General features: G+C 40.2%; 4 protein-coding genes and 1 long non-coding RNA gene across 7 annotated transcripts in view; 1 reads left to right on the forward strand and 4 right to left on the reverse strand.

The window, feature by feature from the left end:
* The window catches only part of JMJD7 (jumonji domain containing 7), an 18,366-nt gene extending 13,227 nt beyond the window's left edge, over positions 1–5,139 (reverse strand). Inside the window, exons 1-3 of the mRNA XM_075191754.1 lie at positions 4,670–5,139; positions 3,451–3,604; positions 2,088–2,341 (exon numbers count right to left, since the gene is read on the reverse strand). Coding sequence (XP_075047855.1) covers positions 2,088–2,341; positions 3,451–3,604; positions 4,670–4,730 — 469 coding nt within the window. The 5' untranslated portion in view covers positions 4,731–5,139. The remainder of the gene's footprint in view (positions 1–2,087; positions 2,342–3,450; positions 3,605–4,669) is intronic.
* An 11,218-nt stretch (positions 5,140–16,357) lies between these two features.
* On the reverse strand, positions 16,358–86,594 carry ARID4A (AT-rich interaction domain 4A). 2 transcript variants are annotated; one of them, XM_075193460.1, is made up of 25 exons: positions 86,318–86,594; positions 85,487–85,543; positions 83,074–83,184; positions 81,597–81,662; positions 79,694–79,784; positions 78,091–78,170; positions 77,908–78,002; positions 70,311–70,440; positions 66,235–66,314; positions 62,995–63,068; positions 60,058–60,218; positions 52,416–52,488; positions 47,978–48,072; positions 47,788–47,885; positions 47,073–47,313; positions 45,318–45,562; positions 40,920–41,117; positions 40,078–40,162; positions 39,723–39,924; positions 37,933–37,995; positions 35,401–36,546; positions 30,761–30,865; positions 29,010–29,219; positions 19,349–19,495; positions 16,358–18,488 (listed from the first exon to the last, which is right to left on the reverse strand). In XM_075193460.1, exons 2-25 carry the CDS (start codon positions 85,490–85,492, stop codon positions 18,385–18,387), a joined length of 3,906 nt encoding a protein of 1,301 aa, XP_075049561.1. In that variant the 5' UTR covers positions 85,493–85,543; positions 86,318–86,594; the 3' UTR covers positions 16,358–18,384. The 2 variants fall into 2 exon arrangements, with proteins under 2 accessions (XP_075049561.1, XP_075049562.1); XM_075193461.1 differs by lacking the exon at positions 86,318–86,594 and adding an exon at positions 86,175–86,221.
* Positions 86,595–86,800: 206 nt separating this feature from the next.
* On the forward strand, positions 86,801–88,448 carry LOC142109316 (uncharacterized). The gene is made up of 2 exons (XR_012680332.1): positions 86,801–87,185; positions 87,651–88,448. It is a non-coding gene; the product is annotated as an uncharacterized LOC142109316 (long non-coding RNA).
* Positions 88,449–103,727: 15,279 nt separating this feature from the next.
* On the reverse strand, positions 103,728–116,825 carry PSMA3 (proteasome 20S subunit alpha 3). Of its 2 annotated transcripts, none has more exons than XM_075193084.1 (11): positions 116,691–116,825; positions 113,497–113,579; positions 111,476–111,599; positions 109,873–109,974; positions 109,711–109,784; positions 107,700–107,772; positions 106,386–106,451; positions 105,691–105,737; positions 104,207–104,274; positions 103,962–104,026; positions 103,728–103,875 (listed from the first exon to the last, which is right to left on the reverse strand). In XM_075193084.1, the coding sequence occupies exons 1-11, from the start codon at positions 116,709–116,711 to the stop codon at positions 103,831–103,833; spliced, it is 768 nt and encodes a 255-aa protein (XP_075049185.1). In that variant the 5' UTR covers positions 116,712–116,825; the 3' UTR covers positions 103,728–103,830. The 2 variants fall into 2 exon arrangements, with proteins under 2 accessions (XP_075049185.1, XP_075049184.1); XM_075193083.1 differs by having other exon boundaries at positions 106,380–106,451.
* A 6,421-nt stretch (positions 116,826–123,246) lies between these two features.
* ACTR10 (actin related protein 10) lies at positions 123,247–138,660 on the reverse strand. The gene is made up of 13 exons (XM_075192903.1): positions 138,531–138,660; positions 135,849–135,921; positions 135,018–135,100; positions 133,523–133,631; positions 129,972–130,079; positions 129,593–129,660; positions 128,483–128,562; positions 128,295–128,330; positions 127,402–127,481; positions 127,244–127,317; positions 126,116–126,197; positions 125,608–125,809; positions 123,247–124,390 (listed from the first exon to the last, which is right to left on the reverse strand). Exons 1-13 carry the CDS (start codon positions 138,605–138,607, stop codon positions 124,209–124,211), a joined length of 1,254 nt encoding a protein of 417 aa, XP_075049004.1. The 5' UTR covers positions 138,608–138,660; the 3' UTR covers positions 123,247–124,208.
* Between the last annotated feature and the right edge of the window lie 5,519 nt (positions 138,661–144,179).

Raw genomic sequence — 144,179 nt, forward strand, 5'->3', positions numbered from 1 at the left:
GAAAGCAAAGAGAAAGGGGGAAGGTAGAGAAATAAGTAGAAAGAAGAGGCGGTGTGTCCAGGACCGCAAGAGGAGGGAAAGGGGAGGGTGTGGAGGAGATGGCGAGAGACTGAGATTATGTCTGTTTTAAGAAAAGGCGGAGCAATATTGGAAGTAGGACAACCAGGGATCCAAGACTTTATTGGAAGTTTTAGAGGTGTTGAGTATGCCAAGTCATAAATTCCATGCGGTGGGCATGCCATATTTTATTAATAACAGAGGAGAGGGAGGGAGGGGCAGTTTATGTCTCGATTTGGCAGGTGGCAGTTGACATAATGTGACGAGCTAATTTACTCTGGTAACCAGTGGCAGAGGGGGATCCAAGGGGCAGGAGAAAAAAATCCTAGGTTCTAACAGGAGATCAACCTGAATGATGGTCTCAATCAGGTGTTGGACATCCAGCCAAAACTGGGTCAATTTCGGGCAGACCCGCCATATATGAAAAAACGTGGGCCTGCCGGAACATAAACACCAGCAGGTCAGGTAACATCTTTTGGAGACCGGTAGGGACATGACATGGAAACTGTAGTTTGTATAAGTTTTCCTTAATACTGACACAAATAGAGCTAAAGGCAGCATTATCTCCAATCTCGGTCCAGTCATCGTCGTCTAGAGAGTCAACTAGGTCACATTTCTATGCTAGTTTGTGGGGATCCTGAGCAGATTCAGTTGGGTGTGTAAGTTCAGAGTATATGGTAGATGTGAGGCTGGACATAGATGCTCGGTGCAGGAACTGCGCTTTAATAGTGGCGAGTTAACAGGAAGAGAGGCGAGATTTAACCTCAGCGTGAAGGTTGCGTATCTGTAGGCACTAGTAACAGCACTTTGTGGGCACTCAAATTGTGGCTTGAATGTCAGCAAATTAGGAAAAGGAGGTGTCTCAAGAGAGATCATTTAGGTATCGTACACCACGGGTATGCCAGGGGAGAATGCCAGCACATTAAAAAGGGGGACAATCGGGGAGGGGTGTGAGGTGAAGCCATACAATCTGGAGGTAGAATTCCAGATCACCAGGGGGTGTGATACCATAGGGTGAGCCATAATGCGTTTGGGGTGTCGTGCCCGCGGGAGCCAGAGGAGGGAAGCAGGGGAGAGTAGCCCCAGACCTGCAGCCTCAAGAGAGACCCAAACCCAGAAAGTTGTAGGGCCATACCATAAGACATACTGAGTGCGCTGGGCAGAGAAGTAGTAACGTTTAAAGTTTGGAATACCAAGGCCACCACCCGGAGAGGACCTCTGGAGAACCCAAAGTCATACGCGGGGCATTTACCTGCCCATATATATCTGGAGTTAATGTTACTGGAGGAATTTGAAAACTTAGGGACAACCTTTGGAGAATGCCAATTTTAACCACGTTAATGCGGCCTATCCAGGAGATTAAGTGATGGGAACAGGAGGTAAGATCTGACCTAATTTGAGATAAAGCATGGGGAAACTGGCCTGGAAGAACTGGTGATGGTGTTTGGTCAAATAGATCCCCAAGTATTTAAGTTTCTGTAATCGCCAACTGAAACGGAACTTAAGCTCCAAAAAGTGATTTGTCTGAATGAGGAATGTAAAGGTCTAAGGTTAATCTGGGTTTCTTTTATAGCCAGAGAAGTGGCCGTAAGTGTCAAGCTTGGATAAAAGAGGGGTGGAGTGCAGGGGGGTAAGATGTGACCAGATGGGCTATACGTAGCAAGACATCGGTTGCGTATAAAGCCACTTCATTATACGTGGAGCCAATCAGAATGCCCAAAGTCACCGTATTGGCCAGTATCCTGGCTGTCAGGATACGAGTCAATACATTCACATTATTAAAAGGACTTTGGAGTAAAACAGGCTGTGAGGTTGCTTCATTCAAAAATAGATTATTTTGGGGGTAAGGATAAGTAGGGACAATATGGTTCTTGACATTACTGTACAATAGTTGCACTCAAAGAATATAAGAAGATTCTACACTCCAAGAGAAATATTTAGATAATGTGCATAATCTTCACAGTTCTCATTGAACATGTAACCGATTTTTCAACACAAGTGAAGTCAAGCAAATTTATACTAACATTTACCTAATGCCTCGCTCATCCATGGTATATGGCTCTCTACATCTCTAATCAGTTCAGGAAACTCTTCAGTCAGATTGGAACACTGTTTTTGGATGTAAAACACTCCTGGGGTCTTGGTATTCTTCTCTACAATATCCAGAAAATCTCCAAATTTCATGGTTCGCTCCTCCGGCATGACAAACTTGTTCTTGTACACAGCATCTGCGTAGCCATTAGGAGTGACTGCCACACTTACAGTCTTGGATCCCACACACCTCCTTTATAGAAAAACATGACAGATACAAATCAGTTATAGAAATTATGCAAAACAAAAAAAAGTTACAAGTCAGCACTAGCCACAACAACAACTAATAGCTTCCTCCATATTCTCTGAAATTTGTCTGATACGTTAATCAATGATACTCTTGTCCAAAAAAAAAAGCTATAATTCCAGTTGCACCATCCCATTGTATGGAATGATAAGTCCGCATACTCGGACAAGATGCAGAATCAGAGGGATGGATGCTGGGAAAGCCATCAGAAAAGGCCACAATAGATCAAATGCATGACACAGTAATAATTTAATAAATGTATACACTTGGTGGTGGGTTATTTTATGGTTCAGGGCCCCCAAAGCTCCAATCGCATCTACAAAAATTGTAAGTGCATGAGAACTGTATTTTAAGTTACAATAAATTATTTCCGCTTGATCTCTTGCTGACTTGATGTTTCTTGGCTAGCTCCCAACCCTCTTCTTTGCTCTTAGATACACATCAGTATTGATGCTAACCAGTAATTAGGAGGCTGAAAGCTTAAGCTATCCAACTGGTGAGCAAAAACATTGCTGTCCAATTTGATCACATGTGTGTAGCAAATTGAATGAGATCTGGTAGTTGTGCCCTTGTACCAAGCAGCTTGAATACTTCTGTCTTACACTGGAACCCATTTGTGTATTCAGAGGATAACCAAATCCAAGAGTGCAAAAATAGTATTTTTAAACATGCCCAATAATGATCACTTCTAGTTCAATTAGATTGTTACTGAGCTAATTTTGGAGCCACTAACATATGTGGCAGCTATAATCGCAGCTGGTGTGCCAAGAATTTCAGTACAGAAGAAAGCAGGCCAGTACCGTGGTATATAGTGCTAAAAAAAAAAAGTAGGCCCTAATATGTGAAAAGATCACATTGGTTCAGACCGATGACACCAAAATAACTGTCAGCATAAAAATATCAACATTTTAAATTACTGGCTCTGTGGCAAAGGGTGGAGGGGGGTGGGCTTCAATTAAATCCAAGCCAAGGACCTCCTCAACATTATTAATACAAAAATAGATGGTAAGAACATCACCTATACCTGAAAAATAACAGAGCTACAGCTCCCGTACCGAAGGTAGTCTAATGTCCACTTCTGTAGTGCTGGCCAGTGGTTGAAGGCATTGCGTATAACACAGGGTCTGTTTGAACACAGCCAATCCCGATAAAACTGCAGAGGAGATGGCGGCTGTTCTAGATAAGGAACATCAGTTGTTCCGTGGAGTTCTACCGAGCAAAGAGGAAGAGAACAACAGTCACAAATTAGACAAAGAAATGTAGGCTATGCAAACAAGTTTATCGGGTTTAAGAATAACTACAAACTTAACTCAATTAAAGAGATTCAATTACTGGCCAAGTGGTGCATGGACAGCACTGTGATGTTCGGCTGCGCACGTTGTCAGCAATTACAGCAGATATCTCTGTTCAATTGAAGATTCCAGCCACAACATCGGAGCGACTGGTCTCTTCGGGCATTCTGGAGACACCTCATGCCGAATTGAATCTCCCACAATATATAGAGGGAATTTGTTAGCAAAGGTGTTTTTCTTTTTTTTTCACAATAAATCTCTAGGATCTTAACATCAAAATCCATATTATAATTTAGTCATTTCTTGCAGACACATCCACATGAGGACGGCTAATTATACTAACAGATAGCTAAAATATAAGAGGATATTGCACCTTCAGATTCCTTTAATGCACTGCAACCTTTACTAAAGGCTTTGTATTTTCTACTAGCTTATTTCTGTGTTTCAGGCCAGGTATTTATATAATGAAGTATTTCATTACCCTGGGATAGAATATAAAGTTGCTCTTTGGATTCAAATGTTTCCAATACAAAGAGCACAGCAAAGTATCATATCCCAAAGCAAACTCTGCCACATTATATAAATACATGACTGAAAGCCACTAAATTAAGCCAGAAAGCTAAAGCAATGCAATAAGTAAAGGGTGCAGGGTGGAAATAAATGTAAGTCATATGACAATGAGTAATCCTTTGGATTCATAAAACCCATGCACTACAGGTACAGAAATTATTTAAATTAAAAAAATCAAACCAATCCAATGCAGGTCATTGGATGTTGTGAATAAACACTAATATTTCATATACATATTTAACTTACTATAATCATATCTGGCAGTCCTTAATTTATAATATACAAATAAAATGGGACATAAACTAGCATGCTATACATATAACATGAATAGTACATCTATCTTTCACATAGATGTAACATTTATAACATCACTGGTGTGTACCAGAAAGTCTATCATGCAGTCTCTGCTCACCTCTGACCTCCTCAGCAAAGTTCTGCAAACATTTCCACACGGTGCTTGGTGACCCGGCCATTATTATGGCTGGAGCGGATCCTTCCTGTGTCAGCGACACTAATGGGCTGTATAAGGGATCTCTTCTCTGTGTACAGTCTGCAGCGCCACCTGGGGAATGTAAAGCGTACAAGAGCCTGTGCTTGCATGAGACCTCAGTAGCCACATGCGATACTGAATGTTGTATCCATACAATGCTGCCAAATACCGGGAAGAGCGAGCAGAATATTGGATATTAGATGCCGCAGATGTCATCTGTCCTGATCATATCTAGTATTGTTGTGGACGGTGTTCGGAGCTGCAAAGCTTTCACATGCTGTACCCGCGGCCGTCGCTAGATGGCGCTGGTTTATATCAGAACATTAACTTTACTTTTCTTCTAATGGAGGGACGGTGTCTGCTTCGAACCCAGTTAAACATGTCCCACTTTCCTTCCACACTTTGTTTAAATAAAAAAAAAAGTGGAAAAACCTGGACTTTTCTTTTAGAGCAGGATTTATAACATAAAAATATCAGTGTATATCTAGATTCTCGGTGATCCTACTACTCTGTTCACCTGGAGCCTTTGTGTGTGGCCAATGCAGTTTATACCCTTATTAACCGCATTCAAGTGATTGCTTTTCTTTTCCTATTTACATTTTTCCACAATATATAGAACTTTTGTCATTTATTAAAAAAAACAATAATATAATTAAAACCTCTGCAAGATCAAATCGCAAACACATGTTCAGTCACCTCCCCTGCAGGGGAGGACTGGCAAATCTTAACCCGGGCTGGGCAAAACTCGACTCAAGCCTATTAGGAACATTTTAAAGGAAAAAAATGCAGGTAGCCCAGTGACCTAGCCCAAGATAGCCTATTATGGGACCGGCCTGGGGGGGCAGATGCCCCCCAGCCCAGCCAGCCCGTGCTCCCCTGCCATATAGGGGCATATTTAACAATAACTGCATTTTTGACACAATCATTTTCATTCCTTAGCTCAATGATGGGGTATGAAAGATCGTGACCATTTATGAAAAGTGTTCGGCTGGAACATAAGTTATGATAAACGACTGTCCCGGTAAACACAGTTTACCTATTTCCGCTAAGGTGGTCACTTTGCGATAGTAAGTGCAGGGGAGAGCAGGTAAGCTGTGGTGAGGGATCCTCTACCACAATGCTTTCTCCATAGGCTTCGCTTTAGCCATCGGGTACAAGTTCTGAAAATCTTTGATTTGGAACTTGGCAAATTGCTCTAAATAACAGCCCCCATATAAACCTTGTGTATATGATAGTAGTGGGACTGCAGCAGATATCGGAGATCCTTTAGTTGTAAATAGCTGGCAATTTTACTTATACATCCATTTAACTTAGCTATTTGCCAAGAGATCAAAACAGAAAACACATAGTAAAATACAAAGTAAAATACATAGCAAACTTGACCAGAGGTCCAGATTATGCAATTGGCTGACTAGGCTGCAGTCTAGGGCACTAGGCTTTAAGGGGGCGGTGTTTAATAAATAGTAAATACACTTTTTAAAAGGCAAGTGGAGACGACTTTGGAAAACACAGGGACATTTACGTTGCTGGAGGAGGTGTTAAGATTTTATTTAGTCACAACCTTACACTCATTCGTTAATGCATGTACTATGATATAAAATGTACCTGGAGAGGATTGTTGTGTGGTTGGAGGACTCTAACCAGTATCTATCCCAGGGGCGGATCTAGAAAAATGCTGTACCCGGGGGGATTTAGAGGCGATTTAGGCCCCGCCCCTTTCTAACATCTTAGGCTGCCGACGGCTGCACACTATGTGCAGGTCCGTCCAGCCGTGACAGGCAGGGATAGTGTGCTGCCCGGCTGCTCTGATTGTGTTTTAAACACAGTCAGAGCAGCCGGGCAGCACACTGTCCCTGCCTGTCACTGCTGGACGGACCTGCACATAGTGTGCAGCCGTCGGCAGCAAGTGTCTGCTAGGGGGGAACGCCCCCCCCTGGATCCGCCACTGATCTATCCATCACATACCTTGCACCAGTTGGGCCTTCCAGAGGGCTAAGGACTCCATGGGACCACCACGTGTCCTCCTCGCATATCTGTGCAGGTCTCACAATTTATCTATAAGCCTACGCTTAAAGTCCTGCCACCTGTGTGACATGTTCAAAGTTAAGAATGTTGCAATGTCTACTGAAATATACTTACAAAATACTGGTGCAGTCATACATATAGACATAAATGTAGTTTTGGGGGGGCCTAATGGCTACACAATAATTACAGACTGCTACACATAAACAATTCTTAATACATAAAATATATTGCAATGTACTTCAAAAATTTTCAATATATTTTATATTTTTAAAGGTTTGGGGTTTGTCATTCCCAAGCCTTCAATATTGAAAGAAGGCGGTCAGTTTGCTAATGTATTCTGAGCAAAATGTATCACAACAGTGAAAGAAATTGGTTTTGATGCCCGTTTTTTAAATGGGAAATGAAAAGGTGTTTGCAGCATATATACATTTTCCTAAGCCCCACATCATCAATTATGGTTGAAAATGAAAATTTCAAGTATGATAAAATTCTGCTTTAAACTATTACTAGTTATCCGAAATGTATCACAACTGTCAAAGAATTTGATTCTGGTGCCTGGTTTAAAAAAGGTAAATGAAAACGCTTTTTCAGTATATATACATTTTCCTAAGCCCTAGATCCTCAATTTTAGGTGAAAATTAAAGTTTCAAGTATGTTACAAATTCTGATTTAAACTGTTACTAGTTATCTGAAATGTATCACAGCTGTCAAAGAAGTTGATTCTGGTGCCTGAATTTGAAAAGGGAAATAAAAAGTTTTTTCAGTATATATGAATTTTCCTAAGTACCAGATCTTCAGTTTTGGTTGAAAAAGAAAATTCTTCTTTAAACTGGTACAAGCTATTCAGAATGTATCACCCGATGAAAGTTGATTCTGATACCGGATTTTGAAATTGGAAATGAAAAAAGTCTTTGCAGTATATATGCATTTTCCTAAACCCTGCAACTTTGTTTGAAAATTAAAGTTTCATGTATGCCCCAAATTCTGCTTTACACCGTTACTAGTTATCCAAAATGTACCACTGCAGTAAAATAAGTTGATACTGGTGCCTGAGTTTGCAGTGGGAAACTAAAACGTTTTTGCATATATACATTATCATAAGCCCCAGACCCTCAATTTTGGTTGAAAATTAAAATTTAAACTATACCCAGAATTCTGCATTAAACCGTTACTAGCTGTCGACATTGTATCACAGTAGTGACAGCAGTTAATTATGGTGCCTGTTTTTTAAATGAGAAATGAAGACGTTTTACAGTGTGTGTATGTATGTGTGTATGTATGTATGTATGTATGTATGTATGTATGTATGTATGTATATATATATATATATATATATATATATATATATATACACACACACACACACACACATATATATATATATACATATATATACACATATATATACACATATATATATATATATATATATATATATACATATATATATACATACACATATATATACACATATATATACACATACACACACAGCTTCTTAAGCTCCAGTCCCTCTATTGTGTTTGAAAATGAAAATTTCAAATATGCCCCAAATTCTGCTTTTAACTATTACTAGCAATCCAAACTGTACCACAGCAGATAAATAAATTGATTCTGATGCCTGGTGTTAAAATGGGAAATGAAAAAGTTTTTGAGGAATTTATACATTTCCCAGACCCTCGATTTTAGTTGAAAATAAAAATGTAATGTATGCCCTAAATTCTGCTTTAAGCTGTTAATAGCTATGCAAAAGGCATCATGTGGTGAAAGTTGATTCTGATACCTGATTTTGAAATTAGAAATGAAAAATGGCTTTTCAGTATATATACATTGTTCTATCTCTGGACCCTTAATTTTGGTTGAAAATGGAAATTTTATGTATGCCCCAATTACTGCTTTACAATTTTGCTAGGTATCCAAAATATATCACAGTGGTAAAGGAAGTTGATTCTGGTGCCTGATTTTGCAGTTTTGGTTGGATGAGGGTAATATACTGTATGTGCTCCAAATAACTATTATAAAACATTATTCTAGAATCTAGAACATTATAATTAAACTGTTCATATATGCTGACACAATTGTAATTATCAGTGGGGTTCATAATATTGTAGCTTCCCAAAATTTAGACAGCAAAGGTGCAACAGACAGTCAGAGACAGCAACATAAAGTAGGGATTAATTATATCACAAACCAATTACAAGTAAATGACATTTGGAAAGTGAGACGCCCAGTGGACCTGGATCCTACATGTATTTCTACAGAACATAATTCCCCCACTACTAACCAGCTTGTGAACATGAAGTCGTCCAGGTGAAAACCAATTCTTAAAGTATTTGAGGCACTAATCTTGGTGTGAAATCTTTGTTATATGTGAGGGAGATTAGAGGAGATAATGGTGAGAAAATAAGTTCAAAATGTCTCAATTTTTTTCCATCAGTCAGGGCAATTGTGGGATGGGTTACATGAGGCAGGGATGAGGTCCCTACAGATATTGGTATTGGCTTGCCTAAAAATTGATCTTCCAAAGTGACCCACTGCATAGATTTGTCCATGACCCCATTAATCTGGACAGCCTAATAATAAAGTAAGACATTTTGCAACTGTAGTCACCCTAGATGTTTACACTTAAATAATATATCAAGTCACAAACGGGGCCTCCTACCATCCAGACAAAGTCCCTCATGCAGTAGCGACAGCTTTAAAGAATGTTTCAGGAATGTGGCTTGGTAGGGTCTGGAAAAGTAAAAAGTATTTTTGGTAATATATCCCTGCACTAGGGTTTGATTACAGCCAGGGCTCTATCTGTGTTTGCCTGGGTTTCTACCAGGTGCTCCATTAATGCTGATTAATTTGATTCCTAGTGTGTGTGTCCGTGTGGTATTATTATCATAGATTTGCTGTACAGTAGGGAAAACAGGACATACATAAAGCAGGGACCTACAAGGTAGACAAAATAAATGCAGATATGAAAACAAAGGGTATGGAGGAACCTGCTAATAAGAAAGATTACATACTAAGTGGAAGAGGGCACAGCTGAAATAAAAGGAGCTTAGAGTGAAGATTGGGACAGTTGTGTGGGTGCATTAGTGTGAACAGTATCAAAGGGGATAAGGTAAGCTCTAAAAAGGAGATGGGTCTTCAGAGAGCATCTAAAGATTTGAAGGCTGTGGGAAAGCCTGATTGGCCATGGTAGAGAATTACATAAGTGGGAGAAGTTTTGTAGGCGCGTGTGAGGTGGTTACTAAAGAAGAGACAAGGCGTAGGTCAGAGGTAGATGTAAAGGTGGGAGGGAGAGTATTTTGATATGAGATTTGAGATGTACAAAGGTGTGGTGTTGTTGATGGTATTGTAGGTAAAGGTGAGGTAAATTGAATTGGATTCTGGAGGACACCCAGAGCCAGTGTAGGGATTTGCAAGGTGGTGCAGCAGATGTAGAGAGGTGAGAGAGGAAGATCAGGGTTGCCGCAGTAGTAAGAACGGACTGAAGTGGGAATACATGGGTTTCGGGAATGCCAGATAGCAGGAGGTTGCAGTAGTTAAGACAGAAGATGACGAGAAAATGGATAAGAGTTTTCATAACATTTTGGGTAAGAAAAGGGCTTATTCCGGCATTGTTTCTAAGGTAGAGTAGACACGAGTTGGAGGGAGTCTGGGGGGAGGGGGGGGGGTAAATGTAGCAAGCTTAAGTTTTTTGTGTTTTGTTTTTTTTACAGTGAAAAAAGTAAATGGCCAAGAACAGAGCCTTGTGGGACCACAAAAGATAGTGGGAGTAGATGGTAGGATGTGCCAGGGGTTGAAACACTAAAGGAGCAGTTCATTAGGTAGGAAGTGAACCAGGAAATAACTGTGTCATGAAGGCCAATGGAGTGTGATGATGTGTGTAGGGGTGATAGTTTACAATCGTTGATAAAATGTCAATCCATGACCTTAGTTACCCACAGTAGATGTGTCACAATCAGAAGCCTACTGTACAGTGGTCCTTATTAAAACGATAGATTAAAGTGGAACTTTTTCCCAGGCAAGGTGCAAACCAAAAAGGATGAGACCTGTAATAAAAATCCAAGTGGGTCTTGTCCACCCTAAAGACAAGCTTGTTCCGATGTCAAGAGTCAGGACTGCAGGTAATCGCATTGGAACAACATTCTGCTGTTTTCCAGCACAAATTAAGTCTTTTTTTTTTTTCTTCTTCATGGCATTTTGTGAAACACAGCCTGGATGCTCCAGCCCGATCTCCTTTTATATAGAATATAAAAGTACTATAAGAAGTATATAGTATAGAAAGTACTATAGTTCTTGAACAGGTATAGAGAATAATAGTGCCTCCACTAGTAGCAATCTTTTTTTTTTTTTCTTTGTGATAGTGTATATTGTTCTGGGAGTGCATCACTATAATAGAATTTGAACAGTAAAAAGTAGTAACACTTTAAGACATCTGGTGCAGATATCTTTATTTAATAGAATTTTATATATTTGTGATAACACTTGATTAAATAATAAGGAGTACTTGATTAGCAGCACACGACACAAATTACCTTCTTTATTGATATGGAAACAATACAGAGAAAATCCCCAGCAACACTGCTGTGAGCCGTCAAATGAGCGAATGTGTGGAACAGAGATTCTTCATGTTCGGTATAAATCCCTTTTCTCTTCCTCCATGTAGTTATTTTAATCATAGACCACAAATCCAGATTGAAAAGGCAAATAGGTCACTCTGCTCCAGACCAAAGGATATGGAGCCTTCCAGGGACAGGTGAAATTCCTTTCTTTCATTACCAAATTATAGCTGCATGCGGAAATGTTTTCTTTCAGGAATCAATAATCCAAATATTACAAGACTTCGCTCCTTTGACAAATAATAACCTTTGAGATATCACCAGAACTTTAAGGAGGCATGGATATAGATATAAAGGGGGTTTTCCTTTAGGCTTATTGTGGAGGTGGCATGTAGAGAAATAAGCAGTCAGGACCCCATTGAAGGTAGAGGTGTGTATACCTGACCTGAGTAGACATGCTCCGGAGAACTCATCTCTCACTAAGATTCACCACACATTTGGTGTGATGTAATGTTTATCAAAGTAGTATTTTAAGTCCAAAAGACACTAAAGATACATTCTCATTACCCAAGTGTTTAAATTTAACTTTATTAGTGCCAAGTATACAATGGATAACAAATGCATATGACGAACGCATATGACCCAAGATAAACTTGATGAATAAAGAGGACAGGAACTTGTTATCCTTCCACTATTATCAGAGAATAATAATTGAGCATATTAGTTCTTAATAGCAATACATTAGTTTTGATTTTCTTTTTTTACATTAGTTATTAAGTCTTCACCATTAAAATATGTTCTCCGTTAGGGTATGTGTTGTATAAGGAGGTATGTAGTGTATAAATCTCGATGTCTTTAGGGTATATCGCATGTAGATCAGTGCATAACCCCAAGCCTCTTTGATCTGGGACCTCAGAGTGGAGGCTTGGCGAGTCCCTTGCTTCTCACTATCATAATTAGGTTAAAATGAATCGTTTTACCACTCCCAAAACACTGAGCCCTGCTGTTTGGCTTCTTATCAAAACATGCCTCCCTGACTTTGCTCAGATTCCCCTCCGTACATCCAAAAAACAGGGGGTAGCTATAATGTTCCACGGCACAGTACCTTATCAGTTAGCAGATTCTAGATTGGATCAGGAAGGCTGGATTAGAATATTTGGGGGGATGGTAGGCTTTCAGGATATCACGCAATAATATTACATATATCATTTTTTTTTTTCTAAATCAGGACAAGGTTTCTTTGACACCCTTTAAAAACATGGCTGGGGCTGGTCTGTTTGATTCCTGGAGAGTATTTAATCTGACATCAGGGGTTACACTTTTTTTCATATCCACATCGATTCCCAATATAATATCCACATGACATTAGGAGTAGCCCTTTAATCAAACTTCTCACCAACATGGAAATTCTCTGTAATCTTTAATCTAATCATTCTATTTGGTTTTTTCGCCTTCTTGGTACTTTGAGAGAACACTCATCTTGGAGACTGAGTAAAATTTTAATAATAATTCCCCATTTTAAAAAGCATATATCATCCCAAATACGAGAATATTTTTAGTTAAATATAACCCCAAATATTTAGCTGCTCACAGTGTGGGAAACCCACAAAACTGTAATTAGAGGCACAATAACCAAATATGTTGTGTTTCGCAAGAAAACAAAAAAAAAACAATTGAATATGCTAGATTCCTAAACTGCAAGGATACATCAGCGTGAGCAGACACATAACAAGCAACTTCTGAAGCCAAGATGAAAAATGTAATCAATTTTGGTGGAGAAACCCAAGAGAATCCTTCGAGCAACACAAGCTGTCGTGGCCATGAGAGATAAAAAGGGGACACAAGGGGCCTAATTCATTAAGGAAAGTAAAGCAAAAAAAATTAGTAACTTTGCACCTTGACAAAACCATTGCATTGGAGGGGGATACAAATTTAAAATGTGATGGCAGATTTACAGTTGGGGTACAGCATGTTCTAGATCAACTTTAAATTTCAGCATACAAATAAAGCCATCAAGTATTTGTGTGCTACATGAAAAAACAGCCAGTCTTTATCTTATGTGCAAAAAAAACCAACTAATTTGCAACCCTTGCATTGTAACATGGTTTTGTCCAGGAGAAAACACACGCTTTTTTTTTTTTATTTACTTCCTTAATGAATCAGGCCCAAGTAGTTTTGTCAGTGTTATTAAACCCTTTTAACCAGCAGTACTTACTGTACATAGCCGAGAACTCCTAAAATTTAAATGGACCTCAGCCCAAAACCTTAATGCAGATATAACAGAAGAGGAGAGAAATCTGGCAAATAAAGCGCAAAATTCTCCAAATTTCCTGGCCTTGATGGCTTTTCTATATCACATTATAAAATGTTTGTGCAAATTTTAACTTAACACTTGGTTCAGATCATTAACTATATCATGTAATGGGGAAAATCTAATTCCGATAACACACGGACCAATATTATTGTGATCCCCAAAACCAATAAGAACCTTTCTAGGTGCACTAAATATAAGGTCCATTTCCCTACTGAATGCAGATCTCAAACTCTTTGCAAAGATGTTGGCCAATAGACATAACAGCAGTTTGATTAATTTGATAGATCTGGATCAAATCAGCTTTGTCCCTACAAGACAAGCCCTGGATAACGCTAGAACGACTGTCAAACTTATCTCTTATATGAACAAACTTGAAAGGCCCCTAAGTAGTTATAGAGCTTGATGCTGATATAAAGCATTTGATAGGATATCACGCCCATTTAGGGTTCAAACTCTTTGCTCCCCTACCGGTTAAAGGAATTAGAGAAATATGGCACACTGTCTGACTATAAGGTTAATGACACCAAATCAGAGGCCTCAGCTTTTCATCTCCTCCTAACACAGAAATTTTTGAAGCTTAATTTTAAATTTATTTGGGGACCTTTAGCAATTAGATGTTTCAGTATTTTACTCACTAAGAATCACAGTCAGCTATTTCAAACAAACTACTGTATACTCCTTTAACCTCAAGTGAGATTTAACCACCTGGAAACCTTTATGCATCTCTTGGTTTGGCAGAATTAATGCCATAAAAATTAATAATATGCCCAGGCTGTAGTATTGTTTTTAATTTTTTTACCAATTAGAGCAGGCCTGTCCAACCTGTAGCCCTCCAGATGTTGTGAAACTACAAGTCCCAGCATGCCCTTCCAGCTATCAACAGGTTGTCTACTGGCAAAGCATGCTGGGGCTTGTAGTTTCACAACACCTGGAGGGCCGCAGGTTGGACAGGCCTGAATTAGAGCTTCAATTTCATTTCTTAGATCTTTGCCATTCCAAACACAAATGCCACATAGTTATTGCAAAAGATGCGGTATAAAAAGGTCATATTTGGCAAACCACCATCAGTTGGGGGTCTGGATCTCCCTAATTTTGAGAGCTACTGCCATGCTATACAACTTTGCCACAATATCCTGGCATGTTGCTCCAGGTTTAAGGAAATGGGTTGATATCTAAAGAAAGAACAAGGGTTACGTTTTCTCTATAAGATGCTCAGACTGCTCTATTACCACCATTCAATTCACATTGGAGATTTGGGAAAACTCGGTGGAAACACTCATTTTCAGTTAGGGCACAGCTACAAACATGCACACCCATGGGTAAATCAGTGGATTCAAATATTCCTTCACATCATGGGCAAATTTGCCCCTAAATCTTTCACGGATTTCATAAGAGACATGGTATCAACTAAGAAATTTAACGCAATTCAAGAGAATGTAAACATATAAACCAACTTATACAGTCAGATTCTTTCCACTGTTTCCCAATTCGCAGAGCCATTTGAATTAGTTTATGAAAAGACTTGGGAACATCCTTGAATCAGGAGGGATATTTGCTTTTCCATCAAACAATAGCCAAATATTCAATTAACACAGTGATCAAATAAAAAGCATATCAAGTATATACCAGATGGTACATAGTCCATTCGAAATTACAAAGCATTTACTCTCATACATCTGTGTTGGAGAAACCGGACACATTGGAACATTTTTTGCACATTTGGTGGGAATGTCCGACAATATCAAAATTCTGGGAAGACATATTGACCTTAACACCACAAATAACTACTATCCGCAACATACAAATAGTATTACTAGGTAAACTTCTCAATGGAATTACTAAATCCACAGACACATATTAGTAACAGCCAAAATGTCCAACCAGCTGATGCTGTAGTTATCAATAGAATTTGGAATGTGGCGACTAGTTTAACTAATGATTCTATTGAACATATTATTTCATAAGACATGGGAAGCCTGGTACTCCTTTAACAATTAGATTTTTTTCTCAGGTATTCCCACCAAATGTGCAAAAAACATTCCAATATGTCTAGTTTCTCCAAGAACTTGTGAACACCTGTTGCTAAAAGCAGTGGTTCTTCAAATAAAGCTAATAATGTCTAATTATTTACAATCATTGACAAAAAGAGTGCAGTCTCAAAACATACACACACAATAAAATGTGCATTAACTAAAGGATGGACATAGGGCACTGGCTCCCTGCTGATGGTCACTTTGTCCCGATTTTTTGTTTTTTTTGGGGGGAGAGAAATGTATACATAATAATGCAGCTGGTCAAATGAGTCAGAAATTACAGCAGGAAAGGGCAGTAGCTAGCGACATCGCAAGCGAGTGCTTGCTGGACACTAAACACTATAGTCCAACCCCACTAAACACAAAGATTGTTACATAAACATTTCCTTAGTGCAAATATGGTGCAAAACTATAACTAGAGCCTTAATTTTATTTTAAAAAGAGAAGACTGTTTTGCTAAATAATGTTATATATTAAATTATTTATTACATTATTTGCACTAAAGAACCCATATTAAATAGCCTAGAAAGCTTTTTTTTTTTTTCTCTTAGTTTTTTTTTGGAAACATAAATTTAACGGTGTTTTCTTTTCTTCCAAGCGTTTCCGTAATGATATGACAAGCATTGAACCAGTATGGCTTGGTCAAAAGAGGATAAGTATAATAAAATAGCAAAAAAAAAGCTAAGTTTAAACCATGGCCTTTATTGATGCTCTTTAGTGAGCGCTGTTTACATACACAACTCCGCGTTGCTTAAGAAAGACAGAAAAAGTGCATATTACAGGAGTACTTTCTGTAGAACCCCTCTGGCTCTGGCAGCTGAGAAGTTAAAACATCTGTGCTGGAAAGAATCAGACTCACAACTTCACAAGGCGGCAAAATAAAGTAATAATAATGATAAAAGAAGAGAAAATAAGAAAAAAAAAAAGAGCACATTGATTTTTTGTTACTAACTGCTACCAATTTCTAGTGTTTAGTTCAATTATCATCTCTTGTGAACAATTTTCTGATATACAGACTAGAATCATTTCTCTCGCCACTGTTCTCTGCACAAACCAGCAAAACCAGGCTCTGACTTCCATCACTGTCAGACGGTCAACTATGGGTTGGACCTAATGGCAGTGAAGGGAACGGTTTAATTAAAAAATAATCATTGATATACCAAACACATTTACATTTATTTTAGCGTTAAATGTGAGAATAGCTGGTTATCCCTAAGACACGGTATGTTCGGGTATCTCAAGGAGGATGGTTAAGAAACATTGCTCTAGAGAATCTACATTATTCTACAACATATTAAACACAGAAGAAGGGGTTTAAAAACCCTTTTTAATGTACAAATGAATAAAAAATTGATAAAAAAATCACTTTTGTACATAATGTATATGCAAAAAAATTCTTAAATACAGTTTTCAGGAAGGATTATTTACAAAATGTTTTAGCCTATGGAATGAACCACAGTCCTCTCACATGTAGGTTGTTTTACTGTAATGCTGCATCTCAACAGTTAAGAGATAAATTAATTTGGCAGTATATTAAATAATAAAAAAAGAAATAAAAAGAATTAAGGGCTACTGAAAGGGAAAAAAAAAAAAACAGCTAAAAATGAATTTGCCAAAAAAGGCAAAAATGTTACAGAATATGGTAATACCTTCTCAGAGTAAAACAGCAAAGCGCAGAAAATCATGTTAAGAGCTACAGTTGTATTGGAAGAGAGAACTAAGCTAGATCCTTCTCTTAATTTTTTTTTTTATTTATTAATATTTTAAAAAATACATAAAAATACAACATCCAATGTCTGAATAAATATATTTAACAAGTTGCAAGATAATACCTTATTTTACACAAAAAAAAAATAAAAAAAAAAATCAGCTTTAGAAATCTTGTTAAATAACGTCGCTGTTGTCATATATTTTCTTTTTGTCTTTTTGTAACAAAATAAAAACTCTGAAATTACATAGAAAAAGACAAAATATATTTGCCAAGGGATAAGATAGTCCACTGAAAACATATTCACAATTCCACTGTAAACATTTAATAAACATTTAAAATAGTTGCATAATTCTGTGCTCTAAATTCCTGTAAAAAGTGGAAGACTTGTTTAAATGTAGTTTTCAGTCCACTACATTCCCTTTCACAATTTATTTTGTCTTGTTTACAGCTTTAAAACTGGGCACTCTGCTGAATTCATTTGGACTTTGGCAGTTCTGTATGTTGCAAGTGCTTTCAGAAACGTACACTAAAACATTGGACGTTAAAATGCAGCTCTGTCGAAAAGTGCAGCTGCTGTGACATAATTTTAATAGTGCACTGATGTTTCTTTTACACACTTGCCTTTTTTGTAGCGGGGCACAGGAGAATATATTCTACGGGAGCTCCTGAAGATTTTATTCAGACATTTGTCAAATTTCTAAAAGTGCCTTTCCTTTGTTTGAACAAAACAATAAGTCATTGTGACAGACTGACTGCTAGTCTCCTATTCCTAATTATTTATCTTATTTAATAAGAAATAAAACAAATAAAAAAAAAAGAAGACAAAAACAAAAAGCATATGAAATGAAAATCAAAAAAATGCAATCCAGCAGAGGGAATTTGGAAAGAAAAATACTTGGCAATATCAAACCGGTTGAGTGCTTTGTGTGGTAGGATTAAAGGGGGTGAGGATAAGTGTCCATGACAGCAGGGTGCTGGGGAGCATGTGAGGGCACGTATCACCTGCACTCTAAAGCCAGCGTGTTTTGTGGGGGAGAAGAGGACGAAGGGCTCATTCCGGTCTCTGAAGATGCTGATGACATTGATGCTCCTGTATTGGACACTGTTGATAGGATTAAAAAAAAAAAAAAGTTAGCTTACTGTAAAAACAGAAAAAGACATTGACAATTACTATGTTATTATCGCATGGAAGGGATGTTCGCACCATCAAGATCAGACTCAAAAGTCACATTTTTGTGATCACTCATATGCACAGATACTACTAGCAGTTACACAGAATCTGTTTATCACTGAATACATGCAGAGGAGATGGAATCAAGGTCTCCCCTGAATCCAGTTGTACTTTCCTTTTAGCCAGAAACATTCCTGATTCTATATGTGATGAATAGTTGGCCAGGAACAAAAGAGAACAGTGGGCCAGCTAGTGTCCAGTGATGGCAGCATACATGGAAACTTATAGCGGTCATCTTTAAATTACAATTATTTTATTTATTTTTATCAGAGCAGTTTGTTAGAACGATGCATTGTATGTAAAGCATGCTAAAATAAAAACATATATAACAAAGTATATTGTCCAAAATTTGTATAGTAATTAAAGAATGCATAAAAGCCTGTTATATTATTTGTATTACAAGGATAAGGTGTAACTCAGTGGTTACAGACTTTCCCTGTACAACGGTGGCACACACTTCAGACACAAAATTATGCCACAGGTTCAAATCCTAGTATCACCTGCTAGTGACTTCCACAATTAGCTTTTTTCCCGTGCAAGTGCTGCTACTATCACCCCAGATGTCTGCACTGATTACAGAGCTGTAATAGAAAATTGTGTGTGCCAATATAAAAATCAAACCTACTATAAAAATTACTTGGGCATAAATGCAGAATATTTTTGTTAACATTAAAAAAAAAAAAATAAAAAAAAAAAAAAAAAAATAAAAAAAAAAATAAAATGATGCTCACCTTCTCGGTCTTTCTTTTTTAACCGTTTCCGCCTCCTGTCTATAGTTGCTACTTCAGATTTTAAAGACATGTAGTATTTTCTGATTTCCTGCAATTTGTCTTGGAGGAATACAATCTTTTCTGTGCCAGTCATATTATCCAATTCGTCTGTGAATGAGAATAAAATTTGTTGCATTACTATGAAACCCCTTGCCAGATAAAGTTAATATTTGTACAATATATTACAGGGTTTCCCAAGCCCAGTCCTCAGGGCTCCCCAACAGTGCAGGTTTTCCATATCTCCTTGCTGGAGCACAGGTGTATTCATTACTGACTGACACATTGTAACAGATCCACAGGTGGTCCTAATTATGTCACATGTGATCCAAAAAACCTGCACTGTTGGGGAGCCCTGAGGACTGGGTTTGGGAAACCCTGATATATTATAATTATTGTGGATATTTTCAGTTGTATAATTTTCTGCGATAATAAAATCATAATCTTTTGGGGTGATTTTATATTTAAACATCTGACACTTAAAAAAAATAAACAAACAAAAAACTTCTCTTAGCTTTTGCTCCCCCATCCTCTATATTCCCATCCCGCTGTGGGGCTTGGTTAGTAAAATAACTAAGAGAAAGAACAACCCTTCTGAAAACATTTAACTGGAGAACCAGGGTCAGATACGACTCATTAGAATCAGAGAAAAGTTTGCCGAAGGGCTGGAGAGTGGTACAATAATAAGTGTCTGCAGGCAACAGAGAAGCATGGTGGAGGTTCCTTGTAAGTTTGGGGCTGCATTTCAGCAAATGGAGATAGGACTTTGGTCAGGATTAATGGTGTCCTCAATGAAATACAGGCAGGTACTTATCTATCATCCAATACCAATAGGGATGTGTCTGATATTTTCTGCAGCAGGACAAGAACCAGAAACAAACAACCAATGTCATTAAGAACTATCTTCATCGTAAAAAAGAACAAGGAGTCCTGGAAGTGATTATATGGCCACCATAGAGCCCTGATCTCAACATCATTGAGTCTGTCTGGGATTACATGAGGAGACAGAAGGAAGTGAGCACGCCTATATCCACAGAAGATACGTGGTTAGTTCGAAATAGAAGTTTGGAACAACCTCCCTTTGATGTCTCTCTTGTTCATTCACTTTGCATTTTGTTAATTGATAAAAATAAACTATTAACAGTTCTATTTTTGAAAGCATTCTTACTTTGCAAAAGTTTTAAGCAGATGTGGATCAAATGCTGCACAGTATTGTATATCTGTAATGCCCTGACCACATCTAGCAGGTGAAGAGACCCTTAATGATCTGTATGACTCTGACCCAATGCGGTATCACGGCGTCCAGATTTAGGTGGAACTTAGAAACCACTGTAGGCTGAAAATATAGTTTCGTACGGAGGACAGCCCTACCCTTATGAAAGAAAGATAGGGAGATTCGCAAGACAGACCCCACAATACAGTCTGTGGAAATGGCCAAAAGGAAACTGTCTTCCATGTGATAACATGAGATCTGCAGATTCCAATGTTTCAAAGAAAGCCTGCTGCAAATCCTAAAACATTAAATTCAAGCCCCAAGGGTCTAAAGAAGGACTAAACAGTGGCCAGAAATGTGACACCCTGTGCATGAAGGTTCGCAACTCTGGTAAGAGTGATAGTCTCTTCTGAAAAAACAAACAAACCTGAGAATGTCCCTGTACCCTGACCACCTAGTCCAGTCTGGTACTGTACTGGTACTGTACTACCAACAGCACCCGGAACTTACCTTCTATCTATAAAAAGCCTGTGGCAGCACTGACACCGATTGGGACAGATAAATTAACTGAAAATCCCACAGAACCATCACTGTGTCTACAAGATCCATTTTTAACCCATTCTCTAAGCATGTTGCTGTGATGCTTCACCCCCCGGAACCACACCAACAATTTCTTGAACATTTTTCTGCATGGCTCCCTCACTTCTTATCTTCTGACAACCTATCATTATTGTGGGCGATTTCAACATCCCTATTGCTAACCCAAGTTTCAATGCCGCTTCAAAACTGCTCTCTCTAACCTCCTCACTTGGCCTCTGCCAGTGGATTGAATACTCTACTCATCACGATGGCCACTGTCTTGATCTTGTTTTCTCTAGACTCATGATTTTGCTTTTTCTAGACTATGCTCATTTTCTGATTTCCTTAACACTCCTTTCCCCCCTCTCTGATCATCACCTAATCAGCTACTCATTCACTCCCAGTACTTTAACCTCCTTGCTATCAAACTCTACCAAGCCTCCTCATACCCACAGGAATATTAACTATTGATTTTCAACAGTTTTCCACCTGTCTTCAACTCCTTCTCTTCACAGTTTCTACATTCTCCTCCTCTAATATGGCAGTTCCTCATTTTCACCATACCCTAGCAACTGCCCTTGATCAAGTGGCTCCAGCGACTCTTCATACTCACGTAGACTTCGTTGTCAACCGTGGCACACTAAAGGAACACAACATCTACAAAAACTCTCTCGTAAAGCAGAACGTCACTGGCCTAAATCTTGTACCGCGAATGATTTCATTGCATATATTGCTATCTACCTACCACTCCTATCGAAATGCTCGAGACACTGCAAAACAAACAAACAAACTTGAAATCTCATCTCTGCTCAGGCTTCTAACCAAACGACTTTAACACCTTTAAATCGCTTCTAAACCCTCCTAACCCAAACCCTCTAACTACCAACAGTGGCCAGGATCTTCCTATTTCAAGAACAAGATTGATAAGATTCGACTTTAAATGGTATTATCTTCCTCCACAAAGCAATCAGCTCAATTCCTTCATTTGACCCCTACAAATGAAGAGGAAGTATCGACTCTTCTTATCTTCCTACTCTACTAACTGTCCTCTCGATCCCATACACTCACAAATTGGTAGGTCCTGTTTCATGTGCTCATTTCACCTCTAACTAAAATCTGTACTCTCTCTCTCTACTGGTATCTTTCCATCACTATTCAAGCACGCAGTAATTACTCCTATTCTAATTCTGACCCAAGCTCTCTCAAATTACCACCCCATCTCTCAGCTCCCATGCCCCTCCAAGCTTCTAGAGAGAATTGTCTACACTGGCCTTACACACTTTCTTACCACAAACAACCTACTGGATTCTCTTCAGTCAGGCTTACACTCTTAACACTCCACAGAGACTGCGCTGAACAAAGTGGTCAATGATTTGATCCCAGCTTAAACTAAAGGCCATTACTCTTTTCTAATTCTCATGGCTTTCTCTGCTGCATTTGACACTGCTGACCACTCTCTCCTCATACAAACGCTACAATCCTTAGACCTTCAAGACACTGTCCTATCCTGGTTCTCATCCTACTTATCTAATCACACTTTCAGTGTTAATTTCTCAGGATCCACCTCCGCTCCCTTTATCAGTTGGAGTACCACAAGGCTCAGGTCCTCTGCTGTTCTCTATATACACCACTTCTCTTTAACTAATTATCCCCTTTGTGTATCATCCGTATAGAGAGGATACTGAAATCCAAATTTATCTATCCGCTCCTGATCTCTCAACAGTCGTGTTGTCTCGCGTTACTGACTGTCTTAATAATTAATTCATAATTTTCCCAGCCACCAACAGAAGCATCCTGCTGGACATTTATATTTCTGTTGACAACAGGACCATAAATCCCACCCGCATGCTCACTGCGCAGGTTTAATCCTTGACTCACAACAATCCTTTGTTACCCACATTGACTGTATATTTAAATCATGTTGTATACATTTAAAAATCATTTCCAGAATACGTACATATCTCAGAGAAGACACTGCAAAAAGTTTAATTCATGCACTCATCTCCCGCATCGACTATTGCAATCCCCTCCCTACTTGTTTGCCCCAAATCAGACTCTTACCATGACAATCTATTTTGTATTACCCAGTATTGTTTTATTACAGTTTGTTACTAAACGTAAAGCGCTATGGAATTTGCTGGCGCTATATAAATAAATGATGATTATGGTGGTCCCTGAACAAAAACCTGTGTGATTGAGTCAAAACGCCATCATGTCAAAGACCAGCTGAACTAGAGCATAGACACCACACTCAGTTCTAAGACATTAAAAGAAGATTTTTACTTACCGTAAAATCGATTTCTCTTACTCCATTGGGGGACACTGTGAGACATTGGGGTATAGTAGGTGGAAGTAGGAGTTTAGGCACTTAACTTGTTTGTTCCTCACACTCCTCCTCTACTATGCCCCTCCTGTACAGCTCAGACCGCAGTTTTGTATAACCAAGCCAGGAAGAAAGGAGAAGCACTACAGAAAACAGCACCAAAAACAGCACTACTTTCAGAGCAAGGGAGGGTGCGCATTGTCCCCAATGGAGTAAGAGAAATCGATTTTATGGTGAGTAAAAATATTTTCTCTTTCCTACCGTTGGGGGACACTGCGAGACATTGGGTCATACCAAAGCTGCCTCTAAGGGAGGGCTTGCTCTGGAATGGCGGCACCCAACATCCTGCGCCCAAAGCTCACAAGCCATGCAACCAAGAAACTCTGGAGAAGATGTAGGCGATGCCATCCTGGACAGCTGCCTTTCGAATCACCCTGACATGCCGCCAAAGAAACGGCAACCGCCCTGGCGAGTGAGCTCTAAGATCACCAGAACAGGGTGAGGGGTGTGAACATACTGTAGAATGGTGGAAGGGATGTAGCAGGCATGAGGCTCTCTGGAAACTGACCAGACCAGCTATTGAGCGTCCGAAAGGACGAATAGGATATTTGTTTCACAGATAGAGACTCTGCGGTTAATCTGGCACCGAAGAGCCCGAACCACATGCAGCCGATGAAGAGCGTAACAGGCAATGGAGGAATAACAAAATGCTTGACCACAACCTCCTGAGTCAAGTGTAATGCAGATACTATCCTATGAAGCAATCTTGGCCGGAGCAACACACCTCTATCTTTCTGGAAAAGTAAAATGTGGGAGTGCAATCCACACTACCGCCACCGGACCCCTGCGAACAGGGGCGATATTCAAGGGAACACCCCTACCCTGGGATAAACATATTGTTCCCGAATCAGCACGTCACAAGTGGCCAAAAACAAGTGCTCTGATCACCCGGACTAGATATCATGGCTTCACCTACCGAACTAAAGGGGGGGTTGACTGAAGGTACCGTGATCCTGTAAACCGGCGCTGAAAATGATGTAGAGCACCAGGAACTGCGCCCTGCGGGAACCTAGGCGGATATCAGAGATAGGTTGCGAAAGAAAGCGACCTAGCGAGTCAGCACTGGGACGTGTGAAAACTGTAGGATGCACACCAAATGCTGTACTGTTTCCAGACCTAGGAAAACTGATGAGGAAAAAGCCTTGCAGGCTCTATTCAAGGAACTGAGCAGCTCCCTGCGAAGAACCTCTGGCCCTAAGGTTAAGAGTTTTCCAACTCCACTGCGCCAAGCTAGACAATAAAAAGAGTGACAGAAGGGGGCCCCCCGACCGTTATTATCTGGCCACAGAGGTGGGTGGAAGGGAGGTGTCGCCACCAGCCGCTAATGCCTGAGAAGCACTCTCTGCGGGGTAAATGAAGGGCTCTAGAACAGCTGGAGGCCTCACTGTTTTAGAAACTCCTTAGCACCCGTGAGAACCTGGGAAGTGGAAGAGACAGGTACACCAGACCAAAGCTTCAGGGAGCATCGTTGCATCAGAGAATTTCATTTAAGGGTCTCTAGATTATGAGCCGTAAAGGGGTGACTTGATAAATAAGTATGAACGGCCTGGGGTCAAAATTCGAAGTGCCCCTAAGACTCCACCAGGAGGGCAATGGCCGCCTCCGTGGAGTGATCATTCCCCCTGGTTAATTGCCTGCCTGCAGAGACTCTCGGCCTCCCACTTATTCATGCCGGGATAATGGATGAAAGTGTGGGAACAGGACACGTTGCTCAGGCCATAACCTGGTCGTCTCTTACACTGCTCTAGAGCCACGTGTGCTACCGAAATGCAACAGCTGTGGCATTATCTGACCGATTGTCTAGAGGCTTTTTGATCAGGACCTGACGCCACATTCTGTGAACCCTGAGAACCAGATTGAAATAACAGTCTTCTTGGGAGGACCCAAAGACCCTGGAACACTAAGGATCCTATTAATCCGCCTCCATGAAGCGGACTAGAGCCTGTCAGGACTGGGGTTCAGGACCTGGAGAACGACTGACCTCACTTCTGACTGTGTGGCTAACCACTGTGAGAGAGTTAGACACATGGGTTTGGACAGAGTGATGATCTGTGAGTCCAATACCCGGAGAACCAGCTCCTTTCCGGGGAATCTCCCTCTGAAGATGTTGAGCGAGGAGCATGCAAACATTACTACCCTGAACGTTGGTATCCTGTATTCCAGAAGCCTCCTGGAACTGGGAAGAGAAACCTTCTCTCCACGTCAGGAGTATCCTTTTCCTGCGCTGAAGTGGGGGGGCTCTTTCCTGCGGTAGGAAGACTCTGTGGGACCCAGTATAGAAGCCGAGGTCTAATAAGCTTATCTGCTGTGGCAGATTGAGTGGGGACCTATGTCAGTTACAGCACCAGACGGAGATCTATGTGTGAGAGAGATGACGGGGCCCTCAGCAAGTGGTCGTTCAGGCAGGGTACTATCGTGACTTGCCGGGTGCGGCGCAGCCCTGTCAAGACCACCATAACCTCGGAAACCTACGAGGCGCACTGTGCAGAATGAAAGGCAGGACCCTGAGCCGAAACTGAAATTACTGTACTGCCAAAACGAAGAGACCCCGGTGCCCCTTCCTGACTGGTACCTGTAATGATGTATATTGAGGGCAGGAACTTTTTCTGTTCACTGCCTGCAATGACTGTGCGCCGTGACTACATCCAAAATAAGAGAATGCAGGCCTGCCTGTTGAGGGACTGCCAGCTTAAAGGGAAGGAAAGGATCCGTCTGTGGGCCAGAAAGAGTTTGGAATGAAATACCCTAACCGTCAGGAATACCACCAGGTATCTAGGATCCTCACCTAACTGCCCTTGTGCAGGTACTATATGCTCCTATGGGAGCCAAGAAGTGACTACTTGATGGGGCACCCCGACCCCAAAAAAGAAACGGAATGAAGGGTTTAAGTCCGCCCTTGACGTGACGTAGTGGAGCTGCCGGGAAGAGATGTACTCTTACCCCCAGTGGCCCCTTAAGACTACACTGTAATTCTGCAAAAAAGTGAGAAGCTCCGTTCTTGTAACATCCTCCCGAATATTTCTGGCTAACTGCTTTGACCATGGCTGAATGGCCTATTTCAAAACCCAGCTATGACCTTGTAGGGTGTAAAACAAACTGGCAGCCGTCAGCTAAGCTGAGTGGGGGCCCTGTTACACTTCCAGTTAGAGAAAAACCTACCCTGGGCGTCTGCCCTGCGTAGGGATAGCAGAATAAGTGAATATATGAGTCACAGGGTTGTCAACCCCAGGAGTTCCTTCCCATCTATCTTCTCTGCCAGGAGAGGAAAAACAGAGATGAAAATGTGCCCAGTTTAATAATTGTTCATTTGGCTCCTTGCCAAAGGTCAGACACCCTGACCAGCATCTGAGAAGATGCGGATGGGACCGCAAACTCAAGTTCCCGCAAGGGTTAAAGTGTGTTTGATGCTGAGGATATCCATCCTGAGAATGGATGTGGAATTTTCAGAGTGAACATTGTTTTTGTCTGTAAATCAAGATCCAACTAGCCATCCTCTGTTGAGGAATGAACCATATGCTGATCCTGACTGTGAACCACTCTGAAAACCAACATTATGCTTATCCCTGTGAGATGGTGATCAAGTGTGTCTATGTCTGGGTGGAATCAGACCGGGACAGAGACACAGCCCTTCTGTCTGGGAAGATGTGCCTGCGACAGATATGATCTGTGTGGGCTGAGTGTGTGTAAAAGCAAGAGAAAAACGGGGGGGGGGGGGGGGGGGCTCACATACCTTTTGAGACCCTAACATCACCTTAGTGAGTTTGACCATTGATGCTGTTAGTGGTCTTAGCCTAGACTGGCTTCTCCAGAGCTGCTGACACCAAAGTGGGAGCACCTCGTTCACAGGCCTTCGTATCGTAAGCTGCACAGAGAGCATCCGGGCTAAGCTGTTGACAAGATAATATAACAATATATCTGGCACAGATATAATGCAGCTCAGACGTACCAGCAAGTCTGTATGAACAATAAGACAATGCTAAGCAAAGTGTCACAGCATAAAACTGATTCTTGTCATTTTTGGTAAATGTATAATGGAGTACAGACGAACCAGCGGGTGTCTTACCCCTGGAGATGCCCTTTTAGACATAATACCCTGGTAAGGCAGGAGTTACAGAATAAATCTGACCTCTATCCTTTGGGCACATATATTATATACACATTGAAATATGGACCTACTAGCTGGTATCTTCACCCAGAATAAATCTATATATTATTCTCGTGGCACCTATATAATGCAGCGCAGACATACACGCGGGTCTCTTACCCCTGGAAGTCCCCTCTTTTCTAGGCATAATGCCATGCTAGAGAAAAATGTCACAGAATAAATCTGTATGTTATCATTTTGGCACATGTGTAATACAGTAGACATAGCAGACGTACCAGCGGGTACCTTCAATACATATATATACACATACATATACATATATATATATATATATATGTTTAAATTGTGACAGTAAAGCAGAATGTTTAACTGAGTCTATCCACCAGTTAATGCTGAAATAAAACACTTTTAAGCTCCAGCACTGTAACAAGTTCTGTACTCCAATGTGACTGAAAACGATGCCAATCAGTAGAGGCACAGAAGGTCGGAATGCTGAGTGTTCTATCCAGGTACAGCGTGTGTCCTGTAAAGGCTGCCCTCCTTGGAGCCCACCAAGGTATGCAAGAGGAAGGAGGAAGTTCCTTACTTCAAACCGCCCAGCTAATGGCCGCCTCTATGTGCAGGCGAACAGACCATCTATATATGGCTGTCGGCTGCAGTGTTCAAGTGTTGCAGGGCAATATTACATGCCCAGTCTTCCCTACAGCTTCGGTCAGCAGATTGCCTCCTATGAAGTGCAATCGCTGACGTGTCCCCTTCACCGCTCGTTGTCATGGAGAACTGCTGGCAAGTGATTCGGGTCGGGAGGGGAGGCTTGAAGCTTCACTCCCGCACGATGCAAACAGTGCTCTATGCCTAATACAGAGGTGCTAGGATAAAGCTGCCACCACCTGACGTGTGCCTGAAAAGGAGCCGCTGAGCACTTCATATATCCCCCCTCCCAATGCTGGGAGTCACATACCTGGGTCCTGCTCCTCCAATGCAAACTGTCACTCCCATCATGACTTGCACAAGCCAGCATTACCTTACATACATCCGAGAACTCTTAAGTCACACCCTTCAATTAGAGAGAAACCATATTTGGCAGCTCTCCAGGATGTCAGCTGCCAAACAATCACAACTAGTCTAAAATGAGGTGGGATGCTGCCCATCACTCAGTACTGCAGTAAACCAGGCCCTTTAATCATCTTTTATAATGGGTTGTCATGTAAAACATTCCCCTGGTCTCCCTTTAATATTAACTTGTGATGTAGATGAACTGTGATGTAGTGTTGTAGGTTTAGACCAAGGGTGCACAACATACAGCCTGCAGGAAAATGAACCCTAAATGAAATGTAGCACTTACTGAGCTGTAATGTCCATTTGTACGCCCTCGGGGAGGAGTGCTGGTGTTTCTCTCGATGCTTGTCTTTTTCTAATTCTTTTGTATGTGGAGACGTGACTCTGGTCGGCGATCTCATGATCTTTTGTGGCTTAGGAACATTTATGTGTTTAACAGGAGTACATTTACTTGAGCTATCCAGAGTAGATAGGTCTTCACTGTCACTGCTTTGCCCTGAAAATATAATAAATCCACAAATAACCAGTTAAAATATTTGTTATATGATTAACTAAATAGAAGTAAATTAAATATTAAAAATACTTCCAATGCGTCAACTGCCTCACCTACTTTATCTTTTCCAGACACTCCCAGTGAAAGTACCCAGATCTATTTAACACACCGCTAGTTTTCCCAAATTGTTTGGCAACATAAAGCCCCACGCACTAGCTTTACAAATTTACATAGAGCCACATTTAATGTGGGCAGATGTTTTCCAGATATTCGCCTCTATTACATTGCTACCCATCTGAGACAGGCCGGGGCGTGATTTTCAGAAAGACGTGGTCCAAGATGAATAGACTTGGATTCCTTCTGTTGCAGAGTGTGTTGTTTGGGGGCCTGGCGCTGGGCATCCCAGTGGGTGATAGGTTCTCTGAAATAAGATCTCACCCAATCACTTCCTTTACCTGTCAGATCTGGGACCACTGCAAGTTCCATTTCGAGACCGTTTCTGTCTCCTTCTCCATTATACCGCTCTGGGACAACTGTGACTTCTCCCCTGGGCAATATCTCTCTCGCTTTCAATCTCGACAAAATAGTGGTATCAAAATAATCGGAGATGTACTTTGTTCTGGCTAATGCATCCCAACGACTACCTTAAGGGAAGATATGACTTCCCGTCTGTCAGCCCATTCTCTTACCTACAGGTGAGACACTATGTCGAATACCTTCCAAAGCCTGCGATAATGAGAGCTAACTTCATTGGAATCTCTGCTTTCTCCTGGGTTCTCCACTAGATGTTCTTGACAAGCATTCTGAGAAATGATCTGTACAGACCCTTAATGCAGACAGAAGCTTGGTGGTCAAGAACTGGGAAAATCCAGAGCCCCTCCCCCTCTAGACAACAATTTTTAAAAAAAATTTAGTTCCTGGCATCCATGGAAAAAATATCTGCATATCTGAATAAATCCCCCAAATTATCCCAAATCCGGAGTGATTTCGGTATCTATAATAGCCTGTTTCCAATACTTCCAATACTAATGCCCAGGATGTCTCTACCCTCTTTTTATAAATTAACCCAGTAGATTGATCTGAACAGTGGCCCCCCCTACAAATATCATATTGGCCGCCAGGACTCCCATACTAGGTCTCAGTTATTCCTCCCCCTGTGCTCCACCTCCTCCCTTTTCTTCCCTCCCCTTCCTTTTAAAATATAAAAAAAAGTCACACTCCTGCACATCTCATATCAGTATCAGTTTAATCTATGCCTTGATTTGGCCCATTAACTGAATATATAACCTGCTCACTTCCTTAAATTGTGTATTTGTACCATTTCTGGTTGCTGCATGTTCTCTGTCGGACATGTATATTGTCACTTGCATTCGCCTTCAAGGCTCTTACTTCACTTGTGTATATTGTGTGATGGATATTCTAAATAGAGTTCTTTAAAAGAATAAAAAAAAAAAAAAAAAGAGACTTCCAATGCAGACTACTAAATTGTAATATTAACATGTTTAAGCAAATACATTAAATTTACTCAAGCGTGCGCTTCTCACCTATTCCATTCTTTTCACTTTTAGATGAAGCACTAATTCGCTTTGGTGTACGCTTCTGTTTCTTTGCTAGTGTTCCAAGGTTGCTCTCACTAATCCGTTTATGGCCTGATATGGAAAAAAACATAGAAAATTACATTTGGAATTAAATTCTACTCCAATTAAGAGCAATCAAGATAGCAGACAAAGATTAATGATACCAAGTACAAAATGGGGACTAAAATGTAGATAAATATACAGTAAGGTTATACACTATATGGCCAAAAGAATGTGGACATTAGAGCATCACATCCATAGGTGGTTTTTGAACATCTCATTCCAAAACCATAGGCATGAATATGAATGCAGTTGGTTCCCCCTTTGCTGCAATAACAGCCTCCACTAAATTTTGGAACATGGCTGTGGGAATTCACATCCACAGCAGCATTAGTGAGATCAGGCACCGATCTTGGGCGATAGGATCGGGCTCTCTTGGAGTTCCAATTCATCCCGAAGGTGCTCGATGGGGTTGAGGTCAGGGCTCTGTGCAGATCAGTCAGGTTCTTCCACACTGAACTTTGGAAACTATTTTTGACGGACCTTGCTTTGTGCAGTCATGCTGAAACAGGAAAGGCCCCTACCCAAACTGTTGCCACAAAGTTGTAAGCACACAATTATCTATAATTGTATGCAGTAGCATTAATATTTCCCTTTACTGAAACTAAGGGGCCAAGGACAATCCATGAAAAACAGCCCCATATCATTATACCTCTTCCACCAAATTTAACAGTTGGCAGTACACAAAGTAGGAAGTGTTCTCCTGGCATCCGCAAAACCTAGATTCGTCCGCCATACTGCCAGATTAATTAGTCACTCCAGAGAATGTGTTTCAACTGCTCCAGAGTCCAATTGGAACTTGGTAGTGAGAGCTGCAACTGAAGACTGAAGATTTTTACTCACTACATGCTTCAGCACTCTGGTCCTGTTCTGTGACCTTGTGTGGCCTAGTACTTCACGACTGAGCTCTCATTGCTTCACACTTCACAATAACAGCACTTCTAGATGATCAGGGCAGATCTAGCAAGGTGGACATTTGATGAATTGACTTGGCATCCTAGGACACTGCCACGTTGAAAGTCATGGAGCTCATCAGTATGACCCAATATACTGGCAATTTTAGACTATGGAGATTGCATGGCTGCATGTTTGATTTTATGCACCTGTTATCGATGGGTGTGGCTGAAATAGCCAAACACACAGTAATATAATACACCATACCAATTTAAAATGAGAAAGTATACTATTTTCTCCAAATCAAAAAAGCAAACTCAAACTATTCCTAGGGCAACATGCATAATCAGGGATTAACAAATGATGTTTGCTATGGCATCCTTGCATCAGAATACCAGAAAAAGGCATCATGTCACTGGAGTGACATCCCAAGTAACCTTGTGTCATCCAACTCCCTGTAAGACGTGCTTAACTCATGGTGCCCACATATGTGATTAGAATAAAATGTAATCTCACAAAAGTTTACATAATGTATGTCCAGATTTGTCTAACACTGACCCAACACTGAAGATTAAGAGAATAACCCTGAAAATATGTAATGTTTGGGTCAAATGTGACTTTTCAGAACCATGTTATTATGCATACAAATGCCTTGATCAATCACACAATAAATCCCCTTATCCTGTAGCAGGCTTAAGGAGACTGCATGCTGGTGACTGGTAGAGGGAAGCAATAGGTACCGAGTGAGTATAGCTCAGTCTGCGCTGTGAATAGACATAGTGCAGCAACATGACTGACAGCTCTGAAAGTGACAAGCATCAATAGCTATCTCTCTGGAGCATCAGTCTAATGATAATGGCTGCAGATGAAAAAGTGAACTGAAAAGTGGAGGTGAAACACAGTAATATACATCACATACACAATATCCCATGGTGCCAAAATACACATTAAAATGTGAAAATATTTTCCCCAAATATTATGAACAGTTGATTTGCATTCTTTATGGTAACAAATTAAGGGGAAAAACCAGTTTGTCATAACAGCACTCTGAAGAAATGCTTGCTGCTTTAATATCTAATCAGCACATAGGGAAGTTCAGTTGTAGCAAAATGTTGTTCTATCCATTACTTCTGCATGATGCAGAGCACCGGAATATAAACAAACCTTGGTTTGTAAACGTTTCCATAAGCAGAATATGTAAAACACAAAAAAAGTAAAAAAGTGCAATTAACAAAAATTTGTGTTTAAAATGGTGAACGCCAAGCCCTACTGTGTGATATAATATTTTGTCACTTATGAGCGAGAGATTATAATATAGTGATAATCATATATTATAATATATATATATATCTATCTCTATATATCTATCTATATCTATTAATAAAGACATAAAAACCACTACCTATGTGTATTTTGTTTGATTGAATATTTGCAGTGTCTCTTGTCCAAATGAGTATTAATGATGTCTCATACTATATAGGATCTATTATCACGTGCATCATATAATAGAAATAAACTGTATCAATATTGATTTCATCTAATATTGTTGCCTTGATAAAGGGAGCAGTGAAACACGCCTTGCTGCATGATTTAATACCACCTATAGTTCGCTTAGATGAACTCAGCCAGCCAGTTAGTACCAAGGAGGGGGATTACTCACCAACAGGGGGTGATCTAATTTTATTGATTCTAGAGCAGATTAACTATTTTACCTAGAGATCAGAGTTGTCACTGCTCCACAGCAGTGCATCTTAGTTAATTCAACATTAGCTGGGAACATTAACTTCAGCATTTTGAAGAACATATTATGGGGTCACTATGGAAGTGACCCTGTGTAACATAATAATATATACACACACACACAGCATACATTATAATATATATACACTATACTATAGGAAGGTGGGGGGCTGCCTATGTTGCTATAATGTGTGATATGAGGGAAGGAAGGGGGGCTGTCTTAACACCACATCAGTGGAAGGTAGGCTATTAATTTAATGGTGGTGTTTAGACGGGGGGCTAATTTTTTAATGTTTTCTATCTTATTTGTGGGGTGATGGTGGGGCACTTTAATTTATTTGTGGGCTATTTCATTTAATAGTGGGGCCTATTAAATTGAGATGGGGTGGCGGGACCTTTAATTTAAAGCTAGTGTGATATGGGGCTATTAACTGAATGTGGGGCTGAGTTTGGGGAGGAAAGTTATTTACTAAATGTGAATATGAATTATTTAATGCATGGGGATGGTTGTGGAAAATGGTAATAGCAAACATAAATGCTATTAATTTTTTGCTGGTGTTGATTGGAGGGAAGTAGGTCTACTCATGTATCTAAAATGATAACCCCCCCCCCCCCCCCCAGAGCCTTATTCCAGCTCTGGTGATACTTTAGTGGTTCTTACATTGATTCCATTGCCTCCTTCTAGCTTGCACTGGTCCCATTCTCAGATTACTTTGTTGAACATATGACCAGCCCCCATTGTACTGACAATATCATTACTCCTTCCTCCTTTGCACTTACTATATCACCAGAAAACACTTGTAATAGCTTTCCCCTTTACCTATGCCATGGTCTGTCAACCCTCCCTACACTGTTAATTCAAACCACCCCCAATCACTGGGCACATTTAGGGCTCATACACATTTGTTGCAAAAGAAGTGTTTTCTTGCAGATGCCATTTCACCTTTGTGATGATCGCACCTGGACAGCCATTTATTATAAAGATTATTATTAATGCATTTTTGAAAAACACAGTGCACATTTATATATTATATATAGAGATTTAACTGGTAGTTTGCATCTCACGACGTCAGGGAAACAACAGTGCGTGAGGTGCTCATATGCTGCTCTGGCAGACTGATCAAATACGATTGTGCCATCATGTTTCGTAATAGTTAAACTTATTAAACATAGTCAGGTATGTTTCTATGAAGGAAATTTCGGAAGGATGTGTTAGTAGATAACTAAACAAGTTTGAGCACAGAGGCATAAACCAGTCACAGATAATGTAAAAGGATTCATGTAATTAATGACACAGGACTGGCAGCATTTTCCCTGCTTTGCTTTAGAGATGATCCACTGTATATAAAGTCATCACATCTAGGTTTTCCTAAATGTTACTACAACCAAATTCCACTCGTTCTAAATCCTGCCTACTTTTGTGTTGGCCCCACCTAGTTATTTGGTCCCGCCCACTTCAATAATTTTTTCCAGGAACACTTTAAGTTCCCAATTCGCCGCTGCCCACACAGAACATTTTCTACTATTCTTTAAGTTATAGTTCATGTATTTCTCAATGTTCTGGGTGCACCACCCGATTATTAACCTGGTTCCTATAGGACATCAATTGAATAGAAATCATAAATCAGGGAGGTGATGTCCTAGTGTGGTGATATTTTCTCTGTTTCCATAACCAGATAAGCTCTATGCACACCCAATAACCAGCTACCTGTAAGCCATTACAAAGTACTGTTTGCCTGTGGATGCCTTTGTACTCATGAACTGTATTAAAAGTTATTCAAGCAGCAACTTAGTAGTTAGAATTAATTTGTGTAAACAAGTTTTGTCTATTATTAACCTTCAACAATTAGTGGGTTAGCATGAAAAATAAATACATTGATGACAATATTTAGAAATAATAAGAAATAAATTACATTTGTCACGCATCTCGGCTTCTTGCACGGTTATACTGCAGTTGCTAGAAGTGGTGCTGGCTTCAAAGCCGTTAGCAGACTCACTCTCACAAAGGCCTTCTTGTGATTCTTCTGCCACACTGTCCACTTCTATGGTTATGTCACTCTCACTCTTTATGCTGTGAGACTCATCGTGACTGAGTGCAAGAGGAGAAGCCACAGAGTAACTCTGAGTCTGCACAGCAGGGGGCAGTGTGGGGGCAGGTAGGGTGTGTGCGTCAGTCTCTACCTTCTCTATTACCATGTCCTCTACCTTCTCCTGTTCATCACAATCATCCAAGTCAACTTCATGACAAACCAGAGTTTCTGGTCCAATCATGGGCATTACATGCTCCTGTTCTTCTTTATAGGAAACCCTCGCAATTTCATTCAGTGCCATGTCATATTCCTCAGTCCTAGTGCTTTGAATGTGTTCTAGCTCAGCTGTTAAGGAGGGCATTTCCTCGTGTACATTCTGGATCTGCTCTTCCTTATGGATGTTAAAGGATTCCGAAATCTCGCTGATTTCAACAGGTTTCTCTTCTGCCGTGATGACTGGTAGTTCCAGCTCACACTCTGTACGTAACTTCTTCTCTGGAGAGGTCTGTTCCACAGATTTCCTCTTGCAACCTTTCTTCTCCTTGGTCAGTGGGTCACTTGGAAGATCCACTTCCAATGGAGCAAAGAGCAACTCCTTACTCTGTAAAGAAACAAATGATGGAAAGTCTAATGCTTCAGGCTCTTCTTTAGGTTCCACCAAATTATCTTCCTGTACTTGCAGAGTCTGCATGTTCTCCAGAGCAGGTTCCTTTGTTTTGCTTCTCCTCCCCTTAAGCTTTGGCATATTTTCTGCCTCCTTTATTTCCACAATTTGTTCTGTTTGCTTCCCAAAAATTTGAACAATTTGTTCACTTTTTTCCACATCTTGCATTAAGGTCTCCGCTGGCTTTGCTGGGCTGGATTCCTGATCTTTTGGAGCACAAACAACTTGGACTAATTCTTGCTCTGTGATTTTCTCAACCAAACTGTCAATTTGCTCAGATTCATTTTCAACCTTTGGCAAAAACTCTTCTTTTACCGGAATGTCATCTGTAATTTCCTCCGGTTCGCTTTCAGATGTTGTTGAATCTGCAATCAGAAATATGGATCAAAAATCAACTTTGACAGCAGCAAAACTACTAGTGAGAATAGACACTTTCAATAAGACAAAGGAAAAACCATATAGCCAGAGAAGGACGCTGCCAGAGCTACTCAAAACATACAGATTTTAGAATATAAAATAACATACACTGGCAATTTAACATTACCCATTACATAATTCAAGCTTGCTAAAACAAAGCAGACTTCAATATTAATTATCTCATTAGGGACTGACAGTATCAGACCAAGCAAAGTGGAAACTGTGATGTTTACCAGCTGATTATTGTCTACAGGTATTAAAGTGATGTCTCCATAACAGTTGACTATCAGTGTTATCCCAGCATTTGGTGCCTTTACTTCAATTGCTCCCTTAAGATGGGTACACACTACAGAAATTTCGACCAACTTTTTATGCTGAGCGATTTTACATGCGATCGATGGTCCGATCACTCGGTCCATGGACTGCATACACACTAGCCTTGTTTAGGACGATAAAGGGAAGAGCGGACGTCCCTTTAGCGACTTTTTACAGCCATGTTGTCGTGAGCAATGATTTTAATGTCGATCACACTGCAGCGACATTTGCGGGAAATGTAAAGAGATACCAAAGACATTAACATAAAGGGGCAGAGCTTTCGCTATAGTTAACTCCCAAAACAGGATAAAAACAGAAGGCTACACTGTCTCTTCATTCATTCCTATTTGTAAACCTACAATGGCTACAGTAGTACAAGAACAAGCAACTGCACTTTACCTGCAATAAAACTGTTGCATTAACACTGTGTGGTTTATTCAGAGTATTTTATAAATATTATTTAATAAAGGTTAATATGACTTTATAACTTTAATAGTTTTTAAACTTTATAAAGGTTAAATGAGAAATAATTGCCAACATAGATGCAAAGGGTAATAACACACGTGCTTTATACACATGTAACGGTCTGCTACCAGACAGGTGCAATACACATCGATACAAAACACAAATCAGTGATGTGCGGATTCCACACCACGTGGGACTGGGACAGACAATCAAAAAATTTACATACACGCCCCCCCAGGTCGAGGAAGTATCGGAGGATTGTCGTGGATTAACCGGTACGACCAACCAAATGAGGCGACAATCGTCCATTTGGGCAGACTTTCGACCATCGTGTCACTGCACACACTGAGCCGATTATTGGACGAAAACCGTGTAGTGTGTACCCAGCTTTAGAGAGACCGAGTTAGAGTAAAACACAACTCCAAGAGCTTAGAATAACTTTGTTTACTTCGTTGAAATCCTGTGCGATAGATCGCCTCTTTTAACTGGCATTTGTAATTTCAGCTACAGTTTAGTATGTTCTTGGTATCATAATCTAATTTCTTTTAACTTACCATTAGAGCATCTATCAGAATCATACATTCCTGAACTCCGCCTCGTTCGTCGACGAACTGCTCCTAATGTTTACAAAGAAAGTATCAGTGTAAAGTTTCAAAACAATTTTATAGAAAGCTATAACAAACACAATTAATATAGGCACAAACTCATGATCTCTGTATAATCTACACGTTTTTATATCATGATTTATGAATGGCGAGTTCTGATATCATAAATGCACTGAAGTTATTAAAGAGATAACACCTCCCTGTACTGTAGATTTCATATATTAGAAATGGCCTCAGATTCCTGTGATCTGTAGAAAAGCCATCTGTCTTCATCCTTTATGCTTTGACATGGTCACTCAACTCCAAAAATGTGTTTGTGTAAATGTGCTTAGTGTAGGGGAATACACAGTCCAAACAAGTTATCTCTGCAAATAGACAGTGAACAAAACAAGGGGTTGTCCATCCTCCCATTACACTCTCACATTTTCAAGTGGTGCTGATCGATTCACAGGAGGGCTGTTTGTGGAAATGGAGAAGAACATACAACTCAAGGGCCAATATTGGCACCCTATAACAGGATTGGCCCACCTGATCAAACGAATAATTATGGTTTAGCCCACTGCAAGCACTCCATCACCTGACACCAGCAGCCACAAAGATTTGCAAGACAGTGACTGACTGCCTATCACATGACCATGGTCTCTTTATTACTTACACTTCTGTATGAGAGGTAGACCAATCCTCACTCACTACTCACCCTCCTTGAATTACATATTAACCAACCAATTATTGGCTAATAAAGGAACGTTCCCTCCAATCTGTGTTCTTAGCAGGGTAAACTCTGAAACTATGACTCCTATCAGTACATCACAGCATTCAATGTGTACACTATTCTGTACAGCAACAGGTGAACACAACATGAATAGTGAGCACTGCTGCAGTAGGAACTTAAACAAGAGAGAAGAGTGCTCACAATGTGCGAGGGTCAGTAAGTACGATTTCTCTTGTGCCACCAGCTATGGCTTCACAAGGGTTTTCTATCTGGAAACATACGTACACATAAATTTTTACATTATGGATATGTATTTAATAGTCATTCCGGCGGGTTTAAAAAAAGTGGAGATGTTGCTTATAGTAACCAGATTCTAGTTATCATTGTGCATAATGTATTAAATAAATAACTAGAATCTGATTGGTTGCTATAGGCAACATCCCTATTTTTCAAACCCGCCGGCAACTTGCAGCTTGATACATTTACCCCACGGACTGCACAATACCATCGATGCTGTTCAGATAAGCATAATAATACATACTAATTTCTTTAAGATACAAATTGATCAAATATTATTATTTTATCACACATAGGTGGCCTTGAAGTTTTTTTAAACATTTTTTTGTAGATAAATTTTCAATATAAACATTGATGATCCTTAGTACACCATGGATTTATAATCTGCCATATTGCAAAGGACACTATTGATGGAAGAAATACCAGATAAGACCTTAAAATTTGCAGTATTTAATTTATCCTACATCCACTGGGTATAAAATACTACACTATTGGGCGCTCTCTTGTCTATCTATACATACATATGCACACACACACACACACACACACACACACACACACACCTCTTGTGCAAGTAACAATTCAACAAATAACAAAAAACTAGGGAGTAAAGCTCATTTTAACAGGAAAATGAGAGAATTACAATTGGGAATAAAAAAAAAATATATATAGCTAGGGTGCTGTTAAATGACATCCATCAAAGTACATTGCTGCATTTATATCACAATACCTTCTAATCCATTTAACAAGGAAGTATTATCAGGCAAGTTGTTTCTCATATGTTTACTGGATGCCTTGCCCTCACTGTTTGGAGTCTTAGATAGAACACAAGCCATGTTAGACTGAAGAGTGGACTTTAAAGGAGGACGTCCCCGCTTTGATTTTTGCTTCTCTTCCTCCCGCTTTTCTTCCTTTTCATTCTCATCTTTGTTCTTAAAAAAAGAGGAGTAGAAGAGCTTACTTATCACTACTGTAAGACTGCAATGTTTAAATATTTTTTTTTGTTTAATTAAATAATAATCATTTTATATCCAAGCTATTTTTAAACCATGGTAATACTCAATGTGAATATGGTTTATAATTACTTTTGCTCTTTTCTTTAGTTTTCTTTTGGATCCACTTTTCTCTGAAGGCCAGATGATTCTGTCGGCTTTTACCCATTCATCATATCTGTAAGATAATAAATTGTGTATCCCAACTGCTTAAAGAGGAACAGTAACTCACAGATTAAATAGCACTTCTACCATATACAAACATGCCAGTCTGTTTTACTATCCATCTCAACATCCATTTTTAACCTCATTTTTTGCAAAATATCTGCTGGATCCATTTAGTCATGGAAAACTACAAGATATACAGAGAAATTATGCCATTTAGTAGCCAACTGCATGGATTTAGTCAGACGTTATTCACACGCAACATTGTGTTTTCCACTACTAAATAGATGTGAAATTTAGGTGGCTTGGAGAGGGATAAATACTTTCTAAGGTGTATTTCTTCTAACCTGTACACATAAACAATTATTAATTGGCCACTCCATTACCACATGTTAATTGCACTTAAGCATTAAGCTCACACAGCTGGAGCCATTAACCCCGCAAGAACAGTGTGTATCTGTAGGAATGCTATCCGACAACTGTGGTTCTAAAATAATAGTAACTTCCTCTGTATGGAGCTACAAAGAAAACCTGGTTTGATCACAGATGTCCATTTTAATATGAATTTTTTTGACTACTACTATTAATACTACTACTGTTACTACTACTACTACTACCAATACTACTACTACTACTACTGTTACTACTACTACCAATACTACTACTACTACTACTGTTACTACTACTACTGTTACTACTACTACTGTTACTACTACTACTCCTCCTCCTCCTCTCTGGCTTTTACACAGTCAGGTTCTTTCCTCACTCACCTTACATTCCAGCCGTAGTAATGCACCAGGTATAACAACTCTCCTCCATCTACCTCAGTGCTCTTGATATTGGCTTCATAGATTTTCTGGGTTTTCCCACGTCCATATTTAACTTTAACTTTGGTGCCTGCCAGACAGTCTCTCTCCTCAGAGTCCTCCTCGCATTCAGTGTCTCCTTTATGTTCCATTTCTTCTCTCCTGTACAGTACAAGAATACCACAATAAATATCAAGAAGAACAAGACAGTGTGAACTAGCTTCTTTTGATTACAGAGAAGACAGTAAAGACACTATACTGCTTTTAACGCAACAACTGCCCAATAAGCAGAACCACTTTAAATAAATAAATAAATCTGTGAAGCTCCAAGAAGAACCAGACTGTAACCCCAACCTATATTGCCTCTTACCCCGGAGTCTGAAGTAGAGTAGGACCACTGATCTCTGACAAGGAGCAGACAGACTCCCGCCACATGCATACCTCGGTGGGCTGCCTGATTGTCGGGTCGACTGACTGAGGGTTTGGAAGACGCTCATTTAGGAGACCCAACCTGCTTTCCTCAACGTTGTCCTCCACGAATGGAAAAGTATGGAGCTCTCAAAGTCTGACCCGTAAAAGTCCCTGCAGTACGAAAGACCAAACCTCAAGCCCCACGCTCTAGGAATGTTGAGAGACAGAAAGGATGAGCTTTTCCACTTCCAAGACCAGATACGACATTTCCTGAAAAAAGCAGAGACTCAAGAGTCTTTAAGGATTCTGCCTTCTAAGCCAGAGAGTATGTGGCCCGAGATCACTGAAGCTAAACGTCTAGAGCCAATGAGAACAGCACCCATCAGTTATTAGAATACCTCACAAATATTTCCAACCATAGTCTGCAAAGACCTGGGTCTTCCTGAAGGCAAACCATCCAAAAGCAGATCTAGCTACTTTCCCACCGTCACACTTATCCAACCCGAAGTTAAGATGGGTCTAAAAGTGACCGTAGCCGCCATGGACTTGAGGATGATTTCAACTTATAAGGTCCGTGCTATCCCTATGGGACGCAACATTAGGAATCGGAATAGTGTTGCTTTCAGACGAGCTTGCTATAGGGGTATCAACCTCAGGAAAAGATTCACATTTAGCAGTATCCTCACTGATAGAGGATATAGGGTCTGCAAACTGCATTAAACGCCATGCTAGACATAGTAAAACATCCAATAGAGAAGAGGAGAAAGGAATCAACTAAACGTCCGACACACTCACTATACTGGATTTTTAGGGCTCATCTCCTGCAGTCTAGTGGAATCTTTGTCAAACACAAGGAGTCATCCATATTTAAATCCTCTGCCACTCTACCTTCATCCTAAGAGGAGCATTTGGTGCGTGATCCAAGCCCCCTACCCCTCTATGCCAAGTGAAGGGGATACACTTTTTGTCATTCCCCCAGCGTGCAGCCCGAGCTGCGACACCAAAAGTTGTTTGCTGTGCAGGTCCGGTCACTACCTGCAGAGCAAGTGGCTGGTGTCCCCATTATAGGTGATCTCCTGCCGCCACCTGCTTCTAACGTGGGGGCAGGAGGAAGGTCCAAATCAGTACCTTTTCAATTCACTTCTAGAGTCCTGCATAACAAAAAAACAAAAACAAACTGGTGCTCCCTGCAGGGTGGTGGTATAGAGCAGGTGAAGTTACACATTTTGCAGAATTTTTAAAGTGCCAAACTCCAGGTCTCAGCCTTTATACCTTAAGGTCTCCAGTGTCCCCCAATTGGAAGATAGAGAACTATTGATTTGTCTTGACAAAGAAGGAAGAATATATAATTTCGGGATATTGGTAGATGCATATATGCTGAGAATTAACATTTAAAATCGGCAGAGTAAATGCACCCATATGGTTCAAACAGCCTTTTGATGAAAGAAAAGACAAAATATATATATATATATATTTTCTCATCAGTTATTTTTTCTGCCACACAATTGCAATGATTCTTGATTTGCTTAAGAACAGTTCTTCATAGCAAAACAACAAGAATAATGTCACGCTCTACAAAAAAATAGCAGTGAACGGAGACAATATGCAACTTTAAAATAATTTCAGCATTACTTTTTAAATGTGGATCGTCAATCGACATTAACAATATTGTGAAGTCGCTGTCTGATTTTTTAGGGTGATTACCAATGAAGTACACCAAGGAACTGTACATGGACCAACCCTCTTTAATATCTTTATTAAGGACACTAGTACTAGTGGTGAAGTGAAGGTATGCCTTTTTGCAGATGACACAGATACGTAACTCCATGACTGACGACCTAGCAGACTAGAGGACAGTCAAGAAGGTGGCAATTACAATTCCAAAAATACTAGCTCGTGGCCTTGGGTCTCAAAAATCTACAGGCAGAATAGTATATGTCAGCGAAATTAGAATTGAAGAGTAAAGGGATCTAGGATTCACCAATTTAGGCAAATTAATGGTAGCACAAGCAAAAGCTGTGGGGAAATCCAGGTGGATGCCAAGTTGCATAGGAAGCAGAAAGTGGTAGCGTTGCCGCTATACAGGTCTTTTGCAAAATCACACATACTGTGTCCAGTTCTGGAAGTCATATCTCCAAAAGGATATAAATACATTTTATGCAAAGAAGGGCTACTAAAAGTGTACATGGTCAACATCGCAGAACATACCAAGATTAAAGGACCTTTGTAACACTTGAATCAGAAAAGGGAGACTGGATATCCTAGACACTTTCAATATATCAAGCAAATTAATAAGGTACAGGAGGAAAGTATTCTACAGAGGAATAAAAATATTAAAACCAGAGGACATCAACTAAAATTTGAGGGTAGCAGGTTAAAGAAAATTAGATACAATAGCCTCCCAACAAACACGAATATATGGTAGAATTTAAATATGCTTGGGACAGACATAAAGCTGGAAGAAAGAAAAAACAAAAAAAAACTTAGGACAAAAAGGAATGAAACGGTCTGACTAAATGGGCAGTCTGGTTTTACCTGCCTTAACCTTTATGTTTCTAGGTTTTGATTAGCATTAAGTGTTTCCTTTACAATTATTTTGTGTTCAAAGCTACTAATTATAGAAAATTAATTCTGTTCATTTGTGAATAGCAAAAATCATGATCCGTTATGGAATGACTGAATCTGGAGAGGCAAGCTGCTTTGTGGTGATCATGTTGGCATAGTGAGGTTATTCCAAACAGGAAACCACTCTGTTCTGTGCTGTAGTTTCCTCTTGGCACATGCTTTGGCCCTCATTTCCCAGAACACACCGGAAGAGACTGCAGGACTGAAAGCGTCTTAGAAGACAGTCTCTAATTGGAACAAATGACACAGGTGAGCAATATAAACTATATGGTGATCAGTAAAATTAAACAAAAATGGAAGAGCACGGGACTCTATATGGTCATGCGTCACTTTTCCTGCAGTGAACAAGTGACCAGAGTAAGGCAAATCAAGTTTATGGTGCGTTTTTCCATGGAGAAGTCTGTAGACCTCCTACCCACCTTCGTGTGGGGAAAAAAATAATAATAATAACTTATTCAGGACCTATAACCATTCTCTTGACATGACTATGCAATTGGTATTTTCAACTCGAAAACATAAGCAGCTGTGTCACACAGATATCACACACCTGATAATAATGACCTCTTATATCCACGTATTGGTGGTCTTTGTGATAGAGTGTCGATCAGGGTAGAAGATAAAGTTGTCTTCAGATCTTTGATCTCACTCAAATATTGAGATTATTGTTTTAACATGTATACATCTACTTCTGCGGCAGTCTCCTACACAAAGTGGTGCATACACAGAAGACAAACACGTCCTTCCACTGATATCTAATGTGGCAGACCAGGAACCCGGGGGGGGGTTTATGGTGATCTACTGATGAAGCCTTACATAATTGTTTATGTTTTTTTGTTTGAGGGGAGAAAGAGGGAGATGAAGGAGGGGAAAGGCGAGTAGAGACCTGTAATACTGTGGTAATAGAACATTAAACCTATTGCCACTTATTAACGTGGTACTACTATAAGACCGGTATATCACCCATCGATAATGTAAACCTATGCAACCAATCAGATGTTTGTTTTCTTTAGCCCAACCATACTAAACTGCTTACAGCAGATATCTAATTGGTTGCTATGGGCTACAACACATTACTGCTCATTGCACCCTTGTGCACATGCACAGCATTAGGTGTCTGTGAATGTCATATACACTATTATATAGTGGACACTATAAAAGGGGCTGTCCCACTTATGGACAACCTTTCTTAATCAATCCTGCTTTATGTATAGATATCTCGCCCCTACTTGCACATTGGTGAGGTAACGTTCTTCAAGCAGAGACCTTTACAGGACACTTACAGGGTTGGAGTTGGAGGGCTGAGATAACATCTACAAGTTCACTTACATGTCACATAGCTTATCATCTTCATCAGACTCTTGCTCGGAGTCCTCTTGTTTCCAGCTTCTCCGGTCCTTCATTCTGCATGTTAAGCTCCTCCTCCCTGGAGTTATGTCATTTTCATTCTTTTCCTCAGTTTTGTCCAACTCCTCTTCCATATCTTTGTTCTCCTTGTTGTGGTCTTTTCGTTTATCACTCTCTTCAAGATTCTTTGTGACTGAGACTGCATTGAAAACAAGTCCTCGCCTCCCCTAATGGAAATAAAAAATTAATAATCATTAAAAAAGAGAAGATAGAAACAAGTGGTGCTCTATAGACGGAAGAATCTTCCTTTCTCCATCATCCACTGACCCACTTCCCAACAATTCCTGGCTCCAAACTGCACAATTTTATGCTCTGAGAAGAAAATAAGAAAAAATCATCTACTCAGATAATGTACTTGCATCTTCAGTTTTGGCACGCTAATGAAACATGCCCATATACACTACATGGTCAAAAGTACATGAACACCCCACCTAATTAGAGTGTTTGGTCATTTCAGCCACAACCATTACCAACAGCTGCATAAGTGCTGTTATTGTGAGGTAGGTCTCCATGGCCAAGTCTCAGATCACCATGCCGAATGTCAACTGGAGTAATGTAAAGTGGTGAAAAGAGATTCATTACTCCAGAGAACAATTTTCCAATGCTCCAGTCCGATTGATAAATCGGAGTTTGGCAGACGTCAGGAGAATACTTCCTACCCAAATACTTACTGCCAACTACAAAGTTTGGGGGAGTAGGAATAATGGCCTGGGTCCCCTAGCTCCAGTGAAGGAAAATCTTAATGCTACAGCATACAATGACATTCTAGAGAATTGTGCGATTCAATGGTGACAGCAGTTTGGAGTAGGTCCTTTCCTGCTTCCTCAACCCCATCGAACACCTTTGTGATGAACGGAAACACTGACTGTGACCAAAGCCTCATCACCCAAACTTCAGTGCCAGACCTCACTAATGGTCTAGTGGAGAATGAATAAGAAACCTTGCAGCCATGTTCCAAAATATAGTGGAGAACCTTCCAAAAAGAATGGAGTCTATCACAGTACAGGGAGCATATTAATATATTAATGCCCATGGTTTTGGAAAGAGATGATCAATAAGCACATATGGATGCGATGATCTGGTGTTCACATACTTTTGGCTATGTAGCTTTATCATAAAATGTAGCTTGCATCCTAGATTTATATTTCCTTCAGTGTTTAGCAGTTTTTATTTATGCCAACCGATGCACCAGTTGCATATTCATAAACGAACGCAGATACATGGGTAATCATTTACAAAATACAAATACAGCTACACAGAAGATATAAACGGGCATCATTGTACTCTGAAATGTGGACAATACGTTTGAAGGGCTGAAATGTTGAGACTTAAATTTTCTAACTTTTATTCAAATTCGATGTATATGTGCTGGAACAGCCCCAAACTATAAGTGATGGGAGATATAATGGTACAATCCTGTGGTTTTAGAGCATTGGTTCACTTATTATGTGGTTCGGAATCAGACATCCTGTGGTTCTCCCAGCATATCCTGCCAGTTAGGATGCTGTAACCCCACAAGATATCCAAGCCTGCCTTAGATTATAGTTCAAAAATACTAGAGCAAACATTAGGCAGGCGAGTACTGACAGCAGTAAATAGAAAAGGAATGTAAACCTCTATAAAAGGTTCTTTGAGCGTTAGCATCACAAAATGTGCAATAATAAAATTAAATTGTACCCTCGGCGATATAACTTCAGTCTCCTCTTTCTCGTTCTCGCTGCTAGAATCAGTGTCGTCCTCGTCTTCTTCTTCTTTGAGTTTCACATTGACCGGAAGGTCTGTGGCCTCTGTTCTGTCACTATTCTCCATTGGTTCTTCCTTTGCCGGAATCTCCTCTACTGGTCTAGGATCATTGTGGTGAATAGTCCTAAACTGAATGTCTGCAGAACGGCAATATTCCTCAAACCCATACAAGTACCTGAAGTCAAAAGGACATTAAACAATACCGTTCAATCATTCTGGCATCTACATTAATGAAGAACAGAAATGGTGGAGATTATGTCACTCAGGATTTTATTATCAATGATTTATAATTTAGCATCACATAACTTAGTCCACAAGCGGCACTCCAAGTTACTCTTTAAAAAAAATAAAAAAATAAAAACAAAACAAATTCTGATGTGTAGTAGACTACAAGCCACACACTCATACAGACCTGCATCTTGTACAGCTACAATAGTAATATGAACACTAAACAGCAGATGGCATGACCAATGCTATGTTGATGCAATAGTACTGAACTCCAGTTCACATGTGGCACAGGTCCAGTGACTGGAAACCCTGTCTTAGTGGGAATATTGACCAGCAAAGCCACAATTGAAGGGCACACTCCAAGCTTTAGGACCAGCCTTTGATTAATACTATACTTTCACCAAAATTTAGAAAAACTTACTTTTTGTATGCTGTTTTTACATTGTAGGATGCTGCCGAATTCAAGATAGGAATGCCAAGGTCCATATAAATCTGTTTCCATACAGCACCGCTTTCAATCTGAAGAACAAGAAAGTGTTTAACCTCACAGTTCTGCCAGGTAACGGGAAAAGAAAAAAATATTTTATGCTGTAAAGGTTGTGTCCACTTACATTGTCACAACCCCCCTGCTGATAAACAAGTCTAAAAAGCTTGAAGAGATTCAGATCCTTGTAACCCAATACTGGTGGCTTGTTGATTGGTGTTCCTAGTAAGAAAGTAAATAGAAATAATAATAATACATAAGAATTACAGTTCACTATCTGGAAGTTAGCAGATGTATGGACGATTTGATTGAACATACCGGAAAATGATACTTAAGAGAGTGGCAAAAGTCAATAATTAGAAAGCAAGCGAATATTACTTTCATTAGTAAATTGCAAAGATACCAGCATGCAAACGTCAAATGACCAAAGCGGTCATCTTAAAGGACCAAAAACCCCAAAACAGAAGTCATCTTGCATAAAAGAGCTAGTGGTAACATTCACAACTATATATGTAAAAGCTAAGGAGTTGGAGATATTAAATAAATTAGACGCCTACTCCAACACAGTGCCATGTATATCACATGGTTATCAGTGTCTCCCGAATAGGATGAAGGGGAAAATTGTACGATTATGAAGGGATCATTTTTCAAATGTACACAATCCCCCTGTTAAGCTCATTGAAGAGCACTCTGCAGAAAACCTTTCAGAGCACAGTGGGTATGTACAATATTACACTACAATGCAAAACAACTTAAATTTCTCTTATGGTGTAGGAACTTTTACATATAGACCTGCAAACATTACAAGATGCCTTTTCACACTGGATCAACTTATATTATAGATTCCGTGGCCCTTTAAGTTGGCGAAGACTAAGCTGGTCTTAATGTTCTGCCACTCAAACCTTAGAAAATTGGGTGATAAAAGCAATACATAGAATGCATATAAAAATTGCATACACCAGAAAAGTCTAGTTATGTGTGAAACACAAAACACATTTGTGGCTATGGTATAACCTTAGCATTTTCATTGAGAGATGGCAGTTCGGAACATTTTCCCTTCTGTGGCTGAAAAAAAGGAAGGACATATAATCTAGAATTTACAAAAGTTGCCTTTGATTGAGAGTTAAGTCTTATGAAAGAAGTTGGTAACTATAAAAGGGATAGGCATCGTCCCAAAATGATGAGGCAAGTGAAAACCTTAGGGCCCCCACACAGACCGACCAAACTTACAGAAGGAGTCACTGCCTTGGGGAGGCGAGCACCCCCGCGGCATGGGCCCTTGGTCGGGTCAGTGGGTGAGGGACAGCCTACAGTCTGAAGCCTGGAGGCAGCCGCTGCAAAAGTAGAAAAACTGAAATCAGGTTGATGAGTTACCCAACCCACAGCTTCATGAAAAGAAAACCATCATCAGCTTTGGCAGAAGATCACAGTTTTATCAATTACAAAAATGAAATCCTGCTACTTCTGTCATATTGCCTGAATACAAGAAGACTTTTTTGATGTTAGCAATGCACAAAAGCATATATTGCAATCTTAACAGGATAAAATATATACAGATCAAGATATGTAACATACACACTTATGCATTCCACAAACACTAACATAAGACAAACAGAATAATATAGAGGCTGATGACTTAAGACAGATAAATAATTAGCATGCTTGTTTCTTTAAGAACATAATGCTACAGCCGTGTCTCAAACACTTTTAATGAATTGGATGATATGTATGGATGTCACAGAGACCCTTCCTGGAAATGTATCCCAGGTTTACAGTACCCTGATATATAGTGTAACATGGCCAATCTCCCACTTCAAGGTAGGTCCCTGTTTTATGCATACTTTGCTTTCCCTACTGTCCGCAGCTGTGGAGCAGTGTGTTGCCATAGAAATCTACAATAACATTAATAGCAATCGGTCTTTACAGCATCTACACGCTGCGTGGACTATAGTTTGTTACCATTTTCATACAAAATATCCCAATTTCTACATAAAATTAAAACGGTTTAAACCCTGAAACGTAACATTTTTGAAGAGTAAAATAATGTTTTTGCCATTTTAGGTCAATAAACTGTCCCCCATCACTTTTGGGACTATCCTCCGAAACAATTAGAAAGAAGACACAATGCATAACTAAATAAACGACTATCAACACCTACTATCTACCCCCATTTACTAAGAATCCTTGCATAAAAACAGCACGTCTGCTTATATATCCTGGTATCAGTTCATGAATAATTCAGCACTAAAAGGGAGGTAAGCGAAACATCTGAGAGCCTATATCAAAAGAAGTGTCAGGAGTTGATAACCAGAGGCAGTGTGCAGATCAGCAACAAACTTCTAATGATTCCAGGTTAAGAGTAGGAAAAAAAAATAAATATATAAATAAAAATCAAATAATAAAATAAAAAGAAAGACAACATTCCAAGGCAAGGTTTTCTGGCAAAAAAATTATTTTAGTAGTACCATGAAATGATTTAAAAGGGCATTTTGTGGGTGGAAAGAAATAATTAAAGTGAACACATCTCCTACACGTGGAGATGACCAGCATTTTCGATATTAATCAATATTGATGAGAAACGTGGCTACAGACAGGCTTCAGAAATGTCAAGTACACAGTGAATATTATTTCCCTTAGATTTCATGTATTACATAGAATGTGATGGCAGATAAGAACCGCTTGGCCCATCTAGTCTGCCCATTTTTTATTAACCTATGGTAACCTCAAACCCTATTTGATCCTTTATTTGTTGTAAGGATATCCTTATGTCTATCCCAAGCATTTTTAAACTGCTCTACTGTATTAGCCTCTACCACCTCTGATAGGAGGCTATTCCACATACCCACTACTCTTTCTGTGAAGTAGTTTTTCCTCAAATTACCTCTGAACCTACTTCCCTCCAGTGTCAGTGCATGTCCTCGTGTTCTAGTACTTCTATTCCTTTTAAGAATGGTTTCCCTCCTGTACCTTGTTCAAACCTTTGAATTTGGCTACCAACCATTCTAATTGCTTGGTAGCCAAATTCTCTTCTAACTCACTTGATGAGATATTTTCTGGATTTTAAAGTTTCCCTTTATTACTACATATGCACACAAACACCTATTGACAAGGTCAGATGTTTTAGCATAATGGTTTAGAGCAGGCCTGTCCAACCTGTGGCCCTCCAGGTGTTGTGAAACTACAAGCCCCAGCATGCTTTGCCGGTAGACAACCAGCTGATAGCTAGAAGGGCATGCTGGGACTTGTAGTTTCACAACACCTGGAGGGCCACAGGTTGGACAGGCCTGGTTTAGAGATTGAAATAGTATATCGTCATCACCAAAATAGTCAAACACAGTATACACAATTGCACTGACCTTTAGTTTTGGTTACAGGTATAGTTTTATTATTCTGATCCTGCAGCTAGTACATTGGATAACACAAGTGTATAATCCACACATGTAACTACTGCTATAATACTTCATGAAGAAGTTATCATCTATTTATTTATATAGTGCCACTAATACCGCAGCCCTGTACAGAGAGCTCACTCACATCAGTCCCTGCCCCATTGGAGCTTGCAGTCTAGATCCCCTAATATACACACACAGAGACCAAGAGAGACTAAGGGCAATTTAATTGCAGCCAATTAACCTACCAGTATGTTTTTGGCGTGTGGGAGGAAACTGGAGAACCTGGAGGAAACCCATGCAAACACGGGGAGAACATACAAACTCCACACAGATAAGGCCATGGTCGTGAATCAAACTCATGACCCCAGTACTGTGAGGCAGAAGTGCTAACCACTAAGCCACCCTGCTGACCAAGTTATGCTGCAGGTTTAATGAACGTGTATCTGAAAAGCACATACTCTGATGTCTCATCTACCAGAAACTTAGTGCAGTGTGTAGCATCTAACAAAAATAAATGGAAAGAAGTCTATGGTGTGACAGATAATACCTGCAAAACTGAAATTACTAGCTACACCTTCATAATTAACAGTTACATACATCTGATGTATACTTACTTTCAGTCATTTGAAATCTTTGGAGCCTGAATATTTTAACAAGATGATCTTTATTATACAGTAATACAAAACCAAATATCAAGTTTTCTTTATCATTTATCTATGATCCTCTTAATACCAGTCTCCGACACAAACATGCATTTTGTGGGCTCAACTAACATTCATAAGGATGCAGCCAATCAATTCACCAGGAACTGGTGATATCACTGAGCCATGAGCTTCAGGGACAGAACTACTGCCTAGTGAATATTAGTTCAGTCTCCTATTGAATATAGGTTCAGTCCACAAAACGGCTGCATGCAGGTGATGACACGCTTTCAACTCACAATATTATTTACTCATTAGTAAAGAGACTGAATGGTAAAACCGATGCTTCCCCAACTCTGGTGGAAACTCAGGACTGATCATTCACAGTTTACTTACTACTATGTGTGCAAAGGACATTTAAAGTTCAGGTCCATTAGATCTTTTGTTCCATATTGTTTGTTCTATTGGAGGGTGAAAACACCAGAGTTAAACCAGAACCTCATGAATAGCATTACACTGGAGGGGACTTTACCTCTGTCTTCCATAAACCTGTAGAGCTGCTGCAGGAAGTTGTCCCTTTCCAGTGGGTCTGCCTCTTCTTCTGGCTGCAAGAGAAAGAAATGTCAAAGCTCAAAACAAAAAAACACAAAAAGAAAGGAAGAAAGAAAGAGTTCTATCAATACTACTGACCGCCACTAATTCCACAGCGCTGTATAGAGAACTCACTCACGTCAGTCCCTGCCCCAATAGAGCTTACAGACTAAATTCCCTAACACACACACAGACTGGGGTCAATTTGATAGCAGCCAAATAACCTACTAATGTGTTTTTCGATCGTGGGAGGAAGCCGGAGCGTCCGGAGCCACGCAAACACGGGGAGAACATACAAACCCCACACAGATAAGGCCATGGTTGGGAATCGAACTCATGACCGCAACGCTGTGAGGCAGAAGTACTAACCACTAAGCCACCATGATGCCCTATCTCTATATGACAAATTCAGTAGTGATTTAACAGTACAAAGTTGTTAGAAGCTGCTCAACATCATATTTGACTCACTCTGCAAAACTTTTATGGCAAGTAATGTGAAGCTGCAAGTGGGAGAAACATGTTTATTGAGTAAACACAAACTCTTCAGGTAAGACTAAATCATAACTAAATAGAAAATCTGTTCATCATTAAGCAATCATGTAATGACACAATTATTGTGTATGTTTGGGGACAAAATGGGCACAACACCAAAACCTATTGTTCTACTACTGTATAGGATATACCACTACTTGATGTAAACAATCTTTACTGAAATACAATTGTAAATGAGAAAAATATGTTTGACTGAGACCTTTGTGGTTCCGAAAATTTACAATTTAGAGTACAAAAGACCAGCATTGAGTATTTGCCATATTTTGCTTTAAACATGAACATTTGATGTACATGTTGACACTGACAAGAGAGCTTGCTCTCTAAACAGGAGTGCACATTTTCTAGCAATGTGCTTGCCATGTCTTTTGTGTACAATGTCATATTGTGTATTCATTTTTCCAGCATGCCATATAAAACGCAAAAAGAAAGAAAAAATAAAATATATGGCTGGATCTGCTCTGCCCACGGGTGTATTCTCTCCTCATTGTGCTGTATTAGCAGGGAAGAGACAGGCAGGCTAGTCATAAGTGAAGACATTAATTGGAAATGACATGCACAATAGGAAGTACAGCATGCAGGAAAAATGGCTGAATACCTCCGATCCCAACAGTCAAATATTTCTTACTTTGAGCTAGAACATATCAACACATTCAAATTGATGAAATGAAGGATCCTCTTCCACACCCAACAAATCACCATGAGAGAACCCAAATCTCTGCCACAGGGCAAAAACATCCTGAACAGGACAGTGATGCAGGAGGACATGCACAGCAACTTCAGGAAAATGCTCAAGACATTGAAAGGTCCCTTTCTTCATCCATGATGTGTATTGAACCTCACAGTGTAAATATATAGCAGATATGAAGGAATGGTCAGCATAAGACAAAAACCTACAAATAGCATTGCTCGGTCATCAATGTGCAAATTATAATAGAATATATATACACACACACACACACACATCTATGTTTTATAATGTATATAAAATATTATTTACATCTTTCTACAAAAGAGAAGATATGATAAGCCCTTTATGTAAACCTCAGGCAGGCAGGCCATGGAAGCTCATGGCTACATTAAGAAGGTCTTTATTCTGCTCTGCTGCCATCTAACTCCTGAAGACATGAAGAGGCTGGGGATAAAGCTCGGCCTTCCCGTTGTCTACACTGCAGTTCCACTTAAACTTCCCATACATGCAGAAATAAAGCAAGACAACCCATCATTTCATGGTTTTCAGGCTGAGGCCAGCTCCCACCAAACAACAAGGTGGGAAATCATTCTCCTTCATCTCTTTATTAAATGATAGGGGCAGAAGAAGGTAGGACAGATTACACTTATTGTCTGCCCACACTGCCCAGCCTCCACATGTCAGTGCTGCTCTCTACAAGCACACATACAGTACTCCCTTTAGAGCTCACTTTTCAGCATATTTCCCCTGTCTGACTCTCCCAGCAGAGCCTTACAATCAGATAAGAACTACGTCTACACAGCCACGGATACAAGGCGAGAGCCCACGCACACTCTCCAGCAGGAATAACATCACACAATGCTCACCTACCTACAGACAGCTTCCATGCATGTCCTAGCTAGCAGGCGGCTGCTCTGTGCTGCTTGTCCCCAGACAGGCCTGCTGTAAGGTTACCCCTCGCCTGCTCGGGAGGGCTACACACTTGCTGCTTTGCCTGCATTCCCTCCCGTATGGGAAGAATCAGACATTACATGAAGAAAAGAATAAGACGGCCCCGTTTCAAAGCATCTGGCGAACCTCCCCTGGCAGCCTGCCAAGCCTCTGCTCAACCTTCCTGTCTCAGCAGAGCATGCGTGCTGTGTGCCCAGCACCAGGCTACCATGGCAACACTGTAGGCAGCCCCAAGTAGGGGGAGACAGCGCTGTGTGTTCACACAGACAAAAAAAATACCATCAGCAGCAGCAGCATCGTGGAGGGGAAGAGGAGAAGGACAACTAGACACAATAACCACACTGAGTGCTCTGCTCACTCACAGCAATCTAGAGATTAGGTGAGGGCTGAACACAACTACAGCAATGACCTGCTGGAGCAGGAGCAGGAGTTATATTGCAGTATAAAGTTACAAAGTCCCCACTCCCCTTCCCTTACATATACATCCGCAGTGGATACTGAGGAGGTGGACAGGAGGGAACAGACATAGAAAGGTCATTTTGGGGAAGAAGGGTCAAGGAATGTAATGGCACATGGAGACAGAGAGACATTGTCACTGAAAGACAATCTGTGAATGTGGCTCTAGTATTCTCCTGGTGCTCATCCAGAGGACTGTGTTTTATAAGAAAGTACAGACACAAAGGGGTTATCAGGGCTGGTAAACAAAACAGCTAGTTACAAGTCCCACAAGTATCCCCATTCCTCTACATACTGCACTATTAAGCCCTGATTGCCTCTCAAAATGAATAATCTCTCTCACATACATACACACATTATATATCACAAAAATGGTTCAACTATGTTATATATATGTGCACACACTAAATTGCAATAAAATTGCACAAACGCATATTATATAGTAGATTAAACAAGGAGAAGACAACAGGGTTGTGTACAACAGACAGGGACACACATAAGAAACCTACACCAGAGTTTTATAAGAATTCTTTAAATAAAACAACCAAAGATTGTTTCAAATTAGAAAAAGAAAACAGAGTTGAAAACATCAGTTTCCAGTTCAAACTCACAATGAAAAAAAAACAGAAAACAGATACTGATGTTACATACTTTGCTTAACGCTGTGTGGCAAGGTATATATTGTTATGTCTGCTCCCCACAATGTACCCTCCACCTCCCTTTCCCCCTTTTTCTTCTGTACCCCTCTCCCCCTAAACACTGAAATTCTAATAAAAATTATTGATATTAATAAAAAAAAAAAAAAAAAAAAAATCAGTATCCAGTCTCTAATAAATTCCTAAACTGTCACAAAATAGCAGAATAATCTGAACAGTTTTGTTATGGTTGTCGAAATCTCTCCATGCGCTGCAAGCATGTAAATGCAAAGCAGTTGATCAATCTTACTAAGTTACTGCCATTGGCAGAGAAATTATTCAATGTGATTTTATAGGACAATTCTCACTTACACTATTAATAGAACAGATTGAAGCAGTAAAACTACATTTCCCCTATGTAATATATAGTAATATAGTACTTTGCATGTCTGCTACTCAGTTACTAGATAACAGAAAATCGGAGAACTGGCTTAACTTGTTAGAAAATAAAGCAGAACCATATTAATTGAAAAAACAGTGGTCAATCTGATGGCAATATAATCCTGACTGTAGTGACATTCTGGTATGACCAGAAGCATACATTTCAGTTTAGGTTGAAGCAAGTCCGATGTAAAGACTGCATATCAATATTCTATCACACTTATTTGGAAGCCTAGTTCAAAATATTCAACAAAAAAGTAGATTAAAAAAAAAATATATGGTAGAATAGAAACATAAGACACACAGCCTATAACAGTGAATCAACAAATTAACCGGTCATATTACAAGTTAGTAAAGCATTTACCCAAGTGATAGAAGTACAGGAAATAACACTTGAATATACCAGAGGAACAATAAGCAACACCCCAGCAGTGAGATTAATCAACCAGTGAATATTTGTGTAAAGGATGAAAATCGAGTCATTATAATATTAAATAAATAAATAAATTATATATATAGATATATATTATACACACACACACACACACATATACACACACACACCTGTAAAATAAATAAAAATGACCAATAAGTCACAATTTATCTATTTTACATGACTGTCTGTAACAGAAATGTCTTATCAGAAGTTCACTTTAAAAAGCCATTCAACTTTCTAGTCTGATCAGATCTACTCATTGCTTTAGGGAGCAGTTTTATATATACATCTTGGATAATAAGGGCATAGTAGGGGAGAAGAGTGAAGATCAAAGAAGTTGATAAGTGCCTAGACTCCTACACCCACTACAATACCCCCAATGTCTCGCACTGTCTCCCAATGGTAGGAAAGAGAAATATACATTTTGTTCAATAAGGGAAGTGTAATAAACGAAGATAATCGATGCCATGACAACTATTTACTCACACAAAATCACAGTGTGTGCTGTGTATCCCGGAGGGGGATAACACACATAAAACAGCCAAATGTTTATACTAAATAAATCGGTCATGCCCTCTTAATCTGCAGCAGGTTGCCAGGGAGAGAAGCAGTACATCTCTATATGAGCAGGATGTTTTAAGGGAAGATGTAGGTTGATTGGCATAAAAAAAAATGACTCCCAGAGGTTTGGTATTAGTCCTCAATTTTAGGCACATTGGCTACCTGGCACTTGTCCAGCCCGCTCATAAGGTCATCATAAGCCCTGAAGAGGTTGCAGCGAGGTTGCACAGTGATTAGTATTGCTGCCTCACAGCACTGGGTTCATGAGTTCAAATTTGGACCAGGACATTATCTGTGTGGACTGTATGTTCTCCCCGTGTTTGCGTGCGTTTCCTCAGGGTGCTTCAGCTTCCTCAAAAACATACTGCTAGGTTAAATGGCTTCTGACAAAACGGACCCTAATCTATGTGTGTGGTAGGGTATTTAAAGTGACAGCTGCCGACTAACCAGCTATAGGAAGAGTAATTTTTCAGAACTCACCACTAGGAACAGACATAAATGGTCCAAAAAACCTTCTAAAACATGTTGGCCCATCAGTAAACTACCACCTGTGTTTTGATGAACGACCAATGACCACACATTACATGGATTCAGTAGCTCTCAAAGGGTGGAGAAGTTGACCACATGTGAAATGGATGCACTATTAAGACATTCATGAAATTTAAATAAGAGTAAACATGACAGTCTGTTTTGTGCACTGTTGGCAAAAAGATGTAGATACATAACAAGACTGTAGAAAGAGCTGATGATTGTCCATGCCCTATGGGATTTGGATCTTAAACACAAGTTGCTACTGACACAGTGAAGGCAATCATTCTGTGGGCTGAACCAATATCCATATAAATGCATCCTATGATTTTACCAAGAACCAGCACCTTATAAACATATATAGGACATATATACCAGACATGGGGAGCCTCAGTGATAGTAGTGGACGCTATGTGACTAAAATAGCTGCATTTCCATGAATTCATGAGTTCAGCCCTCTATAGTGTGCCTTACATGTGTTTATAGCACTAAATAATGCCAGACTATGAAACAATACAGTGAAGTAATAATGGGGTAATAATTCAATTATGTGTGAAGTCCGGTCGGAGCCTCACGTCATGTTGCAATACAGAAAACAAAATAAAAAAAGCTTACATTTTGCCATGCACATCAGATATATTTCATACAGCAATACTGAAAAATGCGCACAGGATCACATCATGCGAGGCTCCCAGGGGGAACTTCCCCCACAGTGTCATACGAATCCTCTATACCATCAGTTTATTGCATATATTGTAAATATTGTATAACATTTATGCATCTTTCAAGTTAATGTAATGCCTATATAAGAGCATTATGCAACTTTTCATAAAGTGCAGTGACCAAAACAAATAATAAAACACTTTGTGAACTGTTTCCGGTTACAGTTGAAAGTGCTGCAAGTTATTGTTTGATTGATTTTTGTTTTTACCACAAATGCAAATATAGGAGGTATGTCTATTAAATAACGAACCTTTATTTATTGGTATTACAAATGTAATGTTTGTCCCCTTCAATATACTCCCCATTTGCACTAATACATCGCTGTAGTCTTGTTTTCCACTGGTGGAAGGCATGGAGCAAATCAATTTCTGTCACTTGTTTCAACATATCTGCCGTTTTCTTCTTTACAGCATCAACTGACTCAAAATGTGTCCCTTTAAGCACCAATTTAACTTTTGGGAAAAGATAAAAATCACAAGGTGCTAAATCGGGCGAAAATGCAGGATGTTCAAGTGTAGTAATGTGTTTGTCGGTCAAAAACTTCTTCACAGAAAGTGCTGTGGGAGCAGGCGCAATGTACTGGTGAAGAAAGAAACCATTTTTCCCCAGTTGCAGCCGTTTCTTTCTGACACTTTCTCTCAGCTTTTGCAAAACTTCCTTATAATAATGCTGATTAACTGTTGTGCCTTCTGGAACCCATTCTTCCAAAATTACACCCTTGATATTGAAAAGAACAATGAGCATTGCTTTGAGTTTTGACTTGGTTTGACGAGCTTTTTTCATTCTTGGTGATGACGGTGTTTTCCAGTGCATTGACTGTCATTTGGTTTCAGGATCGTACTGGAAGATCCAGGTCTCATCACAAGTGATTACTTTATGAAACAGGTTTTGACCTGTGTCAAGTTGCTGCAGAATGTCAACACAACATTCCTTGCGATGCTCTATTTGCTCTGGTGTGAGAACCCTTGGAACCATCTTTGCACAAACTTTTGTCATGTTAAGATCCTCACGCAAAATTTTCCATACGGTGGCTTTGTCAATGTTCACGGATTAAGCTACGATTCGAAAATTGAGTCGGCGGTCTTTTCGAACAATCTGATTTTTTTCTACATTTTCCTCGGTTCTTGAAGTGCAAGGTCGTCCAGGGCGTTCATCATCTTCAACATTCCCACGTCCCTCGCTAAATCTTTTGTGCCACTCAAACACACGCGCACGAGACAGGCAGTCATTCCCATAGGCCGTAGTAAGTATTTGAAAACATTCTGTTAGTGTTTTGTGCAATTTTACTAAAAATTTCAATTTGACACATTGTTCAACTTTTAAACTTAGCATTTTTTCGGCACTCTACAGAAAACACAACCAAACTAAATGGCGGCTCACATTCAATTGAACGTCAGAGTGTTGCAGCTTGTCATGCAGGTTCAAGGTTACTATGTATGCAGTTATAACTGGTTTTGACTGCTTTGTTTACTAGGTGGAATCAGTCTCGTTATTTAATAGACATACCTCGTATATAAAACATTTCCACAACCCCCCAAAACCACCAAACAAATAACAATAAGTACAGCTTTATCGGCTTAGTAGTCTGTGTGTGTGAACACATAACCCTTACCTCAGCTTCCTCTTCTTCGTTTTTGTTCGGTTCACCATCGCTAATATCTGCATCCCCATCTTCCTCATCGCTGCTGGAAGACTCCAGAATTTCACTCATGTCCATTTTCCAACTATCGGGGACCGTCCGTGACTTGAGGAAAGGTATGGCTTCCTTTACACCTGGTAGGGATACAAAAGGCCGTTTTTCTTATTGAGTAAAAGCTTTCACATTTTTACATTTGAATCCAAAAATTAAGGGACTTCATAAGCAACAGCGGATTCAAAAGCCTGAGTTCGAGGGAGCGTCATCAACTATACAATTTTGACAAAAGTGGTAGCTGCTCTGACAAATTTACCCAAACACAACAGATAAATGGCCCACAAGAATAGCCTATAGCCTGTTCATCTGCTCTTTCTGTACATTTCTCACTACTCGTGGAAACATTTCCACAAGGGTGGGAGGAATCCTTCCACAGTATGAGTCCTTCTCATCTTCAGTTGTATTAGTGTGCTGTACATCATAAAACGACATAAATGGTCTTTAGGAGCCAATAGGACAGCAGCCACTCACTTTTTTTGCTTTACGGCCTCTGTCTCTATAAGAGACTCTAAAATTGCAGAGCTACTACATCTAATCTCTTTCTTATTAGAAGGGTTATGGACTATAAAGGGCACTATCACAGACAGGACCGTGCCCTGTGGTGGAGGTCATGCAGGCATCACCAAAATAGGAATACTGGGCTACTTGGATTAGTGTTGAGCCTTTACCCAAGTGATAGATAGCTGTCTAAAGGTCTTAGGATAGGTATAAACACAGCCATCTATAGTTTTCCAGTGCTGTAAAAGCCAATAACAGAAAAGCTGCACAGACAACAAACACAACTTTGAAAATTACAAATAGTAAACACTGAGATGTGTGCATGACATTATCCAAAAAGTAGAGAACAGCTATACCCCCCTTCAATTCTATGTTTACCCACTCCATGATCATACAATCTTTTATTTTTCAGTGAGAGGCCTCTTCCACAGGGATTATTAATACCGCTTTCATACTGCCGCCCAAGCAATATCCCGGGTATGTGAACCCGTGATATTGCCGGGGGACAGAGGCTCCCCTGGGGTCAAAATCCCAGGTAAGCCGTGTTCATACTGAACACGGGTCTGCCCGGGTTCTCCATGACAACATCACAAGAGGAGCTCCGATTGGCTCCTCTTGTGATGTTTTTTTTATTTTTTACTTTAACATTGTGTCTGATGAGACCCGAGTTGATGACCCGGGAATTAGATCTAGGACCATTCATACTGCACCTCGACCTGGATCGTCTGGGCTTGCCCTGGGGCAAACACCTGGGTTTTTGGTGCAGTATGGATGGGGTATAAATTTTACTTCGTATTCTACGTAAATCAAACCTTTCATGACAGACTGGGTTTCATTTTGGTGGAAGAGCAAAATAAATATTTTCATGACTCTTCCCCTAGTTACTTTTCCTCAATAGTTCTACCCCAAATACGTCAGCCAAAATGGGATAATATGTACTTTATTATTATAGGTTCCAGGGGTAAGTGTATGCATTTTAGTTCTACATATTTTTAGCCTGACAATATGCTTCCACTGCATGCAAGTACAATACATCCATGTGCACAAATCCTCAGGAAAGGAGTATAGGCTGTGGGAAGGGGGGCAACAACCAGGGATGTACCACTTATGAAATCTTGGGGTGAGCATCATTTTGTATGACACTTGCACATTTGTATGTATAGAATGAGTGTCGCAAACAATGAGTGATGTCATTTTAACATACGAGGTATGGAACTAAAAGCTCGTGCACACGCACACACACTAAAAAATAATTCCTACTTTTGGGAGGCCCTTTATATCAGTGATGGGCCACCGTACACACTGAATGGCTGCATGGCCGACCTCTGACCTTCCAACAGGTCCACATAATAAGGGTGTTGTTTTAACTTATTACTGACTATACATTTAATCAAAGAAAGAGACACCTATATGTAATAACATATGGGCAGGGAAAGTGTTACAAGCTATAACAAACATATCTGACAAAGCAGGAAGGAGCTGGGGGCTGCTGATGAAGGTTCAGGGAGCCGCATGAAGCCATAGGCCGTCTATTGACCATTCCTGCTTTAGAGTGGTGGATCCGCACAACACCACTCCTGCATAATACACACACTGTATTGATGCCTCACAATGGTTTTATAGAAGTATTGTTAATTTGGCAGAGTTGATAATATTTGCTATTAAACACTTTTCCCATTTAGGGATTACATCACTGGACAGTACCCTTTACCTTTAGCACTAAGGGATTAGAATTCAGAACTCTTGAAATGTTTACACGTGTATATGATGAGCTTTATCTACTGTCTGTCGGTTATTACATGCCTAAAGACAAATCCCTAACAGGGCAGTTCATTAACTACGTTCAGGTTGAAGCAAAGTGGTTATAAAAGTGCTCAACAGAAAAAGAACCTGATCAAACAAGCCGTGCCGACTAGGACTAAGCGTGCTTTATGAATATGAAGATTTCAGCAAGCATTTGTGTGGGTTTACGTAGAGGGATGAAAGATACTTGCAATTTAAATGTCAGGTTTAGCCGTTCACTAGACAGATCTTTAAAAACAGCAAATCTGATTTAAATAGCTTTACATATTTTAAGGTCGTGGTTTAAAATGCAGCATGTATGTCTCCCAATGTAAGATGCCTGCTGGGTAACTAGTCAGGACAAAAATAAAACCCAACCATTGATATTATATCCCCGTGCAAAATAACCTTCCAGCCGCCATAAGTTTATTCTGAACGCTACACCGGAGGAATGGGGACACACACTATAAACCAGACCCTTTAAATCCATGCAGCTGTAACAAAGAGAATCCAACTGTATTCTGGGTAAGAGAAGACTATGAAACACAATCAACATGGGCACAATTATTCATTTACCTGGCTTTGTTGGGCACTCAGATTTCATAGCATTTATGTCAAGTTCTTCAACGTCTTTCCTTGCAATTGAATGGCTAGTTTAAAGAAAGAAAAAAAAAAATATTTTTCAGTAAAATAAAGGATAAAAAAAAAAAAAAAAAAAGTTAAACAAGCTTTAATTATTTCAGTAGAAAAGAGAGTCAGCATGTTAGATCAGCCTAAAATCTGGCCAGTTACATCATTCTAAGTCTGTCAGCTGAAGGGATAGTGATCAACATTTATAAACCAGCACAGAGAAAATATAAAAGTGTCAAAGCGTTGGAATGAAAGCGGGTTAAACAGCACCTACTACTCTACAACGGCGTCTGTGCTTCAACTTGTCAGCAGAAAACTTGCCCAAAATGAACACTGGTTCCCCAAGCAGTGCAGAAAGTGCAGTGTTCTAGGGATGTTTACTAAGGGTAGTCATTAGATTACATTCCCCATATTTGTATAGCAGATTGCTTTGCTTTTAAAAATGTTACGCTAATTTGGACAATTTTCCCTGATATTGAAGAACAAGCAATGTCGTCAGCCACATTGCTTTTATAAATGCTGCACAGTTAGTGCCAGAACCAACATTTATTGCTACTGTTAACTTCTTGTCCTTAACATAGATATAAATGCTATTAATGTTGTATCTAAGATTTGATTTAGCTGCCATGATTATTTCAGAAATAAAAGTTAGTCCGTGCAGTTACCAATTAGATAATCACCACGATAAGATCCTAAACAATTTGTTAACATTTCTATATGTCATTTGAGATGCCAATTACAGCGATAGCTACACTACCAAGTTAAATTCTAAGAGACTGGTCAATGTACTGAAGAATTAATCATTCTGAATACAGCAAAAATGTAAGCGATTTTTAAAAAGCAGCTATTGTTTAGCGACACTATACAATGCTGTCCTCTGATAATCTGACCACATGGTGGCACTATTCTATTGACAATATTGCTTTTCATTTTTTTCATCTTCTTGCCTCAGTAGAACACAATGTGGCAGCTTACACGAATACTTCTAAATATTATAAGTGATAATGAAGTTCTGTTTGGTAAAAATGTTGTGTTCATTATCTACAGGATAGAACATAATAAATGTAATATTATGCTAAATTCATGGTCTAGACATCTAGAAGTGGTGAATCACTATGCTACAGTGATTCAAACAGATGACTAAGATTTGTTTAGGATTCACAGTTCATATAGGTTTTTTTTAATGTACTGTATGTAATCAGTATTCTACTTTTAGTATATACACTTGATCTTACTTCCTTTTTTTCTTCCCAAGAAGGATAGGACCAACTGTGCACCTGCTTGGAAACCCCTAGCATGAATAATTTTTGGTGCTCTGTGAACTCAAAACTGGTTGTGTTATAATATGGAGGCAGTGGCGCACGCAGGGGGGGTTTCTGAGTCTCCAGAAACCCCCCCTGCGCTAACTAAGTGGCCGCTATAGCTGCACTGTCCTATACAGCAGCCACGGCGCTGTCAAAGAAGCGTCCATGGCGGTGCTGTAGTGTATACAGCACCGCCGCGTACGCTTCTTAGACAGCGCCGCAGCTGCTGTAAAGGACAGCGCTGAAGAAACTCTCGCGGGGGGTGGTTTTTTTTTTGGGTCGGAGGGGGGAAACCCCCCCCCCCGACAATCCTCCGTTCGCCCCTGGGAGGAGTGTTTGCAGAGGACTGCACTCTACCACTGCAGAGTTCCTTCAGATGCAGGGATGGTTATTTACAAAATTGACCCTTTGTGGCTGTTTTTAGATACTTAAAAAAAGAAAGAAAACCAAAAAAGACATCCTTTAGTGCAGATCTGTCAGGTTAATGTGCAAGTAAGAGGGCACTACACTGTAAATACAATATTAAGAGACCTTCATAAACTACTTGTATTTAATAACTTTATTTGTTCTTGTCATTTCGAAATAAAACAACTGTGCCAGGTGAAGCTGCAAATAGTGTCGTACAATTATGTAATGTAAGAATAATTAAAATACAAAAAAAGAATATAGATATTTTGACACAGTCGCGTGAAAAACAAATTACACCCTCTATGTATTCACATATGAAGACGTAATTAAAAATCAAACGCTACAAAAAATGTAATAATATAATCACATGTGACAAATAGCCTCTATATAAAAAAAGTTAAAACTTTGGCTGTTCCGACTGGAGCGTTCAGGTTTCTTTTAACTCCCAAGATTAAAAGACGTCACCAATGATCCCAGAAAAGCAAACATTTTACTGCACAGTCCAGAAAAGGGGAATATGCCATTTCCAAAAATTAAAGTGAGAAACATTATATTGAAGTGAAGAACAATGAAGACCGTTTCTAGTTTTCCCAAGAGTGGGGATCCTGGAAAATAAAAATCACTGAAAGATCTGACTTACGATGGTCCAAGAAATTGCAAAGGACCCAAAAGCTACACCAAAGGATCTACAGGTCTTTAACATTTACTTTGTTGACAGTTCTGATACAGCTATTTGGACAGGCAAGACCAAAGTAGAGTTCTTCGTTCTTAATACACAACAATATGTTTGACAAAAATCAAACACTTCACCATAAGAACCTCATATCAACAGCCAAACACAGTGGTGGAGGCACAAGACATGGACGATGTAGAATTATTGAGTCTACCATGGACACTTGTTTATGCAAGAGTATTCTAGAGTAAAATGTGATGCCATAATGTCTAACAACTGAAGGTTGTCTGAAACTGGATCACGCAACAGAGCATGGCTGAAAAAGAAAAGAAGCAGTTTTGGAAAGGCCAAGTCAAAGCCCAACGCTCAACCCCATTGAGATGCTATGGCCAGACAGTTTTGCATAAATGAAAGTCCTTGAACACCAATGTACTGATTCAGCGTTGCAATTCGAGAACCAAAGCCTCTCAAAGAAGAGACTGACACTTATACAGGAAATAATTACTTCTAATTGTTGCTGTTAAAGGTGGCTCTACAAGACACCGAATCATTTCTTACTTTTCACACATGGCTTCTTCATGTTGCCTTAATTTGTGTTGAATAAAACACGACAAAGTAGAATCATTTGTGTTATTTGCCATATGAGATTTTAGGATTTGGCGAGGACTAGATTATTGTTAATTTTGTCCGGATACATAAGAACAAATTTGAAAGAGGGTTCACATGACAGACAATTATAAAAGCCTATGTACACACAGACAAAATATATATTGGCTTTATACAAACTATAAAAGTACTCACAATTTTGCATCTACAAAGGATCGGACCAAACACTGGTCTTTTTTCACTGTAGCATCATCACTGCAACCCGGAGAAACAACCTAATGCAAGAGGGAACAGCATTAGTACTCAGGCCATCATTATTTAGATGTAAGATTGGAAACCTCATGGTTTCCAAGCTTAATGGTAAAAAAAAAAAAAATGGTTGAAATATGTTTATTTGTAACAATTACACCAGTAAAATCAATTTTCCAAGTCCATACTACAGTGATGGGTAACACGGTGTGAGGGGTTTGAGTGGCATGTGAAGAAACCTGAAGAGTGTTTTGTTATATTATTACAGAGTAGTCTTTATTGTTACATTTATTACGAAGATTATGTATTATATGCAGCTCTTATGAAGGTAAGAGGCCCATGGGGTGCACCAGGCTGCCCATCACTGCCTTAATATAAGTAAAATGATATGAAAGTGTGCGGTTCCACGTGGAACATACTTTCTCCGAACATTGCAAAAAAACATTTTCATAGATACTCCAGAGGTGCCACCATAACTTTAAGGACACAGCCGAAAACAGTGTGAAAAGTACATTAGCAGTATAAACTAATTGATGGTCGTCATAAATGGGAACATTTATATACTAGACTTGCTAACTTTTACAGGTATTAGGGAATACTGCAAGAGGCGTTTTTGCTTTTAGCTAGTTTTTCATGTAGACTTGTCCAAAAAATGTTATTTTCGGAAATAATAACATTTAACACATAACCACGTTAATGAAATCCTATATTTATGCATTATAATGTAAGAAAACATTTTAAATCACCTGTCACTAGCAAATGATTTGATGTATGAGAGAATGTCACACTTTTAAACATCAAATTTAAGATTACCTTCTGTCACCTGAATGTGAGGAAAACTAACATTAACAATTGCCAGTACATAGTACAAAAATCAACTTAAAAATCTATAGAAATGCATCGTTAAACTGGGCGTTTGAGAAGAAACACTAACAAGCAACTAATCATTAAAACTGCTTGGAGACGGCAACAACTTAGCTAGGGAGATTCTAGAGCAGTTTGGAAGCCCCAAGTCTAACTGCTTGACCAACACATAAAGCCCTGACAGAAGAAAGCAGTATCTACCAAGGTCACACTGGTAAATGTTTACTTTGTACATTTATGTCCTTGACAGGGTAGCAGCATAATAGAATTCACCTCAGAGAGCAGTCATCTGTTTGTGATTTATGTCCTTGTAATGAACAGTAGGGGGCACATTATCCTATGTATCTTAGGCCATGTATAAATCTATCTACAAGTACACTGTAGTTTCACTTTAAAAATAAATAGTCTTCATTTAGTGTTTTTAAGAAACCAACAGAACAAAAAACATAAAATTTACCTCAAACCAGCATCTACTATGTTTATTTAAAAATGAAAGTCCTGTAAACTAGATTATGTCGACAATCACATGGATAGAAGCGGTTAACTTAGTTAAATTCAATCTTGCATGTCTGATAAATAAAATACATCAGTTTAATTACTTTGAGAATCAAAGTAATGTTTTCACTGATTTTCAAAGCACACACACACACATTAATCGCTTCATACTAAGTGCACCTAGGTAATAGTTCTCCCAAGTATAGGTATACCACATCAGTAACTTTTCCACAACACATCACTGAACCCCCGTCATTAAAAGCCTAATCTATGGGTACATTCACATCCGCCACCATACTGAATGCACATATAATCATCCCTCCGGACTAGAGGCAGGAAATGGCGAATTGTATGCAAGGGATTAACAGAGTTGTACTTTTGAGAAGTATAGCACTGGAAATTTTCAGCTATAATAAATTTCACTTTAACAAAAAACAAACAAACAAAAACAAATAAACAAATAGTAAACAGCTGAAAATCACTGCAAATATTTCCCATTCAAATGTTCTTAAACGGTGCCACACTGCCATTTAGCAAGCCGATAAAATATAGCTTGATCACAATCAAGGGGACCCATTTACACAAGTTCGTATTCCCAATCCCCATCCCTGTAAATTAGCATCTTTTATTGCCACTTTTGACCGTAATGGAGAAGTTTTAGGCATTTCTTAAATTGCTCCAATAATTAGAGGTTTGCCTTAAACATGTAGAAACCACCGTTTCAGCATGTTTTAAAGCTTGACAAATAGGCTCCTTAGTCTTTTAAATTAGTTTATGTTGTGTTACTGTTGTGTGAGCTGCATGCAAGGAAACAGCTTCCTGTTACAAAGAGTTTTATTAGCTGCACATAACAGGCTCACTTCATAGCAAAGAGATTTGCAGTATAGTGTAGACAAGCAGTGGACTTGGATTATATAGGCAGAGTGTTAAGCAGCAGAATTAACAAAGTTCTGATTCTATATCTTTAGGGCTCATGCGTATGGGAGCTTTTCATTCACCCGTGGTACGTCACACGCCGGCTGCGTTTACAGGCCGATGAATATAGCTTAACCAGCACTTCCAACAGGGCTAATTGTATCTTGCAAAAAACACACCGATAACACAGACATTCCTAAATGCAGCATGTCCTATTGCCTTGTTTATTATCCCTACTCTGAATGCTAACGTGTACGGTCACAGCCAACAAAACATTTTTGAAACTCCTTTTAACCAGTGTTGACCAAGTGGTGAACACAGCCAAGACTGGACGTGGCACAGGCGCATGAATAGCACTCAGGGGTACAAGCCCTAAATTAGACACCACAAAGTATCAAACTTCCAGAAGAATATTAGGTAAATTAAGACGTCTCCAACAAACAAACAAAAGAAAGGGCAATAGATCATCGCATGTACAACATTTGAATCCAGGAATTTACCAACTCAAATTAAGTTCTAGAGAAATTTTCAAAATTACCGTCCTAACAAACGCTTGGGACACATTTCCAGCAGAAAGAGGTAAAAAACAGCACAGTAATTAATGATTGGGATGAATATAGGTCTATCTAGTGAAATGAAGAAACTAGATTTTGGTCTTCAGTGCTTCTAGTTACTGAATTTTAAGCCTGTCCAAATGGTCACTTGGATGTGAGCTCATTTCATTCACTGTACTTGCATTCCCTGCCTTCCTCAGACAATAGCATCCGATTTCCCTCCTCTCAGCTGAAACAAAATAAAGCGTCAGCTGTGTTGAAATGGGGTTTAATTTCCAACTCAACCTTGATAAATAGGCTTTTTCTAGACAATTCCCAACAAAAGAAAGCAACACAGTCCCAGACAAAACGCCAGCTATGTACTCCATATTAAAACCACTATGACAAGGCTGCCAGTGGACAGGTGCCAAAACAACTTTAGAAAGTCAATAATCAGACGTTAAAGGGCTGGCCACTTTCACATAATTTCAGGAGTGTCTTGCTAAGGGCTTACATGTACTTTGTCTTTTGCCTTATTAGAATGTGGATAGAGAATTTACAGTGCAACTTTATCGAAGACACGTTGACAGAAAATTTACAACACCCCCCATACCACACACACATTAAAAGTAATCCTACTGTACAGCACACATTTTTCTCTACACATACTGTGAGGTCATCTAAATAGTATAAGTAGCGTAGAACATCACTCCAAAAATTATCACCAGAGCATAGTGCTGTAGAGAGAACTTACTCACATCAGTCCCTGCCCCATTGGAGCTTACAGTCTAAATTCCCTAACATACACACACAGGCCGAGAAAGACCAAGGTCAATGTAATAGCAGCCAATTAACCTACTAGTAAGTTTTTGGAGTGTGGGAGGAAGCCCACGCAAACACGGGGAAAACATACCAACTCGTGAATTGAACTCATGACCCCAGTGCTGTGAGGCAGAATTGCCAACCACTAAGCCACAGTGCTGCCCATACAATAAATACCAAACCAAGATAACCTGCTATTAAATACAGATCACTTTGAAATTTCAGATGAAATAAAGTGTATACAGCAGAATGGATAAGCAGGAAGATTATAGTGTTTAATCCAAAAGTGTGGCCCAAGTTGATCAAATACAATAAAAAAAGGCATCTAGTAACAACCGCAAACAAATGTAAAAACCCGTCCATGAAACGCTGGTGATGAAGGCTGACACTCACCAGAGCAGGATACCATTCTTTTGTCACGCTGCAGCTCACACGCACTACTTTGCCCAGTAATTCGTCCACTATTTGCTTGACATCCTCTTCATCCTCTTCGCTGCTGCTTTCTTCTTTCTCATCTTCCGTCCTAGAAGAATGAAAATAAAGGGGACTGTAAGATTCCCGAGGTCTGCCTGCCTACAATAAGGAGATCATTACAATGCAGAGAGGTGACTATAGGGACTCAAGGCCCGTAGCAGACTCTGCTATCACTGGAAAGTATTTAAGAAAGTTACACAGAAATAAGTTTCATTCAGATAGTTGTATGAAATATTTTGTTGCCTAAAACAAGTCTCTTCACGGTGTTGTTCCCTAAAATAAAACCTGTTTCCTATATTGATCTGTCTACTTGCACATTTGTATTTCTGAAAAGATTTTTCCCACAATAAGATTGTTTTTTTGCATTATCCTGAAAAACTGTCCTCACAGTATAGCATGTCAGTGGGGACAACCACCAATCACTCACCTCCCAACCCCTCGAGCGGGCCTGGCCAAGCTGTGGCTCGCCAGATGTTGTGAAACTACAAGTCCCAGCATCTTTGCCCGTAGATATCCAGGTGATTTCTGGCAGGGCATGCTGGGACATGTAGTTTCACTACACCTAAAGAGCCACAGGTAGACCATGCCTGCACTAGAATATCTCCAATCCTCAGTGCATGTAACCAGACATTCGCCTTAGTAATAGAATGTTTATAGACCTTTTGCACAGTGTTCCTTTAAATGCAAAATTATCTATTTTCTACATTGTCAAATCACACGTAAATATAGGACGCAAAAATATGGCACCTGTGATTTAAGGAAAAAATTCAATAAAAACAAACAAAAAAAAAATGTATCTAACATTGCTATGCAATTATACTGAAATAATAGTCTTAAGGGAGTAATTGCCATGGTTATACTATAATTAAACAGTTGCCGACTCTCTTGTAAACAGTTTAGTGGACTGATATTTCTGAGGCTTTCCGAGGTAGCAGGGGGATGACATGAATATTAAGTGGTGTATCAAGAATAATGTAACATCTTCAATACTGTAACTCTTCAAAATTCCAAATAAATAATGGAATGTCTGCATTGTGGCCTATGCTTTGTCATTTTACAACTGAAAACACCTGAGCTGGAAGCAACGCAAGATACACACTACAGGGAACTTTTGTCATTTACGTCTATGAAATGTATAAGAGTTCTTTAAAGTGGAACTAACCAGCCTTCTTCAAAGTATGTGTATACATTTAAAAGGTAGGGGAGAATGAACTGTACTACTATTTCCTGTTGTATAACACAAGAGCTCAGGTTAATCAGATTATTCAGAAGCTGCTCATTCTATGCAGTCATATTGCTGTGAAAACTCTATCCCACTTTCTAATCACTGACCAACAATTAATCTTCCATTGAGATATATGTTCTGCATTCCTGTTATTACTGAATGTTATTTGTCTCAGAATATACAACACATCACCGCCTGTGCCTCGGTACATTAGATCTGAGCTCTGTTCCCCAATTGGTAAATACAACTTAACTGGCATTTGGACTGTATGCTCCAGCAGTACATATTCAACGCATATGGATGTAGCATGTAACATTGCTTTACAGCCATGTCCACTGAGCATTTATTCTGAAAACTCTTGTGTACTGCCAAAATGTTCTCCATCGGATTCAATGAACCCTGAATATGCTACTGGTTGTGCTGTGTTCACCAAGTGGTGGAAGCAATTTACAGAAAATATACCACACATTCAGGGAATAAGCGCACGTGTACAAGACCATAGGCCGTATCCTGAGAGCAAACAGTAAGTGTACAAACAGATGACAGTACATGAAGTTTGTTCTAATATACGCGCTTTCATTTAAGTTCTAACTTAAATGAGAATTTCACAAAAAAATTGAATTTCAGTTGTGGGTGGAATGTCTAAGTAAATCAGAGTCCCTAAAGCTTACTACTTACCTATGGACCAATCTTCATGAAAGACAGCCTGCGATCAAGAGCTTTACTTGGACAGCCTGAAATCACCATCTGAGTCGAGCTTTCAGACTGCAATATGCTCGCTCCTGAGCCGGCCTTCTCTATACCTCGCAGCTCTCTTGCTTTGTGAGCTGGAAGGTCCCTGCCTGAGTGAGAACACAGCAAGCTGAACGAAATGCTCGCTCCAGGGCCAGATTCCTCTATACCTCACAGCTCTCTTGCTTTGTGAGCTGGAAGTTTTGGAGAGTCGAGTTATTCAAGCACAGGGGGAAACGCACAGGATGGCTACATACAGTGCAATGTCCAAGGCAGACCGCAAGATCCTGTGCCAAGCAAAGAACATTGAAATTACTTACTCAGCAGCAAGCAGCGAATTTAAAAAAGGCGCTGATGGCCTGGAGTGACCAACACAGGTCAGCAGATGAGAAAGCGGATTGCAACAGTGACCAAGAGGTGACGAAAACGCCAAACCTAGAGGTACCTGCAGTAAATTCACAGATGCCAGCACTTGGTCTCAACGGCAACCCTATCACACACAGTGAACCAGTGACACAAGTTCAACATCCTGATGAAGACAACTTTTCTGTACTAATGCGGCAGCTAGAGTCCCTGGGAGACAGAACAACCGAGGCGGATATTATCAAGTTATGGGGAAACCGTTAAGAAAAAAACTCCTGTGGCGCCCCACAAACTGTCATCTGCTGAGCCCAGATTAGGATCCCTCCACTTTACCAAATTTGATGACAATGTTGGAGATATTAATGGACATTTGCAGGTGTTCGAAATGTCCCGTAAACTCAATGATTTGCACAAACAGGAGTGGGTCAATTATTTGGTTCCCACGTTAGAAGGCCGTGCATGGAGGCCCATCGTGGAGTGGCCACAGACGACGGTGTGTACTATGACGTGGCAAAAAGGGCCCTGCTATGTTATTACCCCTGAAAACCTACCAGCAGAAATTTTCGGGACTGGCTAAAAGCCCTCACATCAGCCATGAGGAATTTGCCAACCAGTTGTGGCAGCTGGCGATGAGATGGGTTAAAGGATCTGGTGTTAAGTTCTAGGAAGAATTATTGGATTTAATGTGCATACATCAGTTTCACCACCGATGCACACCGGAAGTGAATGGGTATTAGACCCTAGCCCAGCAACCATGGAAGCAGCAGCTCAGCTGGCAGATAAGTATTTGGCAGTTCAGCCACACCGGCAGAAAAATCAGTCTAGCAGCCAGCCCCAAAGGACTGTAGAAACAGGGTAAACACCCCTCTTCTGTTCATCACTCCCCCTCTAAAAAATAAGTTCCCACAAAGTTGGGTGCTTTTAGCCAGCACCCACTCCACCCTGTACCTGGAAGTTATTAGAGACCCCCGGAGCCCCGGCTGGAGAGAAAGTGTTAGGAAAGCAGGAAATTCGGTCATCCGAAGATGGACTGTCCCACAGCCCAAACATCCCAGACTTGTGCCCCTAATCAGACTCCTGGGACCGGGAGGACTTGTCTAACTGGCAGAGGCGAGTCTAAAGAGACTGTTCCCACACCAGCCAGTCAAGAGGAGCGTGGCGCTGAGGAAAATTGCTCAGAGTCACTTGGGTAGTCAAAATACACCCAAAAAAACATGTGGAGGAACCCAAAGCCAGTCCAAATGGGAGCCCTGCAGGGAGAAGGACTTCGAGACTCAGGGGCCTCAATCCCTGTAAGGAGCCCCCATCTTATTGCTCCTGCCACAGTATTCCAGGATCGTTCTGCCAAAGTACTGCAGCAGATGGACTGGAAAGGGAAGTGCCTTTAGCAAAGGTCTGGACTGGGGAGATGGGCCAGGTGTTGCCGTTATAGATGGCCTCTCCACCGATGTAATATTGGGCAACGACGTTGGGAATGGAATTGTGACCGCATTTTTCAACTTCATTACCCGGAGCCAAGCTGCCAGACTACAGTGTTCAGGATGTAAGTCTGCACAACCCAGCCCAAAGGAAAAGATTACAGTTGCTAAATCTTCAGGAATCAGAAAGTATTTTGCCTCTGGAAAGACTACATCCACTAGCAGCGCAGAGGATGTTGTCTCTGGCCTATCTGATCTTGCGAGGATGCCCGGTGATGATCCTGTCCCTAGCAGTAATGCCAGCTTCGGTGGGAAGTATAGCCAACCACAGTGACCTCCCTTTGACTGAACCTAGTAACTCAAACATAGATCACCCTGCAGAGCATCCCGACATTGACGATAGTGAGGGCCTCAGGAAAGAGTTCAGGGTCGCTCAGCTCTATGATCCTTTGCTGAAAGGCATGAGGCACCAAGCTGGCAGCAGCCTTCCGGGGAGGGAGGTAGGGAGTGTGACCTGGAGTAAAGGGCTGATGTACCGAGTAGCCAGGGATAGACTAGTCCGGGAACAAGTTGAACTGGTGATCCCACTGAGCTTTCGAGTGCAACTGATGTCAGTTTCCCACGAAATCCCTATGGCTGTACACCAAGGGAGAGAGCGAACACCAAAGCGCCTGACACAGAACTTTTTCTGGCCTGGAATGTCGGATTACGCCCAAACCTACTGTAAGTCCTGTAATGTGTGTCAGGGGCTTGGGCACCCCAGCTCCCCTCAAGTCCTTGCCAATAGTTGAGGAACCTTTCCAGCAAGTGGCAGTGGACATTGTAGGTCCCCTGTCTGTATCCAGTAGATCAGGGAAGAGATACATCCTCACTGTGGTGCGCCACAAAGTACCCCGAGGTTGTAGCTCTGTCCTCCATAACTGTGTAAAAGGTAGCGTCCATGCTGCTAGGAATATTTAGTACAGTAGTGTTCCCTAGTGAGATTCTAACCGAAAATATTCTGTTCACGAGTCAACTAGTCCAGTGTCTCTGGGCAAAGTGCTGCAACTCTGTTCCACCCCCTACAATCCCTAGACTAATTAACTGTGCAAGAGGTTTAACATCACTCTGAAGCATATGCTATGAGCATTTGTAACCATGAGGGGGGATACTGGGGGCACTACCTGCCAGAATTCCTGTTTGCAAATCGGGAGGTACCGCAAGAGTCTACCGGTTTCTCTCCCTTTGAATTACTATATGGCCGCAGAATCCGGTGACCTCTTGACCTTTTCCGGTAGTCTAGGGAAGGGGGGCCAGGATGCCTCTGTCATGGAGTATGTGATCAAGCTCAGAGATCGTTTAGAAAACCTTATGAGGCTTGTGCAATGTAATCTAGTGGAAGTGCAGACCAAGCAGAAGACTTGGCATGATAAGGGCGCGCGAAACAACATTTTAGAGGTTGGGCAGGAGGTTCTCGTTCTGGTGCCCATGCATCAGGAGTGTATGGTCCAGCTGCAGGCTGTCTGAGCTGGACCGTACACGGTCTCGAAAAGCCTAAGTGACATCACCTATGTGGTGCCATTTCATAGCGACGGTAGGAGACAGCAGACCTACCACATAAACATGCTACAGGGATAACACGAGTGTGTGGACTTGGTAGCAGAAGTTTGCTGCTTATGAACCAGGAACTTCCAGGAAGCTATCCGCTATCTGACCTGCTTGCTGATGCCACAGGTGAGGGGGGTGTCGAGGAAGTGGGCTGGGACGAGCAATTGAGGGAGCAGCTTGAGACAGCCCTTTGCAAATAAGTTTAGTAGGAAGCCCGACCAAAAATCCTTGGTGATGCACCATGTGGACACTGATGAGCATAGGCCAATTAGGAAACATGCTTATCGGGTCTCACCAGAGGCCAAGAAGTGAGTATACAAGGGGGTGCAGGAGATGCTTGAGCTAGGGGTGATGCAGCCATTGCGCAGTCCTTGGGCATCCTCTGTTATATTGGTTTCCAAGAAGGACAACACAGTTTTGCGAAGATTATTGGCTGTTAAACAAGGTGACCATGTCCGATGCATATCTCCTTCCCCGCATTGACGCGCTGTTTGACAACTTAGCTGAAACAAAGTATATTTCAACATTTGACTTGAGCAAGGAGTATTGCAGATATCACTAGCCCCAAAGGCTCAAGAACGGTCGGCGTTCATCGCCCCATTTGGCCGAGTTTAAGCCATGCTTTCTGGAATGAAGAACAAGCCAGCCACCTTCCAGCGTGTGGTTGATTACCTACTGGAAGTGTGTAAAGGCTTTGTCCTGACTTACTTGGACGGGAGGACCATCCGAAACATGTACGGCAGGTGTTGGGGAAAATTCAGGGGGCATGTCTGACAATCCGAGCTGAAAAGCGTCTAATGGGGATGTCAGAGGTACAATACCTAGGGAATCATGTGGGGGGCGGGGTAGGTGGAGTTAAGCCAGAACCAGAGATTGGCTCCGACCCACAACTCAAAGACAAGTACTAGCCTTCTTAGGGACTTCATGGTACCACAAACATTTTGTCCCAGACTTTAGTACTGTAGCGAAGCCCCTAACAGATCTCACCAAGAAGAAACTCCCCAAAGTAGTGGACTGGATCCTCGCTTGTAAGCGGGCATTTCAGTCATTAAAGGCAGCCCTGGTTCATGCTTCAGGAGTGGTCAATAACAATCTGTTAGTGACTGTGAAAAACCCCCCAGATAAACTGCGCAGGAAGAACATCCCTTCATCCTTCTTTCCACAAAATACTGGGTGGCGAAGTAAACCCATCCGGTCACAACAACCATTTCACCTAAAGAAATCACAGCAAGGAGTTAAAGTCTAACATTCTCTTAGCTGTAACAATTGCATATAAAATCCTCATAGTACTTTAACAATTACTGACACAAGCGGAACAGAGACACAGCAAATATATAATACAGTTACCTTAAATTACAGATTTTAAATCTTTAACACACTGTGATCCTTTACAGTGATTTCAAGCATGAAGAAGTGAATAGGATCACACTCAACTAAGATGTAAATAAATAGTAAACACTTGCTTAATGCAACATTATACTGAGAAACTACTTGTTTTTAAAACAATAGGCTGGAATTCTAAACAGAGCAGAAGAAAGACAAGTGTGGACATAAGAAAAGACAGAACCACTATAACAATAACATCAAAAACAACATCTACTACGGAACAGCACTTATTGATGAGTACTTTATGGTGTTTTATTTTTTTTAAAATGTTACATAAGGAAAACTATATTTTGAAGCTAAATCTTTGTTGTACTGAAAACTATCTGTCTGAATTTGCATCTGGTATAACAAGGCCGATTTAAATTCTCTCCAGCTCTCACAGATTTGTATTTTTTTGCAACAGATTAGCAACGATCTTTATCTGTAAATAAGCTAGGTGCAAAAATCTGTACAAAGTTATCTAAATATATTATGAACGACTTTTATGGAAAAGAGATTTCAGTGTATGGAAAATGATTCAGTCACAGGTTTTCTGCCACTTGCCATGATAACATGCCCAGTGACATTCTACAGCATTCAATGACTGCCTATCCACATACCTGGAAGAGTAATGAGACAATTTATATACCTACTAGTACATACAAATATTCAGAGAAATAAGGTTATATGCAGAACGAAAGACAGAAAAGTGGTGAAAACAAACAATACATTGTTGCTGATAGTGCACACGTTCTGAACAAGGTGTAAAAATACAATGCACAGCATGACAACACACAAATAAACAGACGGTCTCTCTGAAACTTACATTGGAAGAGACGATCTCCTTCCTCGGTTAGATTTTTTCCCAATGACTGGAGTGCCAAAATGCTCTGGATTCGTTAGAGGGAGTTGGTCCAAAGTCTACGCAAGAGAAATGTAGAAATATGAGCAAAAGTTGGCCAGGTGATAAAACTATTATAGCAAAGTCAGACATTGCCATTTGTGTTACCTCGCTCTCCGCAAAGTGCCTTTCCCCCTTCAAACATAATGACGTCCGTCTTAAAGTTCGTTCATCACCATCGTCAAAAACTACAAAAATAAAGTGGCACATTTAACAACACCTAAATACCTTAAGTATCCCCATAATGAAGCCAGACAAACAATGAAGCTGGAGATTGAGTGAGATTACAAATTATATATATATATATATATATATATATATATATATATATATATCTCTATATATCTATCTATCTTACTCATACTTAGAACCATTCCTCATTCCTATTGCCTACAGCTAGTGTTCTTTCAAATGCAACCAACACAGAGTTCACTTCCTGTTCCTTATCACACTGCAAGTTCCCAAAGCAGACATGTGATGTTCACATGTAGCCACAATAATCACTGACACTCCAGGCCTCGCATACTTGCATTGTTTACTTTATACACTACTCGTTTTTTCTAACATTTATTTCAAGGCTGGCCAGCACTGGCCTGGAATAAACCCACAAAGAATTGAACCCATACATTAGACATTCAAGCAAAATCTACACCATTCACAAGCAATACTTTCTTGCGGCAAAGTGCCATAAAAATGTACATTACATTACAATTCCTTTTGCAAACCATGTGCAGCCAAACAAACTGGGCAGGGAAGTCTGCAGCTTGGTTTTGTAGAAAAGTGTGATAAACGTAACACTTGATTAAAAGCATCTTATTATGCCAGATACATTAACTTCAGAAAAACACTAGAACTATTTAAACCTATTTATATTTAAGTCATATAGAGGAAAACATACAACCATTAAAATATACCTAAAATAAGTTATAGACGCGTACATGTGTTGCAATAAAAGTCTTAAATTCAAACTACAACTTGATAAATTATGTAAATTCTGTTACACTGGCGCTGTATTCCACGTGTTTGTAGCAAATGCTTGCACTCCCAAGATATATTTTAGAATGTTTTACTAATGACAGGTCAGACTAATGCACAGAAATCTGCTCAGAGTGGTGCATTAATACAGAAACGTTCGTTAGTATGGAAGAAACACATACAGTGATCGAACAAATAAATAAACAAAAATCAATATGTTCAAATCAACTTGACATATAACTGGAAGTTCCCTCCTACTCTTTAATCTGGTGTAATCATTTGACTATATTGCTTGTGAAATACGCCACTTGGCTGCCTAAGCAGCAAAACAGATTTTAAAATGAGAATTCTTTTTTGTTTACTATGTAAATGATATAATAAAGGGTTTAGTTATGTTGTACAAAGATAGAGCCGTAACAAGAGTTTTTGCAGCGTTGGTATCTCTACTAGGAAACACACAAGATGAAAGAGTATTATCCCTGCATTGATGGACTACCACAGGACTTGGGGGAAATTTACTGAACTGCAGGTTTGGAAAAGTGGAGATGTTGCCTATAGCAACCAATCAGATTCTACCTGTCATTTTGTAGAATGCACTAAATAAATGATAGATAGAATCTGATTGGTTGTTATAGGTAACATCTCCACTTTTCCAAACCCGCAGTTTAGTAAATCTAGCTACTAGAGTCAGTCTCAGCATACATGTATAGGTTAGGGAGATATCGCGGACACTCACCCACAGTATACCAGCTGGCATCAGTCAGTTTACTTATAACTGCATCCTGGAGAGATCCGTCGGGTGCTTTCATTTCAACTGTAGCTCCAACCTAGAGACATACACCCATGTTACATTAGGACTACAGATAGCTCTATCATTCACATACAGTGTAGGTTTTTACTCCCAGATTCCCCCCTGCACAGAGCCAGTAAAGCTCCCATTGTTTCTACTGTCACATGTTCAAAGATTCAGATGGCCTCATTTTTTTATGTTGTTTAAAAAAAAAAAAAAAAAAGAATATTATATATTTTAAACCATAATTAAAACCATATCAATTGTAATTGTTAAAATGCAAAAAGTGTTTTACCTCAAACTGAATTTTCATTCAATTAAATGATAAGATATACAGCCATCTGCCTGATGTATCACCAGTCAGTGGCAGACATTGGGGAACCCACGGTAAAGGGAGGAATGCAAAAAACAGGTTTAACAGGCACCAGCCAATAGGTATAAAATGTTTCTGGTACCGCACTTCAGATTAATATGGGGGAGGGTGGTACCCATGGCTAGCAGAGCCCTCTCCTCCTCATCTTACCTTATCTTCTGCTCTTCAGACTGGGAGTGTGGGGCTGAGCATAGCTCAGCCTCACACACTCCTAGTAATGTGTATGTCACTCATTCAGTACTTTAGGTGCCCCCTGAACCTCAGCACCCTACGTTCAGGCCCTAGTGGCAACAAAAAGATACCCACAGTGAGTGGGCTAAAGTGTGCATGTCGCCTAAACACAGTTGAGGTAGTTATTTTGGTCTCAACCAACACTTCCGATGAAGCCGCATATAAAACGCACTACTAACCAGTGATACACTGAAGCATGAGGCACAAAGTACCTCACACCTCAGTCACATCCACCATTATCATCATTAGTATTAAGATCAGCTCATAAAATAGCTACCGCAAAACACATATTTCTAAAATCTTTATAAACAATATGTCCAGCCAAAAGTTATTCTTTTAGTTAATACCCTCCTGCCTCCTCAAATAACAGAACCGGGAGAGTCCTGTGACAAGAAACCCCCCATTTCAGGAGAACATCAGCACTCCCCACACCAACAGAATGGGAAAGGGGAGGTGGTGACAGTTACTGCAGCCAGACATGGGGCAATGCTACCTCTTGACCCAAGAGTTGGGCCACACAAAAGGTGTCAAAATTGGATGAGAGCCAGCTCAAATCGAGCATACTGACCACATCTAGTTTCTGTGAACCTTGCTAATATACTTAGAAGATGACTGCAGAAAGCGATAACGATCATCTACTTAAGAGTTTTAAGTCATTTTCAGGCTTTGCAGTTATTTTGGGGCCACACACCATTACAGAATGTGTGGCTAATTTACACAGAGATGGACTGAAAGAAAATTAAAAAAAATATCCTGTATAGTCCACTCAATGGTTGCTGCACTTCATCATTCACTCAGCTTCCCAAACATTGTGAAGTGTCAAACGTTGGCTACACTTGAAACGAATGAAGAATAAAACCACCCAAACACACAGAAACTCACCTATAGAGAAACGTACAACTTTTATTTCTCATATGATTTGCTCTCTTCAGAGACACAGTATTGGAGGTCATTAATTCAGGCAATACAATATGAGATTGTGATCATACACTTCCTACTTTAAATGATTGAAGATATTAGAAGCCACGAGGTGTTCTGTGACCTTTATACAAGCCAGAGAAAACAGAGTTGACTTCTAATTCCTATAACATTTATAATAGGTGGAGGACTATTCACTATAATACACAAGGGTCCCTAATAAACACTAACGTGACATCAGGGCTTGTGAATTATATATAGATATTTTCCTTCATAACTGCATGTACAATATATAAATAAATAACTCAAACAATATCACCCACTCACCCTTAATGGTCCTTTTACTTGGTCATCCTGGATCAGTTGTGTAGAGCTATCTTGTTTCAATGTAACCTGTATATGTAACAATATTCACAAAATAAATAACATTGTTTACCAACTGCACTGACAAACACAACACTTTATAAAGGAAAGGAGACAAAACAAAGGTAAAGGAGCACAGGCATCAAGAGGTCATTAGAAATCCATGCTGTCCGTTCCCAATGATTTAAACTATCTGACAAATATTAGGATACACAATAGTGTATGTTGGGTGGCAAGAGGTTTCATGCTAGCCACACACATTCATATCAAAGGGCCCAATCATTGCACAGCTTATGACATCATCATCGTTAACAAAATGTTATCCAATTAGATCTAATCTGGGCAAACAGGACGTAAAACTACATTGGGGTGTTTGAGAACAGCAGCTGACCTGGAAAAGGTACAGAATCATAAGCAGCCAATAACCATGCAATCCAATTGTTCTGAATACTCCGTTGTTTGCAATTTGTCCCAGCATTACTCAGCAGCCTCCAGCAGTAACTGACAGAGCAACTTGTGTTTGGCCGCAAAGATAACAAGTTAATCTGTGTCCTATGTAACTTTTTTTTTTTCCAGATATTCTACATCTAGGTCAATGATCTAGGTCTTGCTGACTGCTACAAGACTACAACTCCCATGAGTCCCTGTCAAACACCAGCAAGCAGATAATCTTAGATTCTGCATCTTGACCACATTTACAGGAACACATTTTGGAGCAGAGAAGAAATACAAGCACAACACTACCAGGTGCAGCAGACCATCTATAGGACTCTTCTATGCTCTCATTAAAAAAATGCAATAACTCCAGCTTCAAACACTAATATTAATAGAAGGTTTTGTTTTTTTATGCAGAACAATATATTCATATACATTTGCTAAGAGAAACAGATGTGGTATTTCAGTTCCTGATTTACAACTTCCAATCTGCTCCGGGGAGGTCATTCTGGAACTTGTAGTTCAAATGCTGGGCTACCATCGTTACATTTTTTCTAAATACTAATTAAATCAACAAGCAAAAATAACTGCTTTAATATAAATAGCAATGCCAATGTACATGTATCATTATTATTATCTTTGACTTATAAGGCGCCACAAAGGGTCCGCAGCGCCGTACATTACATATACAGAAAACAGAACCAAGACACAACATGATACAAAAATATATACAAACACAGGTAACAGGGTAAAGCAAATCAGATTCATTCTGGGACAGATAGTGAAAGGGATGGTAGAAATCAGCGAGAAGGCCGAAGCTTAAGAAAACAGGGCTAGTGAAGCAGGCCAAGAGGTACAGAGGGTGATGGAGAAGTAGAAGGAGCACACAAGAAAAGAGGGCCCTGCTCATAAGAACTAACATCCATGATTACAAATGCACAGTGCAACTTCAATCCTGACGTTATTATACATAGCAACAACTTTCCCCATTTCTTGCACTGCTTACCTTGACTTTCACCAGTCGTTTCACGGTTTTAATCTTTGCCTCACAGAAGGCACCTCGGTATTTAGCACTGACATCGGTCCCCACTGTTAGGTAGGCAGGCTCATCCGCTGCCTAAAAAAAACAAGCAGAAAGATAGTTGCGACATCAGTTAACCAGAAAACAAACCATTAACATTAAACTGAAAGAACTGATCATCACCATTAAACAGAAAGGTGCGACAAGCTGAAACGCAAGCAGCAGAGATAACATTTCAAGTGACATTTTTCTCTGCTTTATTGATTTTTAACCACTTGGAGTGCCGGAGCACCGAACCACTACTAGAGAGTCTTACAAAATATTCAACTCTTACTTGATAGGTCTAACCCTACTCTCTCAAGGAGTTCAGCAGAGCTATAGAGAACACTAAAAGCAAATTAGGAATAATAATGTCAGATCTTAACATTTCTAATTATTTTTCAATAAACTAACATTTTAGCGGTGACAAAAATAAATAAATAAAATAAACAAATCAGAGGCAGAGCCATAACTTAGGCAGATTGGGGTGTATATATTTTCTCAATCATTGGTACAATACTTTAATAGCTTTACTTTCAATTATCATTGTGCTGTTTATGATCATAAAGAGCATGGCAATCTGTGGTCTCAACAAATGTAACTGTAAAAGAAACCCACACAGCACATTAGAGAATGGCAACAAACGCACATAAATAAAAAGCATGGTGCAATAAGATAAATAAGGAACAGGAAAAAACATTGTCTGGTTTAAAATACAGCTACTGCAAAAAATACTAGTTAGAGAAGTGTTATTAATATATAAAATAAATATATAAAAACATAACTGGTCAATTCAATTTCTGGTTGCCAGCTAAATAGTCTTGTAGGTGTAGATATATTTATTGTAATTGAGCATTAAATGGTGCACTTCAAATTTCCAAACCTAACCAAAATAAGTGTAAATGTTTCACAAAGGTAAATATTGCATTTTGCAACGTCCTTGCATCTGTCTACACTTGCAGAATCATTCAGGTCATGTACAACTTCACCAATGTTTACTAAGAAGGGTAGCAGGCAGCTTATTTTGCAGTAAAATCAATTAAGGGTTTACAGCAAATCTTAAAGTAGCAAGTAAGTATAGAGATACATTAGGATTTTGCTGGACACCTAAAAAGTAATCGGTTTCATAAAACCAGATAGAATAGGCAGAAACATGTTGCCCAAGTTACAAAAATTAACCAAACAATTCTACACAGCAGCAATGTAAAAAAGTAAACAGATTCTCCTAAGAGGGAAACAAGTGTTAATTCCATTGAAACGTTCAGATAGCTGGCTAGATCAATGTAGTACTCAATTGCATTCAGCAACATCATTGTCCAGTCTAAATTTTAACTCACTGGCAAAGTTAAACTTTATTTAAAATAGCAGAGAAAATAGAGCAAGCACTGGGGGCATGGAAAAGTAATGTGTTAAATTGTGCATAAGCAAAACAGATTATGTGACTAAACAAAACAATGAAGAAAATGTTTGCTCCTAAAGCTAGGTACACACTACAGAAATTGCAACCAACTTTTTATGCCGAGCTATTTTACATGCGACCGATGGTCCGATCGCTCGGTCCATGGACTGCATACACACTAGCCTTGTTTAGGACGATAAAGGAAAGAACAGACGTCCCTTTAACGACTTTTTACAGCCATGTTGTCGTGAGCAATGACTGTAATTTCGTACTCACTGTTGTGGATCGGTCGGAAGTTTATACACACTACACAACTGAAAAGAGATTGGACCGAAAATATTAAACGGTACAACCAACCAAATGAGGCGACAATCATCCATTTTAGCAGACTTTCGACCATCGTGTCACTACACACACTGACCCGACTTTTGAACGAGCGGTCGTATGTCGGCTGATTGAGCCGATTATTAGACGAAAACCGTGTAGTGTGTACCCAGCTTTAGATTGTAAATGCTATGCAAAAAACTATATTGTTTTGCTAATGTTTGAAATGGGCAACATATGTTGCACAAGCATAAAATAAAACAAGTTTACATGTGTAAATGTTGCTACACTGTATATTAAAGAAATGCCGCTGGGAAAAGTTGCTAAAGTTAAAATATATTTCACTGCCAAAAACAAATATTGTCTGAAACCATGTCACTAATCACACAGATGTGTACCATTGGACAGACTACAAATAATATACAATGAACAAAACAAAAACAAAAACAATCAGTAATGAATGTTGTGCTGTATGGTGCAGTTTTACAAAGGGTTTTCATTGTGGTGTAGCAAATAAAATACAAACTGCAACTACATGTGACATCCCACAAAAAAGATTTGCCAGTCTCCACCAGCAGTGAGGTGAAATGTTACAGCCTGCAAGCGGCTGTTGTATGTACATATTAAACCACTTACCTTCATTGTCGAAGGTTATTTGAGGGATTCCAGCTCGAAGATTTGCCTTCACTACAACTGCAAAGGAGAAAATAGAAAACAACACAAGAGGCGTCAGAGAACACGTTGACTTATTGTGAGTTTCAAAAGCTTTACCTCAAACCTCAAGGGGTGAGGGGGGGATTAACCATGTCCCTGTCAGAAGAGCCCCCCAGCTTCTGTCAGTGGGGGGGGACTGGTACTATGCAGAGGGGGGGCAGGCCTGAGAGGACCCTTCTCGGCTCCAGAGGCGGTTGGTCCCCACTCACCAGCCAGGACTGGAGGACAGGGGGGTGACAGGAGACACAAGGTACCTCGGTCCAGGCGGCGATAGGTAACGTCGCCATTGCTGTCCTGTGTCAGAGCCCCGTACACCGGCCGCCGCCTCATGCGGGGGCTCATCCCCCCGCTTCCTTTGTGGAAGTTGACGAGTGAGTGCGCGGTGCTCATACAGTGAGCAGCCCCCTCCTCTGCTATTCCCGGAGAGACCCCCCTGACAACAACACCCCGGTACACCCCATATGCCAGGTGACCCCCCCCGATCCTCACAGGAACCGGTGTCAGATACTTCCAGGGTCCCCCAGACTTCATCCACGTCCCTCCCCCTCTCACCCCGGCGCTCGGCTCTCCGCAGCCACCTACCATTCAATGTGCAGCCCCCGACACATACCTTCAAACTCTCGCCTGAGAAGTCAGCTCTCGGCCAAGCCGGATGCCCCGAGCTGAAGGATCCCGCCCCCCACCGGCCGCCCCTCCACCCCCCGGACCACAGAGTTCCCAGAACGGGTGAAATAAGGTGAAAGTTTCACTCACACACTCGGCTCCTACAACTCCCCACTTGCACGGAACTGCAAGCAATAAACGAAATAACAAGCTGTTGAGCAGAACCAATCCTTCTCGGAACATCATTGGCCCATCCTCATGCCATGGAGAGCAGACACAGCGGCGGATTGGTCGGAATTTGCAGAACGTCAATTGGCTGCACAACTCTAAAATGTAATTGGTTGTCTCGGATACAGGTACGAGAAATGAGCCTTCTGATTGGTAAAATCCACCTGTCACTGGTCATTGGACAGCTATCAGAGAACACGTCCCCTTTCTATGCGTGATTAGACATTTAAGATCCGGATGGAGTTCAGACCACGCTGATTGGCTGGATCGGAAGAGCAATGAACCCTTCCCCGCAATGTAATTGGCTGTTCTGTTTCCTGGAAACGGAACTAAGCCGAGTTTAGAGAGAGCTGAAAGGGCTGCGCAAGGGGAGGGGCCTTATGCGCGCTTCGATTAAATGCGCATGCGCTTGCCATAGGGCTCAGCGCCATTTTGTAGGGGATATTTCCCATTTTATGCTCAGACGGGCAGGCTGAGAGGCGAAGGTGGGAGACGTTATGGGTCGGAGGGAGCGCTGTAAGGCGTGTGGTCGGACTCGCTCCTCGCCAGCACCGTTATCTCAAGACTCGTTATCGGTGTGTAGCTCTGTGGCGGGGGCATGGATGAGACGTTCGCTTCTAACGAAGCTCAAAGGTCAAATGAAGGCTGTGACGTTGTTGGCAATGGAGTCTGGTTGTCGAGATGACATCAGGACGGCGGCGTCACAGGAAGTCATGGCTGTCACAGGAGCTTCGCTTCCGCGTGTTGTGCTCTCTGCCCCTGACAAGCATGTGTTCTGTGCCTGGGAGAGGTATGGTCCGGTGCACGGAGGGACTGCAGCATTAATGGTCCTCAGGACTCTCCTCTGAGGGGACAATATAGTGCTCATGCGTTCTCTGGCGTCTATGCTGGGACTTGTAGTTCCACAAGTTGCCTAAGCCGAATCTCCATCCCTTTATAGCTTAACTCTGTTATGTGTGTATGTGTATATATATATATTATATTTCATTCATGTTTGAATGGAGCTTTTTACCATGCACATCCCTTCTTGTATGTATATTATCAGTGTTGGTGTTTGTTCATTTTTTTCCTACTTCTAAATGCATAGCTATATAAACATTTTTTTTTTTTTTAAATAAACTGTATAATCTGAAGATGTGCAATATGAAGAACCCCCTAGTTTCTCTAAGCTGTGTTTAGTGCTGACTGCATTTGGTGTGTTATGCAACTGTATTATGTCATGTGGTACTAATTGTCATTTTTTTTTTCTCTTTAGGGATGACAAAGGGTATACCTGAATATGCAATTGTATAGTGAATATGGAGAGCTTAAGGTGTCCTTTTTTGTATCTACTGTAAAGAAAATTGTATCTTGTGACCTTCCAGAGGTCAGGTAAAATGTGTTTAGACTGTAAGACACAGTTGATCTATATGATGATGCTGGCAAGCTATTAAGGATAACTTGCTAAAGACAACTTTACACCAACTAGTTTATCTCCAAGTCCTATAGCTGACTGGACTGTGGAGTGATCATGGACAAGTTGGTGGAAGGTTGCTGCTTTAGTAAATTGCTCTTATAGTATTCAAATGCCTCTCATTTACAGGAATTAAGTTTTCAGAATTCATGTAGGGTCTATTCTTGAAGCTGATCTGGCACTAGCTGTGGGTGATCAGGAGGAACAGGCGAGTTTACTTGCTAGTATATTTTTATCAGAAGTGGCTAACAAACATTGTTTTTTACCTTTATTTTCTAATACAGCTGTATTGCCTAATGTCTTAATATACTGGGTAAACTTGGCCAGTTGGCTTTGTCACTTTGCTTCTCCAGTGGTTGTGTTAATTGACAGGTCTCAACAATATTTGAGCATGTTTGGTGATCGTTCCAGGTTTTTATCACCACCTGCTTAATGATGAGCTGTGTAATGCTGCATGTTGCCTTTCATGTGAGGTTTGGTTGTGAGCAGATTTTAGAGTTAAGAGTAGCACTGGAAAATCAATGAGACTAAAACTGCATATGTCTTAAAATTTTGTAATTTTCAGAGGGTCCAATAAACTTTACAACTGCTTTTAACAGAGATTGTGTTATTTGATATCTTTCTGTTTTATACAAGGCTTTGGTGTTTATCCATGAAAGCTAGTCTGCTTGCAGTTTAGATCTGTTTCCTGCAAATAGGTGTTCAGTTGCAGTGTTTCTACAGCTGGAAAATAATACCCTCTCTGATTTAAAGTTCATAGTCTGGTGTCTTTATTTTTAGGACATGTTGAAACTGTATGTACTTTAACTGGAGTTTATTTATTAAGCTAGTGCAGTGTCTAGCAGTATGCATTGCAGTGATACCTACTGATACACCGCTGTAATGTACTATGCCAGGAATGCTCTGAGAGAAAAATGACAGTTAACGCCACCCTAAGAAACTGGAGAACCACAGTCCCCATATTGATATATGGGCTCTGCATCGAGACCCATTAAATGGGTTATGACATGAGACATCTGACTTCTCCTGCATTGAACCCTTTATATATTATGCAATGGCCATTTTACAAAGGAGACTGCTGTTCTCTTCAATCCAGTGGCTGATCTCGCTTTAGTAAAGAGACTCCACTATCTCTACTTTGGTACACTGCAAGCAAAAATAATCTAATCTAATCCAAATGACCTGCTCACAAAGATTCTTGCTCCTCTGAACAAGGAATTCCTATTCTAGTTAGCAATGGCTGTATTGGCCACTTTATTTACAGTGCTGGCTGTTAGCCACCACTTTTAACTGATGATTCAGCTATGATATGCAGCCTTGTCAAATGTTACAAACTCATATTCTACAACTTTCCAATATTTATAGCAGAAAGAGCTCTTAAAACAGTGTTTGACTGTGTCCACTACTTAACATTGTTTACAATTTATTTTTTTTATATAACATTAAACATGATATTGCATACTGTACTTTTCATGTAGCCTTCATTTAATAAACTTACACACGTTTGAAGCCAGATTTTCATGCTGCTGTCTTTGGGTTACTTTATTTACATCCCCACATTATTGATATTTAAAATGTGTTTAAAACGTTGGTTTGTATAAAAGCAAAGAAATATGTAAAAGTTACAGGAGCTCATCTGAACTGAAGGTAATTAATCTTGGGGTGAAATTGTGGAGTGTGGTATTTTTCTTCGTGGCTGAATTCCTGGCAGTAATCCCATTGAAGGACACTGCAGTCATCCTGTTCTCTGGCTAAAATGTATAGCTGAGATCAGTGGCTTGCTCTGGACAGCCCAGTGAATGTGAAATCTCGTCAGCTTTGTCAAGGTATGGGAACTTTACATCTACTTCTATGCAGGGCTGGAGAAATTGTATGTCAGGAGCCAGGAAGACCTTTATTTAAAAATCCAGCAAAGTTGTACATCCATTGACCTAAATAGTAGTAACTGAAATTAAGAGCATAGTCTACTTGAATCCTGGTATTGTCTGAGGATGCTATTGGTAGCTTCAATGTCTGGCTTGACTTTTGACTTCCTTCTCAGCCATGTGTACATAGTGTGATTGATCACAAATTGTAAAACTACAGCAAGGAGGGTATAGGTTCGAATTCACTCCTAACTTGTGCAATCCCTATTTAAATTATATTTTGGTTCTTGTAAATGATTTCCTCATGGCAAACCTGAGAGATTGGGTAGCATTTTCATAGTTTCCCCTGTAATCTCCAGTTACTCAATTACTGCTGTTGATCCAAACTGTAAAGAAAAAGCGGGTTTCATTGTTTGGAGTGTTAAAGCAGCCACTTAAATGCGCAAATCTAGGTTTTGGAGGTGGGCGCAGCATTAGTTACTGCATCTGCTTTTAAATCAAAGGTTCTGCAATAGCATCTTTCAGCTGTAACTTTACTACTCTAAAGTGGCTGGCCCATGTCTTCATTTTATATGAATAAGCTTCTGTAAACAAAACTTCTGAATGGATTGACACGTCATATAAACTGTGTGCATCTACTGCATTTTGTAAAGCGTGTGTGTATATAGATATTAATTCTCTTCCATCCTTTTCTAGTTTTGTAGAGTTGTTAACTAATTGTCCCAGTATTAAAGTGTAGAAATGAGGTGGCATAACCATGTAGTTTTGCCATAAAAAGAGGATTTGGGAAGATGCCGGTTATGTAAAAAGCAGATGTAATGGCTTTGTGCATTATTGGTCTGAGAAATGTTCTTTAGAAAGAAAACCCTGGTTGCATAATTTAATGTTAATTGTCCGTTTCTGCATCTTGTGAGGTAGTATTTGTTCTAGATCAGTGATGGCTAACCTGTGACACTCCAGGTGTTGTGAAACTACAAGCCCCAGTATGCTTTGCCAGTAGATAACTAGCTGATAGCTGGCAAAGCATGCTGGGGCTTGTAGTTCCACAACACCTGGAGTGTCACAGGTTAGCCATCACTGTTCTAGATGGTCTTGTGAGCCACCTGTTAACCTACTCTTACACTTGACACTAAAGGCTATAGGATATGTCCCTAGTGAAATTATATGCAAACATCTTATTCCTACCAACTGACCTTTTTCTATTGCTATACTTGGTAAATAAACTGAGTGGGTTGTTTTTTAGAAATGCATTTTATTGTGCTTTTCAAACCCACATACTAATAGGCTGTGTTTGAACTCTTTGTTTAGAGAGGACATAAACATAAGAAAGCAAAATATTGAAATTTTGGTTAGGGAGGTGGAGAGGTAGGAAATAAAAATAAGATTCAGATAACAAAAATACATCCCAGGCTTTTAAAGGCTGGAATTAGTCTTGCAGCTGTTCTATTAAGCACAATGTCCTACAGCAGCCATGTAATAACTAGGCCTGTCTGTGACAAGAGGGAAAAAATAATGTATGATTGGATTGTAGTTTTCTTGTCTTATTGTATTGCAATTGTCTATATCTAGCTGTATACTGGATCTGTCAGGCTTTTATGCTTATCACTCGAATATAAATCTTAAAGTGCAAGTTTTCCATCCTAATGGAGAATTACTGGAAGGCTAAAATTAGCATTGTGTAGGTTAAACATGTTGAATAAGCTTGAACAGCTGTACGGTGTGGGGGAGGGGCAGGGACAGAACGCCTGTTGTGTTTTTTTTATACTCTGGTAGAATCACTATTTCTGGTCTCTTTGCATAAAGAAATGCATATCTTTGGGAAGTATCTGCAATAAGTGTTATGGTGCAAAGCACTGTGCCTGAGAGGCCAGTGCTCCTTCAACCACTCAATTTACTAGATAAGGGCTACACATGTGTGCTTTGGTTCTTCAGAAAATGGTGGTTTTTGTTTCAGGTTACTATAAGATGTGCTGAGTTCTACTCCCTTAAGGTGAGAATTCTTGTATTCATTTCAATTCTGAGAACCAATGTTGTGCATCAGAATCCAAAATTGATATGTGTAAAAGCCACAGTTCTCTGTAGCACTGTTGGAGAGAGAGGAACAAATGCAGACATTTAAAGATAGTCATGTTTTTAAAGCTATCGAAGAACATTGTGAGTGGTACAGCTTCTAATTGCTTGGCGACACAAGCGTCGTACTCTCTCCTCCACCCACAATCTAGTATATTTCAGGTTCCTGTCCAGGCTTATAATTGTATAATGGTGGCACACTGTAGTTGCTAAACTGGCTGCTTGCTTTGTTTAAACTAATTGTCAGAGTCTTATCCACTTGTAGTCTGAACAGGTGCTTGTATTTCACTAGATTGTGGCTGGCAGGAAGGAGACTGCTACTCATGTTACCATGTATGGCCCATCGGCAGTAGTTTAAAAACTGCTTCTTTTTTTAGTTGGAAGATTTTTGGGCACTTTTTCTTGGCATATGTGTATTTTTGCTCTAGAGATCCTGTAGTTACACAGATGGGACATGAGGATGAGCTAGCTGCAGGACCTGGGTTAACCCTTGTGTGGTTGAAATACTTAAACCTATAAAGCCATTCTCAATTTGGTCCCACTATGTGTAAGGTCTTACAGATAGTTTAAAATAGTTCACCTTATTCTGAGTTGTAGCAGGAACCAAATTGTGGGCTGGCACTTGCATTTATAAGGAAGTTAAGTGGGGATAGGCCAGTTTTACAGCATTCATGGTATGAATATCAACTGGGAACAGTGTAGCCTTGTGAATAAGGAAAAAATGTATCTGCAGAGTGTACATAAAGACTACAAGGTTTGTCCAGTGGTCAACAATATCAGCAACATAGGTACATTAGGGGAATAATGCTGATTTGGTAATAGAAAAGATGTCTGTAGCCAATGTCTCATCAGATGTTTGTCTTGTCACACAAGCTTGTGCAGAAGTAGTGAGCTAGGGAATAGATTAATCATAGTGGTGGCTATATGTGTGGTTTGGTAGAATGACAAACAAAGGCTGAGTCACGGCCCTATATAGTGACTCGTATGGACTTCCTGACTTTCTACGAGAACTTGTGGGGCAGTATAATTCTCTTTCAAGGTCAGTGTGCAACTTTAAATATGCAGCTAAGATGTGAAGGGCCATTAGACATAAGATGCCTTGCATAACACTAATGCTCACAAGTACGTATGTAATGCTGACCACACAAGCTGCAGTATTGGCACAATGAGAATTTTTGCTCATACTTTGTAATAGGATTGGCTTGTGTGTGACTAGCAGTTCAAACACAACCTATTAGTATGTGGGTTCACACAAGTGTTTTCGAGTTGTTACAAACAGAACATGATACAAACTGTCGGGGAAATGTCAGCAGCATTTTCTCACGGTCTTAGAGCGTGTGTTTTTATTGCTCTCCATACAGACAGTGTAGTTGTAGTAGTATGAAGGTCAATGTATCTATGCTGAACTATTTTAACAAGCTTTTTGTTTCCTATGCCGTACGTTATGTCTTTCTCCAGGTGTTGTGAAACTACAAGTCCCAGCATGTCCTGCCAGCTGTTATCTATGTGCTGGCAAAGCATGCTGGTGCTTGTAGTTTCTAAAACAGAGTCCCAGGTTTTTATAGAAACAAAGAAAAGGGTTGAATAATGACGCGCTCCAGACCTTGATTCAACAATTGTATAATTATTTAAACCAATCTTTAACATTCTATTAAAAAAACCGCACAAAAAACATTAGTGGTAGATAAATTATTTTTATAAAAAATATAGAAAAGGTGAAAGAGAAAGGAATTGGGTGAATTAAAATGTATAGACCCTGAGGAGGGACTGGTGCTTCATTATAAAATACTCATAGTATCAAATAGCAAATCGGCTCACCCTGATAGTATAATGGACTAAAATGTGAGCAACGGATTATATTCCTATTAATGAGATGGGCACGAGAAATTCAGCCCTGTTCTACAGGTTTACTGATTTTGCCGGTAACCTTATTGAGCCTAAACGACTGATTGAAAAATCACTGTAGCTCAAATGGCAAGAAATAGTTGGAAGTATTTTATGCTTGACGAATTCAAGGCTTACAATGCTACATCTTGCTTCTCTGCAGCAGCTTGTCATGTCTCTAACACTTTCCTGACTCACAAGTTGTCCGACTTGCTTAGAGGTAATGCTGTGTGGATTAATACATGTGGGCAGGGCCAATAATGCCACAGTAACTCAAATGACTACTTTGTTTGCGTTTTGAGCAGCATCAGATCCAATCGGGACACTCCTGTTGATGTGGGAGGAGCTTGGGCTCTGTGAAGTAGGAGAGATAATGCCACTTAACAGAGATGCAGTAGAATGTGACTAACACCAGTCTGAATTAGAGAGGAGCCCGGCCTTTATATCAGATGCACCATGTAAGGCCCACTTGTAGCCTCAGTGTAATCTAAACCCAGCTAATGTGCCTTTAGTTTTCTTAATCCCTGACATAATATTGAAAATGTTTAGGTTTAAAGTATATACCCCCCCCCCCAAGCTTTTATGGTTAAATGACCCCTGCAGAATCTTATGCATGTTGACATAATGGAAGGAAAAAAACTGCTCTCTGATGTACGAAAAGTAAGTACAGCTAATGTCAATTCTGCAAGTGCATGCAGGAACTAATAGTTTCAAGGGCATCATTCCCCCTCATGTATAATGGAGGCGAATGTATGTTATACTATAACATGCACGTCAAAAATTGCAAGCTGTCATATCTTTGGCTGATGGCCAGTTTGCTGATCACAAACCACATGCAGATTATAAAAGATGATTTGTTCAGTAAGGAGTGTTCATTATTGACTACTCCACAAGAGAACATGGCTGGCAGCTCACAAATTGCAACCTCTGGATCTTTTCCCTTAAGGCACACTAGCCTTTGCTTTTATTTTCCACTTAATGTGATGAGAAAATGTGTAATAAAGTGTGAACCTGTGCTTTCTAAAGATATTTCCATGTGCATTTAATGCATTGAGCATTTAACAATCCATAGTATCAGTAGTGTGTGATAGGTTTTGCCACTTTGCATTTCATCCTATTTTTGTGGCATTCAGGTGTGAGAGGCTGAAAAGTACTGGTTTGCTTATTTATTTTTTTTGTCTTTATTCACTTTCAAAGATCTCCTTTCAATCTTGACGCTCTATGATCTTTCTATTACAACGGCTTGGGAATGAGGTGTACACTATAATTGTGTAAATGGCCAGGGATCTTATAATGAATTATATAGAAAAGGGTGTGCAATAAAAGCCTTTTTAACTTGCTCCTTATCTGTACAGAAGGAAACATTGTATTCAGCATACTTGCTTACCTGTACTAGTTGACATTGGGAGTGGTTTGGTTGTATAATAAGCAATCTAACTGCGCTTTTCTTGTGGGTGAACTTGCCAGCCTTGTATTTCAGATGCTAGCAATTGACTGCAGAATTTGCATTTACTCAGTTTGCAGTGACCATGTGCTTCCCCTTGCATGCTGAAACTGGTTTTTGTTTTTTACCTGGGACTCCTTCCAGTGGTAGTCATTTTTGACGCTGTCATATTTCCGATGATGAACATTGCGAATGGTGTATTATGTCATGGAGGACATATGTTCTCCCCATGTTTGCGTGTGGGTTTCCTCTGGGTGCTCAGGTTTCCTCTCGCACTCCAAAAACATATTGAGGGTTAATTTGCTGCTATTAAATTGCCTTAATCTCTCTCGGTCTCTGTGTGTGTTAGGGGATTTACATTGTAAGCTCCAATGGGGCGGGGACTGATGTAAATGAGTTTACTGTACAGCGCTGTGGGAATTAGTGGCGCTATAAAAATAGATGATAAAATGTTGGAGGCTTTTGTCTTGACTTTGTCTATCTACTTTGTTTGAAATTGAGAGGAACTCTTTCATTGTGGGATGTACCATGTAAAAAAAAATTGTAGAAGTTATGTACTGTAAATCCAATTTTGACTTTAACTTTTTTTTTCTTCCCTCATGACATTCTTTGCAAATATGTGGTGATCAAAAACCATTCTGTTACATGGTATTGCAAAACTAAACATTCAAACATCGCTGCCACACAAATGTTAACCATGATTCTGGAAGGAAGTAAATGATTAACAGCTGTTCCCTGTTTTATTTTCTTCAATGTGGTCTTAAAGGTTACTGAATACACGCAGTGCTTTAAACTAGTTTAGGCAGAATTAGGAGCCATTTTAAGATATTTGGTTTATTTTCTCCGTTTCAGTATATTGAGTAGCTCTTAAAGCAGTGTGGGCTAAAACATTGTGCATTACTGAACATCTACACCACACACACCTACACTTAGAGCACACAAAGCTGAATCAAAAGTTGTGCTTTTGGTTCTTGGTTTTCATGCCTCCAAACTAGAAAATAACTGACTACAGATGACCTTAAGCAAGTATATGTATAGTGTACTAGTTCATGTCCCATCCTATCACTACATGGGTGTAAGAGTGAGTCGTGGTCTGTAGTATTATAAACCATATGCTCTCTGTTCTCAGAGGAGAGGCAGTCATTTTGAGGGCTTAACTCAGGTTCAGAGCATGTAGTCTATCAATTCATTAAGTGCCATTACATTATGCGTTAGGCACGTGACTAGTTCCTAGTGAATTAACAGGCACTGTGTTGATGCAAGCAACAAAAAGGCTGTAGAAACCTATAGCTTATGCTGAATAACATCACAATAACTGAAAGGGGGACTGTTTAACAATGTGTAAAAAAATAATAATAATAATAAAAAAAATATTCAAAATAATTTACAGCTCAAGTCCCCCCCCCCATCCCCCCATGAATAATATTACTCCTTCATTGAAATGTGTTCCCTTCTAATTCAGTGAGCAGATACAAACGGCACGGACTATAGGATTCCTCCTAGGGCTGAGCACACGTCAGTGAGCACTTTCCTCACACCTGCTGTCTAGTCCCTTTACTGCTGTTCTTTAAATGGCATAGCTGTAAGTGTTGCTGTGGAAACACTGATTGCTTTGTCACAAGGGGCTGTTACAGCTCCACCTATCTTCCTAAGTACATGCATATCACTGGCAATAATGTTAGAGAGGTGCTGTCACCAGAGAAGGAGCTATTGATAGAATAAGGAAAGCTTTAATATAAACTTCTGTGTACCACTTGTGAATATGAACCAGGACTGATGACTGCTAGAACAGATTTCCTCCTTATACTGGAAGCAGCTGGTGACATGCAGGAAACTTATTTGCCCTGGAGTTGAGGACATTTTTTATGAACAGTGGGACAGGTGCTGATCTGTGCCTCCAGCTTTAAGTCTTTATCCCTGTTTTCTCACATGGGGGCATATTTAACAATTGACACGGTTTTTTGTAAATGATCACTTTCATTCCTTATGGTAATGATGAGGAATGAAAGAGCATGTGTATTTATCAAAATTGTTTAGGAACAGCAGTCACGATAAACTGCTGTCCCTGCTAATGCACAAGTGTACATATCCCCTATGGTCACATTGCAATAGTAATGCTGGCCCTGGAGGGGAGACCAGGTAAGATGTGGTGACGGATACGAAGATCCCTCTACTGTAGTGGCCTTCCCACAGGCTTCAATGACTAACGCCATCTTTGATTTTTAGAAAATACAAAATTGCTGTCCCCATAGGAACCTATGGGACTGCTTTTGTGTTTGGAAATGCACCTTTAGTTAAAATGGAGGAGAGCTTGTTAAATAGACCCAATGGAACCTTAAACTAGGTGTGGCACAAATTAGGGCATTGGTTTTAAATAGCTTTAATAAAGTCGCTCTTGACACAAGACAGCCAAATGTTATCTTTGCTGATGAACACCAGCATGAAGAGGTCGTATAGACCAAACGGTATTTGTGGCCATGATGTGATATTAAAGTTGGAGCAACAAACGCAGCAATAACAGATAATTGTCCGATACCAAATTGTGAATGATGCCCGATATTGTAATGCTTATTATTGCACATGCCCAGAAAGTGAAATTGGGAAATGAAGCAGCAGTTTAAACCCATATGTAGTAAACTTAATGAACTTACGGGTGGCAAGAGAAGCTATTGAGAAGACCTCGCTAACCAGTCTGCATGACTGCTGTGCAATAAAACTGAACTTGCTAGAAAGAAACCAAAGAGCGGCAAATACTGTGGTTAGGAGGACTGTTGCCCACCTCTTGTTTTTGGCTTTACATCTTGTACTGAATGCAGCTGCCACACAGTATAAACAAAATGTGGGTATTTCCATCAACACACTGAATAAGCCTAAAAGATGGTTCTATCCCTGTTTGTTTTTTTATCTTAGAAGGTAACAACGGGTCTACTAAGTTTCTTCTGGCAAATTTGAAGGTGCTTTACTTTTCCTTTGCAGTCTTGTTCTGTTCATTATGATTGGTGGTGCTTTAAATCTAGTTTTGTTATTTGCAGTACAGGACAGAACTCATTCACTTGTCAGTTAATTGGGACTTTCAGCTCTTACGTTGAAAGATTGTTTTAATACAGCCTCTGCTAGTAGTGTCAGGCGTCTCAAAGCCGTTTGTTTATTTTTAAACGGTGTTACATTCTCTTGCAGTCATCACTGGTATGTGGTGTGACCAGCAGGAACATAGAGTACACTTCAAATTGTTTCTCTGTAGTATTCAGCAGACACCTCCAGGCAGTATTGCATCCACGTGGAAGAATGAATTGCTTATTGCACGTATAACATGAGCACGTTTTGCAGTAGTGTAGCATGCCAGTGTATAAAGGAAATAAAACCTAGAACTTGTTCTTATCCTTAGGTATCTGTGGGCACTTCACTGTACGATTAACATGTAAAGCGCTACAATTCGCCGCATAGAAAACTCTGTTGGTATTAAAATGTTTATTATGTGGTAGATGTAAAACACTGGTGTTACACAGCGCTTAACTATACACAGAAAAGGACCCTTCCCAGTAAGAATATAGAAGTCTGGCAGAGGGAAGCTTTACAAACAAGTAAAGCCACAAGCCTTGTCCGTGTGTAACACTCATAAACTACAGCAGTGTTACTCACTAACAGCTACATTGCTGCAGGCTGTGACGTCTCATGTTGTTGTTAAGCACATGTCATTTGAAACTACTATTCACCTGTGAGATCTGGTTACAGTGAGGGTGTGTCTGCTGAAAGCACATAAAATAGTTTCCGTGCAGACACTGAGCTGTGCATGTCAGGTTCTGGGCTGGGGAATGGGGAACTCAAGACGTTCACAAGTCACAGCAGTGAGCTCATCGCTTGGGCTAGTGTGAATTACTAAGCAGGCTTTGTAATACGTGTGGGACATATAAGCAACTGTACTTCTGATGTGGTGTAGAGATGAGAGAGAGAGAGGTTTATACATTTAGTTACGAACATTTCCTCCTCCATTCACACTGTATGTTCACAAGGATAATGTTCAGAGACTGCATGGTCACGGCTTGATTTAGTCCTTCATTTGTATAGCACAAATATATTCTGCAACACAGTGTTAGACAATGGGCACACTGATCCACTAACTTGATGCTTGCTGCCTGTAGTGCCCTATTTCCTTTTGGTCACCATTCGCTTTCTGAAAGGTTCTTGCCCCATTTTCACTTTATGCTGTCAGGTGACTTTTGAAGCCATAGCTTCAGGATATGTATAGGAGCCTCTGTATCTTGAGGCCTTTGTTTCCACTGAACAGGATTCTAGGTGGGGCAACAGAGTGCCTAGCCATGGAGGTGGGGCATACACTGCCACTCTATTCAGGTGCAGGGACTGTTCAGTCATGTATCTGTCAATCTCTGCTGTTGTGACAGCTAGTTCCCCTTTGCATCTCTTGGATATCACAATATGGAATTCATGGTTCTATTCCAGGAGGGGCCTGTGGGACATGAGTCGCAGTGTTCACCTCAGAAAATGTTGCCAGTTGGGTGGCATTAAGTACCGAGTGGGGACAGTGTAATCGTTTTGAAAAATAAAATGCATGCCTAGACCAAAAACACACTGGGAGCCAGGTCCAAAACAAAGAGGCAGCAATTTCATAAAGACCAACAAAAACATCAGGATTGTTATACACGCTGATGCATGTGACTACTTGTCATATGGTCTGTATAACTTAATTGGAATTTGTCTGGCTCTTCAAGAACACAAAAATACAACATGTTGCATTTAAAAGCTAAAACAGTGGTTTGATGTGCACAGTTTGCAGTAAATTCTAATTTTTTTTTTTAATGTAGTTTTCATGTGTATTGTAGCAATTTTCACACTTAGAAGCAAACAAGCCCTTACAGAGAAGCTTACTGAGCTCTCAGACCAGCTATCTCTACATCCCATAAGAGCAGATTCGTTTGCCCTGTTTATCCTTCATTGAATTGTCATTCTGATTTTTTTATTTATTTTTAGCCCTGGTTATTGCTGTGTCCCTGAAGGATTGTTTTGTCATGTTTTCTCTGAGAAACATGCCTCCCAAAGGTGGAGTGCCAGTATTGGCATATGTCTGGTCTCTATCAGCCCTAATAGAAGTACAGTATGGTCTTTATTCTCAATTAAAATGTTTTTGTTTATAATACATATATAGCCTACTTGGCATAAAGTGGGAACACTCTCTCCCACCATCTAGGACTGTGAGGCTTGGTCCCCTAGTAACTGATCAGCTGCTGGAGGAGCCCCGATTATATATTACATATTTGGAATTAATGTGCTTTGACATCTTAGCTGCGCAGTCATCCAATCAAATACTCTTAACCTCTTCCTGCCACCATTGGTTGGAGAGCTGAGTGGTGGTCAGAAAATCTAGATACACACTGGTATTCTGTGTTGAAATGCCTTTCTAATGTAGGTTAAGTGCATGTAAATGATGTGAAAATGAAAAACATTGTAACAAATATGTCTAATGGGGTTTGGGATAATCTGCACTTCCTGTATGGTATGGATTATGCTGCCACTGTTGGGAACGGGTTGGATTATTGAGGGAGGTCCCTCCCTACCTGCCAAGGTTTAGAGTAGCAGGAAAAGCATTACCAAAATGTGCAATCATCCACGCCCGCTAAAACTTCCTAGAAAATGCATTTATTTAAATAACTTGTTTCCAAAAAAATTCTATCTAGTTATTTCTATGAGTCAAGGATCAGGCAACAAGGTGTGGGTGTTCCCATACTAACTAAATGGGGCTATATGAAAGCATTGTTAACAATGCAGTTTCCTGACAGTTTATTTTATGATTAGAATTGGGGCATGTAATTTTACGATACAGGTAGAAAGTTAACAATGTATCTGCAAGTTTAAAGCTGACTTTAGGGCAAGTCTTTATACTGGTACAGCTTCTCAATCACCTCAAACAGTGGTGGTCTGTTTATTCTGCAATAGTATAGGGCTGGCGCTATATTAAATATACAACAGCACTATATTATAAGCTACGAGGCAATAGCTAGTCTTGCCCATTGACAAGCTGACAGTGAATTGGAGTTGGGCAAATTTGAATAGCTTATTTAAACACTTAATGTGAGATTGAGTGGCAACATTGCAATTCAAATAGGGCAATTAGTAGCTAGATCACATTCCCCCCTGGTAGCCCTTTCTAGATTCTGGTTTGAAATATTTCAAATGTTATATCCAAGATAGGAGTTCCAAGAAATATATCAAACATTGAATACAGCAGTCGCATAGCAGCTGAAACTGCTAATAGTTTAACACATTGGTCTCAAACGGGGGGGGAGGTACAATGTGGAGTGTACAATGTGAGGTAGGTGTTGCAAGTCAAATCAGACTGTTTGTTTATTTTTTTTTATACTTTTATATATATTTTTTTATACTACTACTGTGCCCTGAATATTATTCACTTAAGTGTTGATAATTACTACAGTGGTGCATTTAAAGCTGCAGTTTTAATAAAACACTATTTTCATATAAACTGCCTTAACCATGTACTTATAGTGTGGCTTATTTAATTGGCTAACGCAGATACCCGTTAATCAATTAAGGCAACTTCGTACATTTGTGGGTAGAGATAAATATCTATATAACTTGGTGTTGTAAAACACTGAAGTTTTTTTTTTGTTGTTTTTTTTTCTTAAAGCCAAAAGTATTCCTCATACAACTTTGGTATAAAAGTTTGCCTGTGTGAAAAGAAATAGGGTTATACCTATGGGAAAAGTGGTCTGTATTTACAGTCTCATCTATAGGTGTAGTCACTTCAATTTGCCCCAGAAAATATTGTTGCATTCCAGACTGCAGCAATAACAACTGCCAAAAGCTAAGGTGTTAACATCAAGGGCCTATCTTATTTCCCAATGGTTTCATTTAATGCAAAGGAACTTTCCCACCAGAACTCGTTAGCTGAAATAATGACCTGCTTCCTCCTCCACTATTGTAGCACAAACAGTAACAATGGAACAGAGCCAATAGCTTTTGACAGCAGTTTAGGGTGTTCTCCCCACCCACACAGCATAGCCCTATTCAGTGATCTACTGCCACCTACTGGTCACACTTGTTGGCAGCTGCTATTTTACAGGGGTTTTTGTTCTGCATTAATATAGACAGAAAATAGTTACAACTTGCTCTGTTTTGGTATAGAAAAATATACTGAATAGCAACTGACTCATGGATGATAATATATGATTGAGGGCCTTCACAGGCTTGGTAGTCCTCAACACTATAATATATGTGGTATGATTTACACACACCTCCCCCTTTTTTCTGGGAAAAACCTTGGTAGAATCCAGGGCTGAAGTGAGCCCCCTTAACCTTGTGGCGAAGACAAGCGGATGACCACTGCTCTGGTAAATGACCTTATGGCCCTTAGGGAAAGAGGGCCTGAAGAACGCATGTCTGTACACTTCTTGTTTTGTGTGTGCACTTAAATAGGGTAACTTATTTATTTAAAGCCTAAAATTAATTCTGGCATCCCATTTTGGGTATCTAGAGAGAGGCTCTACCGCTTTAATTTAGGCTGCCTTCCTGTGGTACCAGTAGAGAACAAAAATCCAACAAGTATTTATCGTCATCAGAATCATTCAAATGAGGTCTGAGTGTTAAAAGAACAAAGACTCCACTTTTGTCAGATGGCTGCTTTCACACAAATTATAAATATCAAAACAGTAGTTTATTGCTGTGCTGTAATGTTGCAAAGGATAGGCACCTGCATGCTGGAGAGCAAGTGAATCCACTATGTGGTATTACACTGTAATGTGTTTATATGTAAACTCACGTGTGTGGAGCAGCACTATTCTCTAAACTATCAAATAATTCACACAGTGTCCTTCTGCCACCCTAGCAGAGGCAGTGATGTCATAGCAGCTCAAATGAATTTCTGCCACAAGACATTGTCCTAAAGATGTGGGAGAAGCTTCATCTGACAAATTCCATTTCAAGCTTTTTATTGTATAGGTAACTTAGTTAATGCCTCTTAGGAAATCTTACCATTATGACAAAACACTACGGCAGAAATTAGCTGTGCCCCTTGTAAGGTACTACAGTATCAACATAATGGATTTCTCCTCCCACCCTGTATAGGCCAAACATTGTGAAGTGCATTCAGGACAATTTCAGAGGTACTTTGAGGCTAGTTGAATTTCCTTCTAAGTTAGTAAATCTCTAAGTGAAGTTTGTTTTTTATTTTGTCTGCTCAAGAACATCCTAATCGCCATAGAACATCCATTTGGCTAGTAAGTGGCAGGTACAATTCAGATGCTGGGAAGTGACCACCTGCAACATTCTTGGGGAAACTTGGTGTAGCTGCAATGTGGGCCTTATGCTAAATCTCAATAGGATGAATAAGGTGTAAGTGCTGTGCCTGCAGCAGTCTACAGCGACTTCCCATATTACATGGAGAGGATGTACATAAGCCCTAGCAGCCACAGTGTTGGGGGCTCAAAGGGGTAGACCCAGTATATCATGCTTTCACCAGAGGTGCTGGATGGTCCTTCAGTGGCATGACACTAAGGGTAGTTTTCTGTCCTTATACTTTTACCAATGTAAATACTGTAACACAGAAACCATTATAGTTTCACACCAAGCTTGCCAGGTAACACAAGATGTGTAAACAGTGGTTTTATTGCCAGTTGCCACACGATCTGTCCAGGTTAATACATATATAAAAACAGTAATTGGAGTTCATATAGCCAGGAAAAGAGGGAAATTACATGTTGTCATCATCAGAGTCATCTTCTTCTTCTAAAGATTCCTGTTGCAAAAATATAAAAACTTGTTTAACAAAATACCAGCTATAAACACAACAAAAGCACAGCTCTATGGAATGGATATATTTACCTTTGCATATTTTTCTGCTTCTTCTCGGACTTCTTTTGGTACCGTTTCATGTCTTCCATTTGTTACTGTTTGGAGAAACAGGTTGTTTAGCCAAGAATCAGTAGAAACTAGGTGGTTACAGTCTAACAGAAGTACAGGCCCGTACTGCAGGGAGATCACAAAGAGACAGACATTGCATCTTCCTGACCTCTCTTCCAATATCTATAAGGACCGAAACACAATTAACACTACAATGTCTTACTTACCATCTCCAACCCAGCTCAGCTCCAGTTCAAAAGATTTATCTTTTACTTCATCATGGACAATATAGATTCTATAAGAAAAATGTGAGCCACAATCAGTCCAATTAACAACACAGCACGTGAAGATTTCAGGGGAGGGGAGAAAGGGGGAAATTTGCGGTTGTGTGATTGAAATTAGGATTTTTCCAGAAGTTGGAAAAAAGAGGTTGTACTGCCCTCAAAAGCACGAAAAAGGGGGTAATCTTTAGATTAGTTATTGTGAACCACATTTGGCCAAGTCTAACTGTCTCCCTGCACCACATCCTTGCCAGACGCTAGCTAAGCAACTGGTGGGGGGGAAAAAATCCTTGACTTGAAGCTTTTAGGGTAGGTTTTGACCATGCACCATTTTAGTGGCTTTTTCACATCTTATTTATGCTCTCCAGAATGGAACAGTCTGCTAGTTGTGGTCTCACCAATGACCTATAATACTGGCAACACCACCTCCCTCTGTCTGCTCTAGTACCTATTAGCCTGCTGTATTTGCTTCCACACATTTTTGCCTACCTTTTAAGCCACCTAACATAGTATTAATGGCAAAAAAATGGCAACTACTGAGAAGGCAAAAAAGTCTACAGTTACAATAGGGAGAGACTGAATATCCTCCCAGTACACATTGCTGTTTGGGATCACAAGTTTCTGGATTTGAGGTATTCTACATTCCTTCAGTAATCTTTCCATTAATCTCCTCACTACCAATATCAGGCTCACCAGCCGGCCTATTTTCTTTTTCCAAAGCAGGACTAGTTCTGTTAACTGCGACTGGTTGAATAATTTAGTTAATAGTGTAAGCAGCACCCCTTTAAATTCTGTGTTCTAGGGTCACTCCAAAAAACATACTGGTAGGGAGTCTAGATTGTAAGCTCCACTGAGGCAGGAACTGATGTGAATTTAATATTCTTTGTAAAGTGCTGCGTAATACTTTGTTAGCCTCACTTTAATAAACCATATAACCATCTTCCTTATTCTAGGTTTGCTTACATTTACAAGAAATCTGTTCTGCTTTTATAATGCTTCCTAACTTTTGAGAGTCAGGTTGACTTGACGTTTCCTTGTTTTTTTTATTCTCTAACCTGCCCAATACAAATGTCTGTTTTTAGAATTCTATTAATTTTTTTTTTAATACTTTTTGGCACTCCATCACAGACAATCCCTTAGATATTTTCCCCATTGCTACAAAGTCAGTCCTCCTGAAACATTAAACCTTTCTCGCTGTGTAGTGTCATGCCCTGTATTTATACTGTGTACTGTCTCATGAAGATTTCATAATCACACTGCAAACCGTTAGGAAAATAAGAAATATTGCCGTAATACGCTACTGTGGAGCAATGGCTCCTACTGAATGAACTGGATTCTCACAAGTACTGGGTCAGGTAACAACATAGCCACTTCCACTGTGTGACCATTACCAATTTATTTTTTATCCCTTCCAGTCTCCGTACACTTACATTTTTGCTACCTCTTTTACCGCTTCTCGGCAGGTCATTTCCTTCATCTGAGAAAAACAAAAAAAACATGGGTGTGTTATACACAATCTCCATCTAAATGCACAGTGAGCCACTAGTATGAGCAGCAGACCTCAGCATCATGACAGTACAACGCAACAAACAGCTCATCTCACAAGTACTGTACAATACAGAGACCTTGGTTTACTCTGCAGATGTCTGCAACATGGCCTGAAATCACTGTGCAGACTGGCCAGTCTAGTGAAAATCGTAACTGAAACACATTCCATATGCTCATATATATATATATTTATATTAAAAACAAAAAGCTATCAAAATTGAAATATTAAAAACTATAGCAATGAATATATTTGAATTTTTTATAAATGGTGTTACTTGCAGGTGGACTATGAACACACTGGTCTGTAACAATCATTCTGCAATAATGATTAAGTCTGACTTAACGCATCTGCCACAATAAAAGTTTACTACATAAACATGGATTCCCATAACAGTGATCGGAAATTCTATATACTTCAAGGGTCAAAACTCCTGGCATTGCCCCTCATACCATCTGCTCTGATTGGTAACCAGATATACTTCACAGGTTGCATGTGTTACTTACATGAAAACAGAAATACCACTAATCCGATAAGTATAACATTATCTAAAGCTATAATGGTCACACTTACACTTACTTGAAGCTTTTCAATCTCCGTTTTGGCTGCCTGTTTGGCTTTACCAATGGAACATCCCCAATAGCCCTAGAGTACATAGAAAGATTAATAAAGTATTCTACAAGGTCATCTTGTATAGAGAAGAAAATGCTCACATTACTTCATCTAAATAAGGATGAACAGAATACAATACAGAACACACTGGAGTGTTGGTCATGTGACCGTAATGAGATACCCAGTCTGTCCATGGAACGATGGGGGTGTGAGCAGGAAGATTAAATCTAAAATTCAAGCTACTCTTTTATAAACAGACTTGTACTTTTGGTTTAATGAACTATTAACCATTTCTTTTTATTTATTTTATCAAATGTAAAACTAATAAATTAATAGAGTTTAATATGTTAAGATCATGTTTTCACCATTTTACATAGTGGCTTGAGCACTATGGGGGAGATTCAACTAGACGCAAGTTCTCTCCGGAATGTCCACGAGATACCTCACAGAGGGGATATGACAGAGCTCATGTTTGGGGTGCGAGGAAAAATGAGCAGAGATTCCTACTGTAGTTTCTGCCAATGTGTGTACGCGCCATATTACTGGCAGTTGAATCTCCCCATAGGAGTCTTAAAAATAGCCCCCTTGTACTTCCCCAACCATGGGAGAGAATGAAATAGATCATGGCACTATATACAAATGTGAATACCAGCTGCAAAGGAGACTCCTGCTCACAGCTAGGTGGTTTCCTCGTACAGAAGATCTGCACACTCGAGGCACAGGAGCCAGCGCAGGTCAGTCCTTACATATAGTGCATGGAGATATTTATGGGCTCTCTTTAAATATACATTAACAGATGTTTGCATTTGTAACTTACAGAACCAAAACATTCATAGATGTGCGCACAGATTTTGGCAACATACATTCACACAATATGAAGGTGATTTGCAGTTTTTACTACTGATCTATAAACTGCAGCTACAAGTTTGCTAGTCTTATGTACCTCATATATCATTTTAATTTCCAACTTCAACAATACTAGGACAGTCCATGGGATTATTTTTGCCTAATAAAGTTGGGACAAATTTAAGACTTCCTTAGTAAATAGTTTTATGGAATATTGGGCGTTCATGCATTATTTTATTTACCACCCTAACTGCAGCTTAGTCCTTATCCAGAACCCTATAACCACATGCCCAATAATCAGACTAAGAATAGTTATTTGGTGTATAATCAATATAGACACTAGACTTCTATTAATGTCTTCATACACGGTCATATTATAATCACAGTATCAACTAAATGAACAGAAAGTAACTCAAAATTTACATTTAAACTTACATAGGATATACCCGATGGATCGACCATATACAATTGAGCTCCATCATCTTCATTATAAGATCCCAACATGAAACTACAAAAAAAAAAAAAAAAAAAAAAATAATCATGTAAATCAGCGAAATGGAGGATTTAGCTATAGATTAAAAATAAAATTCTATTATTTCTTCACAGTTTTGTGTCAACACTTTTCTACTAATGTGTGTAAAAAGTACAAGTCAACTTTGCAATTTATTTAATTAGGCACACTTTCAAAATCCATGCCCCCCCCCCCCCCCCCCCCCACACACACGTCTTTCCTTATCTTAACTTGCCTCCATAAAGCTGCTCCTCTCTACTCCGTCTGCTCCGCTCACTGACACTGTCGGGCCGTGATGATATCACGCCTGACAGTCAGTGAGTGGAGGGGAAGAGACAGAGCGCCCCATCAGCTATTGGAGGGGAGGGTGGCGGTGGTGATCCATAGCCACTTTCCCCCTCCCTGTGGATTTATCTGAAGCTGTGCGGCGTCCGTGGAAGGTATGGTCAGCGGTTGCCGCACAGTTTTAAAGTAATTTTAATTCTGTTGCGCCCTCCAGGCAAGGTTAGGCAGTTGCCTAATGGGAGCGCCGGGCCTGGCAACCGCACATCGGCATGTTGTAACATCGGTATTGCAACCTTAACCAATCAACAAGTTTGCACTATATAGGGATGGAGCCAAGACAATATCCATCAACACTAGACTTATGTCACCACTCTGACGAAATGCTTCGGCAGCCCATCACATCACTTCCAGATCTAGCTATGTGCGTTCCCAGCTGGAACACACGCCATATCAAGACAACCTGGACAGGACTTCTTACCAGGACACCTTCACTTGCGACACAGGGATTCGTTCCCCCTACACCACGGACTATGGACAACTTTTAGATTGACATAATTGCAAGTATACAAATCACCTATCATTGTATATCGACTTTATATCTCCCACCCATCAATCACTGGGATATTGCTGTTTATATAACAGGGATCCACCCACCAGGCGAGACTGGATTTCAAAATACTATTTGTTTATAGTAATCAAGCCAAAAACTTATGAAAGTACCCTATTGTAACAAATACAATCCAGCTAAGGACTTTTTACTACAATCACATATGTATCAATCGATCTGCCTACAATTAGTGTTAAATATCATGTGTATTTGAATAAACTGTATATTTTCACATCACACAATGATCAAACCCATATTTGAACAAGCCCATTACATTGGATTTGAGCGTTGAATTTTTGATTGAATCACTTTTGGGAATTGGACTTTCCAACTTCAACTGCTCAATCCCAAAGAAATCACCCCCCCCTTCCCCATCCACTGTGCGCATCTCATTTTCTCTCTAACACAATAGCCTCAGACTAGAAATGCAAATGCTAGTGTGTATATGGTGTCACTGGAACCAATGAGCTCCATTTTCATTTCATCATCACCATTTTTTTTATATAGCGCCACTAATTCCGCAGCGCTGTACAGAGAACTCACTCACATCAGTCCCTGCCCCATTGGAGCTTACAGTCTAAATTCCCCAACATACATACAGAGACTAGGGTCATTTTGTTAGCAGTCAATTAACCTACTAGTTTGTTTTTGGAGTGTGGGAGGAAATCCACTCAAACATGGGGAGAACATACCAACTCCACACAGATCAGGCCATGGTCGGGAATAGAACGCATGACCCCAGTGCTATGAGACAGAATGGTGGTGTATTGGTTAGTATTTCTATTACTAAGGGAAAGGGGGCTGCCATGACACATTTGAAATGATAGCTGCCAAATCTCTCCAATAGACAGTGACTCTTACAGTCTGCATCATTCCAAAGGAATCTGCACATTTTACAAAAGACAGAGCCCTGGTTCAACAGTTATGTGGCTCTTTAATGGTTTACTATAAATAAAAGAAACAGCTGTGATAGTGCCCTTTTCATTATGAGCCAAACAACCAATTTCTATAAAGCCGACACATTAGTGGTTTCCATTACATACCTGCAGCCAAATGGTCTGACAGCGCTGTACAGGGTGTATGCATGTACGTACATGGCCACTCTGTCTGAGAGATGCTAAGGAGAGGGAAAATAACATAACTAAATTAAGATCACAGAAAACAATCTGAATTAAAAGGCACACTGATCTAGAGGACGGCCGTACCTTTAATGGAATGTCATAGCCATAGTTTGACCTGAAGTTGGAAGCTTCTTCTCTAGCGATGTCAGCCAAGGAACGTGCATCTGCCAAGAGCCCAGCAACAGCCTGCAATTCATACACAGAGGGCCAGTACATTGTTAGAGTTATACATAGCGGATGTCAAGTACACCAAGTTCTTGTACAGTACTTTACAGCTTTTATGTAGGGTTTACTTCCATATTATTGTTTCTACATGCTCGAAAATGTATAAAGATAATTTGATATGAGTGCAAAACGCAAGTCTGCTTGGCCTGGGGAGGTAAAATAATACCCATAAACTAATGGAGTCGGACAACTTAGGTTCTCCTACTAGAACTACAAGTCCCAGCCAAAGGGGTACCTTAAATAGCAGATGTCATCCGAAGAAGGGCAGTATCTTTAGGAGTACCGGGTACTGATTTGGCGAACAATTTGCTCATTCAGTACTAATCCAGCTCACCCAATAGTAACTACTGTAATGCAGCGCAGTTAGGGGTGAACAGGAGAATGGACACCATGTGTCTAGCACCCAATCACACCATTTGTCTAAACAAATTGTGTTCCATCAGAAAGAAACATCTAGTGTTATGCGTCTTTAAAGTGATACCCTTCTGATGACTCATATCTTTTACAGAGGTGTCAGCACTTGTAAGTATACTGCTATAGTCCCATAATGCTTCATCACCCCCTGCACAGTACCATAAGAGTGCACACAGCATATTCATGAGTTTACAGGCACATCTGGCAACAGCTTGTTGGAAAAGGAGTCCTGGTGCATTATGTAGAAGAGTGTCCATGTTGTTGAGACAAGATAATGATTTCTGTTTATGAATGACCCCTTGTCTCACAGTGCACCCATAATGAGCACCAACAAAAGCTTTACCTATAGATGGGTCAACCACAAAAAATTGTAGTTGTGGCTTCTACACATGGATCCATTATGTCACTTCCAAACAGAATCCCTGGCCTAGACCCAACCACCTAATAACCATGTGAAAAATGATCACACTGGAGAAGAATTGGAACGTTTCCCATGGTGTCTGGCACAAGCCACTCAGAGGCCTCAAATCATTTGGATGTTTTCTAAGGATACTTAAATAGATAATGCTGCCTTAATACAATCAAAAATACCAAATTAGTACCCAGAGCATCATATACAGCATTAAATACATAGCTGTTATGCAGGTTTCTACACCAGCAATTGCAGCTATGCACATAGAAGCCACGGCTGGCTTCCACGGCATACAGGGTCTAGCCTGACCCATGATGCTGTGAGCTGTAGTTTACCTACCACAGTAGCCTCAGAGGATAAATAATGTATCTCCCCGAGACTCCTGGGACATGGCAGAGTTGTGGGCAGCAGAGAATCCAGGGGGAGAATCAATTGTTCAGGCTGAAATTTTCCTTTACAGTATAATTGCAGCTATGGCAACTTAGGTCTAGAGTATAGAATTTAAAGAGCATTTTGCTGGTATTACTTCTATACAGAAAGCAGAAGGGGAGTTTTCCACTATAAAATTACTGTTTAAAACACTAACAAACAACACTTCAGTTGTTTGAATAGCAGATAATATAAATGCATCCTTACCATCCCGACATGCCGGTCCACATTAAAGATCCGCTTGTTAGAACCTTCTTCATAGAGCTTGGACAGAACAAGTTTTTCTACACCAAACACAACGCCATCCTTACATCTGATGCCAATGGCAGTGCTGAAAAATGAATAGAAAATGTAGAGATGTAAATCCCAAACCGGACTACACAATCACTATTATCTAGGCCCTGTTACATTATATCCTTACTGCTCCTGGGTCTGTCAGGAGAGCTTAGAACCCTCTACACATAAGATAACTGCATACTTACACACATGCTGTGCATCCTACAGTGGTATTTAACACATATATGGTCCAGTCTGGCCTAGCAATTTTCACAGGTGCTTTTAACCAGTGTGTATAAAGATTTCACTCATCATCATCTTTGTGAAACACAGGTCAAAATTGTCAATACAGCAAGGGCGGGAATAGAAGAGTAATTAGATGTCCCAGCGGTATTAAAACTGGTGTTATGAGATAAACAAAAAATATCACTCAAAATGTGCTCGTTGTGAGACAACATGATCGTAAAATACCCATTATCACTAAATTAATTTAAGTGGTATAGAAGAATACAATGCACTACAAAATTCCATGCGAGTATCATAATTGACAATTGAATGACTGACACCTCCCACCATCTGTATTTAAGAAGCTATATAATTAGGGATTAAACCTCACAGTAATATCCTTTGCAGAGAGCTGTGTGTTTTCTTTCTGTTGCATTTTCGAGGCTAAAAGTTGTTCTTAATTCATCTTCGATATGCTGGACAGTACAGCTGACCAGTATCATGCCTATTTGAATTAATACTATCTCTACTCTCTTACTCTAACACAGCCATTGCAGATAATACTCAAAGTCAACCAGCAAAGCGGATACGTTGAAAGTTAAATTCTAAACAAAGCAGAAAAGTAATGATCTGTCAATGTTATTTAAAACATGCAGTTCATATAGGTAATAAAGTTATATGCATTTCATGCAGTCTTATAAAAGTAAAGTACACAGCAGAAGACAGTCCCTCCTTCCTCCACCATCATGTGACCACCGAGGAGGTACGTGACTGACTGGCTCACACTCAAATCAGGCTACACTCTCCAGGGAATAAGCAGAAACTAATTCTTCCATCTTAAACACATTGTTATGTAGTGACAACAACCTACAAAAGTAGTCTATGTGGAACTGTTGAAATCATTCCCAACTAAATGGATGCACCACAAATTTTAAAACTGGGTTGGGTCATAAAGAGAGGGGGATTTGGGTGGGTAGTTCCATCGGTCATGAAGTGGTAGCCTTTAAATCACAGTGTTATAAGGTTTGTGAGGAGTTGAGTTTTTCACTTTTGTTTTCAGGCATAAAGTATAATAAAAACATCTTGTGGAAATTCGGCGCTCATGGTCTGCAGTCCAGTAACCATATCAAAGTTAACATTATGACACTCAAAGCATCAAATGGTGTCTCGCTAACAATACAGTACAACAGAAAATGACTCTTGCATGATATATGTCATTCAGTACTTATCATTAATACTACACATATATAGCCATTGTTTTTTTGTTTTTTTTTTTACAGTTGTATTCCTTAAGGATGGTGCCTTCACTAAATGTTTCCCCACCAGCACATACATTTAGATCATCATCATCACCATTTATTTATATAGCGCCACTGATTCCGTACGCTGTACAGAGAACTCACTCACATCAGTCCCTGCCCCATTGGAGCTTACAGTCTAAATTCCCTAACACACACACACAGACAGACAGACTAGGGTCAATTTTTCGATAGCAGCCAATTAACCTACTAGTATGGTTTTGGAGTGTGGGTGGAAACCGGAGCACCCGGAGGAAACCCAGGCAAACACGGGGAGAACATACAAGCTCCACACAAATGAGGCCATGGTCGGGAATTGAACTCATGACCCCAGCGCTGTGAGGCAGAAGTGCTAACCACTTAGCCACGTGCTGCCCCAATCAATACTGACATTATACATTTCACTTTGAGAACAAACTATTTCCTTACCTACTGTTTTCCACTGCTTTAGCTGCATATTCAACCTGAAATACTCTGCCATCTGGAGAGAATGTAGAGGCCGACAGATCATACTAAAACAAAACAAGCCACAAATTACGTTAGAGTACAACTTTAAAAGTTAATAAATGTGAAAGGGTAATTCCATGTACAAAATATTTATGTAACAAAGCAAATATCAGCAGGATGCAAATGTGTGCCTTTGTAATATTAATGTGACTCCAAACAAACAGCTACATATCTGTAAATGTTTATCATTGGATCTTGCTTTTGTTTTCTGTTTAAAGCAATCAAAAATAGGAAAGTACTATCCAATTGTTTGACCTGCGACATCTGCTTTCCTTCATTACATATTTTTGTAACAAAGATCCCTTTAAATTCCAGGCTAGTTTTTGGGAGGGAGGTGGGGGGTCAGTTTTTGGAACTAGCAGAGCTTAACAGCTATCAAACAGAAAGCAAAACCTTCCAGACTTACACCATGATTTAGTTGAATATATGCCAGATATTTTGGCACTATATAAATACTGCATAACTTCCCATCATGCACTGCACACATCCATTAGACAGTATCTGTCTCATCACTTAGATGCCCGTAGCCTAGTGTTTAAATCCCACCTACACAAAGATAATGTTTGCAGATAAGGTAACACAGAATTACGTGAACATGGTGGAGCGCTGGGACCAGATAAAGTTAAATACAAGTTGTTTTAATTAAAATATCAATATAGAAAAAGATAAAAATTAAAAATTGAATATTGGAAAGAAGTCAAAATACTGATATAATAATGCTTAAAACATTCACAGACAAATACGTATGGTGGTATAAAGTCCATCTGATGTAGCTTATTGTTAGATGAAAATTTCTCAAATAATATCTAAAAAGGTGAGAGCAGGATAAAGAGGACTCATGGGATAAGGAGCAATATCCGTCAGAGACATAAGCTGTGTGCATAGAACCCTTCCAGATCAATTCACAGCAACAGTCTAAAGGAGATGGAAAAGTTACTTATCCTTCATGTGCTGTCTGGTCCTTCAATCATTGCAATTATTTTGCCACGATCACGTTTTATTGTACTAAAGCACATAGCATCTGTTGATTTGGTTTTATAAACCTCCTTAAAATCACAATCAATGGTGGAACATCTTTTCAGATGATGGTTATGAGACATGAAGATCACAGATCTGAAAGTAAATTGTGAGGGTGTCTATGCATGAACAGGCATACTCATCGGGACTTTCATTTGTTAGAGACATTGCTTCTGAAGTCTGATTGCATAGGTGTGTGCCCAGCTTTACCCAGAGCAACTAAAATAAACTGGATTACTCCACAAGAGTCCAGGCAGTTCTGTCGTTTCTAAACTAAAGCTTAGAGCACAATGTTGTTATACTTGGAAAACAATGTTTTGGCTTAGAATGGAAAACAATTTTTTGTAAACAGCTTTTTAGAGGACAATGCGATCTTTAATTGATTCATTTTTATAGGCTCCACAATCATCATCATCATTTACTTATATAGCGCCAGCAAATTCTATAGCGCTTTACAACTGGGAACAAACATTAATAAAACAATACTGGGTAATACATACAGAGAAATAAAAGAACCCTGCTCGCAAGCTTGCAATACTCTAGTATACATCATAGAGGCCACCTCCTAATGACTGAACACATTGTATATGTGTACTTAGGTTGTTAAGTTTCAGAAAGAGTAAAGTTTTCATATATAGAAGTGAATTGAGTTGGGTGATATATATTAAAAAACTTGTTAGTTCTGGTTTCATAAGCTCAGTATTGCTAAAAAAAATAATAATTCACATCTCTACCAGATAAATTTTCCTACAACCCAATGTTCCAGTGCATGTCCAAAATAGTGAATAAATTAGCTATGGAAATTTTTAAAAGTAGTCCCCCTTCCCTTAATTAACTGTGGGGGATCACAGATGAAATTCAGTCACAACAAGGGAGGGCCTGATTTTGAGTAGTCTGCAGCAGATCACAACATCAGGTATGTCAACATGCTAATGAAAGCCACCAACTTCCAAGTCCCAGCAGCAATTGTTATGGTGTTGGCCCAAGGTGATAAGAAGACATGGGGCAGGAGATGTACTCAACACAGCGATCTGCCACAGCCTACTTCAAATCAAGTCATCATTTCTGAAGGCTCCAGAAAAGGGACCACACATCCCAAAAAAGTTATATGTTAAGTATTGAAGAACACAAAGTTCCCTTTGATAATAAGGGATTCTGCACCTGAAAATGGTTTAACTGAGGGGCAGGCGGTAGAGGGGTTGAATGGACAGGCCAGGGGGCAGCCGCAGGTGTGGGGGGGGGGGGGGGGGAAGAATGATGGACAGGTTGGGGGGGCAACTAGTGGAGAGGGGCGGACAGGCCGTGGAGGATTGGGGGTGGACAGGCCGTGGAGGATTGGGGGTGGACAGGCTGAGGGGGCAGCAGGTGGGTGGGGGAGGGGGGGGAATGATGGACAGATTGAGGGGCCATCCAGTGGAGGGGGGGGGGGGGGACAGGCCGTGGGGGCAACTAGAGGAGTGGGGGGGGGATTGGCCGGTGGAGGATTGGGGGTGCACAAGCCAGGGGGAGGCGGTGGAGGGTTTAAATGGACAGGCTAAGGGGCAGCCGCGGGTGGGGGATAGAATGGACAGGCTAGGGGCAGCCGCGGGTGGGGGATAGAATGGACAAGCTGGGGGCAGCCGCGGGTGGGGGATAGAATGGACAGGCTGGGGGCAGCCGCGGGTGGGGGATAGAATGGACAGGCTGGGGGGGGGGGGGGTGTGAACAGGCTGGGGGCAGCCGCGGGTGGGGGATAGAATGGACAGGCTGGGGGCAGCCGCGGGTGGGGGATAGAATGGACAGTCTGGGGGCAGCCAGTCACTTACTGTACACTAAAGTGTGTTACACCTGTATGAGCACCTCCCGGAGACTTGCGACTTTCACTTTCATTTCCAGCCAGTGAGTCAGCACCGAGCGCCCCCCCAGCCCCTGTGGCTGCAGACACATGACCAGCCGGCCTCACCACCTCCAGGGCCCGCTGCCCACAACATACAAAGAGCTATAAGCCGGCGGGGATCCCCTCTATGATCCAGCAGCTTCAAGAAGAACAAGGCTCGGACAGATCAGCCAGCTACCCCCCAGGGATAGACCCACCGGTCAGACACAGAGCACTGACTCACCCCGGTCCCGATGGAGCTCATGTTTAACAGTACGCGGTGGGGGCAGGCGGTGAGACGGCACTTTCACTCCTGTCTTCCTCCGTACACTCACCAGTCAGTATCGCGTAATGTGATTGGCCCTCGATACACCAATCAGCAACTACGTTTCTAAGCACAGGCGCAGTAATACCTCAAACCAGCTAGTAATGGTGGGTGGGGCTTAGACTCGAGATAACTGTTAAAGGGACAGGTCATGTAGCTATCGGTGGGAACCATGCAGAATGGCGCCCTCCAGTGGACGGAGAGTAGAAGGCTGTTGTCATAATGCGTTGGAAGCAGCAGTTTATGTGTCGGCAAAAAAAGCAACATATATCTTATGTTAATTCATATAGCTGAAAGTCTATGAGATCCGCTCTTTGCAGATACACTTGTTGTTTTAAAGCAGGCACCAACCTGCGGTCTTCAGATGTTGTGAAACTACAAGTCCCAGCATGCCCTTCCAGCTATCAACAGGTTGTCCACTGGCAAAGCATGCTGGGGCTTGTAGTTTCACAACACCTGAAGGGCCACATGTTGGACAGGCCTGTTTTAAAGGTTCTCGCACAAATGCTACATGTAGCGCTTTCACCTAGCAGATAAAAAAGCTGCTTTAATTCTGCAATTTTCACAGGGGGATTCCAACTTCTACTTTTCCAAAAAATATTGAGATTCCTTTTATGTACACATTCTAAAATACTACCTAAATTATATATATAGCAAATAAAATATATATGTCTGGTTCTTGAAAAATCGACAAATCATACTGTTATAATAAGCCAAGGAAAGTTTTTGTGCAGTGCTAGAACCAGTCATGCCACAACATTCTTTCACATTTTTAAATAATACTTCTGAGTTGGAGGTGTTCTGGGCACCTGCAAATCTGCCACACGTCCTGCAATTCCCTATGGTTTCAGGGTTTATGGCCCAAATCTCCAGATCATTCAATTCAGAGTACCACACTCTAAAAGTGTTTCATTGATATTCTTATTACGTGTTTTTCTATTACTGGCAGTTATTACAATTTACATTTATAATGTATATTTTATAATTTATATTGGTGGCTTCCATACTTAAATAGCTTATAGGCCGAAAATAAAGTACAAATTTAATATACATGTGACTTTTTTTATACTTTTAATTCAATCATAATACTGTTTAGAAAATAGGTTGAAAATGGATTTTAGAGGATATATATATATATATAATATATAGTGATGTTATATTTCTATTGAAGGGAGCAGCATATTGTAAAGCATCTCAGGTTGTTTAAACAGTTAGAAATTATGCGCAATGGGTTGGGATTTGTATGTATGTCAAAAATATAACCTATCTTCCTCCACCTGCCCACTCTACATCTCCAACCTCATCTCTACCCATACTACTTGCTGCCACTCCGCTTAGCCAAATAAATGACCGCTGCCACACTAATTCACTGATTACCTCTTCCCAGTCCCGTCTCCAGGACTTTTCCCGGGCTGCTCCCCAGGTCTGGAACAATCTCCGTGCCCTATCAGGTTAGCCTCTACTCTCCAAGGTTTCAAGCTTGCCCTTACAACTCATTTCTTTATTCAAGCCTATCAGCTCTTCTAACTCCTTTGCTTTAGCTATCACCTCCACTCCACCACTCAGTACCGCCCTCTTTGTGTCTCTCCTTCTCTTTAGGATATAAGCTCTCACGAGCAGGGCCCTATTTCCTGGTGTTCTCCTTTTACTATTTCATCTCTCTCTGTACCTCTAGGCCTGCCTCACCGGTCCTCTCTTCTTGAGACCAGGCCTACTTCACATTGGACATTACCATCACTCTGACTCACTGACCCGTAATAACTTGATCTGCATTATCAAGTTATCTATATGTAATGTGTTTAATTAATATATCTGGTCTTTGTATTCTTTTGTTTTTCATGTATTATTGAAATATGTTATGGATCCTTGCTGTCTGTTTATCATGTACTACTGTAAATGTCTTGTACAATCCTGCACCACATATCTAAAAGATAATACTAATCTTTTAGTTATGTGGCTTAGTGGTTAGCACTTCTGCCTCACAGCACTGGGGTCACGAGTTCAATTCCTGAACAGGGTCTTATCTGTGTGGCGTTTGTATGTTCTCCCCGTGTTTGTGTGGGTTTCCTCCGGGCGCTCCGGTTTCCTCCCACACTCCAGTAACATACTGGTAGGTTAATTGGCTGCTGACAAAATTAACCCTAGTCTGTGTGTTTCTGTTTGTGTGTTCGGGAATTTAGACTGTAAGCTCGAGTGGGTCAGGCACTCTGTTCAGCGCTTCGGAGTTGGTGGCACTATATAATTAAATGATGATAATAATAATGATGATGATGAATCTTCTCTCCATTGTGACATGTGCTCTGGTATACTGGCCAACCTAGCGCGTCCTGCCTAAGCTCAGAGTATTATCACACTGTGAAAAGGAGTCAGGTAGGCTACGACGACCTCTTCGTTAGAATTTGATTGAGCCAAGTAGTCAGACAGAACAGAGGCACAGTGGTTAGTTGCTGTATCAGCAATGAGGCCATGAGCTGTGATTTTGACCAGGGCTCTACCTGTGTTGAGTTTGTATGTTCTCCCCATTTTTGTGTGGGTATCCTCCTCCCACAGCCCAACAACATACTGGTAGATTAATTGGCTGCTGACAAAAAGAGGATTTTTTTTACTCATTGTAAAATCCATTTCTGCGAGTCCAGTGGGGGACACTGCGACCAATGGGACATTCCAAAGCTGCCCCCTAAGGGTGGGCTTGCTCTGAAACAGCTGCTAGCATCCTGAGAAGCACCATGATGTGCCGCTCAGGAAACACTAACTGCCCTAGAATGAATAGATTATTGGTTCTACAAACTGAAACTGTACAGACCACATAGCATGTGAGAGCCCAGACCTCATTCAGAAGTTTCAAAGACGCATCAGAAGACAGAGACGCAAGACAAAATGTCGGAACGACAATCTCCTGGTTGAAGTGAAAATGTGAGACCACCTTCGGCACAAAAGAGGACTTTGTGGAAAGCACTGGCCTGACAGAATGAAACACCAGCACCACACCCCCAACTCAGACACACAAAGAGTTAAAGAGATAGCGAGTGGAAACACCATTTTCAGGTAACAAACTGACTCATTCCAATGACTCTAGTAAGAGACCTAAGCACTAAATTGAGTTCCAACGGCTCTACAGGATGAAGAAAGGGGGGTTGAACTTGTAGAACACCTTGTAGGAAGGTCTGCACAACTCTCATTAATGCCACCTTGCGTTGAAAGAAAATTTGAGAGCGTGCTAAAACCTGCATTTTCAAAGGGGGATGACAGAGAACCTTGTCTAAATCCCCTGTAGGAAGGATAAAAAGTGGGAAAGACTAAATCACAAAGTGTGAACACCGTGACTTTCTCCCCACTGAATATAGGTTTTTCATACACAATAGCAATTTGCAGAGGGTGATGGTTTCCTTGCCTTAATCATAGTCTGCACAACCTTGTGAGAAAATCACCTGGCCCAAGGGGTCACGGTTTCAATAGCTATGCCGTCAAAGCCAAATGACTTAAAAAGTGACACCAAAGAGGAACCTGAGCCAGCAGATCTGGGCAAAGAGGCAACTGGTATGGTTGATCTACAGCCATCCCTAGGATGTTGGAGAACAATGTTCTGCACGGCCTATCCGAGCCACTAGAATGAAGGCCACCCATTCTCTTATTACTCTCTCTAACACCCGCAGGAGCATGGAGGTCGGTGGGCCAAGGTACACCAGTCAAAACCTCCACAGGATGGTCATGGCATTCGTGCACCTCGCATTGAGGTCTGTGGACTTTACGCAAAACTGAGGAACTTTGACATTCAAATGTGGTGCCATGAGATCTATATCTGGCTAGCCCCAGGCCTGATGAGCAAACACCTGTGTGTGAAGGGACCATTCTCCCAGATGGATCCTGCTTTGGCTGAGGTAATCTGCCTCCCACTTCTCCACCCTCGGGATGAATGTGGCCGATATCACTGGAACATGGCTTTCTGTCCAGGACATTATCCGTATGTCTCCTGCATGGCCATGGCACTGCATGCTCCACAGTGATGGTTCAGGTTGGCTGTTGCATTATCCGATTGGACTTTTAGGGGCTTTCCGGCCAGGACCCACTGACCTTGTTAGAGCGTTCTGTAGATTACTCTTAACTCCATGACATTGATAAGAATTCTTGTTGAGACCAGTGTCCCTGGAGCTGAAGGGGGTCTATCACTGCTCCCCACCCAGACAGACTGGTGTTCATAATGACTAAGTTCCACTCCCAGTTTTGGAAAAACAGACCTTTAGTAAGATTTGGTCTTCTCAACTACCACATGAGGGAGTGGCCTGTGGCTGTGGACAAAGTAATAATCTGCCTGGCAAGCTGAATGGTGGACCTGGACCATTTCCTGAGAAGCTCCCACTGAAGCAGCATGGAATGAAAGTGTGGTAAGGCACCGCCTCAAACACAGACACCATGGTCCCCAGCAATTTCATGCACCGAGTAGAGAAACCTCCTGCCTGGCCAGTAAAGCCCAGGGGGTAAATGTATCAAGCGGAGAGTTTTGCGGCGGGTTTGAAAAACCAATCAGATGCCAACATTGATATTTAGGATAACCTTATAGTATGCGCTAATAGAAGTATTTAGAAATACATTTGGAGTATAACCTTAGGCAGCAATATTTAATATCTACTAAATCATTGTAGATTGGACACAATAACAGATAATTAGCTACTGTTTTTTATTCACTTTTTTCTACTCTATATACACTTCTTGCTATAATTTTAATATGAATAATCTCACAGGAAATTATTTTAAAGTACACTAATAAACATTACATTTTATATAAAACATATCCTAGTGCATTATAAGATAAACCCCTGCTTTTTTCTTGCACAAGAAAATGTAGACTGTAAACTCAAATGCACAGGGACTGGTGTACAAATAAATAATAATTTGTATGGCAGCTAAAGGAGAGTGCTTGATTACATGGGCTATCCAGCCATATCTAGTACTTAATGAGAAGCTGGTAATTAATTGAAAACCTGTGTAAATGAGGGACACCAAGCATATTGAAAGTAAGGGTTTCCGCACAGATGTGGCTTCTGCACTAAGAAAGCAAATAAAGACTATCCACCATTATCAGTCTCATGTGTACAAATGATAGACTACCCTGGTTGCTTAGAATTACGGTTAGCAAAGCTGCAAAGAGGGGCCTTTTGGAAGGCAAAGCAATACAGTCAGACAACTGCGGATTAACTGCAAATTTAAACCAGGAGCCAGTTTTATCACAAATAGTCTAACAAGACCTCCACAGATAAAAGACAGTCACATTGCAGTGCATAAACCACTCATCACACCTGGCAATGCTGGTTTGCGAGTTTAGTGAAGCAAAGGTAATGAACTATAGAGCACTGGATAAATGTGATATGGTCCAATGTATCATGCTTGGCCATGTTCTCAACAAATAGACTACACACGTCGCCAATCTAAAGAACGCTACAGAGCAGAGTGCTTGTTTCCAACAACGAAGGTTTCTTTTGCTTCCATTATGTGGGGCATATTTTCCTGGCATGGTTTGGGTGCAGTCATTTTCTTAGAAGGCAAGATCAATGCCAATCGCTACTTATTGGTACTGAGGAAAGCACCTTCACCCCATTTTGCAGTACCCTTTCCTAATGGAAGGGGTGTCTTCCAGGATGACAATGCCTCCATTCACAGAGTACGTGGTCAGCCAGTAATTTGGTGAGCGCAACACTGGTGTTATCCATATGCCATGGTCTTCTAAGTCACCAGAACTGAACCAAGCATTGTGAAATATTCTGTAATGTCTGAGACATCACCATCAACCATGTGTAAGTTGAGTGACTATTGATTTCTGCATCCATCCTGTACAGGTCCACACATTGGCAGACTCCATGCCACAGCAGGTTTACATTTTTGTCCACTACCTGTACCTTGGCAGACACTTTGCCTTACGGTTACACAAAATGGGAAGCCTGGATTGCATTGAGGGATAAGATGACGGATTTAATTGGCAGCCTGTCTGGATTCAGCATAGGGTAGTGCTGGAACTGTGGTATGGACAGGTGACAACACCCACAGTTCTCCGGCTAGTGGACACTGCATCCCACTGCCCAGAGAACGGTGAACCAACAGTTACAGACGCTACAGAAGACAGACAGCCTCCTTTCTGGTAACAGGAAAAGCCAAGATGAAGCCGTGATAATCGTACAGATTGTGGGGAATAGTCCAGCGGGGCTGGGAAAGAAGCAAGGACTCCGAAGACAAGGAGCCCCCTAAAAACACACATTGTGTTTCCCAACTTTAGTATTTATAGTCATCATTTAAGGCAGATTCTGACACATTCATGTTTTAACTATCCCTTATAAATGTTGTGTAATCTCAGAATGTGGAAGTGTCTCATAGCACAGCATTCAGCATGTTTATATAAACAGTTTATTGTCCATGTACGACAGGCAAAAACAGTGACAATGGAGCAGCATGGGCCCTCTACAGAATAAGCATACAAACAAATGTGTACAGCAAACAACTTTAATTATTTGACAATTTAACTGAATAAAATATTTAAAAAAAAACAACAACCCACTCCAGCCCTCCAATAGTGTAACATGGGCCATACTTTACTTTCTAGATTTCTATTTTCCTTGCTAGTTATGATGGTTACAAATCATGGGTATCTGTACAACAGTACAAGTATAAATGGCACATGATGTAGATACTGAAGCTTACATGAAGTTGTTATATTCACGCCTCAGTGATGTCGCTAGTTCATAGGCAGCACTCTCACCAATAATGGTTAAGCCACAAAGTGGCTGCCTGCACTGTGTGTACACAAGTGTTTTTTTCATTTAAGTTCAGTGCTTGTCTGACTAAATCAGTGATGGCTAACCTGTGACACTCCAGGTGTTGTGAAACTACAAGTCCCAGCATGCTCTGCCAGCTAACAGCTAGTTATCTGCTGGCAAAGCTTTCTGGGGCTTGTAGTTTCACAACACCTGGAGTGTCACAGGTTAGCCGTCACTGGACTAAATCAATCTCCTCTCCATTTAATCTTGATAAAGGTCCATAAAGGAATGATAGAATCTTGCAATAAATATTGTTCTTCAGTTTGCTCAACACTTCGCTTCTGAATGTGACAAAATGGAATCTGACAGACTAGGGTTCTGCTGTGTAAACAAGCCAAAATATGTAATGCAAACAAACACTATGGGGTATATTTAATAAACTATGGGTTTGAAAAAGTGGAGATATTGCCTATAGCAACCAGATTCTAGTTATTTATTTAGTATCTTCTACATAATGACAGCTAGAGTCTGATTGGTTCCTATAGGCAACATCTCCACTTTTTCAAACTCACAGTTTAGTAAATCTAACCTCAAGACTCTTTAGTTTTGAAGGTTATAATAAATATTAGTATTTAACATACATGTATAGTCTTTTGCCTAGCCTGTAATACAGCAGTTCTCTGGTCTTGTTTTATCACTTCTCAGTAGAAAAGGCTCTTTTCATCAGCGGCGGAGCAGACTTTCCAACATCAAACATCATCTCAAGGGGCGGGTTGTTCAGACAGCACCAGTCTGGAATGCGACCGGTCTGGTTATAATATTCTTTAGCTACAGAACGACTCCCGAGGATGTCCTGTAACGCTCCAAATATCGCTCCTAAAAAGGGAAAAGAAAAATACAATCTGGTTAAAAAGACATCTCTGTGGGTTCACACAACTCATTTCCAATGCCAACCACAATAAATGTCCTCTAATACTGGAAGCATGTCTTGTGCTATAGAAATAAGATACTGGGCATCTCCCTTCAATCCAGTCAGAGGACTTAACATAATTAGTGCACCAGTCCTACACACAATGAAAGCAGCTATTTTGCGGGGTGAACAAATATTCCTAAACCTGCAGTGAATGAGCTCACTAGGAAACAGGACAGTTTATAACACATGCCTCAGGCCTACTATGTGGACCGATGTGGTCAGTAAGTGTTCTCTTTGCTATGTGATACAATGGGTGCATTCCAGCTCCTGTGTTGAGACATGTGAACATATTATATATGCACACGGTGCAGCCATTTTTGGGAGCAGAACCAATATTCACAAGCAGCCAGAATATCACTTAACTAGGAACCTGTGCAATGACCATGAACATTGGTCCAGCCCACAATATGTATGCCACTGCCGTGCATAGGTGAAATCAGCTTTGTAGCAAAGAGATGGACGTCCTCCCCTTCCTGCATAATGGTGACCACAGTCCATATCCTGCTGAACTACCGGATCACAATGGGCCCAATTACGGTGGTCAGCCAATAACAGCACATGAGGTTGGAAAGTCTGTGACCTGTATTTGCTTACATGCATCACAAGCAATTTGATCGATCCCAAAGCATCTTAGTCATTGGTCTCTTAAGTATCGTCATAAACCAGAAATCATCATCATCATCATCGTCATCATCATTTATTTATATAGCGCCAGCAAATTCCGTAAGCGCTTTACAATTGGGAACAAACATTAATAAGACAATACTGGGTAACACATACAGACAGAGAGGTAAGAGAACCCTGCTCACAAGCTTAATATCTATATAATTTCCCAACAGGTCATGTCTTAATGATTTGTATAAATCAGGCACAGGTGAAGCAATCTATTAGGCTGAATAAATAATTCCCCCCTCCCGTTTCACAGACAGAAATCCATACAATATGAGCTGCTGGGGTGCATGATGACCAAGGTTGGGAAACCTTGTCATAAACAATTAATTTGCTTAACCTTAGTGCTCCATTTGTGACCAGCATAGTGCATGGGTCAGAGGTCACACTCCTGCTCTGTTATGACGGGAAGAGCAGTTACATAAACTCATGGACATAATGAATACATTACCTCCAAGCCAGGCCACACAGTTGGGTTTTGCAGGAGGAGCGTGCACCTTGAAGGTCTTGGTGGCGAGAGTTTCTTTATATTTTGGCTTTTCGACCAAGTATCGGATCTCTGCCATTAACCTGTGAAGGAACCCCGGCAGCATCGCTGTGCCTCCAATAACCACAATGTTTTCAGCCAGTTGTTTCCTAGTATCTATAGGACACTGACACACAGAAAGGCAGCTTTATTGCAGGAAATGTCACAAGTCTCAGTTCAGATGAGAAACATGCAGCAACAATTGTAGACACATCTCCTACTGGTAGGTTCACAATAGGACAATAGGGAGAAAGATAGAGCCCATCATACTGCAGAATACTACTGCTTTTTGGGGTCTTTTAAAAAGTACCAGTTATTGTTGCTGACAACACTGGTCATATAAGTTATCTGCTCTTTACAATTGTAACTTTAGGCAACACCAACTACAAACACATGGCAGATGAGCAGTATCCATTTATCAGCGATGTGTTACCTGCACAAGCGAGTCCAGGATCAATGTGGCGATAGACTTTGCTTCATTGTCCTGCTCAAACAGTATTTCTACAACAGAGTCCCTGTAAAGGATAATAAAAGATCATGTAGCTATCACCCAATATACTGCTTCATGTATCCTTAATACTTTTCTTTTTACTGAAAAAACGCATTTCCTACAAAAAGCTGTATGTATGAACTTCATTTCAGATATAGATGCTTTTGTCCCTACTATTGTCCTGCATCTGTTTGAAAGGAGCTACTGTGCTGTTGGAGAATCCTGCTCCTTTCACTATCTAAGTCTGTATGTGACTTCCTGCTTGCCCACATCAGGACACGGTCCTTGTCCGCACACAATCACATGATTGGACAGGTCATGGCTTCCTGCAATATCAGCACACACATCTCCTTAGCTACACTGCAGTGAACATTGTTCAGGAGAGAACAAAGGAAAATATACTTATGCCAATAGCTCTCTCTTCTACGCATAATGCGTGTAGATGATCCAAATCTAGCGATGCCTCATTTTGCCCTCTCCAAGTGTGAGTACAAGGTACAGAGCAGGCATACCCTGCTCTCCTGTAGCAAAGTTTCCTTAGCTGAAGTGTATCTTAATCTCAGCTAATCCTGTCTGTGTCCTCTATGGCTGAAATAGTAAAAGGAAAAAAATAAAATAAAAATGTTATGTCCTTTGGATGATTTATTTTCATGTGGATATAGATTGCTACAAATTTCAGAGGCATTACAGACTATGTTACAACTTGGATAAGAATCTGTAGATACATGAAAACAAAAAATGATTCCTGCTTCTCTGTAGTGTCCTACACATAGACAAGATACTAAAGTGTCTTCCTACAGTCAATGTGAGGAGCACTGCAAAACAATTTAATAAAGAGTGAAATGCCAAGGAATGTGTGGATAATGAGAATTGAATTTAGTATATTTTAGGCATGGTGCTCCTAATTACAGAAAAAAAGAACCCTATCCAGAAAACCCTAAATCTCCAGCACTCCTGGTGAAAGAACCCATACCTGTATAATATAACAAGGCACAGACCAGTGCAAATCTAAAGGGTATAAAAAAAAAGGGGGCAAAAATGTGAACATATATTCTAAAACATAAATCAAACCTGATAGCTCCCTTGACGTGCAAAATCTTCTGTCCATCTAGCGGATAATCAACGTCAGGAGGAGGATCGGGGCGCTGGAAAAAGACCAATGTTTGGAGTCACAAACTTAAACCCCACATTTTCAAAACTAACAAGAGAATCCTGGAGACGGAGCCTACCTCACAGCTGCCATCAATGTTAAATTTGGCAGCCTGGATTTTGAGCCCTCGCTGCAAGTCACTAACAAAGCAGATGCGCACTGCAACAACAAAATTAAGGTCAGTAAGAGAAAACGTCTGGAGCTTAACCCCCTTCAACATCTGTGCTTACAGGGCAACTAAACCTAATACACAAGTGGTCTCTATGTAAAATGCTACTAACAACATTTACAAATATATGTCTAAAAGTTTCAAGATAAAGTCGTGAGCGTGGGGTGAGATACTTCAGGTCCGTAGACCCGTATGTGCTCCGTAAATCTTAATTGCCATTACTAGTTTTAATAATTGCAGCCTTAAGTGCAGGAAGCCTCCACTGTGCATCACTGCAGTACGTCGCTGCCTCATTAAAGGAATTACACACACTCCCTCTTCTGTGTAGGTGTAAATATTTAGGAGCCTTAAGGAAAGTATAAACATATAAGTACTGGGAATGCCCTGTGGGAAGGATACTGGCAGGACCATGCCCTGTGCTATTGAGTAACATGCTGAGATAGTAAACGGTAGGAAGTCTGTCAGCTTTCAGCACATGGTCTATGTTACATTATGAATTATAGCTGGAAGCACTGGATGGAGGGGGCACTTTTGCATAGCTGGTTTTCTCAAGAAGGAGGTGTATATTAACAACTGCACTGAAAAAAAAAAAACAAAACTAAAAGGAATGAAGCAGCCTAATTCCAAACACTTTCATGTAACACAAGTTGTAGGAAGTGGGCCAACATGATCTCTGATAGCTTTAGTGAACGTATTGAAACAAGGCTACAAGTGTCCTATGATCAACAGGAAAAGCACACTACTACAACAACAACAACAATGTAGGCAGGAATTATCATCATCAGTTTATAGTTCTACCATACCTTTAATGTCTTCCACTATGTCTTCTGGCACACTGCCTGCAAAAACATGCAATAAAATTACAAAAAAAAAAAAAAAAAAAAGGTAAACACATTCCACATTCAGCACTGCATAATAGCCATGGCTGCTCAGTAAAGCAACAAGCGCACAGATTCATTTGCATTTTCCTGGACAAAGGACGTGATCTTACTCATTACAGATGGGAGGCTTTGGTCCTTCGTTGTCCCCATGTTGGCTGTGCATTGTTCCAACAACTGAGCTTCCAGCTCTCTGCACACATAAGGGTAGAAATAGAGGAAAGGGAAATATCAAACTTAAAAAGGGCCATTTAACCTAAACTACAAATTACCTTATATAAAATTGCCCTCAGCTGCACATCAAATGTAAACTGAATGTCAATATTTGGGAATTATTACATATGAAATCTTTTATTAGAAGCAAACTATTGTTCTTCGTTATCTATTTGTTTCGCTAAAGATGGCAAAAAAAAGTCTGACTTCTGTGACAAAGTCTATCATGTAGTCCAAGTGAGATTAAGATGAAAAGTACATTACATATTTCTACAGTTACATGCTGAAATTTAGGCCATTTTAGAGATATTTGGCAGCAAATTTGTACAGGCCCAAAAAAACATCATCTTCATATGTCAGTCAGGGTGGTAAACGCAGTTAAAAGACGGCATCACCGCGGTAGTGGTGCCTTGTCATATTCCGCATCTGGCCATATATATATATATTATGGGCACATTGTGCGTACAGTGACACGGTATACTACAGAAGTGTAATAAATATAGCTAGGTAGAGATTGATCCCATGTTGATGAACGGCTAGTTTGAGAGCCTTATTATAAATATGGACATTGGTTTCATTATCACTATCTTTAATAGGGTCTGTTCATATTAACATAATCCTACCTAATTTGAAAGTTTGTTCTTCTGATGTATATCTTATTGTAGAGACTCTTATGTGACATTGTCAGCCAAATATCCACCAACTTTGGACAGAAGTTGATGTCATTTTTTGCAGGAATTTAAGTCCTTTAACAGCAATCCTGTTCTTCCTCAACAGACATTAATTTATACAGTTGTATTTAAGATTTAAGTATTTTATTGTAATTTATTGCATTGCATAAATAGTGTATATTGCAATTGTTTAATAAATTGGATTATATTATCCACGAATCGCTAGATGTTTTTGTATTCGTTCTGTTGCAGAATTTTATATTTTGGCCATATAGATGTATGTCTAGCTATACTTGCAAGAATGGACTAAAGTCTCACAGTTTAAAACATAACTCTTACTTGTGAATAGCTTTCCCACCCAAGGGAAGAGACCCCCAGCAGCTGAGAATTGGAATACCTTCATATATCTAGCATGTGTTAAGGGAAAAAATCTATTATAAACATTTTCTTTTAATATATAAAAGTGTCTCAAGATAAATAAATAAAACTATAAGCAAGGCAATTTGTGCTATACAAATAACTTACACTATATTACTGCATGAGACCAAGCACATCAGATACAAGATTTCATATTGGATAAAACATTCAACTGGATAAAAGCCACTATACAATAGGTGCTGTATGTACTTGGTTTTCAGATTTATATTCTTAAATGGATATAAAACAGCCAGTTTCCACAAGCTATGTCCATATAACTTCCTATTTCAGAAAAGGATACAGGCAGAACTAGACTCTCTCGATACCCACAGTCCAAGACCATGCCAGAGTTGATGCCAAGTGTCATCAGAGACATCAGGTGACCTGGGGCAAACAGCACAGACGGAACCTGTACAGACAGACATGAACTTGGTTACCTGACTATACCCTGTGGTACTGCACACTACCTATCAACCTTCTTATCAGATATAAACACGTGGCTATGCCTGCATACTGGGCAATAAGAATTTAGGTTATTTAGTATTTAAAGAATATAGATTTCTGCACTCTAACCTCACTGTTTCAATGTTTTCCCACAGTTTTTAAGAAATACTATATATTCCTTGCAACTGCAAGGACTTCCATACCTACTGTTAGTATCAGGCATAGAAGGCAGTTCATAAGCGGTTATAAAAACGGTTATGGTCCTCTGTGTCCCCGTCCTGCTGGTGTCACTGCTCGGGACGTGGGGACATTTTCTGGTCCTGCCCAGTTCTATAGCCATTATGGGCTGAAGTTTTTGATTTACTGGTGGCAATCTTCTGGCACCCTGTTCCTCCCTCCCCCGAGCGGGCCCTTCACCACTATCAACCCTCCATTCCACAATAGGACAGATATGTGTTGGGGCATGTCCTTATAGCCTCCAGTGCAGCTATAGCCCAGGTATGGAAGCAGCCATCACCTCCCCCACTGACAAAGAAAGTGAATTATAGTTTGGAGATGGAGACTTTGGGGGTGCCCTATTCTACGACGGCTCTCTCCACTAGTGATGTGGCGCAGTTGGCAGGTACATGTAATGGAGGGAGCAGGAGCTTCTCCTCGGGGTACCCCACAGATTGTGAATACAGACTCTTTGTAATTAATAGGGTTGTACTGCCAGACTGTTCTAATTTCATGCAGTTGCTTGTTTATAGATCTATCTCCGTACTTTCAGGTGTGCAATTACTTTTTTATTTTATTTTATATGACTTACTGTTGGGTTCCTTACTCACTATGTACCCCTCGTTCCCCTTCCCACCATCTTCATGTTCTTCCCCTAACCTCTTTTTTTGTACCCTTATTTAAAATTCTTGCAAAAGCTAATAAAGTTTTCAGTTAAAAAAAGACAAAAAAAAAATAAAAAAAAATAGTAGCTACTTTATAGCTAAAAAGAATCTTTTCTTGCAATTAGTTAAAACTCCCTCACCCTGATCACTCAGCACCTTGATTATCTCTTAGGAGAGAACAGTTTATTTTCCATATTTAAATGGTTATCTGCATTAGCTTTAAATAAGGGAAACAGTTATCTGTATTTTAGTCATATTATGTGCCAATATGTAATAACATAGAACATGTGTTAATCTCCTTGAATGTCACTGATATCAAAGCCTCACACTGGGGACACTGATGAGAACTTTACTGGAACATCTAAGGCAGAATTTCTCTCTCTCCATCACAGAGTGATATTCTGGTTATCATCGGAGGTGTCAGACGGAACTAAGTAGTGCCCCTAGCAACACAGTAATCTCAGAGATTGCTCAAATGTGAAATGGGATTAAGGAAAAAGAACACAGGGTTTCCACACAATAACTGGCCTCCTCTCCATCACACATTGAAGTAAAGCGGAGGACAGGGTACCTTTATCACCCTTATGTTGGTACAAGTGTTAGTTCCTGTACACAGAGAAAATAAGGCCAAAGCATTTTTTTTTACATAATACATTAATATTGTACAACTGTACCTTCCCACGTCGCACATTGATGTCTTAGGACCAGTTAACTGATTTGTTGCTTCTAAATGCTAGCAAGTGTTCTTTTTTTTCTTTAAATACCGCTAGCATGAAAAAGCTGGGGTTCGTTTTAGCAATTTTTAAAACCCACAGAAGCGTTTTAGATGCGGGATACTAGCATCCTTAGATGCATTTAAATCTAATAGAATGTGCCCAAGCCCTTAGGGTACTTGTGAGCAGTTTAACAGAACACAATGACAAGCACTGAAACGTTACTTAAGGCAAAATTACCAGCCTCACGTTAGAACCACTATTTTGACAAATGCTGCTTCTGGCATTCACTCAGGATGTTAGTATAGCACAGACTAATGTAAGATGTGTCAATGCAATCCTCATGCGCACACTTATTGATGCGATCACACGATTCTTTTTTATTTTAATACTGCTACCACTTAACATATACATTAGACCAGTGGTCAGGAAACAGCGGCAAGTTACCCCAAATGGGGTAAAAATGAAATTCCTGGGGGTAATGCTGCGGATTCACAGGCTGTCAGTTGGATTGTAGACCCCTTTTAAAATGTGAAATTGCTGTTATACCAGAAGAGCCTCAAGGGTTGGCACTTCTTGAGCTTTGATGCAATAATGAAGCACTGTATTGCATTTGAAAACAAAGCAGATCTGTCATATTTTTGGATGTCAACAGCTGCAAAGGCATTCAAAATTGCACACGAGGAGGCAGTCAAAAAGTTGCTGCCTTTTGCAACAACCTACCTTTGCGAACAAGGATTTTCCACTCTAATAAACATAAAATCAAAGCCAAAAAAAATCGATTGGACGCTGAAGACTGTATCCAAATTGCTCTGACATCAAAATGCCCCAATATTGATGCTCTCGTATCAAAAATTAAGCAACATAATTTCTCCAAAACCTGAAGTTTTGAAGTTGAAGCTTTCAAAGAAATTTTGAATAGATTCCAAAAAAATTTGAATTCCAATAATTAATAATATAGGATTTCCTTCCTTTCAATCAATGGGGTAACGTCAGCGTATCTAAATATATTTTGGGGTAAAAGGTAAAAAAGTTCCCTGACCCCTGCATTAGACAAACAAAGATAAAATAAAGGAATTTGAACAACAATAAAAGAGTTTGTGTGCATAATGTATGTACCATGTAATAATATTACATGCTCTGTTGACTACAGGTATTTCAAACAATAAGCTACCACTGAGCTAGTTGTGAATGAGAGTTGTACAACAATTATGTAAAAAAGTATAGATCAATACAGGATATACAAAAAAGTTTCCTAGCCACCCACAAAGCTAAGAGTCTACATTTTACAATTTGTCCATAACATCAGTCAACCTTCATTTATCCATTTTCCTCTGGGACATTTAAAAAGGTATATTCTATACAAGTTGGAGAAATGGAATTTTTACCTGAACTTTTAGAGAACTTTTTAGTCTTTAAGATGTTCCTTCTTTGTACACTATATTCTAGAATATTACAGTATGTCACAACTTTTATAAAATATATGCAATCGTGTTTTATATTTTTCAGACTGAATACAGAAAAAGTAGGAACTTATGCTGTCTGAACAGAATAGAGAATAAAAAAAAATAAAAAAAAAAAAAGAAGAAACAAGTCTACATTCTTAAAAATGCAGGGAACAAAGCCCTTTTTGTAAGGACTTTTTTTTTATAGAATACGGTTTACATTCATAGTCATCCTTTAAGACATATTTACCAACATTTTCAGAGTCCTCCATTTTTAAAGACCTATAGAATGATTGCCCCCCCTCCCCAGAGGTGCGTTTATAATTTTGACTACACTCCCCCTCCCCCAGGCGCTGTGAACTCAGTTACCTCAAAGTACTTAAACAGAACCCGTGTAAGGGTTTCCCTGAAGTGAGTGGGTGACAGCACGGATTCTAATATGACAACACGGCGGTCGCGGGGATTCACCAACAGATGTCTGGAAAAACAAGATGTGAAAAGGTTTACAAAGCAGAAATAAAAGCACTGGTCGGATGCTGAAGATCAATGTGTTAGGAATATAAATCTGAACGCAAAAGTAATTTCTACCATGTGATCAATCTGTTGCCCATGTAATACTGTCTACAGTGGACATCTAACAATTATGAAAACATTGGAACATCTGGAATTTTTTTTCCTTTAACATTGATGTGAGGGGCCTACTACATAGCTGTCCAATCTTCGGGAATGTCCGGGAGACTCACGAATTTCTGGGAGTGCTTCCGGACTCCCGCTACTTTCTTAGTGAAATGGGATGGGGGGGCTGGGTAGGTCCTTAGTGTAGGCAAGAATGGACTAGCAGCGCCTGCCCTATGACATCCATGACTCCATACACCTCTCATGCCAGCTCATACTGTCCTCAACTTGCTCTCAATGCTCCAGAAATAACCTCCTGAAGCACTTTCATACTGTCAATGCAATGATTCTATTTGCCATGTGTTTCAACAAGCCTGATAGGGAACTGCAAGAACACCATCCAGCCAACAGTGTTCACTGCCTAAAGGTGTGTTCACTATAGGTACCCTTCACCTTTAAAAGTAGAACATTTGAACATATCTTGCATATGTGAAGGGACTGTTCTTGTCTGTATTGTGTACAACAAGTATATCTCAATGAAAACTAGGAGGTACAGAAAAAAGGTCAATTTAAAGTGGAGCAAAAGCCAAAAAAAACAAAACACTTCTATTGTATGACAACACAGAGCAATTCATCTTGCCTCACCTTTGTTGTCATGACGCAATATATTTCTCTGTTACTAAATGAAGCCATATTTCTGGCTTCGCCTCATACTACTGGCATCAAATAATGCATTGCACCAGTGTTGCTAACTGTAGCAGAACATGCAAAATCATTCCAATGACCTCATACGCACTCGCAATGTTACTTATATTCAGCAGTGATGTTTTCCCAATCACTGCCCGCTCTATTGACATCAATGGAGAACGTCCAGGGACCTCACCAACAAAAGTCAAAAGGGAAGTTAACAACAGGATGTTAAAACACATATGGCATGCATCTGAAATGCATATTAAACTCAAATTGGTATAAAGCCTAAAATCAGGCTTTTATTTTTATAATTTATAGCAATATATATTATTATTATAAACAGCAAATAAAGCACCACCCTGCACAGTTTAAGAGAAATTCCCAGTAAACAAAGGCCAAGAGTGCAGAATTGATGTTAGGCAATATGTACATATTAATTACAAGCAAATGCACTCATGTATGACCCTTGAAAGCAGTTTTATTATGTAAGTGTATGTTGCTCCTTATTCCCTAGCGAATCCAAATGGTAGTGCAGTAGTTAGGCAGCATCGCACCTTACCTGAAATACAGCATGTGAATGAATTCTACCAGATAGGAATACAGTTCTTCAGTGTTTATATGGTACTGGACTACTTTTATTGGCTGTGAAGAGAAACAATAGAATATAAAAGACATCCTTTGGCAGGGTACAATAACATAAGAGTTCTAGTTTGACAATATATGCAACTATAAGACAAAACAATAAAAGTAAACATGTACGATAAACTAAAATAAGAAAAAAGTACAGTCAACCCCCTATTACAGGCTATTCGAAAGAACATGAAAAATTGGCATAAGAACTAGCAAAAGTGTAGAATTAAAAAAAAAAAGAAAAAGTAAAGTAAAGTTAAAGCAAAAAAAGGGAACACACACACAAGCAATCTGTAAGTTACCACAGTGGTGTATGATGTTCATCAGTTTGTTCTAGCATATAAAATGTGTAGACTTATGAAACGTTAATTTATCCTAACCTCAGCAAACATATCCAGTCTGTATACAGTATTTTGGACTATTTGCATTGCTAAACAATTGACTAATGTACTCCTGCAGTAATACACAGCATACACCTAATATACAGCATTAGAACAGTATACTTTTTGAGGTAGATATTATGGGAAAGGTTACTGTAAAATCAGGCATATTGGCCAATTAAAATGCTCTGGAAAGAGAGCAGTCTATGAAAACAAAGGAAACTTGGGGATGTAAAAGAGGAGTGTGACTGTAAAATAAAGGGAGCAGCTAATATTATGCAAAGAAGTTTGCTACAAAAAAATGAATGTATTCTCATCCAGGCTTTCCTTCTAGGACTTCAAAAATCTAACCACCCTATACCAGTATTCTACTATATTACCTTTGTAAGGCCAGGTTTGCGTATTTCACTACTGATAATGCATCTTGGTCCAGTTTCACCAACAAATCCGCATCTTTAAAACAAAAGCCTTAGTTACATTTCTCTAGAAACAGTTCATTTTAGGTTATTATATGTTTTTGCTTGCTGTTTATGACAACTACTTTGTAGACAATTCTACCAGTCTACACCTATGTAAGGAGCATAAATTCAATGTATGTGTAATACGCATATAAACTCAACTAATCACCTTTATCAGCTATATAATATGCTACAGCCAATAAGTCCAAATAGTAGAAAGACCAGAACCGGAATTAACAAAACATGTTATTCTGTGCCGTTTAAGAACAAAAGCGGTTAAGAAAGTAACTATAATAATTATTTTATGTATATATAGGAGTTTTCTCCCAATAGTATTCAAAGCACTTCACATTTGCAGATTTCAATAGATTGAGACCTTTCGGATCGTGCAAAGCAGCAAGTTCCAGAGAGTAGAAGCCACAAATCAAAGCTTGGGCCCAGGCGCGGGCTGGGAGATGTCAGCCCGGGGGGGCGCACAGGCGGCCGCATCACATGACACGCGATGTGGCCACGTCATTGATGACACGGCCGCATCGCGCGTCATGTGATGCAGCTGCCTGTGCGCTGACGCGTCCGCATCCCATGTCATGAGATGCGGTCGCCGGTGAAAACAGGCTATATTGCATCCGGGGGGCGGCCGGCCTACCCCCCGGCCCTAATAGCGGTAAGACTGAGCGGCCCGGGCCAGCCAGCCCCTGCTTGGGCCCCATATGATGTATAGGAGATTCTAGGTACTATTGACTAAATTAAGCAAGTGGGAGTATAGGGAATCAAAAGCTACTTCAAGTATGTAGGAACACGATTATGCGGGGCTTTCAATGTCAATAAGACTGGGTGCACACTATAGGTGTTTCATACGATTATCGGGCCAAACACCTGTAAACTGACCGTTCGGCCCGATATCGCAGTAGCGTGTACACTTACAAGATAACCGATAGTCTCACCAAAGCACCGATTGTCAGTTCATTTGGTTGATCGGTAAAACTAATCTCATTCAAATCACCTTCTGATCCTACAGTGTATATGCACTCGTGATCACGATCTCCAAAGAGTTTACAGAGTCATGATCTTTTCAGCCGATGCCCGCAATGAACATCAGCTACTGTCCTGGTGAATACATATAGAGTGCTGGAGGTGGAATAATTCATTCGTTCAATCGGAGACTGTATATTTTGTTCAGGGTCACAGAAGGTAACGGAATTTATAATGACATTGTGGAAAAGACAAAGTTTATTTTGGCGGTTAACAAATTAATTTATATTTTTCTATCATTCTCTAAAAGACTAGAGGACCAGATGAAGAGCACAAATCTGAAGGTAATGAATCGGTCGGGCATGAGTCGCCCGACCAAAACATCAGTCGTAGGTACAATTGTTGTAGATAACAGAATGGTCAGAAAATTCTGTAGTGTGTACTTAGCCTAAGACAATCATGAAACAGATTCACCATTTTACACTATAAATGCAAGTCAATAGGGATCTTAAATTGAGGGTAGCTAACCTGTAATTTAATTGGCAATAGCGAGAGAGAAAAAAAACAAAAAAAAAAACAAAACACACAATCCGATATTTAATCAATATATAAAGGCCTCTAATAAAATATTTTGAGGATTTGCAGTAATCCTTTTGAAGGAGCAGCAGTCTGATTGGACTCTTATGACTTGGGTAATGTGAAGTTAAATACTTTTGTGTCAAATATTTAGTGTTACTACTATTAATTAGGAAAGCACTTAATTTTTAAATACATTTTTTTAAATACTGCAGCATTTCAACCATTAACAAAGTGGGCAGTATGGAGACTGGCCAGGAACACTAGCCCCTTGTTAAATGAGAATGCACTTGTAGGATGGTCACTCACAGATTCTTTATCAGTTGTGTTGCTCCCATGATTCTGGCCAAACCAATTACTTGGCCGAGCAGAGTGTCACATATTCCGTTTCCTATTTAGAAACACATTCAAGTGGCCATATTTGGCTCCACGGCACTCAGACCAAGTAGCCAGATCACTTGGGGACATACCTTAAGTACAGGCTGACAGCAGTCATCCACCATTCAAATTACAGACATGCCTAAAAATCAATTGTGATTAGATCAACCACACTCAGTGATACCCAGCCAATTCGCCAGTATGAGCGACACCAATTTGCTGATGTACGTGGCCAATATAAACCAACTGGCAAATCATAGTGCATGTACATATGACTGTAGGACGGCCTCAGAGTTACTGTCAGTGCCATTTTATGGGGATGGCAGCAGTGCCCCCAGCTGCTAGCACCATGGGGTACAGAATAAGGTCAGTCTGCTGGAGATTTCTGTATAATTTTACAGTCTCTAGGGAAAGAAAAAAAAAATTGGTGTACTTTACTTTGATGCCTATGTGCTGCCATTGCTCGGGGTACCTCCATGCATACAGTGCAAAACAGATAATACAAAATAAATTATATATAAGATGTGCTTATCAGGCACCTTGAATACTATACATGGGACATACTGGACTGTCAGCTGAAGTGACATCCCGGCTGCAAGGCCCATGCCGCTCCCAATGAACCCTGTGCCCCTAGTGACAGCCCCTATGTTAGGACATCAGGCTGCCCCCGGTACTCACTTGGTAAAGGCCTCCCCTATATCGATGACCACTGCGGTCTTCTCGCCCCCGCTGCCCAAACCCTCGTACAGCGCCATCACTGCTCTCCTGGCCGGCTGTAAAAACGGGAGGTGTGACGTCACTGCGGGGGCCTTCCACACCACTCGGCCTGTCTAACGCAATGCCTGTGTGAAATGTTCCAGTATTGGGACACTGTCCCATGCAGACAAGACTTTACCCTATTTCAAACTGCAAACCTGACATTTCACTCCGGATTAGCCTCATGTTCTTTTGCACACATGCTATTGTGGCTGTTGCACTTCATCCTCAAAGCCTGGAGACTGTCCTCAAATATTCTAAGGGTGTGGTAGCAATATTATCCATTTACAGTAAGGCATTATCTGCAGCGAAGGGATCATTTAAACACTTGCAAAATGTGGTGTTTTAGGGACTATTAAAGCCTATAATTACATTTTAGTGCACAGTAAAGTCCAGCAGAGCTACTGTAATCTACTTCATGAAATGTTTCCAGCACATCACACATGCTAAGCTGTGAACAGTTAATTGTGTTGTCACGGGATCAATGATTTGTAAGACATCTGCATTTTACAAGTCGTTTTAAGATGCTTTAGCTGTGAATAACACACCAGTGTGCAGACTGTAACACAGAAAGGTGGTAGCTATAAGGGCACCAAATGCAACTTTGGCTTGGGCATCAAAGTGCCTAATATTTGTATTTGTGTTGCAAATAAACACAGGTTGTGGCCAGATTGCAGAGCCTTAACTAGGGCTGTGCAACATGTGCTTTCTTTTGCCCTCACCAAAATTGGGGTTTCCATTAACCACTTCTACAATCTCTCTAGCCTTTAACAGAGTAGGGACTTTTAACTGTTCTGAGTAACAAATAGCTATCCTCACTACAAAATCAGGCAAACAGTTAACAGGTTCAACAACATTTCCTACTTTAGTAGGAGGTACATCATCCTGCTGTCCATTGCTGCCCTTGTCATTTTCTGACACTCCAATCACACTTGAAAAAAGGAATCCTTCAGACTTGGGGAACACTCCCACTGCCACTGTATCAGTAACATTATCACACAGTTCTGGGTTATTTGCTTTTGCAATTACCTGGGTTTCCCATAACTTCGAGAATTGGGAAAAATCTCTCCCCAATAGAAAATCAAACCCCAAGCAAGAAACTAATCCCACAGTGACTTCAACGAGACCACACTGTGTTTCTATGTTCACTTCAGTGGTAACATAGGGGCATATTTAACAAATCACGGTAGTGCACTATTGTGCACTTACCGTGGAATTAAAGTCCCGATGTGCCCTCCGCAAATTTATTAAAGGTGCATCGCAGCAGATATTATGGATATCTGCTGCTTTGCACTCATGATCGTTTTTGCGAACAGTCACCATTCAACAGAATGGTGACTGCTCCTGGCCGCAATCCAACAAGTCCCGGAAAAAATATTTTTTCGGGAACTTGTCTTGATAATGTACGCCAGCTGAAGCTGGCGTACATTATCAGAATTGAAAAAATCCACTGCTGTCAGCTCTGCTCCGAAGAGCAGAGCTGGACAGCGCATGTGTGGAGGGATCACATGATCCCTCCCTGTCACTCAGCGCGCTCTCTCTGCAACTATCGTTGCAGAGACAGAGTGGGGACTTTGTGCGCATGTGCACTGCACATGCGCAATTGAAGGATGAAGAGGAAATCCCGAGACAGCGCATCCGAAGAGGGGGGTAAGTATGATTTTTTTCTATCACAGAAACAGCAGTTTTTCGGAACTGCTGTATCTGTGTTCCCTTTTTAATAAATTTGAGAAATAGTTCAATCCTTATCCTTGCGATAAGGATTGATAACTATTTCTCACTTTTGCCGATTAATGATAAATGTGCCCCATAGTGTTGAGTATCCCCAAGTATACAAGTTTTCCCTTGATGCTTTAAGGGACTCACCAACTCTGCTTTTATAAGAAAAAGCATACTACCATTATCTAGCAGAGCCTTTACCCGTTTGCCATCTACAGTAATGTTACATATTTGTTTATCTGGCTCAATCTGGCAGTCTACACCGCAGGCTAACTGGTCAAATAAAAATGCTCTGTGATTTACATAAGCATTATCATGTTGCATAGATTCAAAAGCAAGTGGACAATTAGCAGCAATATGGCCTAAGTCATCACATCTAAAACATCTGATCACATAATTATCACAGCCCATATGAGACAGGAACCTTCTTGGTGTAACTGGCCAATATCCAGGCTTCCCACGCTTGGGAAAATCATCTAATACTATAAATATACCTAGCGCAATGAGCTAAGCTCATTGCGTATTGGAGCTTCTACACAGTAGGAGCTCCGATGCGCAATGAGCTTAGCTCATTGTAGTACTTCTATTTATAGTATTAGGTGATTTTCCCATGCTTGTGGGAAAATCCCCATATACTATGAATAGACCTAGCGCAATGAGCAAAGCTCATTGCGTATCGGAGCTCCTACTAGGTAGATATAAATTTCTTTTGGACATTTTCAAGCATGGACTTTTGGAAGTACAAATTTCTTTGGGACAGGGGCAAGCAGGACTTTGGATACAAATTTATTTTGGACTTTGTTTACAGCCATTTTGGGATTAAAAGCTGCTTGACAACAGATGAAAACTTCATTGGTAAGTATAGGGTATTTATTATTTTTAATAAAAATATATGGTATCAATGAGGGTGTTTACAGTCTTTATTGTGGGTTTATTGTTTTTATTAAATGGATGTGGTTTTAATGAGGGTGCAGTGATTTTGTAAACATTTTCTTTTGTGAAACTACAGGTCCCAGCCAGCCATGGGTGTCAGGGCATGTTGGCACTTGTGGTTCTCCAAGTGCCAACATGCCCTGGCTGCCGTGGGTATGCTGGTGCTTGTAGTTATACAAGTAGCAGCATGCCCACACTATTTAGGGCAACCCGGCTGGCTGGGACTTGTAGTTCCACAAAACAAAATGGCGTCTGTTTGTTTTGTTTAACAATTAAATCGCCGTTATTACCCTACACCCACGGCCCAGGGGTGTAGGAAGAGCCCTAGTGCTATCAGCACTGGACTGGGTGTCCCTAGGGGGGGGGGGCGCTTGTTTTTTTCGGCGGACCTCACTCCCATATCACCCGCCATTTGCCGCGATTTTAACACGCTGAGCCATTTGCCGCGATTTTAACACGCTGAAAAAATCGGACCTTGATACATTTACCCCCTGGTCTGCAATGCATTTGCAATTGTGATATCAGTTTTCAATTTTTGTTTGGTGCTCTTGCTCCAAGTTTTAGAGCTTTTTGCCATTTTGTTGTTGCTGGGACAGCGCTCTTGAAAACAAGCCATCCCGGTGAATTACTATCCTCCCAGTGATATCTTTTCCCTTCCATAGCTTCATGCAACAGTGAAAGATTTCACTTCCTGGTTTGCCTGCAAGTACCTATTGCACATGCATAGCCGAGAGATTGTAATGTATCCACAGTATAACTGTCCAGCGGCCTTAAAATAAAGGCAAAATCTGATTAATATCATAAATACACTCAGCTTGGTAAATACACTCAGTTTTATGGGGGGAGATCCATAGACACAGTGGTACTAAGCGTTAAGTTAGTGAATACCGGAGCAATCTATAATGTCTCCAGTGTTATGGCTTTGATAAATTGTCCTGGTACTTAGATTATTTATTAGACAAGCCTTAATAAATAAGCCCCTAAATCTGCAAAAGTAAAAATAATATAAATGTGGATAATACATTTCTATTAGATAAGACAAAATAAATATAGACAAGTAACACACTAAATTGTTTTAATACACTGTTTCGTGGACACTACTTTACTATGAAATTGATTTATTTAGCTGAATTTCAACAATTTTCTCACAGTAACAAAGAAATCAATAAAATATATGTTTAAATTGCATTTTAATATATCTCAAGCAGTGCATCACACAAATAAATTTCTGTTCTTCTTCTGTATTGAATACATGACCATCAGTTGTGGGTTTAATGCAGAGGACTGACCCAATACCCAGACTTCTGGCACTTTGTACTTTCTCCACTGCAATAAGTTCTGAAGATGTGATTCATACTAAGGTGTGAGGGTGCTCCTCTATGTGACACACAAATCCATATACTGTATCTACTACTTTGTATAGGGAATGCTCTCCCAATTAATAACAAATATATAGTGTCACTGAGAAACAGGCATCATCTGTATTGTACTCTTCATTTTTTCATATTATCATTACGGAACAATTAAGAACTTTATTTGAAAATCTTTGTGTTCGTCTGAAGTTTAGTGTTCACAGAAACAGCTTTGTTAGGGTTATACAGCACAATAGCGCTCAGCTTTACAATTATAGGGCAATAATAATGAGAATATACAGTCTTCTGTCTATATTGATTGATACAATTTATATGCAGTCTCCTTTCTGTATTGAGTGATATTATTTATAGGTATTCTCCCGTCTATGTTGATTGATACAATTTTTATGCAGTCTCCTGTCTATATTGAATGATATAATTATTAAAGTCGGATTTAAAATATCAATACAATTCGTAGAGTGCAACCTGATTACCTTTTACTTAATTGATATGTAGTCTCTTGTACAGGGTGATTCAAAAGTCGCAGTACACCCTTTTATTTCAAAAACTCTTCAGGAATTTGGCCGATTGGCCGATTTCAAGATGGCGCCCAAGTTTGGTACATACCGTAAAAGATAGACCACGTCACCCATACCTTACTGGAGTATTCAGGTTTCCCAATTTCCTGTAGAGTTTTTGAAATAAAAGGGTGTACTGCGACTTTTGAATCACCCTGTATATATAGAATGATATCATTTATATGTAGTCTCCTGTCTATATAGAATGGTATCATTTATATGTAGTCTCCTGTCTATATTGAGTGAGAAATCCATTTTACTTTTCCAAGAGCTTCTTCTATAATTAATAACTGCAGCCAATAATCCCCATTCAGAGGGATAATAAATTAATTTACTATTTAGAGAGAAAGAGTATTCAATAAGACCATCCAACAGTCGTTAGGTCCGCATTAGTGGGCAGTAGGCATCATTATCAAGGTAAGAAATTTAAATTCATAACGAATCATTAACTCTTCTGTTTGTAATTTGTTTGTTTTTTCTTGCCCGCCTGGGGACCCTCTGATATTGAGGGCTGCGCTTCTGAGCAACCTGAAGCTGTGCACTAGGTGTTACGGCTACCAGCTATAGATATGAACTTCCAGAACAGGAGACAGAGGTCTTTACCTATAGCAGTTGCCTTTCCCATAGAGCTCTATATGCTCACAGGATGCCCCAGGTCTTAAGCTCTTGCATAGTGGAAGCAGTAACCAAAATAGGAGCAGACCGTCAAGACAGGCCGGGGTCAAGGGTCCGAAGCAGGCAGAGAGGCTAGGTAAAGGCTGAAGGGTCAGGACTGGCAACGAGCAAGCAAGTCCAGTATTCAAGCAGAGGTCAGGGCCACAAGCAAAATAGCGTAGTCCAATAATCAGGCAAATTTCGGGGCTACAGGCAATCAGGCTAGGTCCAAGTTCAGGCAAAGGTCACAACAGGAGATCAATCAAAAGTCAGAATACAAAATAGCAGGTCAGCAAAAACACAGGTAGTGAACACTATAACCGGCAGGGAAGCTA

Source organism: Mixophyes fleayi, chromosome 12, assembly GCF_038048845.1.
Source record: "Mixophyes fleayi isolate aMixFle1 chromosome 12, aMixFle1.hap1, whole genome shotgun sequence".
Taxonomy (NCBI): domain Eukaryota; kingdom Metazoa; phylum Chordata; class Amphibia; order Anura; family Limnodynastidae; genus Mixophyes; species Mixophyes fleayi.

What these genes read in the sequence shown, in the direction of transcription:
- ACTR10 (XM_075192903.1), bottom strand. Translation starts at nt 138,607, where the DNA reads ATGGCGCTGTACGAGGGTTTGGGCAGCGGGGGCGAGAAGACCGCAGTG. An exon ending in GGTGGGAAAGCTATTCACAA is followed by an intron (nt 128,563 to 129,592) that starts GTAAGAGTTATG and finishes TTATGTGTGCAG; the next exon opens with AGAGCTGGAAGCTCAGTTGT. An exon ending in ACATTGATGGCAGCTGTGAG is followed by an intron (nt 127,318 to 127,401) that starts GTAGGCTCCGTC and finishes GTCTTTTTCCAG; the next exon opens with CGCCCCGATCCTCCTCCTGA.
- PSMA3 (XM_075193083.1), bottom strand. Translation starts at nt 116,711, where the DNA reads ATGAGCTCCATCGGGACCGGG. An exon ending in TTGAAAAGCTTCAAGTAAGT is followed by an intron (nt 105,738 to 106,379) that starts GTAAGTGTGACC and finishes TGTTTTTCTCAG; the next exon opens with ATGAAGGAAATGACCTGCCG. An exon ending in GCTGAGCTGGGTTGGAGATG is followed by an intron (nt 104,027 to 104,206) that starts GTAAGTAAGACA and finishes TTCTCCAAACAG; the next exon opens with TAACAAATGGAAGACATGAA.
- ARID4A (XM_075193460.1), bottom strand. An exon ending in TGAGTGCCCAACAAAGCCAG is followed by an intron (nt 60,219 to 62,994) that starts GTAAATGAATAA and finishes TATCCCTACCAG; the next exon opens with GTGTAAAGGAAGCCATACCT. An exon ending in GATGATAAGCTATGTGACAT is followed by an intron (nt 41,118 to 45,317) that starts GTAAGTGAACTT and finishes TGTACTGTACAG; the next exon opens with GAGAGAAGAAATGGAACATA.